At 51.1% G+C, this 109,959-nt stretch overlaps 6 protein-coding genes, 1 long non-coding RNA gene and 1 other non-coding gene across 14 annotated transcripts; 1 reads left to right on the top strand and 7 right to left on the bottom strand.

Annotated features, from left to right (window-relative positions):
- Positions 1-7,709: 7,709 nt before the first annotated feature.
- LOC148093594 (U6 spliceosomal RNA) lies at positions 7,710-7,816 on the bottom strand. Its single transcript, XR_015714331.1, has one exon. It is a non-coding gene; the product is annotated as a U6 spliceosomal RNA (small nuclear RNA).
- Positions 7,817-11,523: 3,707 nt separating this feature from the next.
- Positions 11,524-16,756, bottom strand: STX4 (syntaxin 4). Its single transcript, XM_016217651.2, has 11 exons — positions 16,712-16,756; positions 16,429-16,530; positions 16,218-16,317; positions 16,025-16,099; positions 15,442-15,512; positions 13,853-13,961; positions 13,704-13,780; positions 13,331-13,468; positions 12,320-12,430; positions 12,137-12,235; positions 11,524-12,041 (listed from the first exon to the last, which is right to left on the bottom strand). The coding sequence occupies exons 1-10, from the start codon at positions 16,739-16,741 to the stop codon at positions 12,155-12,157; spliced, it is 894 nt and encodes a 297-aa protein (XP_016073137.1). The 5' UTR covers positions 16,742-16,756; the 3' UTR covers positions 11,524-12,041; positions 12,137-12,154.
- An 11,924-nt stretch (positions 16,757-28,680) lies between these two features.
- Positions 28,681-53,586, top strand: STX1B (syntaxin 1B). Of its 6 annotated transcripts, none has more exons than XM_087815807.1 (10): positions 28,681-28,807; positions 37,897-37,971; positions 38,144-38,243; positions 38,324-38,398; positions 41,128-41,201; positions 41,519-41,627; positions 41,796-41,869; positions 43,996-44,133; positions 44,240-44,350; positions 53,396-53,586. In XM_087815807.1, the coding sequence occupies exons 1-10, from the start codon at positions 28,778-28,780 to the stop codon at positions 53,486-53,488; spliced, it is 879 nt and encodes a 292-aa protein (XP_087671933.1). In that variant the 5' UTR covers positions 28,681-28,777; the 3' UTR covers positions 53,489-53,586. The 6 variants fall into 6 exon arrangements, with proteins under 6 accessions (XP_087671933.1, XP_016073148.2, XP_016073146.2 ...); XM_016217662.2 differs by lacking the exon at positions 53,396-53,586 and adding an exon at positions 47,550-47,975; XM_016217660.2 differs by lacking the exon at positions 53,396-53,586 and adding an exon at positions 51,304-51,871 and having other exon boundaries at positions 28,682-28,807.
- On the bottom strand, positions 48,297-51,267 carry HSD3B7 (hydroxy-delta-5-steroid dehydrogenase, 3 beta- and steroid delta-isomerase 7). The gene is made up of 7 exons (XM_016217658.2): positions 51,190-51,267; positions 50,672-50,843; positions 50,310-50,465; positions 49,936-50,044; positions 49,760-49,859; positions 49,441-49,603; positions 48,297-49,115 (listed from the first exon to the last, which is right to left on the bottom strand). The coding sequence occupies exons 2-7, from the start codon at positions 50,835-50,837 to the stop codon at positions 48,700-48,702; spliced, it is 1,110 nt and encodes a 369-aa protein (XP_016073144.1). The 5' UTR covers positions 50,838-50,843; positions 51,190-51,267; the 3' UTR covers positions 48,297-48,699.
- Positions 51,806-72,374, bottom strand: SETD1A (SET domain containing 1A, histone lysine methyltransferase). The gene is made up of 19 exons (XM_087815806.1): positions 72,360-72,374; positions 71,628-71,792; positions 71,316-71,411; positions 69,337-69,607; positions 67,991-68,112; positions 67,537-67,766; positions 66,405-67,254; positions 65,465-66,247; positions 64,786-64,962; positions 64,574-64,661; positions 63,732-63,889; positions 63,489-63,576; positions 61,034-61,363; positions 55,559-56,590; positions 54,962-55,134; positions 54,765-54,875; positions 54,451-54,570; positions 52,707-52,844; positions 51,806-52,630 (listed from the first exon to the last, which is right to left on the bottom strand). Exons 2-19 carry the CDS (start codon positions 71,775-71,777, stop codon positions 52,457-52,459), a joined length of 5,091 nt encoding a protein of 1,696 aa, XP_087671932.1. The 5' UTR covers positions 71,778-71,792; positions 72,360-72,374; the 3' UTR covers positions 51,806-52,456.
- Positions 72,375-74,684: 2,310 nt separating this feature from the next.
- Positions 74,685-80,575, bottom strand: ORAI3 (ORAI calcium release-activated calcium modulator 3). Its single transcript, XM_087815805.1, has 2 exons — positions 79,748-80,575; positions 74,685-76,452 (listed from the first exon to the last, which is right to left on the bottom strand). The coding sequence occupies exons 1-2, from the start codon at positions 79,973-79,975 to the stop codon at positions 75,793-75,795; spliced, it is 888 nt and encodes a 295-aa protein (XP_087671931.1). The 5' UTR covers positions 79,976-80,575; the 3' UTR covers positions 74,685-75,792.
- Positions 80,576-80,646: 71 nt separating this feature from the next.
- FBXL19 (F-box and leucine rich repeat protein 19) lies at positions 80,647-100,069 on the bottom strand. 2 transcript variants are annotated; one of them, XM_016219205.2, is made up of 11 exons: positions 99,722-100,069; positions 98,272-98,472; positions 96,729-96,872; positions 96,521-96,607; positions 96,210-96,428; positions 95,542-95,703; positions 93,923-94,434; positions 86,828-86,991; positions 86,576-86,737; positions 82,461-82,679; positions 80,647-82,354 (listed from the first exon to the last, which is right to left on the bottom strand). In XM_016219205.2, the coding sequence occupies exons 2-11, from the start codon at positions 98,446-98,448 to the stop codon at positions 82,176-82,178; spliced, it is 2,025 nt and encodes a 674-aa protein (XP_016074691.1). In that variant the 5' UTR covers positions 98,449-98,472; positions 99,722-100,069; the 3' UTR covers positions 80,647-82,175. The 2 variants fall into 2 exon arrangements, with proteins under 2 accessions (XP_016074691.1, XP_016074692.1); XM_016219206.2 differs by having other exon boundaries at positions 95,671-95,703.
- A 543-nt stretch (positions 100,070-100,612) lies between these two features.
- LOC107542002 (uncharacterized) lies at positions 100,613-101,713 on the bottom strand. Its single transcript, XR_001603662.2, has 3 exons — positions 101,187-101,713; positions 101,004-101,103; positions 100,613-100,760 (listed from the first exon to the last, which is right to left on the bottom strand). It is a non-coding gene; the product is annotated as an uncharacterized LOC107542002 (long non-coding RNA).
- Positions 101,714-109,959: the final 8,246 nt, after the last annotated feature.

Below are 109,959 nucleotides of genomic sequence, written 5' to 3'. Positions count from 1 at the left end.
ACACCTCAAATTTCTTTTTCCACTTAAATGGCAAAGTTGAAGATAATGTTTAATACAGCACAATTTGTGATACTGGGAACACCTTAAATGTCTGTTAGCAAAGGATTAAGGCTAGCCACTGTAAAATATATCATGCAGCTATTTAAAAAATGAGGCTTATCAATCTATATTTTTGAACAATATCCAAAAAATGTCCAGTGGAAAAAAAGTACAAAGCAGTGTGGTTAATATAGGCCAAATTACATAGAGGTGCTCAAATTTCTATAGAATATTTCTAGAAGGGTACTTAAGAACTGATTCTGGACTATAAACTTCAGCCACTAGGGCTTTCCCCATTTATAAACTAAAACAAAGCCAGGTCAGAATGGACTGGATCCTTTTTCCATGCTTTTATAATTTCTAGACTTGGGGGCCACCAAGTTGGCAGCTTCAGGAAAGGTGCAGTCTACCTCCAGGCCCATGTGTCGGTCATGAGGGACTTTGCAGCAGCTGGCCCTAGCCTGGGACTGGTATACCAGGTAGCGCCAGGAGCAGAAGTGGTAGGTATTCCCTTGATATCAGGGGCCTGACAGTGTTGCCATGCCCAGGCTTTGGAAGAGGCCCTCATTCCTGTTTTCCAAAGCCTAACAAGGGGTGCATGTGGCAACAGCAGGGGCCAGGGTGTCATGGCTGCAGGAAGAGTACTAGTTTAGCCAAGGACACTCACTGTCCATCTCCATACCCAGAGCAGGACAAACACTGACCCCAGGTCTCCTGCCTGTTCAGCCTGGGACCAAAGTCTCAAACAAGGGTTTCAAGAAAGAAACAAACCAAACAAGGTTGGAACAGGGGGACTTTGGTAACTACTGACTCGATTTGTGACCTTGAGCAAGATGATTTATCTTGGGAGTTGGGGAGGCACCTTTTAGAAATTGGTACAAAGACACCATATACACTAATCAATAGATATACTTGGGTATTTATGTACAGTGAAGTGGAAAAGGGCCCTGTGGATGTTCAGAAGGGATCCACAACTGCTCCTTTTCTGGGCCCAGACAACCCACTCATCCCTTGGTCCCCCTTCTCTGACATTTCAGGCATCTCATAATCAGTCCCTGCTCCCTGAGGACTCAAACAAGCTGACTTAAAAAAAAAAATTAACAGCTATATTAAGATGTAATTTATATGCCATACAATTAACCCATCTGAAGTGTACAATTCGATGGTTTTTAATAGATTCACAGGGGTATGCAACCACCACAATCTACTTTTAGAATATTTTCATCCTCTGAAAAGAAGCTCCATACCCATTAGCTGTCACTGCCTATTGATCCCCTCCCCTGACGCAACTCATCTCCCTCAGCCCTAGTCAACCACGAGTCTTATATCTGCCTCTGTGGATTCCTCTATTGCTGGCATTTCATGCAGGGATCATGCGGTATGTGGTCTTTTGTTATTGGCTTCTTTATATTCCTAGTATAATGTTCTCAAGTTTCATTCATATTGTACATCATTCCTTTTTATTGTTAAATAATATTCCATTTTATGGACATACCACTTCTGTTTATCCAATCATCAGTAATGGGCATTTGGGTTTCCATTTTTGTCTATTGTTGTACAAGTTTTTGTGTGGACATATTTTTCAATTTTCTGTGTGTGTACCTAGGAGTGGACTTGCTGGGTTTTACAGTAACTCTGTGGTTTAACCATTTGAGGAACTGTCAGGCTGTTTTCTTTTTCTTTTTAAAATTTTTTTTTATTCATTTCAGAGAGAGAGAGAGAGAGAAACATCAATGATGAGAGAGTCATTGATCAGCTGCCTCCTGCATGCCCCCAACTGGGGATCGAACCCCCTACCTGGGCATGTGCCCTGACCGGGAATCGAACCTCAGTCTCCTGGATCATAGGTCGATGCTCAACCACTAAGCCACACCGGCTGGGCTGTCAGGCTGTTTTCTAAAGTGTCTGCACTATTTTACATTCCCACCAACACGATATGAATGTTCAAATGGTGAAGATGTCTCCACGTCTTCACCAACAGTGTTATTATCTGTCTTTTTCATTATAGCCATCCTAGTGGGTGTGAATTTGTGATTTTGATTTGCATTTCCCTAATGACAAATGATGTTGAACATCTTTTCATTTGCTTATTGGCTATTGGTGTATCATCTTTGGATAAATGTCTTTTTAAGTCCTTGCCCATTTTTAAATTGAGTTGTTTGACTTATTGCCATTGAGTGTTAAGAGTTCTAGATACAAATTCCTTATGATTTGCAAAAGTTCTCTCCCATTGTGTGGGTTGTTTATTTACTTTCCTGCTGGTGTCCTTTGAAGCACAACAGCTTTTAATTTTGATGATGTCCAGTTTATTTATTTTTTCTTTTGTTGCTTGTGCTTTGATAGCCATATCTAAGAAATCATTTCCTGATCCAAGGTCATGAAGGTTTATGCCTATGTTTTCATCTAAGAGTTTTATAAACTTTTATAACCTAGTTGTAAATTTACAAATTTAAAAATTATAAACTATAAATGTTTTATAGCTAAAAGGACTTAGATTTAGGTCTTTGATCCATTTTGAGTTAATTTTTGTATATGGTTTGAGCTAGGAGGTCCAACTTCATTCTTTTACATGTAGATATTCAACCATCCCAGAACCAGTTGTTGAAAAGACTATTCTCTGTCCATTGAATCATGTTGATACCCTTGTTGGAAATAAACTAACTGTAAATATGAGGGTTTATTTCTGAACTCTCAAGTTTATTCCTTGGATATACCTGTATATCTTTATTTATGCCAGTACCACATTGTTTCACTTACTGTAGCTTTGTAGAACATTTTAAAATCAGAACCTGTGAGTCTTCTAACTTGTTCTTCTATTTCAAGATTATTTTTGTTTTTCTGGATCCCTGACATTTCCATATGCATTTTAGGATCAGCTTGTCATGTTTGCAAAAAAGAAATAAAAAAGAAAATAGCTGGGATTTTGATAGGGATTGCATTGATTCTATAGATTAGTTTGAGGAGTATTGCTATCTTAATATTAAATCTTCTGACCCTTGAGCATGGGATATTTTTATTTTATTTAGATTTTTAATTACTTTCAACAGTGTTTTATAGTTTTCAGTGTAGAAATGTTATAGTTCTTTTGTTAAATTTATATCTAAGTATTTTATTCTTTTTGTTGCTATTATAAATGGAGTCGTTTTCTTTGTAACATTTGTGGATTGTTCATTGCTGGTGATGAGAAATACAATAGATTTTTGTACATTATTGTTGTATTCTGCAACCTTGTTGAACTAGTTTATTAGCTCTAATAGTTTCTCTGTGTGTATTGCTAAGGATTTTCTATATACAAGATCATGTCATTGGTAAATAGAGATAATTTGCTTCTTTTCTAGTCTGGATGCCTTTTATTTCTTTTTATTGCTTATTGCACAGGCTAGAACTTTAAGTACAATGTTAAATAGAAGGGTGGGAGCAGACATCCTGATCTCAGGGGCAAAACATCCAGTCTTTCGCCACTTAAGTATGATGTTAGTTGTGAATTTTTTAAAAATATGTTTTTATTGATTTTGCAGAGCAAGGGAGAGAGAGACAGAAACATCAATGATGAGAGAATCATAGATTGGCTGCCTCCTCCATGCCCCCTACTGGGGATCAAGCCTGCAACCTGGACATGTGCCCTGACTGGGAATCGAACCATGATCTCCTGGTTCATGGGTCGATGCTCAACTACTGAGCCACGCTGACCAGGCAGTTGTGAAATTTTTTTAGATGTCCTTTGATAATCAGCAAGTTAAGGATGTTCCCTTTTACTCCTAGTTTCTTAAGCTTTTAAAAATTATTATTATGAAAGGGTGTTGGATTCTGTCAAATGTATTTTCTGTGTCTATGGAGATAATATATTTTGTTTTTTATTCTATTAGTATTCTGTATTACATTAATTGATTTTAGATGTCAAGCCAACCTTGCGTTCCTGAGATAAATCCCACTTGGTTATGCTGTACAATCATTTTTATATATTGCTGGATTTGGTTTGCTAAGGAAAACAAAATTTTGTTGAGGGTTTTTATATCTATATTCATAAGAAATATTGATCTGTAGGGTTTTTAAAAATTTTTATTTATTGATTTTAGAGAGAGAGAGGAAGAGAGAGAGGACCATCCATTGGTTGTTCCACTTATTTATGCATTCATTAGTTGCTTCTTATATGTGCCCTGACTGGGGATTGAACCCACAACCTTGTTGTATCGTTCTAACCAACTGCTCTAACCAACTGAGCTACCTGACTAGGACCTATAGTTTTTCTTGTGATGTCTTTGTCCAGTTTTGTTATCTGGATAATGCCCAGACAGTCTGACTTCTGACCCTCACTTTTCTTCTGCCCCAACTTTTTTTACCTCCCTGGCTCTCTACCAGGACTGTCCCAGGTTGTAAATGCATCTTAGGAATGTGAAATGCCCCTAGTGCTGTGGCAATAGCTGGCATCACCCCTCAGTTTGTACTGTGGACTGAAGTCATCCCCTCCCCAGCCCAGTGGCTGGATGAATTGGAGTTCCTCACAGGAGAATGCTCCAGGATCAAGACTGAGGTAGAGGTAGGGCAAGACAGCAGGCCTTGTAAGTGGGCAGTTATTCTGGATTCAACTGAGGAATTTTGGAGACTCATTCTCAATTACACACAGCCCACTCTCAACAGAAATCCCTGCCCTTGAAGCCTGCCTTTCTACCCCAACTCTGACCTCATCTCTTATCTACCCCTTCCATTCAGCAGGCTGTAGCCATGCTGGCCTTTGGTTTATTTGTTCCCAGTCTGTGGCCTTTGCACTCGCTCTTCCCTGGAGCTGGAGCCCACTGCCCTACATTTGCCCATGATGCTCTTTCTCTTCAGTCAAATCTCAGCTCAAATCTTACCATAATAGGTGTCTATTGCTGCATAATAAATGACCACAAACTTAGCATCTTTAAAAAAAAATGCTTTTATTTCAGAGAAAGGGAGAGAGAGATAGAAACATCAGTGATGACAGAGAATCATTGATCGGCTGCCTCCTGCATGCCTCCCAGTAGGGACTGAGTCCGCAACCCGGGAATGTGCTCTGACCTGGAATCAAACTGTGAACAGATTGAACTGTGACTTCCTGTTTCATAGGTCAATGCTCAACCACTGAGCCGTGCCAGTTAGGCAAATTTAACATCTTTAAAAAAAAAATTTAAATTGATTTTGAGAGAGAGAGAAGCACATCAATTTGTTATTTCACTTATTTACACATTCACTGCTTGATTCTTTTATATGCTCTGACCCGGGATTGAACTGACAACCTTGGCATATCGGACAACGATATAACCAACTGAGCTACCCAGCCAGGGCTAAACTTAACATCTTAAAAACAACACCCATTTATTATCTCATAGTTCTATAGGTGAGAAGTCCAGGCTGATTCAGCTGGGTTTCCTACTTAGGGTCTCACAAGGCTGAAGTCAAAGTTGTGGCCAGCCTGGCTTCTCATCTAGAGCCTCTGGTATAGACTTCACTTCCTGACTCATCCAGGTTATTACTGAATTCAGTTCCATTTGACTGAGATCCCCATTTCTTTGCTGGCTCTCAGCCAAAAATTGTTCTCAGCTTCTAGAGGCCACTCCATCTTCAAAGTTGGCAATAGCACATCAAGTCCTCCTTCAGATTTCTCTGATTTGTTCTGTTTTCCTCTTGTCACTAGCTGGAGAAGCTTCTCTGCCTTTAAGAGCATATGTAATTACTTTGGGCCTACTCAAATAATTCAGAATAATCACCCTATCTTAAGGTCAACTGATTAGTAAACTTAATTACATCTGCAAAGTCCCTTTTGCCATGCAAGGTAACATTCATAGAGATTAGGGCATGGAATCTTTGGAGGGCCGTTATTCTCCTTAGCCCTCAAACATTCACATCTGTCCCACATGCAAAGTACATTCACTTCCTCCCAAGGTCCCTAAAAGTCTCACCCCACTACAGCATCAAGTCAGAGTCCAAAAACCTTATAAATATCATCAAACCAAAAGTCCAGATCTTATCTAAATCAGATGCAGATGTGGCTCTGCGTATAATCCATCCTAGAGCACAATTCTTCTCATCTGTGGGCCTTTGAAACTAAAGAAAAGTTATGTTCTCCCAACATGTAATAGTGCAATGGGCATAGAATAATAGCTACAGACGTTCTGGTTCAAAAGGGGGAGACATAGAAGGTAAAAAGGAGTCACTGATCTAAAGCAATTTCAAAATCTAGCTGAGTTTTCCTTAGGTTTCTGGTCCTAGAAATAATTCTCCATGGCCCTGTTCTGCCCATTGAACTCTCAGTTCAACCCTTTGGATTAGTCATCTTACCCAAGAAGCCATTCCTGACTACCTATTAAAACCGCCATCTCCAACCCCTTGTCATTTTTTGTCACATCACACTGAATTTTTAAATAATGTATGTCGTGGTTTTGGAGTATCTTAGTTATTTCTTTACTTACCATCTCCACTAAAATATCTACCCATGAAAGCAAAGAACATGTCTGTATCGTTACCTTTATTTCTCCAGCACCTGCCATAATGCCTGGAACATATCTTGCTCAATAAATATTTTTTCAATGAATGAATGAATGAATTGTGGAATGGGGTGGTGTGGTAGGCTAAAAAAAGGCCTCTAAGTATGTCCACATCCTAATCCCTGAGAATGTTACAAAAGGAATTTTGCAGATATGATCAAGGTAAGGATCATGAGATGGGAGATTATCTTGGAGTGTCTAGGTGGGTGCAAGGTAATCACAAGACTCCTTAGAAGAGGGAGATAAGAAGGTCAGAGTCAGAGAGGATAATGTGATGATGGAAGCAGAGATTGGAATGATGTGCTTTGAAATGGAGTACAGGGCCACTGGACAAGGAATGCAAGCATCCATTAGAAGTTGAAAAGTGCAAGCAAATGGTTCCTTTCAGAAGGAACCAGTCCTGCCAGCTCCTTGACTTTAGCCCAGTGGAACTAGTTTTGGATTTCTGACTTCCAGAACTGTAAAAGAATAAATGTGTGTTGTTTTAAGCCACTAAGTTTGTGGCAATTTATGACAGCAGTAATAGGAAACCCATCCAGTTGGGTTGGGTTAACATTCATAGTGTGTGGCTGCGATTGTTCTTCCAGAGTGGAGCTATTTCCTGGGAATAGTTCTCTAATTCCCCTAGAGTTTTTATCTGGGCAAAAAGCTGCCCAAGGTAAAGATCATATTTCTCAGCATCTCTTTCAGCTGGATGTGGCCATGTGGCTACACTCTGGCCAATAGGATTAGAACAAAAATTATCCGCACAACTTCTACAATTTAGGGGAAAGGGCAAGCCATCCCCTTCACTTTTCTGCTTCATAAGGGCTAGACCGTAGAGGTGGCCGCGGACCATCTCGGACCATGTGGGTGAGGGCAGTACGCCAGGAATGGAATGGCAGCAAGATACAATGATGCTTTTATTATTCACAGGTCCTCATGACTTTATGCAAAAGCCTACCATATTTTTAAAAATATGTTTTTATTGATTTCAGAGAGAGAAAAAAGGGAGAGAGAGAAACATCAATGATGAGAGAGTCATTGATGGGCTGCCTCCTGCACGCTCCTTATGGAGCCTGCAACCCGGGCATGTGCCCTGACTGGGAATCGAACCATGACCTCCTGGTTCATAGGTCGATACTCAACCACTGAGCCACGCAGGCCGGGCAATACTCTTTTTTTTTTTTTTTTTAACACTTCACAAATTTGCATGTCATCCTTGCTCATGGGCCATACTAATCTTCTGTGTATCATTCTAATTTTAGTATATGTGCTACTGAAGTGAGCACGATACTTTTTTTTCTTAAGAAACAGACACTTATTTTCTTGCAGTTCTGGAGCTGTAAGTCCAAGATAAAGATGCTGGTAGAGTTAGTTTCCTCAAGGTCTCCTTCTCTGGTTTGCAGACTGTCGCCCTCTTGTTGCCTCTTCATATGGCTGTCCCTCTTTTGGTGTGCACCTCTGGTTTCTCTTCATGTGTCCAAATATTCTCTTCTTAGAAGGACACCAGTCCTTCTTGAGAGCAACAGCCAGGACATTCACATGCACCATTATGGCAGCAGGGAAAGATGGCAGGAAGAGCCACTCATGGTCTTTTAAAAATCCAAGCTAATGGCTTTTTTTTTTTTAGAGGGAGGAGGCTTCTTACCTATTTGATTCCTGTCAGCCCCATGGGCCAACAGCTAAACCAACATTCCTTTTCAGACATGCCTCCTTTTAGACTTAATTGTAGGCAGAGGGAGCCTACAAACTCCTTTGGGAGAGTTACACTCTTAAGCTCTATTCTCTGAATCATCTACACTAACTGAAAGGATTTATTGGGAACTTTGACTGATTCAGAGATTTTTATAAAAGGCATGAGGGCCATACACTTGATATGGCCCTTGTCACAAAGATGAGTTTTAATCAAACTTTGTGGCTTAAAGGTCGTTAGTTTTATCTTTCATTGGTTAAAATGTGGATCACTTGTCTGGAGTTTCTATATTTTCTTCCATTTCTGTTTAAAATCTAGCCAATTATTTTCTGAGGCAACTCTTCATTACGGTAACTTATCAACTGCACCCAATAGCAACCAAGGCATGCTACTAGTATTCTCTTTCCCAAAGTTTTTGCCTAAAGACTCAAGCTCATTTGGATAGAATTTATATTCTTAGTTATTTCCAGCTTACAGTTTAACCAAACGCTTCACCGCTGCGTAACACCCATCACCATCTTTCCAACTTCCGATGACAGTTTCCTCACCAGCCACTGTCCAGCTCCAAGATCAAAGTCACATGATTCAGGTTTATTTTTTATTGTAGCAGCACCCCGCTTCTGGGTACTAGTTCTGTAACAGTTGGTTTGGACTTGTCATGATATGGTAACAACCAACCTCCAAGTATCAGTGGCTCATAGCAAACGAAGTTTATTTCTCATTTACATTACACACCAGTTTACAGGTGGGCTACAGCTCATTTTAGTTCTGGGTTCCAGGCTGAAGAAGTCTTGATCTGGCAATTGCCAGGCTCATGGAGAGGGAAAAGACAAGGGAAGCTGCCAGACTACTCGTTGGTGCTTAAAGCTTCTACTTAAATTTCTACTCACATTCCATTGGCCAAACCAAACTGAGAGCCAAGCCTACTGTAAGTGGGGCATGAATGTACAGTCCCCCTACAGTGAGGGGCCCAGCAGGAATGACAGCATATATTTGGGCTAATACACTCCACCACAGGGCTCTACCAGAAATGTCAATCACTGAGCTCAGCTCCTTCATATACACTCTGCTATAGCATTTTGTATCATATAACCTCACATATATCTTGGTCAACAATAGTCTTGACTCAAGATAGACAAATCACAGGCAGGTCAATGTAGCCTGACCTAGACCAATCAGGTTCCTTTGCTTAGGCATTTGAACCATGAAACAGTGAGCGAATGAGGCAATAAGTAGAGAGAGATGCAGCGGAAAGATTGTGATGCAAGGTGGATTTGGAGAAGCCACAACTAACCAGACCCCGACTTCTGAAAGTTGGGCTGACAGCAGCCAAGCCAGGATTTCAATGCAAACCTGGCCTTAGCCCCTCATGCAGGTCAGTTTCCCACAGGGAAGAGGTATACACAAGGGAGCCCATGAAATCTCCAGTGCACGCGTCTGCTTGCCTGCTAGGTCTGCTCCAGACTTGCCGCTCACCTTTTCCATGGGTCCCCCAGCCCACAGAAAAAGTTCAAACTACTGAGCCTGGCATCTGAGACCTCAGAGTGGCCACCTAGCCACCTCTTTCAGAAGGTTCTAGGCAGTTTCCTGAGTGAGACAGGTAAGCAGCCTTTCTAGGGTGCTGCTGTCCAGCATGGCCAGGCAGAAGTCACAGACCACACATGAACATCCGGCTGCACAGATGTGGCATGGTCTCTGCAGAGGCCTGACAGTCTCCACTAGATCCCAGTAGGTGTCATGCATGGTAGTTTTATTCTGAAGGCAGAGAGGTGAGGGAATAGAAGAAGGAGACCAACAGGACACGATTCTGCTGAAGATGCAGGCTGCAGGGGAAGAGATGGAGAATCAGGAAAGCCAAGAGGCCTCGTGTCCAAATCAGTCTTCCACTGGGGCAGAATTTGGCGGCCCTGCAGTTTCTCCATCAGCGGACATCAGATTGTTTGCACACTGCTGAGAATGAGCTCTTTCCAGTAGGTGCTAGAATTTCATCTGTATATAAGGCACATGATCTCAAGCAAGACAAAGGCCTCAGTGCCCTCCCAGACTCGCGCAGGCAGCGGAGCGGCTAAGGAGCAGAGCCCAGCCATGCCTTCTCATTGCAGGCCCCGAATCCCCATCCCTGCCAGTCTCTCACAAGCCCACCACCTTCCTTCCACCCCTTTGCAGGTTTGACCATGTCCCCCGTGCTCTGTGAATCCATCACTGAGGCCCCCACCCATATCAGCATCCTAAGTCTAAATGCTGTTTAATACTGGGGTGTTCAGTCCCCCGGGACACCCTATAGACCAATCTCGATGCTTTTCAGGAATAACATTTAGGTCCGCTAGCCAATCGTTTTCCAGTCGCAGCCACCATCTCAACCATGCCCCATACACTAGGGGCCAAGAAAACACACTAGCACCTAGCACAGGCGTTAAGGGCCAGTCCAGGGCTGCTCTAGGGCCGCTCCAGAACCCTCCCAAGGCACTGCAGGCGGATGCCCAGCCACAGATGGAGCCAGAGAAGGCAAGGGTCATGTATCTGGGGCCCAATCCCACCCTCTGGCCCAGGTCCAGGAGGGGCCCAAGATCACACCAAGGACATCACATCCAGCCCTTCCACAACTCGCATCACCACAGTACCCACATGTGTGCACCCCACTGGGTGGCAGAAGCAAGTGGTACTGTGGCTGAATAGGTTGGGCAACCAGGAGCAGCAGCAGCAACAGCAGCAGCAGAGGCCTGTGGGATGGAAAGTGGGATAGGATAGGGTGGCCAGAACCTGCCCCCCAGACCTTGGATGAGGTCAGGTGCTCCCCTACTTCAACCAGGCACTGCCTTAGCCCTGAAGCCAGGTGTCTGGAGACAAGCGCCACATCCAGCTCCAGAAACTAGGCACTTGGAACTCTTAGAAATTGAGTTGGGGCCTGGAGTTCAAGTGCCTCAAAAAATCAGGCTCCTCTGCCTCCTCTACCTGCTTCAGCCACATAACCCCTTATAAACGGCATGTGCTGATCTAGTCGCTGGCTCTCCAGGGTGAACTCTTAGGTAAAAGGCATTGCCTTTCTCTAGGCACAGGGCCTGGCCTGGGGAACACTGCCTGGCAACCTCTCTCATAACTGGCTCCTCATTTAACTCCACTCAAATGTTATCCCCTCCGAGAAGGGCCCTTCCCTGTCCGCTGCATCCAAAGTAACAGCCTCAGTTACTCACAATGCCTCTTCTTCTTGGCCAAAGCAATGCCTACTGATGTCCCTGCTCCCCCCCCCCCCCGCCCCCAGTCCCCTATACACATATATCTCACCTGTGTCCCAGCCTGGCCAGGCCCAGCCTCACTGCTTCAGGGTTAGGTACCCACAGTGGTCTTTCCCTAGGGACAGTGCTGAGACAGATGTGGGCGTTACCCTTCCCAGCCCCACCTGTTCCTGTGGGAAGTAGAAGGGTAGTGCCAATGTGCTGTAGTCACAGTGCCTAGAACAGTCTGATTGAAGCCTGCCTAGGCTGGGCCTGGCAGGATGGCCAGGAGGTGGAAGGCTGGATACCTAAGGGGTCCTGGGCCAGCCCCTTCAGGAACACACATGCACAGGGGAGTCTCCAACCTTTTTTTTTTTTTTTTAATTTCTTACAAAACCATGTGTCCATCCAAACAGGACACTGCAGGCCCTCCGCCAGGCACTGTGGCCCAAGGGGGGAGGCGCCATGAACGAGTGGCTGCCAACCCCAGAAGAACCGTCTGCCCCTCTGCACAAGGTGAGGGTGAGGAAGGGGGTCTGGCTGGAGGTTCTGCCCCTGCCCAGTTGCTGGCAGAGAAGGCAGGCCCTGGGTCCCTGGTGCTCTTAGTGCCTGCAAGGGAAGGAGGGAGAAGAGGGTCTGAGGAGAGGAAGAGAGGCTGGGGCTGGGGATGGGGCAGGCCAGGGAACAGGCCCACAATATCTCACCGAGAATGTACGATGCTATCAAGCCAATATGGAGACGCAAATGATGACTGCCAGAATGAGGACAGTGATGGACACACAGATGGCAATCATCACTTTCTTCTGTGGGAGAAGAGGGGGTCAGGGAAACTCACTCAGGAGAGGAGGGAGGGCCACCCAGGGGAAGGGAGGGGAGGGGAGGCTCACCTTCCGAGCCTTCTTCTGGCTCTCCAGAGTCATCCTGACATGCTCCTGACCACGTTCCACGTAGTCTGCCGAGCTCAGGATGTTCTTCTCAATCCGGTTGATCATCTCCCCCTGTTTGGAGGAGGCAGAGTTCAGGCAGGTAGGGGCGAGTGGGGGAAGAGGACCCAGTAGCCCACTCTGCCCCAAAGGACATTCCTGGAAGAAAACACTGCACCAACAAAGGCACAGAGGCAGGACCACATCTGACCAGTTCGCACCCCTGAGGGTGGCTTCCAGGCCTCCTTCTATCCTCAGGTGCCTTCTGCCCTGCTCCCTTCACCCACATAACCTTTATTTGCAGCGGTGTCCTGGAGCCAAGGGCCTTAAATAGTTCACACCTTTTCACAGAGTGTGACCTTTTGTCCCCTCACAAACATGACTGAATTTGCCCATTCTTCCAGGCCTTCTCCCAATAGCTGTGAGGTGCTTCCTATCCCTGCCTCCTCCTGGCATCACCAGCCTCCAGGTTCTGGCATCCTGAATGAAATCCCCTCCACGACTCCCAGCTACAAAACGTACTGGTTGCAGTGCTAGTGGGTCAGCTCCTCCAGGACAGGGCTGGAAGCTCCCCTCACCCCAAGAATCACTGCCCACCCCAACCTTGTACAGTTTTAGGAGACAGGCCCTCTAGGGGGCAACTCTGACTAGAGCTCTTAGAGGTATATTCTATTGGTGGAGGAGGAGCCTGGGCTGGGAGCATGCATAGGGTGGGGTCAAGGGGCAGGGGTGGGGAATACTGTGCAGAGAAGAGTGGCCATCTGGGTAGCTGTAGAGGTGGGTGAAATTCTGGGGCACAGCTAAGGGTGAAAGTAAGGACCAGTCTTGAGGGCATGGCCCAGAGGGAGGGGGTCAAAAGCCTCGGGGAGAGAGACTGAGTGGAGGTGGGCTGACAGTTCCGGCTGGAGCTCTGATGGAACATGGTCTCACAACTGGGATCTGGGTCAAGCTCAGCCAGCTCCCTGGGCTGCCCACCTGCATCTCCACCTCAGTAGCCAGAAAAGTGAAGATCTCATGAAGTTCACGAATACTGCGTTCAAGCTGCTGGATCTCACTGTGCCGGGCCGAGATCTCATTTAGGGCCTGTCGAGTCACCTGTGTGTCCTTCAGTATCTGGGGAGTGGACAGGAGTGGAGGGACAGGTAACAGGGAAACCAGCAGCAGGTCAGAAGTTCCTGTTGATCTTTGTGGCAGCCCTTGAGTCTAGAACTGGGCCAGGGTCCTGCTGAGTGATTCCAGGCATGCAAATTCATTCCCTTCTGGGCCTCAGTATCCCCTCAATCAAAAAGGGCCAGAGCTTGGACAGGATGGGAGGCCCAGCAGAGGGAAGCTGGCTGTGGCCACTCACATTGGACACAAACACCTCGCTCTGTCCGCTGTCCAGCATCTGTTCTAGCTCCTCATCAGACACCATGCCAGCATTTGCTACGAAGGAAAAGGCCAGGTTTAGAGCTGGGTCAGGCCAGCCCGCTCTGTGGGCCAGGTCCCACAACTCACTGATCTTCAGCTGCCTCCGAATCCGCTCCACGTTCCTCTCCCGGTACTCGGACTGCATTGAGTTGCACTTGTTGATGAGCTCCACGAATTGCTGGGACAGGACCCCATGCTACAGATGGAGAACATAGGCTGGGAGCCCCGGGAGGACCCTTGCCCAGCCTGGGCCTCAGCATCCCCACCGGCACAGCAAGCAAACAGCCTGAGCTGTTAGGTGCCTGCTGCTTTACCAACTTGAAAGGGTCCCCCATTCTCTCAGAGTAAAAGCCAAAGCCCTTACCAGAGCCTTGTAGGCCTTACATGACCCACCCCTCCCAAGTTTCCCCTCTGACCTTACCTCCTCCCACTGGCCCCCCCTTATTTCTTCCAACCACAGTGGGCTCCTTCCTCCTCCCTGAACAAAGCACACCCCTACCTCAGGCCTTTGCACTCATTGTTCCTTCAGCCTAGAATGCTTATGCCCCACAAAGACCTTTAAGTCTTTGTCCCAGTGTTACCTTCTGAATGCAGTTTTCTCCACTTTATTGAAATTGCAACCTGCCTTCTCCCAGCACTTTCAATCCATCTTCTCCTTCACATTTTTCCTTAATACTTAATGATGTTCTAAAGTAATTTACTTATTTATTATGGTGATTGTCTCTCCCCACTGGAATGTAAGCTCCATGAGGACAGGGATCTTTGGTTCACTGTTGTAGCCCAAACAGCTAGCACTCAATATATACTTGTGAATGCTTGCTGAACACCAGCTTCACTGCTTAGACTAGGGGTGTGCTGGTATGCCTGGACTTCAGTCTGTTGCCCAGACTTTACAGGTCCAGCTGGGCCCTCAGCCTCTTACACTGATGACCACCACCGGCTCCCCTTGAAATGCCCTCTTGCCTTGTTCATTTCCCTGATGCCTTATTCCTTGGAGTGTCTTCCTCAGAGACACAACTGTTCTCGTGGCTTCAGTGCACCCTTTCAAGATGCCCAAACTGCTCCACCTTCAAGCTGGGTTCTTTGCTGAACTCTGGGCCCACCTACTCCAGCTCTGACCTCCAAGAACTCCAAACCACTCCTCACTGGGCACCCAGAAGGGGCCAATCAGATCACCTCAAATCTCCTTCCTAGGATGTTGGTTCAGTGACTTCCCTCCCAGGGAAGTTCTACTTCCTGACTTCTTGAATTCTGCCCATGGGGAAGAAGATGTCTCAGTCATGTGGGCAGGAAACCTCCCAGTCATTTATGGCTGTTCCCTCTTCTTCCCTGGGCAGAGCCATTAGCTAACAAGTCCCACCTCACTAATGTCTTCATCACCTACTCAAGCTTAACTTCCCAACTTGGCTCCTAGAAAGCATGTCTCCCACAGCTGAGCCCAGGTCATATCTGGCAACTCAGCAACTTCTCATTGAATGGAGAAAAAGGCAGACTGTTACAATGGATTGGGAATTCTTGACCTTGGGTAAGTCCTTTCTCTGAGCCTCAGTTTCCCCATTTGGAAAATCATTAGGTTGGACTTGATGATCTCCGAGTCCCTCCCTTCTTCCTTCTGTCATCTCATAATCTATAAAACACTTGCTAAAATGTCCTAATTCTGGGAATAACAAACCCACCTGAGTTTTTCTCATTCTTGTGTTGACCGAATTATAATTCTCATCAGCTTCCTCCTTCTGGGGCTCTATGGCTGTGGGAAGACACAAGGTATTGTGGGGGTGGGGGGTTGACATGTAGCTTCTAAAAATTGTTTGGGGATCAGGGCACAGGGAGGGAGTCATACCCCAGCCACACAAGAGAGATGCTTATAGCCATATGATTTTTTCAGGAAATGTAATTTATCATTAAATGATTAATTCTAAGCCTCTGACAGGGGAAAGTATATTTTTCTTTGCAATACATAACATAATTCCCAGAAGTATGCAAAGGCCCCTCCTAACAAAACCCCCAAATGCCTGCCCAAAGAATGCACACTGGGCAGGAAGAATTTTAGGAGTAAATGGTTTCATAGTAAATAAGAGAACCAGAGACGCAGGCATGTGCTGTGGAAAGTGCTATGGGCTGGAAGCCAGGAGATGGAGATTCTAGACCGCTGTGTAACCTGTTTATATCACCGGCCTCTCTGGGCCACACACTCCCCAGATATATCAGGAGCTGGGCAGGACCAGAGGGTAGGGTCTGTCTCAGGTCCTAGGAGCTCACCCTTTAGCTGCCCGCGGATTTCCCTTCCCAGCTGTTTGATCTCGTCGCGCAGGTTCTGCAGGTCTTGCTTCATGCCTGAACAGAAGAAGCAGTCCCTACATCAACAGATCTTCCTTGCCACCACCTGCGCGGAACTACAATACCCAAAATCCCTCTGGTCGAGCATGCGGTCTGCACCCAGGTTTTCACTCACTCTCCTCAGGAAGGGGCGTGGCCAGGATGGTGACCTGCTGTTTCTCCAGCTCTCGAACTTTATTCTCCAGCTTGACAATAGTCTGCCGAATTGTCCGGACCTGGAGAGGGTGACCGAGAGGACGGAAGGAGACAGGAGGGTACTCCAGACCACGCTGCTTCTCGGGTCCTCCAGCCCCTTGTGAAGCCAGGCGGAGACCCCAGCCTCATACCTTCTGGAAGAACTCATCGTCCGGGCTCCCCAGCCGTGCGGTGCCCGGGTGCACCACCAGCGCGACCCGCTCCTTGTCCTCATCGTCCGAGCTGTCATCCCCCTGCCAGGGCCGGGGTCACTGGCATCACTGCCTTGCTGTCGCTCTCTCCCCGCAGGGCTCAGGCTTCCGGGTCGTTCCTTCCCAGCCCTCAGCCACCCCTCCCTGCCCCGGAGACCAGAATCCTGCCTTCCAGGCGGACCCCGCCCGTCCTCCGTCCCAGCCCCGGGCCCCGACTTCTCACCTGCCTCAGCTCCTGGGTCCTGTCGCGCATGGCGGCCCGAGCGCCCTCTCCCCGGCACCTGAGCCCCGAGGGCCTCGAGATTCTAAGTTTGGAACTCCCGGACTCCCCTCACACCCTGACACTCCCCTCCGCCCCCGCCCTGCGGGCCCCAGAACCCCCCACGAGCCGCCACAGGCCCTGTCCCCGACACCATCCACAGCCAATGGGAAGGTGCTAACCACGGGGACCCCCGGGGTTCCACAGGTTGGAATTCCCTTTCCTTTCCCCCCCTCCCGCTCCCGCAGCCTAGGCCCCTCCCCCTTTTGGACGATTCGGGGCATGCGCACGGCGTCGCGTCTCCTCCCGCGGCCAGGAAAAGGCGGAGGTCGGAAGTTGCGGCGCCCCGACCGGAAGCAAGATTGCCAGGATGTGAGGGCCCGCCCCCTTTGCCGGAACTGTCGCATTTCCAGCGGCAATCTTGTTGCCAAAAGCGGCAGGAATGCATCATTCGTACGTAATGTGAGGGGCCGTGCATCTCACATCACCCCACGGTGCACCCCCGCATCATGTGACCGGCTGGGTCCCAGCCTCCGGGACCACAGAACGTGACGCTTTGACTGTCACGTGTCCAGGCTGCTGTCAACTCGGTCTCTGGAGCACCCCTATCCCCACTACGTCCCGGGGCGCCCGAACTGCGCCCCTCCAGCTCCCACGAGGCGGGGAGGGGGCGCTGACTAACCGCACAGACCTTTTGAGGCAGTGGGTGGTGGGACCCTTGATGAATTCGGCTCTATTTCTTTTGGGTCCAGAGGCGTGGGCAGACTGAAGAGTTAGAATTTGGGGCTGTCTGCATCGTGGGACCTTGAAATTCAGAAAATAATATGATCGAGTGTCAGACTTGCAGGGTTTTGAAGGCAGAGAGTCTGGGGGTGGGAAGTGACCTCACTCAAGGCAGCAGTCTCTTCCCTGCGTGCGCCCGGCGCAGCCTTTGGCTGCAGTGGGCGGCTGGCCCCCCGCTTGAACGCTGCAGCCCCCTGCACTCACCGCCTTCCGAGCAACAGACCGTTCGGGGCAGCCCTGGCTGAGAAAAGCGTCTGTATTATATTGAGCAGTTTGCCTGGCACCTGGGCTACCCTCCGGGGCCCACACACACACATCCCACATTATGGTGAACTGTGAGCACTTGAAGTCAGGGCATGACTGTCTTGTTCTTACGGAGTCCCCAGCGCCTAGTTCTGTACCTAATGGGCCTTCAACAAATATTTGTGGACAGAATTTTAGCCTTCATGTGTCTGAAGATAAAGCTCATGGTTCTTCGGTTTTCTCTTAGGCTTCAGGCTCTCACAGTGGCACTTCTCTAACCCTGGCCTTCTAGAAGTTCATTCAATAGATATTTATTGGGCACTTACTATGGGCCAGACACTGTTCTAGGGGCGGGAGATGATACATCAGGGCCTAACAGATAAAAATGCCTTGCACTTGTGGAACTTACGTTCAATAGGAGGAGTCCCAAAGCCACTGACTGATTCTCAGCATACCTGGAATGAATATTGAGTCTCCTGGACCCCACAGCTCTTTGCAGGGAGCTTATATGAAGATTGAAGTAGGGGAAGGAATGGCCCCTCTCTAGTATGCCTTGGTAAGAAAACCTAGATTCCTATGACTGAGTTGCTGTGACCTTCTGGAAAATCACTTGTCTCTGGGCCTCGACCTCCCATCTGTACAATGGGTGGCAGTAGGGGTATGGGGAGGTAATCTTTATGGGTATTCCCTGCCGTAAAGTTCAATGGTTATGAGGTTGAAAACTGCCAAATGCTGTCTTATCCTATATGAGAGGCTTTGATTCTTCTTTTTGAAGCCGTTAGAATCCAGCTCAGCTGGGGGTCAGGAATGAGGGAATGAGGCTACTGCCACTCTGATCAACCAGGGGAAATGGAAGGTTGGAGGGGTTTCAGGAGGCCAAGCCCTGTTCCATGGATTCCTAGAAGATCCTGAGGAAGGATTTCTCTGCTCGTGGGTCTTCTATATCAACCTCTACCTCCCTGCCCCTCTTCTCCCACCCCTCTCTCTCACTCTCTCTCTCTGTGTCTCTCATACTTTGTCTCTCTGTGTGGTACAGAGGAAGGAATTTTGGACAGATGACTCCTAGTCCTTGGTATGCTCTTAAGTAATTCATTGCTCCCCTCTGGGACTCAATTTCTCCATTGGACAACTTGGTCGGGTAATTTCTGCCTTGCCTAAGATAAAAATTGAACAATATCAAGTGAAATTAGGAAGGATACGGAAGGGTCTTGGGACATGTTGAGTGGTTCCCCTCTGCTGACTTTTACTGCTGTGAGCTCAGCACTCTCTGGGCCCAGCAGCCCCACCTGCCTCTCTCTGTTTCTCAGCCTTTTGATGACTTGCCTTCTTGGTCCCCAACTGTGATTTGGAGTTGTTGCCTTTGTTAAATTGCCCAGCATTATGATATTCACCATTTTATTTGTGGTCTTTGGGTAGGATAACAGAGCTTTGGGATGGTGACTTAAGGTGCCAGGAGGCTGGCCCAAAGGCTTGTGGAGTGGGGCGTGGAGGGCATGAGGGGGGGCCATCTAGGGGGAATGGCTCCGGGGATGGGGCTTTCCAGAGCGGAATCCTTGTCTTTGTTTCACGGCCCTTTGTTACTAAGGTCCACTGAGCAGCCTTGAAGTGTGTATTAAATATATTGGGTCTTGGATATGTGAGTGGTGGTGATGTCTGCATGTTTTCCTTCCAGTGCATATAAAGGTCAGGCCCTACCTGATCTGAGGCTCAGCAGCCTGCCGTGTCCCTTCCACTTGTAGGTCCATCCTACCAACGCTGGAGCTAGATGTCCTGACTTAGAATCCCAGCTTGTTCGCCTACTGTATAACTCTGTAAAGCAGGTTAGTAAACTTCTCATTTGAAAAATGAGAACAATAACAGTACCAACCTCATAGGGCTGCTGTAAGGATTAAATACGGTGATATAAGTAAAGTGAATAGAACAGCGCCTGGTACGGAATAAGCGCTATGGAAGGGCTGTCGCCGCTGTTATATGACAGTGTGATGATGGCTGTTGCTGTGAGGGCTTCAGCAGCCCCAGTGTCTCTGCCAGGGGTCCCACTCTGCTGATTGTCCAGGGTCTCCTCCCCTCTCCATCTCCTGAGCCCCACTGTGCGCCAGGTCCTGGGCTAGTGGCCTTGCTAACTCCTGCAAATCTCTCATGCCTCCCCTTGATCTACACACCATATATTTAGCTTATTTATTTTATATATTGTTTGTCTTTACCCCTCCTTGCCACCTTGCTATAATGTAAACTCCACGAGGACGGGGATTTTCACCTGCATTATTCACTGCTGTGTCCCCAGCACCTACAACCATGCCTGGCGCAAAGTAGCTGTTCAATAAATATTCATAAATGAATGAAATTATTTCTTTTTAAATGTTTATGTATTGATTTAAGAGAGAGATTTGTTGTTCCGCTTATTTATGAATTCATTGGTTGATTCTTGCATGTGCCCTGACAAGGGATTGAACCCATAACCTTGGTGTATCAGGATGACAATCCAACCAAGCTACTCAGCCAGGGCGAAATTATTTCTTTTTAATATAAAATTTATATAGAATTTACCATACCAGGTACCAATATAAGCACTTCATAAATATTTACTTATTTAATCTTCATATCAATTCTGTGAGATAATAGAAACTGAAGCACAGAGATATTCAGTAACTTGTCCAAAGTTACACACTAGTAAATGAGAGAGCCAGGATTTGAACCCAGAGAGTGAGCTCCAGAGTCTATGGTCTTAACCACTACACTATGATCCAAGGAAAATACTAATCAGAGATGGCTCCCAATGTTCCAGCCACCTTTGGGGACCTGCTGCCACCTATTGATGCTCTGCTTTGGGTCATCGGTGAAAGGAGGGGCAGACTGCCTGTGAGGGTGAGCCTCCTCCCCTCCCGTCACAGGGTCTCCCTTCTACGCCTCTGGGTCAGGGCTGACAACCGGGAAAGTTGCCGGTCCTCTTCTGTCTCCTGGTTAGTTGTGCTCCCAGGAGACAGAGATATTCATGCGTGTCTCAAGTAAAGGGCCTCCGTTCACCCCACAAATGTCTAGGGGGCTGTTTTTGTGCCAAGCCCCAAGGGCCACAGAGATGAAACCCCACAACTCTTTCCTCATGACGTGCTTTGGGCCTGACCTTGGTCACTTCCTAGAGCTTCATCTGAGAACCTCTCCTCTTCAAACTCTACACATGTTCATATGGCTTTAACTGACATCCATATGCTGCTCCCAAATCCATATCTCCAACTCAAAATTTTCTCTTGAGTTCCAGACCCTGGACTCTACTTGCCTCCTAGACATTCGAGGTCCCACAGGCATCTTAAACTCAACATGTCCCAAACAGGATGCACCCCCCCGCTGAGAATTTCCTAAACCAGCTACTGATTTTCCTGTTTCCTCTCTACATGGGTGACCCAAGGATATCCATGCCATAACCCTGGCCTTAAACTTCATTCTAAAGGCGATGGATCACAACAATTGTCAGGATAAATTTCAAAAAATACAGAAGAAAATATGGGCAAGTCTTTTATAACTCTTGGAGTGAGAAAGGCCTTTCCAGCTGCAACTCAAAACTCAGAAGCTATAAATAAAAGATTAATGCATTTGTACACACAAAAAAAGTCTGCATGGCAAAACATCAAAGTAAGATCAAAAGAAAAACAACAAACTGGAAAAAAATATTTGCAATTCTTATCATATACAAAGTGTTAGTATCCCTACTAGTTAAAGAGCTTCCACATATTGATAAGAAAGACCAATAGTTCAATAAAAAATGTGAAAAACATAACAGACAGATCCCCAAAAAGAAAATGGTAAGAATTTAAACACATATGCAGATGTTCAACTTCACATAGAATAAGAGAAAAGAAAATTAAGACAATACTGAAATGACATTTTTTTATTGCATTAGCAAAAATCCATGTATTTGATAAAACACTCTTTTGGTAAGACTGTGGTGGAAATAGGGACTTTCACCCATTGTTGGTAGGAATGCGAAATGATACAACCCAGATAATATTTATTAAAATTATAAATGCATATACACTTTGAACCAGCAATGCCAATTCTGAATCTTTCTGAAAGGGATTCCTGCTATATCAGTTAACTACTGCTTCATAAGAAACCACCTCAATACTCACTGGCATAAAACAATGATTTATTATTTCTCCAGATTCTAGGGATGGCTGGGTGGTTTTTCTGCTGGTCTTACCTTAGATTACTCAAGTGGTGACGGTCAGCTGGCACCTCTGCTGGAGCTGGATGGCCCTTGATGGCCCCTCTTACACTCCCACGCCTGGGACATTAGCTCTGGTGGCTGGGGGGGATGGGATGGCTGAACCACTCTCTCGTGTGGTATTCCATCCTGCATTTCTTCACAGCATAGTGGCCTTAGGATTCCAAGAAGGTGAGAGTTGAAGCCGCAAGGTCTCCTGAGGCACCGCTCAGAAGTTACACAACATTACTCCTGCTGTATCTTTTTTTTTAAATTAAAAAAATTTAATCTATTTATTTGAGAAAGAGAAAGAAAGAGAGAGAGAGAAATATCGATTTGTTGTTCCACCCACCCATGCATTCATTGGTTGATTCTTATTGGTGCCCTGACCAGGGATCGAACCTGCAACCTTGGTGTCTCAGGAGGATGTTCTAACCAACTGAGCTACCTGGCGTGGCACTTCTGCCATATTTTATTTGTCAAAGCAAGTCACAAGTCCACACCAGCTGCAAAGGGTAGAGAAATAGAATTTCCACTCACATTGTGAAATGACACATATATCAATGTTCTTCAGTGAATATTATCATCCATCAGCAGGTATGATGCTGTCAAAGAGAATGGGGATGCGCATTATGAGTAAATATGAAAGAGCTTCAAAATATATTGTTAGTTAAATATCTAGGTGTAGAATGAGTGTATCATGCTATTGTTATATAAGAAAAAAGTGTGTGTGTGTGTGTGTGTGTGTGTTTGCTTGTATTGTCATAAAGAAATCCTGGAAAGTTCATAAGAAACAAATAAAAGTGGTTCCCTATGGGTGGTATGTGAGAATGAGGTGGTGAGTACAGTTGTTAGAGTAAGAATTTTCACTGTAAACCTTTTATATTACTTAGATTTTTGAACCATGTTAAAGTATTGCCTATTTTAAGCAATTTTATATCAAAGAAAGAATGGTAGAGAGGTACCTTTGAATAACTTTAAGCAAAGGAACCTGTCTTCATCAGCTCAGGCTGCTATAATAAAATACCATAGACTGGGGCTTAAACAACAAATATCTATTTCTCATAGTTCTGGAGGCTGAGAAGTGCAAGATCAAGGGGCTGCAGATTCAGTTCTTGGTAAGGGCTTTCTTCCTGGCTTTCAGGTGGCCATCTTCTTGCTGTCTCTTCATGGGGCAGAAAGAAAAGGCTTTGGTGTCTCTTCCTTTTCTTATAAGAGCACTAATCCAATCAGGGGCTCTACCCTAGTGTCCTCAACTAAACCTCCCAAAAGCTCCACCTCCTGATACCATTACTTTGGGGGTTAGGGCTTTGACATACCAATTGGGGATGGGGGGTGATGGACATTCAGCCCAAAACAAAATGCTTTGATCAAACTTTCATTAGATCCCTCTGGTGGCCACCACATCCAGGGCCACAACAGGTGGCCGTGCCCATGCGCACTACACAAGACAGACACAAGAGGGGCACCAATTACATCGTAGACATCATATATTTGAACATTTATTACAATTACCTGACAGAGGGAGGTAGAGTGTCATGAGGAAGGGACACCTTTTTCTATTTGCACTATTGGCAGTAGCCCTGGCCCTGTGAAGGATGACTGACAGATCAGTTAGAAATCATCCCAGGTCAAAAATAATGAGACCTACACTGAGGCCTAGAGTTGGGGATGCAATACCCACTAAAGAGACAGTCTATCAGACACAACTGCAGATTGGAAGTGATGGTGAGGGAGTGGGAGGGTCCTACATCACTCCCAGGTCTCTGGTTCTGGCTGTATGTGGAGGCAAGTTTACTGGAATCAGAGAAATATCTTAAAATAAATTGCCTTTATAAATCACAGCAACAGACTTTTAGAAAATGTAAAAACATCATTTACAAAAATATACAGTACCTAAGTAAATCTTTTAAGAATATGTTGCTATCCTTTATGAGAGAAAATTTTACATTTTTATTGAAAGACTTTAAAGAGGTCCTGAACGAATGGGTAGATATACCATGTAAATGGATAGGAGACTCATTATTGTAATGACTTAGTTCTCCCAAAATATATCTACAAAGTCAGCACCATGATCCAGACTCTGCTGCCTGAATTGACTCTATTTTTTGGTGGAGAGGAGGACTGGAATGAGCCTCTAGGAGGCAGATAACCAGTTGACCAGGAGAATGTTTCGATAGTCGAGGATTTCTGCCTGGATTGGATCCCAGCTCCTGCTATGAGTAAGCGACTTAAACTCTTTGTGCTTGAGTTTCCTTATTTGTAAACAGAAATGACAGCAGTAGCCTCAGATGGTCATTGTGAAAGTGAAATGAATTAATAGATATAAAACAATTAAAACAGAACTTAGCACATGACAGGTTCTGTATAAAAATTAGCTATTGTCCTGGCCGGGTAGCTCAGTTGGTTAGAGCATGGTCCCAATATACCAAGGTTGTGGGTTCGATCCCTGGTCAGGGCACATACAAGAATCAACCAATGAATGTACGATGAATAAGTGGGACAACAAATTGATGTTTCTCTCTCCCTCTCCCTTCCTTTCTCTCTAAAAAATAAAAAGCTAGCCTGGCCAGGCGTGGCTTAGCAGTTGAGCATCGACCTGGGATACAGGAGATCATGGTTCGATCCCCGGTCAGGGCACATGCCCGGGTTGCGGGCTTGATCCTCAGTGGGGGGCGTGCAGGAGGCAGCCGATCAATGACTCTCTCATCATTGGTGTTTCTCTCTCTCCCTCTCCCTTCCTCTCTCTGAAATCAATAAAGATATATTTTTAAAAATTTAAAAAATAGCCCGGCTGGGCGTGGCTCAGCGGTTGAGCGTCGACCTAGGAACCAGGCGATCGGGGTTCGATTCCCGGTCAGGGACCATGCCCGGGTTGGGGCTCGATCAATGACTCTCTCATCATTGATGTTTCTCTCTCTCTCTCTCCCTTCCTCTCTATGAAATTAATAAAGATACGTTTTTTTAAAAAATTAAAAAATAAAGCTATTATTATCACTATTATAATAAATATTATTGTTGTTATTTTTGTTGTTCATCTTCACCCGAGGATATTTTTCTCCATTGATTTTTTAGAGGGAGTGGAAGGGAGAGGGAGAGACGAAGAGGAAGAAACATGGATGTGCGAGACACGTCAATTGGCATGTGCCCTGACAGCCGCCAGGGATCAAGCCTGCAACCGAGGCACGTGCCCTTGAGTGAGACTCAAATCTGAGGCCCTTCAGCTCGGGGCCAACGCTCTAACCCCTGAGCCAAACTGGCCAGGGCTATTATTAACATCATTAATATGATATTCACGCCACAGGTTTATGATGATTTGAAGGGGAAGTGGAAATTGTGAGCAGGGGGTTATGCTACCAAATTCCAGGGGCCGCAGGAGTAACACCTGAAAACGGGACGTGCGGGATGGAGCGGCAAGGGGCACACACCAGAGTAACAGCGCCCATTCGCATTTGCTGGAATTGAGATTATCAAGTTACAGGTGGCTTCCATGTCCCTTTTCTCAGTAAGTCCTCTTACACTGTGCCTGAGGGGTGAGTAATATCACCCATTTTACAGATTTGGAAATTAAGGCTTAGAGAAATGAGGTAACTGGCTCTATGGGGTAGGTGGTTTGTTTTGCTCACTACTGTGTCTCCAGCACCAGGCCATAATCCTGGTACAAAGAGTAGAGTCTCAATACATGCTGGCTAGTGGGTGAAAAGGTCAATGGTATTCATTCTTCTGCTCCCGAGCACGGCAGGGGTGAGAGGTCCTGTGCCAGGTACCATGAGGAGGCAGAGGTCAATGCGATGGGGTCCTTGAATATGAAGCACTCAGAGTCAGCACTCAGAGTCAGGTGATAAGTTGTGTATAAATTTTTCCACCTGAAGCACTGAGATTCTCCGAAGGACAGAGGCTCTGGGAAGTAACCCAAACCTGCTGCAAAAATAAAGCTTTGTAGTGTGTTTCCTACACAGCAAAACCTAGCCTTGGCCTTGCCTACCTGATAAACCATGCTTCTCAGACTTGACTGAAAATAATAACTGCCGGAGGTAAGTGTTAACCGAGGTTTCTGGGCTCCAACCCAGATTCCTGAATCAAAATTTCCAGGGTAGCAGCCTGGTAATCTGTATATTTAACAAGCTTTCCCTCCAGCTTCCGGAGGGTCAAGAAAGATTCCAAGAGCTAAACTCTGAAAGAAGAGTAGGAGCTGGGCTTGGGAGTATGAGAGGAGAGGTGTTCCAGAATCAGGAACAGCACAAGAGAGCACATGGAAGCGGGCAAACGCAGGGACTAGCTTGGGACTAGGATCAGGGAACAGGAGGAATGGCGGTGTGTGCAAAAGCGGGGAGTCAAGTTAGGAAATCTGAGCCCTGGGGAGCCAGGGAGGTTCGGAGCAGAGGCCGGCTTGGTTATACTGATGCTTTAGAAAGGCCACTCAGGCAGGGAGACTGTACAGGAGGTGGGTATGTGGTCCAGGCAACCCTCCTCACAGAGTTACTGGGTAGACTTCAAGTGATCCTGGATGTGGTGAGTTCGAAATCACTGAACAATGAGGGAATTACCACTGTTGTCGCATCGTGCGTTTGTGTCCATCTTTAGAACTGTAGCCAGATTTGAGTGGCACACCTTTCACTCATAGTCATTTAATGAAGGTGTATTTATTGAGTGCCTACTACATGCCAGGTGCCATAGTGAGAACCAGCAATGAACAAAACAAACAAAAATCCCTGTGCTCATGGAGCCTATTTTCCTTGTCTTTGTGCCTGGGTAAAAAGGCGAGGGAATACGGCATTCACTCACAGTCACTCAGATTTTTAGTGGGCATCTACTTTGTGCCTGACCTCGTGTTGGTTGCTGGGAAGAAGCAGACAGGTCAGGCCCAGGCTGGTCTAGTGGGGAAGCAGACTCAGCCCCCACCTCATGGCATTGTCTGCCTGGACTGCTGGGAGAGGCCTCAACCGAGCCTTGACAGTGACAGTCAGAGAAGGGGTGAAACTGTACCTGGCATGGCGAAAGACTTCAAGGTATTTGGGATCCGCGATTCTTCGGTGTGGTTAAGGCCTTGGGTTCATGGCACAGGAAGGAAGTGGTAGGAGAGATGAGGTGATGATGGTGTCATTCAAATGCCAGAGCAGCTACTGAGTGTAATCAGGGGGTCATGGGGACCTGGAGTTCTTGGTGCAGGGGACTGATATTATCACATTGGTTTTGGGGACAGTCACACTAGCAGTTGGGGAGGAAGATGGATGTGAAGGAAAGAGTCTGCAGGTGGGAAGACCAGAAGTAGGCTGTTCTGATGGTCCAAGTGAAAGCGGATGAGGGCCTAAACTGACCCAAGGTGGTGGGAATGGAAAGGACGCAGGAGGCAGCTCTGGATCTGGCCATTGAGGGAGAAGCTGTAACATTGTGGTTTTACAAGACTGGGCTTTGTAATCAAAAAATGCAAGTGTGACTGTGACTCAGCTGAGAGCAGGGGCCACTGTGAAAACTGGTACGAATTCAGTCCCAGATGATGAACTTTTAACAATACCTTCTCAAGAGTGTGAGGCAAGGCCCTGGCTGGTGTGGCTCAGTGGGAGATAGAGGCAGGAAACCAAGGAGGGGAGGGTTTAAAGAAAAGTCATCAGGGTCATATGTCCTTGAAAGATCATGGAGGATAAGGCCTGACAAGTGGCCCATGGATTTAGTATCAAATTAGTCACTGGTACTTGGCAAAAACAGGTTCAAGGCCTGTTGGGGGCCAAAGTCTCATTGCAGGAGTGGAGGAGTTGATGTGATGCTAAGACATGGAGATAAGGAGCGGAGCGGTGGTAATCAAGGAGAGGGGTGCAGGGTACTTGGATGGTATCAGAATTCGCTTCCCAATTCGGAGGAATTTCCACTTTAAAAGTCAGAGCTATCTAAAGATAGGCCAGGAGGTCTGGTTAGGTAGTGAGTATCCTGTCCTTGGAGGTAGACAAGCAGAGCTCTGAGATTTCCTGCTGCCCAGGGACTCGCACTTAGAGCGGGGCACGCTGTTCAAAAAGACATGCCCCTTGTCCTTCTCAGCTAGGCTTGGCTGATTCCTCACATCACAAAAGCCACCTAGAGGGTCATTCTTGCTATTTCCAGTGTCCAGAGAGCCTCCCGCAGGGACACACACACACACACACACACACACACACGCGCGCGCGCGCGCGCGCACAGAGGTGGTCGTGCTCACACAGATACTCCCGGACACAAAACATAAAGTGTATCCGCGTCTCCTGCTGCCGAGGGGTTCACAGCACCGCTCCCCGGGAGTCGCCCTCTCGCCCCCGCCCCCGCCCCCGCCCCCGCCCCCGCCACCTCGGGGCCTCCCGCCGCAGCGCGCGTCTCCCTCCGCGTCTCCCGCGGCTCCGCCGGCTCTGCCCTTCCCCACCCCCGCCCTAGGACTCGCCAGTTCCCTTCCCGGGTCCCCCTCCCCCGGACTACAACCCCCAGGCGCCCCCAGACCCGGGTGCTGCGCATGCCCCCTGCTCCCCGCCCCCTCCGGCCCCCCCTCCCTGCCTTCCTCCTTACCTCCCTCCGCCCCCCTCCCCCGCGCCTCGGCTCCCGCATCCCTCCATCCGAGCCTGTGCCGCAGCCGCATCGCCACCGCAGCCCCGGCAGAGCCCAGCCGGCCCCGGCCCTCGCCCCTGCTCGGCCCTGCGCCCGCGCCCGCGCCCCCGGCCCGCCCCCGCCCGCGGCACCCCTCCCGGCGGCTCCGGTGCCCCCCGCGCCCCCAGACCCAGGCCTCCAGCTCCGAGCCTGGAGGTAGGAGCAGCAGAGGCAGGAGGACGAGGAGGAGGAGCCGTCGCAGGATGAAGGATCGGACTCAGGAGCTGCGGAGTGTGAGCTTGGGGGTGGGGAAAATGGGGGGAGGGACCCCACTATTTGGGCTGCGCGTGGGGGTGGAGTGGGGCAGGTGCTGGGATGCAGGGGCAGATGATGGGACTGGAGGTTGGTGGCAGGGGCACCACAATATCTGGAGGCACCTGATGTTCTCCAGTGAACCTGCATTTTGGGGACAGTGGCTGGAAGGGGTTAGAAGCTGTTGAGACACAAGGGGCAGGAGAGGTCTCAGGGGCCTTGGACACCCCACATTCCCAGGAGGGCCGTGGGGTCTAATCTGGGGATGGGAGGAGTGAATGTCAGGAAGGAATTGGAGGGTGCTGGCAGCCCCAGGCAGATTTATGGAATTAGAAGGATGGGGCTGTTATTGGGCCATGCTGTTAGTGGGACCCAGAGATGGGGGATGCTATGGGGAAGGACACAGGTTGTGACTGAGATGCCAACACCTGGCAGTGAATGCAGTGTGCATGTGTGTGTGCACACGTGTGTGTTGCTCTCCATGGGAAGGGACACCTCAGACACAAGGAGGGAAGGGGCTGCCTCAGGAGACAGCCAGGGCCTGAGATGGGGTGACCCCAGAGGTTGGAGGTGGGGTTGCAGAGGAGAAGGGGAGGAGGTTCCAGGCGCAGGGCCACGGAACTGGGTTGTATGACATGGACTGTGTTCTGCGGGGGGAACTGGGGCACCCTGAACAGTCAGGGCTGGCCGACGTGGGCCCCGTCTGCAGGCCTGAAGAGGCCAGGCTCCAGGAGTCTGGCCAGGCAGCGAGTTGTGCTTGGGTGACTGGTGTCTGCAGTGAAGGCTGCCATTTGGAGGGACTGGGGAGTGGGAGCTTGGTGAGAATGGTTTCTTTGGTGGGGAGGATGCTGGGGCATTTGGAGAAATCACCTGGGGCTCCGGGAGGCAGAGCTGACAACCTGCTGTGTGCTCACGTCTTGTGGTGGTATGTTAATAAAGCACTAGTCCCAGCCAACTTACTGCATTTGACAGATCAGGAAACTAGGGTTCAGAGATGGGCAGGAACTTGCCCAAGGTCACCAAGCAAGTGGGCAGCAGGATCAGACTGGAATGTGGGTTTCCTGTTTGCCAAGTTGACACATGTCTGCTTTTTTGGCCTTTGAAAGAGAAGTCTCAGTCAACATGGGGGGGATGTTAAACAGCTCTGTCTTTGGAGAGCTCCCTGGATTTGGGGGTGGTTCACTGGCACAAGAGGAAGGGGCCCGGAGGCCAGTGATTGCCATCTCTGGGGAGAGATGGCCAGTGGGAAGGAAGGAGGAACTGGTGGTCCAGGGAGGGAATTGTGAAGGTTTATTTCTTTATTGAACTTACTGAATAGGCATCAGGAAAGTAACAGTAATAAAAATAACCAATGCTTATGTGCCAGACACTGTTTAAGTGTCTTATACTCATTTTGATATTAACTCATTTTGATTGTCACAGAAACCCTAGGAGGCTGAAACCAGTATTATCCCATTTTATAGATAAGGAAACTGAGGTCCAGAGAGATTAAGTAACTTAACTGAAGTCACGTAGCTTATAAAAGGCAGCCAGGCAGGCTGGCTCCATCAGGGCTCTAAACTACCCTTCTCTCAAGATGCAGTTTTCATCCAAAGCAGGTTGCCATCCATAATCTTTTAGACGCTCACCCACCTCCTGGAAAGGTAGATAGACTGAGAGACTACCTCATTTTATAGTTGAGGAAACTAAAGCCCAGAGTGGTTAAATAATTTGCCCAAGGTCACACAACTAGCGAGTGAAGAGTCCAGATTTGAACCAAGATCCCCTGCTGCCAAGACTATCCATGACTCCAAAACTCAGAGAAATGGAACATGGGTTGGGGTGAGGTGGTGGCATTGTGGTACAATTAGAGAGGGAGGGAGTAGGGATGGAGGAGTAGGCAGGGGAGCCTTCATCTGAGCGGGTCAGGGGACCCTGCCCAGAGCTGAGGAATCCTGTCTGCTGGGGGCTACTGGGGGTGGCCAGGTGGAAGAGATGGGAAGTGGTGTGGAGGGGTGAAGGGGGCTGGGTGGCTGTTGATGGCTCTGGTGTTAGTCATAGTTCTAGGAAACTGGAGGTTTGGGAGGGGGTGGGTGGAGAGGAAAGAAGCTGCCAGATGTAAGGAGTGCTGAGGGTCTCCCTGCCAGAGTTAAGAGCAAGGAGGCTGGGAAGCAGGAGAAACTGAAGAGGGTGTGGGAGGCCTGGGAAAGGGCTCTCGTAAGAGGCTGAGGGGGATGGGGGGCAGTGGTGGGAGGGGATATCAGCCCAGGGGGCCTGATTATCTTTCCAACAGTACTTTAGAGTTCCCAAGGGGTTGTCAGATATGTTTATCACATAGCAGTTGAGGGCACAGATTTGGGAGTCAGACTGTCTGGGTTCAGATCCTAGCTTTGCTACTTCCTGTGTGACCATGGATAAGTTGGTTAACCTCTCTGATACTCAGTTTTTTTTTCCTGTGTGAGTTCAGAGTAATTCACACTTAGCAGGGTTATCCTAAGGGTTAAAATTAGTTACTATGCAAAAAGAACCTAGAAGAAGGCCTGGTGCCCAGCAGTGCTTTATGAATGTTTGTTTTTCCACAGCTGACTTATTTCTCTTGAACCTCTGAGATGGGCAGGATGTGACCCTAATTTATTTTAGAGTAAATTGAGGGCCACACAGGTAATCTGACTTGCTCAAGATCACACAGCTGTTAATGGCAGAGCCAGGGTCGAACCAGGGTTTCCTGTCTCCAGTTCACCAAACCCCTTTGGTTGGGAACTGCGAGGTGCTGGGCTGGAGTGGAGCCTGCAGTCAGGGTTAATCAGCTGGATTGGTGTCCTAGGATCCAAGGACTGGGGCCAGGGATGGGGCTCAAGAGAAGAGGAAGGGGAGTGAGGGGGAGAAGAAGGCTGGTGGGAGAGGGAAAGCACTAGAGCCTGTGAGGCTGCTGTGGAGTGGGAAGGCAGGAGACAGAGGAGATGGGGAGACTGGGAAATGGGGGAAGGTGAGGCCTGTGCTGAGCAGGGCTTGACTCAGGCCTGGTGGGAATGGGGGCTGTTATAGGACAAGTCCTACGCCTTGAGGGCAGGGACTGAATCGTATGTGTAACTCAGGTATGGACAGGCAGGAGGTGCTTCAGCGAGGCAGGCCTGAAATAACAAGGGAAGAGTAGTCCAGTTTGTCCAACAGGGGACAGAGACCAAGAGAACCCTGGTGATGAATTGGCACCAGCCAGCTGCACTGGGCTTGTTTCTGCTGTTCAGACAGCAAGTTCCACCCCTTATTTTGAGGACCTTTGCACTTGTTCCCTCTGCCCGGAACGCTGGTCCCTCTGTTTTGAATGCTATCCGCTCTACCTGGAACACTCTCCCCTCTGCCTTGAATTCTGTGGTCCCCAGATTGTGGCACAGTTGACTCCTTCAGGACTTAGCTCAAGTGCCAACCCCCCAAAAGGCCCTCCCTGACCATCCTGTATAGAGCCACCCCTGGTGCTTGTTTCCCTCTCTCACGTCTCCTGGTCTCTCTCCCTCCTGCTATTTAGCACAATCTGAAATTGTCTTGTTCATTTTTCATTGTCTGTCCCCCTCCGCTGGAATGTCAGCTCTTTGGAGGCAGGACCTTCTTTCTGTCTTGTTCGCCACCTTTCTCAGCAGCACCTGGAAGAGAACTTGGCACAGATCATACGTCCTTAGATGAATGAATGACTCAGTGGAGCAGAGGAGTGAGTGTGAGGCAGGGAAGGGGAGCGGAGAGGGGGGGCTGGGAAGCTAGGCTGCTCGCTGGGAGGACGAGAGGCGCAGGTCAGGGGGACAGATGGACAGAAGGGGGGATACAGTGGAGATGGGCTGCTGCCGCTAGACCAAGAGATGCTTGCACTCCTGAGGAGCACGTGTGAGCACGCGTTTGTGTACATGGGCCTGTGTGTGTTTACACACACATACACACACACACTGTGACTTTTCTCTCACCCAATTCCAGTCTCTTTCACCCTCTGTTTTAGTCACCCTCTCATCATCTGTCTCTTCGGTCACTGACTTGCTGGTTCACATTGTCCCTGTCCTTCTTCTAGCTACACATCTGTCTGTGTTGTCTCCTGTCATTGACACACACACAAAGGCCCTTGGTGTCTACTGGGGAAGGACTGAAGCTAGAGGCTTGGATCTGATTACCCCTATTCCCAAGGCAGTTCCTGGGGTGCCCAGGATCTCTGCTCTCTTCTTTAATCCTCTCAAGCCCTCGAGGGGTTGTCGAGCGGTAAAGAACAAAGTGTGTGGGTTCAAATCCAGGCACCACCCTATCGGCCCCCATCAACTGTGTAATCTTGGGCAAGTTACTTAATCTCCCCATGCCTCAGTTTCCTCATTTGTCAAATGGAAATAAGGATAGTATCTACTTCATGGAGTGGCTGTAAGGATTAAATAAGAAATTCAGCCTGGCTGGGCATAGCTCAGCATCGACCTAGGATCCAGGAGATCGCAGTTCAATTCCCGGTCAGGACACATGTCCTGGTTGTGGGCTCGATCCCCAGTTGGGGGCGTGCAGGAGGCAGCCGATCAATGACTCTCTCATCACTGATGTTTCTCTCTCTCTCTCTCCCTCTCCCTTCCTCTCTCTGAAATCAATAAAGATATATTATTAAAAAAAAAAGAAAAGAAATTCAAAGCACTTGTAACTGGGCCCAACTTGTGGTAATCAGTACTTATGTGTTGTTTAGATGTATATAATTCTTTTTTTTAAAATATGTTTTTATTGATTTCAGAGAGAGGAAGGGGGAGAGAGAGAGAAACATCAATGAGAGAATCATTGGTCAGCTGCCTCCTGCACACCCACTACTGAGGATCAAGCCCGAAACCCAGGTATGCGCCTTGACAGGGAATTGAACCTTGACCTCCTGGTTCGTGGGTCAGCGCTCAACCACTGAGCCACGCCGGCTGGGATCCATTGATTTTTAGAGAGTGGGAGAGAGGGAGTGGAAGGAGAGAAGGAAAAACAGTGATGTGAGAGAGACACATCAATTGTGCTTCCCACATGCTTCCCACATTCGACCAGGGCTGGGGATCGAACCTGCAGCCTAGGTACGTGCCCTTCACTGGAATCAAACCCAAGACCCTTTGATGGTATGTTGATGCTCTAACCACTGAACCACACAGGCCAGGGCAAGACATACTATTTATTTAATTAATTCATTCATTTAAATATATCTATTGATTTCTGAGAGAGGAAGGGAGAGGGAGAGATAGAAACATCAATGATGAGAGAGTCATTGTTCAGCTGCCTCCGGCACGCCCCCTACTGGGGATTGAGCCCGAAACCCGGGCATGTGCCCTGACCGGAATCGAACCGGTGACTGTTTGGTGCATGGGAGGACGTTCCAACCAACTGAGCTACACCAGCCAGGGCTAGATGTATGTATTCTTATTTCTTCATTTTGCTCATGAAGGCATGAATTGTCCGTAAAGTGGATCGGGCACATTTGATCAACTTTTCCTAGGTACTCTCATTTGCCCACAGCCTCTCCTTTAGGCTGGCCAACTTCCAGAAACAGGCTGTGCTTACTGTTAAACAGGTACACCTCAGAGCAGGGAGGGGTGAGCACATGTGCGGGCCCACCCATTTCACAGCTGAACTGGAGCCCAGAGAGGGGCTGAGATTCTCCTAGGGTCACACAGCAAGTCATGTGGAGGCTAGAATGCCTGGCTTCTTGTGTGAGCTCTTCCTGCACCCACGCACCTCTTATGCTTTTCTGTACTGGCCACAGGAGTTTAGCAGTAGTGAGGACACAGCAGCACAGACTCTTTGGGGCCAGGTAGGAACAGAAGGAGGGGAAAGAGCCTGGGATTTAGCACCGAGCAGTTCAGCTCCCACCTTTGGCCTTTTTTGCTGTGAAGCCTTAGACAGGTCAAGTAACTTCTCTGAGCATGTTTAATCATCTGTAACCTGGGAGGGGAAGGGGTAGTAGCCAACCCCCACTGAGCATTCGTTCTCTCCCTGGCAGCATGAAGCAGTTTTCCTGACTGCTTTCACTGCCCTCCTGCCCACCATGTGGGGTAGACATTATTGCTATTCAGTAAATGCAGAGGCTGAGGCTCAGAGGGGAGAAGTCATGTGGCCTTTTAGCTCCTGACTTGGGCAAGTTCCTTAGCCTCTTATGTCTGTTTCCCCATCTATAAAAGGGGGCTATGATAATATCTACCTCAGGGGTTATGTATAAGAATTAAATGGATAACCCTGGCTGGTGTGACTCGGTTGGTTGGAGTGTCGTCCCATGCACTGAAAGGTTGCTAGTTCGAATCCCCATCAGGGCACATACCTAGGTTGCGTGTTCGATCCCCAGTCAGGGTGCATACGGGAGGCAGCGATGGATGCTTCTGTCTCACATCAGTGTTTTTCTCTCTCCCTTCCCCTCTTTCGAAAACCAATAAAACATTTTTAAAAAGAAGTAAATGGATAAATATATGGATAAATGGAGTGCGTAGAATGGTATCCATGCTATGTAAATGTTTGCCATAATTATAGTGATGTTGGTCAGTGGTCCTCAGAGAGTTTTAATGAAGCTTAAAAGAGATAACAAGAGCGTAAGGTCTGTGTAAAGGTGCTGTTAAATGATAATATTTTGCCGGGACTTCAGGGCAGAGCCTCACCCAGATTGGGCCTTAGCAGGAGCTACCTGAGGGGGAAAATAACTGGCGGCAGAGTTGCTGGAACGAGGTGGCCTAGTCTCCAGCCTTAGCAGGGGCTGTGGGGAAGGCCCTGCTTAGATGCCTGTGATTTCAGCTTGGGTGCCCTCAGGAAAGTCACTTTCCTTTTTCCCCTCTGACCTCCTGTTCCCTCATCTGTGAAATGGGGACAATGACATCTGCCTCTCCTCTCTCAGCATGGCTCTGGTGGAGAGGATCAAAAGGGATTATAGATGCAAGTGTTTGTGAACTGTAGAGGATTGTTAACGCTCAGCTCTCTGTAATTATTATACCAAATAGGTCAGACTTGGGTCCTTTACCTTTTTTTCCTGTCTCAAGGGCAGGGAGATAGGCAGATAGCATGCCTCAGGGCAGAATCTAAGGAACTGGCTCTGGGAACAACAGGAGAGACAGAAATTAGACTTCAGGACGTCGAAAGTCAGCATGGGGAAGGGTAAGAGACAGAACAGGAAAGTGAGAGACCTCATGCCCCGTGGGTAGCTGGGCTGAGTTGAGTGCTTGAAGGCAGAGAAGGGACAGAGGACTAGGTTTTGGTGCCAGGGGAAGGAGTTCTCATGGGGCAGCTGGTTTTTTGAGGACAGAGCATCTCAGAGTCTCTAAGGGCCAAGGTCTATCGGGGTGGTCCCAGGTCAGGTAGAGGCTTGAGAAGCCAGAAGTCCCATCAGAGTCCCCAAGCCCTACCTGGTGCCACCCCTACTTCTGGGGCAGCTGTGGGCAGAGATGGAGGAGCCCCCCTTTCCCGGTGGATTTTTGAGATTGTCTGGAAATTAAATGTAAGTGCTGAACACACTTTTTGATGTGGTGTGGGGCCCAGTGTCTGTGGGGAGGATTCCTGGGGTTTTGAGGGCACGAAGCTGGGGTGGCTTCGAGAGTGTCCGGCTGAGTCTTCTCTGGGCTTGCGGGTTCTTTCCAGTGCTGTCGGGGCTCTGCTGATTGCGAGTTCACCTGGATGTCTAGGTTGCATTTAGGTCCCATCTGGCTCTGTGTCTGTGTTCGATCTGAGCTGTCTGGGATCTGTCTGTGCCGAGTCTGGTTCGGTCTGAGCCTGTCTGGTTTCTGCTAGGTCCTGTCTGTGATCTACTTGGACCTTATTGAGGTTCCATGTGAGCTTTTCTCTTTAGATTTTTGGATCCTGTTTTGATTTCATTCAGGCTCTAGTACTTAAATTCTGAGTTTTTTTAGGTTCTTTCTGGAAATCAGGGTGAATTCCGTTTAAGTTTCCATTGGGGCTGATTAGGGCTCCAGATGTAATTACGCTTGAAGGTTTCAGCTTTTGTGCTCAGACTTCTGTCCCAAGCAGAGAAGTCTTGAGTCAGGAGTGTGTAGCACTGGGGAGCCCTCCCTGCCCCCTCTCCTTTTTCCCAGCTCTCAGCGAGTGTGCAGACCTGAGGCTCTGAAAGGCTGGGAGAACAGGCTCAGAGGGCCCTCCCGAGTGCCCCTGGGGGTGCGGCTGACCCGCTGGGTCCACACGTATCAGCATGCAGCACTGCTGTGGGCCTGTGTGCGGGTGAACATCAGCATGTCAGTGTGTCTCCGAGTGGATGTCAGTGGGTCTGTCTCTCTGTGTGCCTTGTGTGTCAGCCCTTCTGTCTGTATCACTGGTCTGTCTCTCCGTGGAGGTGTGGGTGGATAAATCCCTTTGTGTCTCTGAGCCCTGGGGGTGGAGGGCTGAGCAGCTGCAGGTTGCAACTAGGAAATCCAAGCAAGTGAGAGTAGGTGGGTGTGAAGTTGGAAGAGGCTGGGTGAAAGCAAGTGAATACATCGAGGAGAGTCGGAGTCAGTGGGGGCAACGGGGCAGGCAGGCTGAGGGGCTGTGGGTGGGCAGGAGGAGGAAGACACAAGGAGCGAGGGAGGTCGGGGGTGCTGCTTGTCTCCTCCAGCCCTCACTGGGCCTGACTGCTTGCTCAGCCGGCGCTGCCTGCAGCTGGCAGTGAATTGACCTTGCACAGGGGACGTGACTGGAGGGGAAGAGGAAGGGAGCACAGCTAGGCCTGGGCCTGGGTGGCTGGGGGATGGCGGAGAGGGTCAGGCTCCTGGGACTCCATTCCAGACCCCTTCTCGGAGCCCAGAGCCAAGTATTGCAAGGGTGACATTTAGCTGGTGGTTACTGTACTGAAATACTTCCATACTGGTTGGTTAATAGCAGGTGTCCTGAGCACCACCTGTCTCCAGGGTGACCATTCACAGGGCCACATCCACCCCCAAGAAGGCACCTTTTGCTAATTCCCCATCACCTACCTGGCCTCCCATATGCTGTTCCACCCAATAGCCCATGTTCACCCTGACTGCCTGGGGCCCTGGCCGTACACCCTGCCTATGACCCTCCCAAGACCCCTGCTCTGAGCCTGGAGCGGGGAGCAGCAGGACAAGGGCGGGGCTGCTCATGGTCTCCATCTTTCTTTGCCTCCCAGGCGAAAGACAGCGATGATGAGGAGGAGGTGGTCCATGTGGACCGGGACCACTTCATGGATGAGTTCTTTGAACAGGTAACTGAGCCTCCAGTACCCCAGACCCAGAACCTGGCCCCCACTTCCACACCTCTTGGCCTTTTACCAGTCCCTCCGGGTCTGGCCGATTTCCCTGAACCCTGAGTGAGCCCCGTGGATGCCCTTGTCTGGCCTGAAGACTTGGCTGGGTATAGCCAATTTGCTGCCCCAGGTGGAAGAGATCCGGGGCTGCATCGAGAAGCTGTCGGAGGATGTGGAACAAGTGAAAAAACAGCATAGCGCCATCCTGGCTGCCCCCAACCCGGATGAGAGTGAGTGCTGTTGCGGAGTGGCTGTGGGCTGGGGCCTGGGGTCCACCCAGACTTCTTACTCACCCTGGCCCCCTCCTCAGAGACCAAACAGGAGCTGGAGGACCTCACTGCAGACATCAAGAAGACGGCCAACAAGGTTCGGTCCAAATTGAAAGGTGAGGATTGCAATTCCCTGACTAAGGAGAAAAAGAGCCCTCTGCCTTCCAGTGAACCAAACAGGCCTTTCTATCAGGAATGTCTGCGAACTTCTAGGAGCCAGATTCTTAAACAATGAGAAAAAGCACAAAGCCCCAGTTTCCCTCCTTGCCCCCGGTTCTTTGGAGAAAGAGACACAACAGGGAAATGAGGGAGAGGAGACTGTCTGCCCAAATTGTATATGAGCTCTGCTGGTTCCGTCAGCATGAAGGTCCATCAGAAAAATATAGTCTCCCAAGTGGCTTTAGTTTCATTAAGGCCTCATTTCTCCATAACAGGTGCCAGGCATAGTGCTAAGCACCCAGTAGGTGGGGTCAGCAAATGCTTCTGAATTGGTATCCTCAGCTCAGGACAGATTGGACTGTGTGGCTGACATCAGGGCTGGCAAGCTCTCAGGAGGGACTTGCCAAATGCTCATGTATTCACTCTAATTTAAGGACTTGGGTGCTGGTAATAACCACCTTCCCCCAAAGCACTGTGGGTTGGGAACCTCCTTGTCTGCTGGTGCCAGGGGAATAGCAGTGTTACCGTAACGCTAATTTGTATGCTCATGGTAATTCAGCAGCAGAAAACATTTGCCAAGCACCTACTCTGTCCGAGCCACATTGCTGGGCTTTGGGGAAAAGGAACCATGTCAGATGCCTGGGCCTGCGTGCTCTGACCTTGGTCCAGGGAGATGAGGAGAGAGACTTGATGCCCTCCTGGACTTCACAGGAGGCCATGTGTTAGCCTCCAGTGCTAATCTGTAAAAACAAACCTTTTGCAACTCAGGAGAGTGTGCTGGAAAGGAAAATGACCTAAACTGGGAGCACATTAAGTACAAATCCAGGCAGAAGGAGCCCAACTTATATCATCACTCATTCTGGACAAGTACCCTACCCTCAGCTTCCGCTTCAGTACAGTAAGAAAACCAAGCAATTTCAGAGCTGTTTTTTTTGTTTTTTTGGTACCAAAATTCTTTCTTTCCCAAATGAAATCTTACAAAGAACTCCAGTATATACAGCACATAAAAGTCAGTTTGTTCTGGCTGAATTGGGTGGGGCTGGAAGGCCCAGGGCTTCCCCTTCACTCCCATCAAGTTCCTTCTCAGAACCAGGGTTCCATGGAACACAGTTTAAAAATCCCTGGCTCAGTGATTTCTTGGGCCCATCAAGCTCTGACCTTGATAGTCTCTCTGATAGACCATGAGGAGGGCTCCGTGGGTTAGGGGTTCAGGAATAGATCAAGAAACTGGAAAGAGCCCTGGCTGGTTTGCTCAGTGGTTAGAGCGTCGGCCTGCGGACTGAAGGGTCCCAGGTTCAATTCCAGCCAAGGGCACGTACCTTGGTTGCAGGCTCAATCCCTGGCCCCAGTCGGGGCGTGTGCGGGAGGTAACCAGTCGATGTGTCTCTCTCACATCGATGTTTCTTTCTCTTTCTCTCTTCCCCTTCCACTCTCTCTGAAAAACAATGGAAAAAATATCCTCGGGTGAGGATTTAAAAAAAAAAAAAAGAAACTAGGAAAAGTGGCAGTGGCTTAGAGAAGCTGATCCTCCAGACCTCCAGAAAAAGAGAGAAGATTCTCTTCTCTGTCTTCCTCCAGCTACGTGGTGGCCTGAGCTCAGGTTTTGTGTGTGACTGAGTCCTTTTACCCATTCGAACCTGAGTTTCCAGCCTGAAACATGGACTAATATCATTGAACTCCCAGGATTGCTGTAAGAAGTCAGTGAGAACATAAAGTAAAGGACCCCTTCGTCCAGGCCTAGGCCCCAGTCCCAAGTCTGACAATAGGATATGAGTCTGGGCCAGAGATTCGGACATCCCTGGGTGTGTGTTCCTGTGCTTTTCCTGTAGCAGCTGGGCCAAAGCTGTCACTCAGTCACTGTCCCGCATTGCTGGCAGGGAGTGTCGGGGTGTCGTCCAGCCCCTACCTCCCCTGCTGCCAGCAGAACAGAGAACTGATGTTCTCAGGAACGGCCTGGAGGCCCTTCCGGGTCTGAGAGGACCTGGTGGTGATTCATCCCTGCTGCATTTTCCGAGCACAGTAGATCTTACCACAAGCTCTTTTTTAGAAAATCTGAGTAAGTGTCAGGAGTGCATGATCCAGAAGCAGTTGATCTGTGCGCTTTTCCAAAACATCCTTTAGAAGTGGGAATTCCCGGGACAGGGATCACCTTGCGGGGCAGGGGGAGAGCTAATTACTCTGTTGGAACATCCATCCAGTATAGAATTTTCCAAGGAAATGGCGGCCACTGGAACCTGACCCACCTGGAGATGCCTGCCTCCCACCAGAAAAATTCCAGGGTGGGTTCCTGCCCCTTTCCAGAGGATGCAGCAGGTGGAGTTCCCTGCATACCGGGGACTTTCACAGTCGACTGGGCCCACTCTCCCTCGGACTGGGCCACAGTTACAGCTATGGGACCTTTCAGAACCCAGGCCTCCGACGGAGCAAACAGTCCCCTTCTGTCTGGTCACTCACCCACCCTCAGTCTCCATCCCACCTGCCTTTCTGACCCCCTCAAACGTCTGTCCCTTTACTTTTCGGCCCCCTGCCCCTCACCCTGGATCCTTTACTGTCTGCCTTCGCCACGGGTGTGACATCTCTTCACAGGCCTGGGGCCTGCCTCGGGGTGTCGGCCCTTCATGCGTCCCGGACCCCCGCCCCACACGCCCCGGGTCTGCGGCCCGTCACTGCATCCTCTCTCCCGCAGCGATCGAGCAAAGCATCGAGCAGGAGGAGGGGCTGAACCGTTCCTCCGCGGACCTGCGCATCCGCAAGACCCAGGTGGGAGGTGGCGCCCGGGGGGCGGGACCTGGACGGAGCCCGCGGAGTCGGGCCCGGGGCGGGGAGGCGGAGCTCAGGGCGGGCCGGGGGCGGGGCTCCGGCGGGGGCGGGGCTCCGACGGGGCGGGGCTCCGGCAGAGGCCGGGGGCGGGGCTCCCTGCCCTCGCCCGGGCCGCGGCTGGTTTGGGCGTAGAGTAGGGAGACTGGAGGGATTGGAATGGGGCGCGATCACTCCTCCTCTCCACACCACCCCGGCACTAACGCCTCACCCCTGTGGTCTCTGCCCCCTGCCTCCTGATGGGTGTACCCCCACCCCAGCATTCCACACTCTCCAGGAAGTTCGTGGAAGTAATGACTGAATATAACGCGACCCAGTCCAAGTACCGGGACCGCTGCAAGGACCGGATCCAGCGGCAGCTGGAGATCAGTGCGTGCGCCCCCTCCACACTCCCCAGGCCCCCGAGCCTCCTTCCAGGCCCCTCCTCCGCGGGGGGGACGCTGGCCCAGGGCCCGGGGAAGGGTGGGCTCCCGGGTCCCTGCCCCCCCCAGCGCAGCCCGGGCTGGCCCACCCCCATGGAGCCCTTCCTCCCCACAGCCGGGAGGACCACAACCAACGAGGAGCTGGAGGACATGCTGGAGAGCGGGAAGCTGGCCATCTTCACCGATGATGTGAGCCTCGGGCGGGGGTGCGGTCTGTTTTGCAAAGCAGTTGCCTCTCCTCCCCAAACTGAGGTTAACCTAAGTCAAGGTCCTAAGTCCACCCTGGAGTAACCGGCATCGGAAAGCCTGGGCCTGGAACTGGGGAATTCCATGGCACCCAGCAGGAAGGCACCCCCGTCAAAATGGCAAACAGTCGTGTGCCAGGCACCGTTTGAAGCACTTTACATATTTACATCTACCTACTAACCTCATTTGATCCTCGCCACAACCCTCTGAGGGAAACACGTTTCACAGATGAGAAAACCATGCCCAAGAGGTTGAATAACTTGCTGAGGTCATACAGCTGGAGGCAGAGCCAGTGTTTGAATCCACAGTCTAGGTCCAGGCCAGGACCCTTCAGTACTGAGAGACAGCTCCCCCCTGATGCAGGTTATTTCACCCAGTGACTGCTTTGCCTATCTTTTGAAGATTTTTAAAAACCCTGTTTTAATTTTGCACACTGTCCTGCCCTTGTCATCTTACATGTGAATGGAGGGGCTTCCCTCAGCTGTATTCTTTCTCTTTGTTAAATTTTACCCTGGCCTGCCCAGTTCTGTCTGTTTATGCTTCTGGTAGCAGAATGGCTCTGGTTAAGGTTTCTAGACCAGGATCAAAGCATGTTCAGTGCTTCCTAGCATGTTGTTACTTAGGTAATTGGTCTTTGTTAAATTAGCTTTAAGCAAATTGATTGCGGGCAGTTAGCCTGGAGCTCTCCAAAACAGCTCTGCCCAGGCTGTTTGTCTGAGAATGGAGGGAAGCCTGGCGAGTGGTTCTAAGGAGGCAGGGCTATCCCTGCCAGTTAACCCCCCATTACAATGCAGGGCGGTTGGTACCTTGTTTGAGGGCTGAGCAAGATGCAGACATGCCCTGTGGTAGTAGTTAACTTCTACAGTCAGGGAGGCTTACTGGGAAGTGGCATTGAGATGGGCCTTAAGAGACGAGCCTTTGAACATGGGGAGATGGGCAAAGGACAATGGACAAACGGAACAGACTGTACAAAGACAGGGAGAGTGGACCACTTGCCAAACAGCCATTGGATGATTTTGGCTCTTATAGGATATGCAGGAGATGAGGGCAGAAAAGGAGCCTGGGCCTTGACTGCTAAGATAAAGGTGTGTAGCCTGTGGGTAGTGGGGAGCCCTGGTGGGTTTTAGAGCAAAGGAGTGTCTTGATGTGGTCTAAACAGTGAGAGCTCTGGGAAGTGAGTGGCCTGGCTCAGGTCAGGCATTTGTGGGGAGGTGTATCTAATTGTGGGTTGGAGTCCCTCTTCCACTGGTTCTTGAAGCTGCAGTGCACTCCTTTATTATTTCTCCCCCATCTCGTGTCATGGGGGCTCCAGGGGAATTATAGGCACCCTGCCTTCTCATGTGGGCCTCCTCTGCTTGCTACTCTCTCTCTCTCTCTCTCTCTCTCTGCTGTGTCTTCTTCCATTTCCCTATCTGTTTTTGACCAGACGGGGGCCCCACATACTGGTGGGGGCCCTGGACCCCTGTCTCCCTTCCTGGGGCTTGTGTGATAGAGGCGGCCCTGGGCTAAGGTGGTGAGCTGGGACAAGTGCTACTTCTTTTCCCCCCCAAAATACGTCTTTATTGATTTCAGAGAGAAGAAGGGAGAGGGAGAGAGAGAGATAAAAACATCAATGATGAGAGAGTTATTGATCAGCTGCCTCCTGCACGCCCCTCACTGGGGATCTTGCCTGAAACCCCGGCACGTGCCCTGACCGGGACTCGAACTGCGATCTCCTGGATCATAGGTCGATGCTCAACCACTGAGCCATGCTGGCCGGGGACAAGTGTTACTTCTTGTAATTTAACAAACCTGTCCTTAGTGCTTCCTGTATGCCAGGTACTATTCTGGTCAATGTACACATATTAACTTATTTAATCTTCACAGCAACCATGAGGTGGGCACTATTGTTTATCCACGTGTTCTGAACAGGGAGCGGGGAAACTGAAGCCGAGAGAGGTTAAATAATTTGCCCACGGTTACAGCTAGTGAATGACAGCCAGATTTGAACCCAGATGCTCTGGCTGCAGACTCTGAGCTCTCATGGGAGTGAAAGGTGGTCTTCAGCAGCCCCTCCCCCATCGCCCTAGATCAAGATGGACTCGCAGATGACAAAGCAGGCACTGAATGAGATCGAGACGAGGCACAACGAGATCATCAAACTGGAAACCAGCATCCGCGAGCTGCACGACATGTTTGTGGACATGGCCATGCTCGTGGAGAGCCAGGTACTGCCTCTGCCCTCTGCCACACCACCTGGAAGCCTCCCCCAGCTCCCTGGGGTTTCCTCTTCCAGCCCAGCCCCACCCCTCCCCGTGCACATCCCCTCTGCAGGGCGAGATGATTGACCGCATCGAGTACAACGTGGAACATTCCGTGGACTATGTGGAGCGAGCCGTGTCCGACACGAAGAAAGCTGTGAGATATCAGAGCAAGGCCCGGAGGGTGAGCTGGGGCAGAGCAGGGCCTGTGGGCAGGAGGCTGGAGCTGGGTGGGCGGGGCGGGGCTCCGGCCAGGGCTGAGGCGAGTGATGAAATCCCCCGAAAGACCTTATCTCTGGCTCTGACCTCTCCTTTCTCTGTTTTCTCTCCCCTCTTCTTTTTCCTTGCACCCTCCTTCCCCTTCTTTCTGTTTCTCTCTCTCAATCTGTCTGTCTGTCCTTCTGTCCCATTGCCCTTTCTGCCTACAGAAGAAAATCATGATCATCATTTGCTGTGTGGTGCTGGGGGTGGTCTTGGCGTCATCCATTGGGGGGACGCTGGGCTTGTAGGCCCCCCCAACCCTATCTCCCCCAGACCCTTTCCTCACCACATTGGGAGCAATACCCCCACTACCCCTTTCACTCCATCCCCTGCTCCAGGCTCACCCCCAAGACAGACCCAGGCAGCCCTCCCCTCTACCCCCCATCAGACCCTAGAGTCCCTGGACCTCACCGCGCCATGGACCACCCCCACCCCTCCACGTAAATAGCAGCAGGCGTGATTACACATGCACACCAACATGCATGCCCCGGCACATGCTCGAGACGGGTGGGCACCCCAGCGTGTGTGCGTGTACTCAGAGATGTGTGTAGAAGCATCACATCACCCTTCTTGCCTCCCTCATATCTGTGTGTTGTCTGAGCTTTTGCCCTTGGCTTGGATGTTGTGTAGACTATGGCCGGGTATAACACAGCAGCCCACCAAGCCCCTCTGTCTTCTGTGAATAGGTGTGTGTGTGTGTGTGTGCGCGCGCGTGTGCCCACAGATTTGTGGACACATAATTTGTGTACATGGACTTTTGTGTTTGAGTGTTTGAATCTAATGCAATAGCACTTCCACTGACACCCCGTCCCCCACATTTGCTACAAATGGGGTGGGTTGTGAGTGTACAGATGCTCATCCCAGAGGATCCAGGTAGGCCCAAGTTCACAGGCCATGGCAGGCACCCAGCGTGATGTGGAGCAGATCTTCCTGACTTAGTCACCCCAGGCGTGGTTCCCGGGGAAGAATGTGTGTGTTGTGAGCCTTGGAGTTGAGCCAATGTGAGTGGAAGCATAAATGTACAAATAACCTAGTTTGGCTTGTATATACATGTACACTGCCCCCAGCAAGTAACGTGAGAAGCACATGTGTGTCTCAGGATTTGCCTGAAGTGCTGGTAGGTCTCTTCAGACAGAGCCGCCCATGCTGTGCACTGGATACCTGTTTGGGTGGGCACAGGAATCTGTACTTCTGTGCTGTCTAGACTGTGTGTGTGAGCATGTGTGTGTACTTGTACAAAGGCTTTCTCCATAGTGTGTTTCTGTCCCCGTTTGTTATATGCACACGTGTTTCTCTTTAAGGACTCCTGCCCCATCCAGATTTGTCTATGCAGATTGACTTGCCCCTCCCTCTCTCCCCAGATCTGCTGCCCAGTATCTGATATGGCCACACACTGCAACATCAACATTGTGCAACTGACGCTTCCTGCCCTGTTGGTCAGAGCCCTGAGCACACATCCCAGACGCTTCTCTTCCCCTGTGTCCCTGCCATAGGATAGGCCTGCACCCATGAGAGCTGGGACACCCATGTGCTCACACATGCCAAAGCTCAGGAGGCCTCGTGTAGGTGGCCACACCCAGGCACACACATACACACTGTAGTACACATGCATGCTGACTTGGGCATGGTGCCCATACAGGCCCACTCCCATTTGCACATGAATGGGATTGGGCCTCCTGGAAGGCTAGTGTGAGAATGTTATTGATGAGGCCAATGTTGAGGGCTGCCCCAGACAGCTAGGAAATGAGAGAGCATTCCTACCTTCTACACACTTACCTCAGAACTGGGAGAGGCCAATATTTGTCCCCATTACCCCATTTGATGCTCTGGGCTCTGTCTCAGGGACCTTGGGTTTGGGGAACTGTCTGTTGCAGGTGCACTGGAGTGGCCAGTGTGGCAGCAGCCACTCAGGGTGGGCTAAGTCCCAGGATCCATCCCCTGGACTCATTTGCTGAAATGTCTGCAATAGCTGCTTCCTGACCAGGGTGAGATTGAGGGTGGAACACAGGCCTGGATCTGATGGTGAGGAAAGGGCTAGCTCCTCCCTTGTGTAGGCAGCATATGCACAGGTGGGTTCATGCGTTTGGTGGCAGATGGGAGGTACATGAGCAAATGACAATGTTGGAAGGCTCCCGCACTCTGTAGCTGAGGAACATGGACCCACATATACAGGACTGAACACACTAGTACAGGAATGTGTCCTGCCCTGGGGGTGGGCATACATGTGCACAGGGTAAAGGACTCAGGGTTGTGTGCAGATCATTTTCCAGGGTTCCACTTCATGTGAAGCGTGTGCGTGTGTGCGTGTGTGTGTGAGACTGTAAATGTGACCTGGAACACAATGCCCTACCCACCCTCACCCCAGCTCAGAAGCCAGCCTCTTCCTTACCTGGCTGTTTGGGCTCTACTTGTGTGTGGCCAATATGTGTAAACTCCAAGGTGGGCTGTCTTGAAGAGGGGCACCTGCCTGTCCATTCCCAGAATGCCCTTTAGCAGGACGGGAAGTTTGCCCCTGTGTCTGACTGCAGCCCTCCTGCTCCCTTCTCAGACTTCTTCGGGGATGTCAAAGCAGGCCCCAGCAATTTCCCACCCCTCCCCCATTTTCCTTCCGGTTACCCAGCCAGGACACCCTTCCAGCCCAGATGTTTCCCAAATTCCCCGGACCACAAGGAGAAGGGTGGAGCCATGGCTGTAGTGAGGCTGCTGTCTCCTTGAGTGATAGTAGGCGCATGGCTGCCCATCTCTGGGCGGCAGACCAGAGGACCCCAGAGGGTCTGCTGTGCCTCACCTTCCACAAGTCCCACACATCATATGATGTGTTGCTTGTTGGCTGCTGTGTCTGTATGTGTCCTAGAATGTTGTCTGGGGGCTAGTGTCTTAAGACTTGCGTGGTCTTGGAGGAGTGTGTGCTGCGAACCCTCCCACACCTACAACCATGTGTGCCCTGTGGGTGGTCCCGGGCCTGGCCAGGGCTCGCTGCTTCCCCTCCCCTTTAACCCTAGCTCTGCCTCACGAAGCACACTGCGCGTGTCCATCCCATGTGCCTGTGGGTCGACGCACGCTCTTGCCACGCCTTGAGCGTGTGTACATGATGTGTTCTATGCATTCACCCTGCCCCCCAGCCTGCCCCGCAAAGGACAAGATGGTGGCCCCCCCCGGCTCCCTTCTACCCCCTGCCCGCTGTGCAGCCGTGTGCGTTGGCGTGTGTTTCCGTGTCGCTGGCGTGTCACGTGATGTAGCTGTGTTTGCTGACATGAGCCCCTGCCCCTTCTGTTTCTCCATTGGTTTCTAGAGCTCTTTTCCTCTCCTCTCCAGAGGGGACAGGACTCTTAGGGCCTGGCTGGGGGCCCAGAGCCAGGCCACCCTCTCCTGTTAGCCCTCAGAGACCCATTTCTCTCTATTGGTGACCAAGTTGCAAATGGATAAAACAGGAAAATTCTGCCCTCTCTCCCCAGCCCTGCATGTCCTGTCCCCAGAGCCCCCACCCCCACCCTGGGCCGGGTTGGGCCCCGTGGAACGGGAGAAATAGCAACCAATCCAACAGCGGGCGTGCTGCGTGCTCACTTCCTTCTGTCCCCACATGGGACGGGCGCCGTGGGGAGGGGTGACACATGGGGGGAGGTGGGCCAGGGAGTGGGGCAGGCTGCTGGACATGGGGGGGAGATAAGGAGCTTTAATCCAGGGCTGGGCAGGTACAGTCACTGGGACATCCTCAGGCAGAGGCCTCACAGTAGTGCAGGAACTACATTTGGGCACGGGTGGGGAGAAGTGAAAATACACAGATGTCATCAGCTTTCATGGAGGAGAGTGAAAAGATAAACATCTAAAGGTGATAATTGTTTTAAAATAATGGGAATATGACCCTCCCTACCCCCCCCCCGCTGCCCAGGAGGGACAGAAGTGGTGGGAAGAGCCAGAAAGCCTCTTCACTCTGAATCCAGGCCTGAGGACCACGCTTGGACGTCAAAGGCCAGCATGAGGCCCGTGGAACATGTACTCACTTCCTGCTTGAAAGCCAATAATGGGAGGGCAGTTGAGAGCATCAGGAAGTCAGACCCCCCCCCAACCCACCGTCAGGCCTGGATTGAGAGTCAAGACGCTGCCCTAGATCTTCGAGGCATCTGGACACAGACTCAGTGCTGAGCTCTAGGGCAGCCAGTATGGCACCAGCCCCTCCAGCTCCAGAGTGCAGCCTTCCTTCCCTATCCAGGGTTTGAGGGCTCTGGGCCTGGATGGATATGCTACACTGGGCTCCAGGCCCCAGCTCCACTATCACTGGGCCGAACTGTCCATGGCCTGCATCCAGCGAATGGTGCGGGTCCGGCTCTCCTCCCATGAGAATAGGGGCTCGTAGCCGAAATGGCGCTGAGCCTTGTTTGTGCTGACGGTGAAGGTGGTGTTGGCCATAGCCAGCGTGTATGGGTTGAGCAGGGGCGCATAGAGCAGCAGCGGCCGCAGTAGCCATTGCAGCAGGGCATTGAGGGCAGCCAGAAGCATCAGTAGCCAGTAGGGCAACAGTGGGCGGGTGCCCACCAGTCGCAGTCCACAGGGGCCCAGGAATTCCATGTTGAAGTCCTCGTAGCTCTTATAGGGTGATTTGTCGTAGCAGAAGTACACCTGGCCACCCATTAGTGCCGCTCGCTGCTGTAGCTCCCGGGCCACCAGCACATGCATCCAGGCCACGTTGCCTACCAGTGAGGAAAGTGGGGTGGACATGTCCCTGAGTGTCCTTATGACCATGTAGATGCTGCTCTCCCAGGCCAGCCCATATACAAGCCACCTTCTCTTTGGGCCCATGTAGATGCTGCCCCTCTCCTCTCCTCAGCCTATGACATGTTTTTTGTTTTCCTTCCCAGCTTGCATGGATACTGTTTCCCGTGACCTGTGTAGACAATGCCCACACATCCTAGTCTACCCTGGTCCATGTATAGACTGTTCTATCCAGGGTACACACTGCACACCTTCCAGAACCATAGAGGTTCTTAGACTCCCCCGTGTCTACTGTGGCCTCACCTACATACACCCGTCCGTGCTCCACAGAGGCTGGGATGGCCCGGAAGAGCCGGCCTCCCAGGCGCAGGCCCTGGTAGTAGATGTCCCTCATGATCTGGTGGCCTTCACCATATATGCCGGTGGGACGCAGAGCACATGTCACCAAGGGCAGCCCCCCACGGACCTGGCAACAAAAGGTAGGCACTGCTAGGACCTAGGATCCAGTGACCTGCCCTCTGCCCTGGCCTCGTAAAGCTGGAAATGGAAGGGAGGTGCCCAGGGCAGGATGCAAAGAAGCCCAGCTGGCCATGGCTTTGCACCCCCTCTTCTCTAATCTCACCTTCCTTCCATTGGCTTCCAGGACCAGCTGCTCAGCTAGGGCCTTGCTGCAAGGATAGGGGTGCCTGTGTACTGCTTCATATGGGGTGTCCTCATTGCCCCTAGTGGGGGAGAGGGAAGACTTAATGCTGAGGGGAGATGGGGCTCTTAAAGTATTGTGGGGGAACCTCAGCTCACCTGTAGAAGGGGTGGCCTTTGATGTTGGGCCCCACAACTTCCATGCTGCTCGTGTAGACCAGGAACTGTGTTCCAGTCTGCACACAAGCCTCAATCACGTTCTGCGTGCCTGGGGAGGTGGAAGTGGGGGTGTCCAAACAGAAGCTTCCTCCCTCTCTGTATCTTTCCCCTTCCCATCCCCAGTCTGGATGAAGGCACATGGCTTCCTTCCCTAGGTCCAGGGAATACCACACAGATTGGCTATTACAGGGGCAGGAGTGCACACAGGACTGATTGACGCAGGAGAATCACAGAGGTCAAGGTCAAAGCTGGGGGAGGGACACAAACAGTCACAAGTGTTAGTACATTATTAGAACAGTTGGGGAGCATCTCACCTTGCACATTGACCTCATGGATGGTCTCAGGACTGGCCCTCCCAAACACGTCCACCAGCCCAGCTGTGTGGATGACCACATGGGCTCCAGCCATAGCCGCTGCCACCTCGTGGGCCTGGGTCACATCCCCCTGGATGGCAGTCACCTTCACTGGCCCTGGTAAGGGGTAGGGGTAGCCAGAGGCAATGTCACAGCTGGGACCACCAGTCAGCTGCTTGGTTCAGCCTACACCCTTGGGAGCCACATTTCCAGTGTGACTCATTCGCCCCATCCATGAGCACTGGAGAACATAAACAGGCATCATCTTTTCCACCACAGTGAAGGGAATCCACACCCTCCCCTCCACTCCCCAGCACGATCACCTGTCTTCAGCTCCTCCAGCCAGGGACCCAGGTGCAAGTCAAAGATCCGCAGCTCACGGAGCTGGGGTTCCTGCTGCAGCAGCATTCGAACCACATGCTCCCCCAGGAAGCCACAGCCACCTGTGACCAGGTATACCAGCTTCGGGGCCTGTGCAGAGTCTGCCATGTCCTGCTAGGGAGAGACCCTGGCTCACCTGAGTGGTCTGCTGGTACACTGCCTCCCCCAGCACCCGCAGCCCACCTGTTATTTATTAAAGGGGCCTCTAGCCTAGTGGGCTGGAGCAGTGACCCAGGGGTCACAACTGTTCCTAGTGGGTGCAGCAGCCAGGCTACCTGCCCTCTGACCCTGCCAACTACAGTTACTGAGAAGGTGAGGGCTTGCAGGAAGGACTGTTAGAGGTGGAGGGGGAGGTTCTGGGATAAAACACAGTGTGGGAGGGTAGGGAGTTAGGAAGGGGAGAGAAAGGTGGGCAGGGCTGGGGCTGGGGGAAGGGACTCCAGGCATCACCTCTGCCTACCTGCAGCCACAGTCCCAGGGTGCCCAAACTAGCAACCGGAGGAGCTGGTCTCGTTTCCGGCCAGTAATACACCGTTGTCCCCTTCCGTTTGCTCCTCCCTCCTGCCCATTCCAGGAACAAACTGGCCCAGCCTCCACCCTTCGCCTCCCTCTTGACCCAGGGCCCCCCCTGGTGGCCACTGTGCTCCACTGGCACCTGCTTCCAGCAAAGAACTTGGGGAAGGGGGATGGGAAAGCCAAAACGGGCTGGGTGGGCGCTGAGTGCTTGAAGGGAAGGATGGAGCAGGCAGGGTGACCTCACGCCTACTGCATGTCAGTCCTTCCCTCCTGCTGGATCTCCCAGGAGGCGACCCAGAAGCAGCTGTGGTTCTGGGAAAGGAGGCCTGACCTTGGCCAGGTCTGGCTGGCCTTGCTGGGGAATTTCTAGATGGCTGTTCCAGCCTGTCAGGTGGCCCACAGCAATGGTGGCGGAGTCTGTGTGTCTGGGCTCTTGCCCTAAAGCTTACTCTCTACCCACCAAAACTCCAGGCCACCCATTTCCCCCTCATCACTTGCCCCACCCTCTGTCCTCAACCCCCATTCCACCTCACTCTTTCCCAAAGATACTGACCAAGCACTTTTGTACAATAAAGTTTAATCACAATTATAAAAATGTGGCATTGGGTTTGCGCTATTAACATATATACAATCCAGCCCAACAGGAAGGGCCCGCTCCCCCCACCATCCTGGCCTGGCCCAGCCGAAGCTTCCAGACACCAGGGTAGAAGGGTGACCCACAGGGTCTGGCAGGAACAGAAGATGAGGCAGGGTTCCAGGCACGGAGTCCCCAGGACTGGGAGGCACAGGGCCCCCCTCCCCAGGGGGAGAACATGGCCACTGCCCCTAGAGACCCCTAAACTGGGGAGGGGTGCACGCAGGGCACAAAAGGGAAGTCCCCATTAACACAAAGCAAGAGGGCTGTGCAGCCCCCAAGAACAGGATCTGTACAGGCTGGCACCCCAGGTTTCCACAGGAAACAGCTGCTGGCAGCTACAAAACATTTACAGCTTCTTCTCCGCAAAGAAAAAAATTAGGGGGTGGGTGGCAGGGGTGACAGGGGAGGCAGACACTGCCTCAAGGGACTGAGGCTCCCTTGCAGGGCTCAGGGGCCCAACTCCATATTCAGAGATGGGGCAAGTGGGCCCTCCTGAGCCCAGTAAGGCTGGGGGGCTGGGAGCTCAGGGCACCAAGGGGAATAAATAGGGGTGTGGGCGCCAGTCCTGCCCACCTCAGTTGAGGGAGCCACGGCAGCTCTCAGTGCCGCACAGACACGGGATCTTGTTGTCCTCCAGCGGGAACTTGTAGTCATAGGTGATCTCCTCGTCCACACCAATGGGCTGCTTGGAATAAATCACGATCTTTTTCTGGGACTCGATAGTGATCACCTTGGCATAGCAGTTGGGCTGCAGAAGGGAGGGACAAGTGAGCTGTGTGGCCACCCGCTTGGACACCACCACCCTGGCCAGGCCCCCAGCGCACCGTGCAGCAGTGGTTGATGAACCTCGCCAAGTTGCCACACTTGGTAGCGTCAATGATGGTGTCGTGGTCTACCCGGAACAGGTAGCTGCTGCCAATGCCCTCCTGCACGTATCGCTTCTCCCTCATGTCGGCCACCATCTGGTAGGATGGGATGCGATGGTCAGGGAGCTGCCCGCTCCTCAGCTTCCTGCCAGACCAGGCTTGATACCCCAGCCTGTGACTGGGGGTCTGCACAATCTCCCAGGTGCCATCCTGGGGCCATAATGACCTGTCCTGGATCCGTAGCTCTCGCACCTACTAACCCAGTATGTGGACACTCCTGACTTTGCTTCCAGGAGCCCCTCCCTCTTATCGCCAGCCCCCTATACCTTTGCTGCCACTCTAAGTCACCCAAAGAGGACTCCAGGGAAGTCAGCACTGGTCACTGGCAGAAGCAGCCACTGGCTGCTCCTGGAGTGTGTCTGACCCATCACATTGGAGCCCCCAGGCTACAGTGGGACTGTGGCAGTTCCCAACATGACAGTGGCCAACCTACTCTTCTCTCAGGACCCTTTCTCCAAAAAGGAGCCCACTGGTGCTGCTGGTTGTCCACGTTAGGACCCACGTTCTTGTATGAGGAGTAACTTACTTCCCAGAAAAATGGGACACTAAAACCTCTGCGCTCTTCCCTTGGGTGATCTCTCTTTCAGGGCTTCAGCTGCCAGCTGTGCTGGGGACTCCTCCCAAACTTCCATCTGCAGCCAAAATCCACCTCAGTGGAGCTGCTGGGTGTCATCCTCTAGATGTCCCCTGCACACTGCAACTTCACACATCCCAACTGGAACGCCTCCTAATCCCACATCTGCTCTTCCTCCTCATTCTCCATCTCACTGGCAGCGCTGTTTACTCCTCGCCGCTGAAGGCAGTGCCCTGAGAAATGGCCTCACCTCTCCCCTTGCCCTCCACTCTCCAGAGCCAACATGGTTGCTTGTCTTGCAAGCTACATTGGACCCACAGACTCCTCTGTTACCTTGGCTGCCACTGCCTAGTCCAGGAACCTCAACTTTGGGATCTCTACAAGAGCCCCCATTCCTCCCCCACTGGTCTCTGTCTCTAGTTCTGTCTCTGTCTCTTCATACAGCAGCCAGAGGGAGCTTATAACCTCCAAAGTTCTCTTCTAACACTTCAAAGCAACATTCCTCCTCTCACCCCATTGGTCCAAACGTAGTAATGTGGCGCCTAACTTCTGGGGAGTCTGGCCTCCACCTGCATGTCACTGCCGCTGGCCCAAGTTTTTCCACCTAGCTACAGTGCCCTCCTTGCTCTCCTGAGACTGTCCTGTCTCTAGGCCTTTGCATCTGCTGTCCCATAATCAGGAGCACCTCCCTCCCCTGAGCCTGGGTAGTTCATCATCCTTCGGCTCCTGGTGTAAACATCACCGTGCTCAACCCGCCTGCCTCCCTGAACTTCCCCTTTTGTAACAATCAAACATCATCCTTTACTGTAGTTACTTGTTCAATGCCTGCCTCTCCACTAAACTGAGGTCCTTAAAGAGATATTTGTCTTGTTTCTTGCTGCATCATTAACATCTAGTTTACTACTTGTACCCATCACTAGAAAGGGAGGGAGGGAAGAGGAAGCGGTTTCATTGGCTAAGCCTCGGAGCCAGGAGGGTATGTGGGGCTTTGTCCAGAGGGTTGCATGGGTCTCATGTCAGCATCCCATGGTGCCATCAGACTGAGAGCTGGGTGTGGGGCCTTCTCACCTGACGGATGTTCTGACCCACATATTCGATGACCATCTCATCAGCTGCGATGGGTTCCATGGCAAAGAGACCCCACTCATGGATCCGGCTCCGGCCAAATCGGAGCTTCTTCTTCCGGAACTAGAGGGCAGAAGGTAGACTATGCTGCTGGACTCCTCCCTCAACCTGACTCCTGGCTTTTCCTGCAGACCTCCAGGGCAGGAGGGTGCTCTGGCCACTCACCCTCCATCTGCCCAACCACACCCCTAGGGGACTCCATGATGCTGCCCTTCCACTCAAGTCCCCACTCCTCACCTCAAGTCCCCACTCCTCACCTTGAGCTGGTTTAGCTTTAGCAGATCACTATCCACGATGGCTGAGGTGCCAATGGCACTCAGCAGCCGCCGCTGCTCAGATCGGCGCTCCGAAAGCACACGATTAGTCCCCTGTGAGAAGCAGGACAGAGAGGAAATGAAAGGAGAAACAATGGGAAGAGGATGCCAGTGGGCCATACACCAGGGCAGAGCCTCACCTGAGTGTCTGCCCCTTCCAGCTGCCGGGCTGAGACAGGGCACACATCCAGGTACCTGTCCTTCTCCTTCTTGCTGATGGGGTAATAGCCTTCACTGCGGGCTGAGCCCGTCTGGTGCTCCCGGGGCCCGTCCTGGGGCCGCCGCTTGCGTTTTGGAGTGCTCAGGTTGGTGAGTGCAGGGAGCGTTAAGGAAGAGAATGGGTTCCTCATTGGCCATATCCCTGGGGCCCCACTCCCCTCTGTCCCCCCAGTCCCAGCCCAAGGAAAGAGTGACTGACCTTTGTTTGAGGTCCTGAGCACAGTTGGTGAGAAAAGTACAGAAAGATGGAGAGAAGTAAGTCTTAGGCCACCTTTTCTGCCAGAAAAACTTTGGGTGGCAGAAAAGAGGCACAAAGCAGAGAGAAAATACCCAGGTAGCCAGACGAGAAATACCCAGACTGAACGTGGGTGGCAAAGAGAACTGGACAGGGAGGGAAACGCAGACTAGGAGTTGTCTGAAGAGAACACTGCCCGGCTGTGTGACCTCGGGGAAGTCCGCCCCACTCCCTGGGCCTGTCTTCCTATCCTGAGGAGGCCAGCCTCTAAGGCTCAGGATATTGGTGTGATGGACCCAGTGGGTGTCGTTAAGCCAGTCAGCCCCGCTTGTCTGCTGCAGCAGCTGCTCATATGTGAGCCGTAGGTAGCTCATGTCCTCCAAGTCCAGGCCTGAGTTCCAAATGTCATACAGGATGGTCATCTGCTCAAACTCGCTGCGGGGTTCAAAGGTGAGAGGTGGTGGGGGTGGGGGTGGCGGTGGACGCCGGCGCCGGGTATGGGAACGGAGGCTGCGCCGCCGGATAGCCCCCTCCCCGTTACTGCTGCTGCTGCTGCTGCTCTCAGATGACTCGGACTCCTCCTCTTCCTCCTCCTCCTCCCCCTCCTCCTGCTGCTGCTGCTTTGGCTCCTCTGCCTCAGCCACCACCACCTCAGGGGCCTCCAGGACCTCATCCGCTGGGGAGCTGAAGAGGGCTGCAGGAGCAGGAACTGGCTCCAGGGGCCGAGGGGACGGTGTGAAGGGCTGAGGCTTGACGGCCAAGGCATAGTTGTGCTCCAGTAGGATGTGGCTGAGCACAGGGCCCAGGCGCTCTGCTGCATCCGACGTCTCTGTGGCCTCTGGGTCATCGCCAGTAGGCAAGGCAGCCAACCCGCGCCGGGCTGGGGTCAGGGCCAGGTTGGCCAGCACCGCCAGGTCTACTTCTGTCCCTGGCTCAGCCTCTTCTTCCTCAGTGGGGCGACCTCGGCCGGCAGCCCGGCTCCGACCTCCTCGGGACACCTCCTCAGGCCAACTCTTGACCAGAGATGCGTGGTCCAGGGGCAAATTGCGAATGGTCCGCTCCACACTCCGGGGGACTTTGCGGGAGATGGGGCCAGGAGTCTTAACCTGCTGTGGGGCAGCAGTTGGGGAAGGCTCTGGGGCTGGTACCTCCTCCACAGCAGAAAAGGAGACAGTTTTCCGGCGTTTCTTGGGTGGGGGCAGGAGGGTGACAGGAGAGGAGGGGCGCTCGTCGGGGCAGGGGGCAGGGGCTGGTGGCCCAGCCAGTGGTTCTGGGGGAGGCTGGGGCACACTGGGAGCTGGTTCCTCAGTGGAACCTGGGGAAGGAAGCACACAGAAAAAGGGAGAGGGTCAGCTTCTTGGCCCAACATCATCAGCAGGAGACTGGCCAGCCTCAGCAGGGAGTCCACACCCCAGCTGTCTTTCAACAGGTTGTACCCATTCTCTCCTCAGTTTCCAACAGACACTCCCGCTTGTTCAGTGAACACACTGCCTGCCTCTCACACCTGCAATGTCCACAGCACTATGGGCTCCCTGACAGGATGGGATTTTGCACCTGTTCATCCATACATTCCACATTCACTGAGCATCAACTATGTGCCGTTTATGGAAAAAACACATTGAGCAGACACTTTAAAAGCCCTGAGAGTTTACAATGAAACAGAGACAATTACATGAAACAAATGTACAGCCCAAACTGTGAAGAGTGGGGGTAGGGTGGTGCTCTAAGGAAACACACTTGGACTCCAGCCTTTTTACCAGGACTAGTGGTGGCAGAACTACATCTGACAACTAGGCATAGAGACCAAGATGATTTTTGCCAGCTGCACGTATGAGGATATAATGAGCCAGATGTGAATTAAAGTATCCATCACTTCAACCACAAACAACATTCTCTTTTTAGTGAGGTGGAAAAGATACAACGTAAGAAGCTGAGTCTTTGTAGTAAAATATTTTATAAAATTTGCTTTCCTCCTCACCTCCCCCTAAACATCACTGGGGATCTGCCCAAGTGAGGAGGGGGTCAAGAAGTCTCCCCTAAAAAAACTGAAGGTTAAGCTGAGATCCCAAGGATGAGGGGTGTGTTAGGGAGGGAAAACTATCTTTGAGCAGCCATGCTGTCTCCCCCAAGCTAACCACCTGGACAGGAAGCACATCCTCCCTATTGGGACCCACCAAGTCTGCTGCTGAGCACAGGGGTTTCAACACCGCTAGATACACAAATAGCTCCTTCCCTGGGGCAGACCCTGTCTTGCAGATCTGACCCATTAGACAATCCTCGTGAGGCCAGTCCATGCTTTGCCCTCTCATCCTAAGTTTCAGCCACCAAAACATACATGGCTTTTAGGCCTCTGGCCCTTTGCTTATAGCGTTCCCTTGGTTTGGAATGCCTCTCTCCCCTTGCCTGTTGGACAAGTTGACATGGAGTTTTTTTTGTGTTTTTTTTTAATATATCTTTATTGAGTTCAGAGAGAGGAATGGGAAGGGAGAGACAGAAACATCAATGATGAGAGAGTCATTGATCAAGCCCACAACCCGGGCATGTGCTCTGACCGGGAATTGAACCCTGATCGCCTGGATCCTAGGTCGATGCTCAACCGCTGAGCCACGCCCGGCCGGGCTGACATGGAGCTTTTTGACCCAGCTCAATGCCACCTCCTTTGTGAAGGCTTCTCTGACTTCCTCAGACATTGGTAACACCTTCCTCTTAGAACCAGAAGACTGGTGGTTCTCAACTGCTTGTCTTCAGGTTGGTTGTGACAGATTATTAGCTATTATTTTATGCCAAGCACCAATCCAAGCCCTTTACATAATTAACTCATCATTTAATTCTTACAATTCTAGGAAATGGGTACTACTGTTAACCCTACCTGACAGATAAGGAAACTGAGGCAGAGAGAGGTTAATAACATCCCAAGGTGACAGCTAACAAATGCCAGAGTAAGATCTGCACCTCTGCACCCTGGGCAGCCTGAGTTGAGTTCATACTCTTCCCTACTACCCTACGCTGCTCTGGACGCCCTGCATTGGGACTCAGTGGTTTCTTATCTAGCTTTATCACTCACACAGCTAAAGGGCAGCCAGCACAAGGCCTGGCCTGCGCAGGCAGTTATCACACGTCCAATGCCTTAACAGATGTTCTTCAATCTAGCAACCTGAGCAAGGCCCTCAGCCTGCATTTCCCAAGGCTCTGGATATCATCTGGTGTCTACTTTGAAGCTAGCAAGGCCCTGGGGTGCTTGTCCCACGTTCTCCAGTTTGAGTCCTCACCACTTCTCTCCAACATTTTGGGACAGCCTCCCACTCTGACCCATCCTCCCAACCTGGCCCACTTTGCCTTCTGGAAGCCTGGCTGTTGCAGAGAAGAAATTCCGTTCCTGGCTCAGCTTATTCACACAAATTTTCTTGGTCATGCTTTCATTCAGGGAAATGACTTTTGGTACCTTCTCAGTCTACACAACTCCCAGAAGCCACTGTTTCTACGGTATGACTGACCCTTGTTAACTGACGGCTACCTGACCCAAGCCAGCCCAACCAGAAATTTCCCTGAGAGTAAGAATCTAGGACAGGGAGGGTCTGTCTATGGGACAAGCATCCTCTGCTGGGACGGAGAAGCAGAGGAAGCCCACTGGCAGGAGAAACAGATCTGAAGACAGAAGAAAAGCAAGTCCTGCCCAGCCAGGCGTGGCTCAGAGGTTGAGCATTGACCTAGGATCCAGGAAATTGTGGTTCAATTCCCAGTCAGGGCACATGCCCAGGTTGCTGGCTTGATCCCCAGCTAGGAGCAGGCAGGAGGCAGCCGATCAATGACTCTCTCACCATTGATGTTTCAACTCTCTCTGCCCCCCTCTCCCTTCCTCTCTCTGATATCAATAAAGATATATTTAAAAAAAAAAAAAAAAAAAAAAAAAAAAGCAAGCACTAAAGGCAGCCAGGTCCCTGTCTTTAGGTTCCACCAAATAAGCCCCGCCCCAGGCTCCTGCCATTGGGCCACATAGTCCTCTATCCAGTTGGGACCTTGGTAACTTTCATTTCCCTATCAGTCTCTAAAAACCAAGGGACAGGCCTTAATTGTCCTCTCCTCTCCCACCTCTGCCATCTATTTCAGGGACTGATATCCCACCTGTTTACCCAATTTCACATCTCTAGTGACCTTCTTCATCCTTAGCTACCCTCCACAGCCACAAACCTGACCTTGTCACCCTCTAGCTCCACCTTGAACCCTTACGCTGACCCCCTATACTCCTACCATAATTCCCCAGGTCCTTTCAGTTAGAACTTTTTCTTTTTTTTTGTTAATCTTCACCTGAGGATATTTTTTCCATTGTTCTTCACAGAGAGTGGAAGGGGGCGGGAGGGGGGAGAGAGAGAAAGAGAGAGAGAGAGAGACAGACAGACAGACAACCATTGATGTGAGAGACACATCGATTGGTTGCCTCTTGCATGCGCCCCGACCAGGGCAGGGATTGAACCTGCAATCTAGATACGTGCCCTTGACTAGAAATTGAACATGCAAAACTTTGGTGCAAGGGCTGACACTCTAACCACTGACCCTTTTCAATTTCCCATCCTTCCATCTCTCTCCAGCCCATCACCCTCCTAAATTAACGTTTTTCTCTGCGCAGAATGCAGGGGCCTCACTTTGTCCTCCCCTTTCACAGAACTTTCTACATCCTTCCACCACCTTCACCATGATCCCCAATCCCAAATCTACCCAATCACCTGTCCTTGACCCCCAGCCCCCAGCCTCAGCAGGGCTTCTGAGTCGCTGGCAAACCCAGTCAGGTTTCACCCTCACTTTCCACTCTCTTCTCTTTCCAAGCTCCTACTCCACCCATCCGCCTCAGGCTCAAAAAGTGTGCTACTTTCCTACTGCAAAGTGAAAAACAGGGCCTTCAGGCATAAAAACCTATATCTCCCCACCTCCCCATTTAGATAGATTAGCATCAGATCTAGAGTACTCCCCGTCCCCTCCATGCTAATCCAGCAAATGTTCTCTCTCTGGTTCATCTACCTGCTCTCTCTTCCCTTCAGTGTATGAACATGCTCAAGCCTCACCTATTTGAAAAGCTAACCCTCTACCAACCCCTCTTCTTCCTATCTCTCCAATCCCAACTGGGTAACCTTGAGTATCTCACTAAACCTCGAAGTCCTCATCTGTAAAATGGAAATAAGAAGAATGTTGTGAGGATTGAATGAGAAAATGAAATTGCAATGTGCTAGGCCCAGAGCCAGGCACACAAGTACTCAATAAATGCTAATATAATTATGACCCCTCAACTCTCTTTTCTTTCACAAGAGTAGTCTACTCTTCCAGAAGACTGGTTATCTCTATCGCCTGTCCTCACTCCTCAAACCCCATAACTTGGCTCCAGTCTGATCCACTCTACTAAAATTGATAAGGTCACCAGTGATCTAACCGCCAAATCCAACAGATACTTTTCCTATCTTACAACCTCTCTTGTGGCTTGCCGATACAAACTACTCCCTCCTTTTGAAACTCCAAGCTCCCCACTTTCCTTCCCACCTGTCTGATCACTCCTTTTCAGCCTCATCTGGATCCCTTTGCCCACTTGTCTCTTATAAGACTGTAAGGCTCTGGCCCCCGTCTCTCATTCCAAACATCCTTCTAGGGTACACAAATGTATTCACATCCATACTTTCACATATCTACCTCATTTCCAGCCTACTGCTCTTTCCAGAGCTTCAGATCTATTGATGCAAATATCTGTTGAATGTAGCAGCTCCATACCACTTACCTGCAGGTCTTGCTGGAGACTTCTCCTGTTCAGGGAGCGGTGTGACTGGTGAGCCTGTAATCCTCTCTGGCTTGGGCTCCTCCACAGGTGCTGGCAGGGGCATGGGGGCATCTCTAGCAGGTGGTGATACCGAGATGGCTGCTGGCTGCTCTTCTTCCTCCTCTTCTTCGGAGGACTCCGATGAGGATGACGATGATGAGGATGAGGAGGAAGCTGAGGAAGATGAGCTGGACGAGCTGCCACTCTCAGAGTCCGAGGTGCTGTCATTTTCACCATCTGAGTCAGCATACAGAGAACATTTGGAGGACGAATCGCTTCCCTCGTCCTCGCCTGGAAATCCAGAAGGGACAATCAGGCGAGGAGGGAAGATCCCTCACTTGGTCAGGCATGGGTTCATTCACTCACTACTGTGGGGCTCTGTGCTAGGTGCTGGGGAGCCCCAGCCTCACGGAGTAAGGTAAGCACACAATTTGGTCACAGTGTGGTAAACCTCAGTGTGAAGGGCTAGGGGAGCATGGCAAAGGGAAGCCTGGACTCAGCCTGGAGGGTCAGGTCAAGGAAACCATCCCTGTGAAGGAGATGTTGAAGTCAAGAAAGACAAGTAGGAGTTCACCAACCAGACATGGGAGCTAAGCGGGGATGTCAAAGGTTAAGAGAAGACACGGCACTGAGAGACTGAGAAGGCAAGCAGTCCTAACTACCGAAGCTTTCCCCAAAGGGGGTTTTACAGACACTGCCTGGGTGACAGACTCTGAAAATGGATTCCAGGATAAAATAAGCTTAGGAATGTTACATGCTCTGTGCTTCTAGGAGATAATACATGGTAAGGGCTCTAAGAAATTAAGAATTTTGCAGTCTTTAAGGAACATAACTGGGTAAACTAGAACAGAAGGTAGTGGCGGCCAGGGAGGGTCTGGAGGATGACAAGATGAGCCCAAAGAGAGAAGCCTAAAGTGTCAGGCTAAGGAGTCACCTTGTGGAAAATAGGAAGCCAGGGAAAGACTTGACAGAGGATCCAGTGTGCATTTTAGGAATGATAATTCCATCAGCAGGCTGGAAAATGGCTGGGAGTGGCGGGGGAGAATGGAAACAGAGACAGGAAAATCAGTTAAAACTGCTGCAGCCTCTAAGGGAGAAAGGCAGGACAGCAGGATAACAGGCGACAATTCAAGAAACACGGAGGTGGTGGAACTGAAGGTGGATGTGTAGGGGTCTGTACACACTCGTTTTTAGCAGATGACTTTGCCCCGTGCCTTACAGAAAAGAGGCTCTCAGATCATCAGTCTCCCCATTCTGGCCTCTGCAGAAATGGCATCTCTCGGAGGCATTCCTTCACCATCAGATATGAACAGTCAGTCCATCTTTCCCCAGTTCTCCCACCCTGTTACTCTCTACCTCATTAACCTATTTTATCTTCTTCAAAGCACACATCTGTATCTCAAGTGCTATTTGTTCACTTGTCAAGTCTTCCCCTCCCTGCCAACTGATCACAAGCTCCCCAAAAGCAGGAACCACATCTGTCCTGGTCACTGTTATGTCATCAACACCTAGAACAGTGCCTGGCAGAGTAGGGGCTCAATATACAGGGTGGGGCAAAGTAGGTTTGCAGTTCTGAGTATGCAAAACAGCTTTTTATTTTTGTATTACTTTCCATATAAACAACTACAACTATAAACCTACATTTTCCCTACTCTATATATTTCTCAACAAAGCAACGAAAAGAAAGACTAAACCATGTATCCAAGACTCTAGGAATGTGGAGGAACAAACAGGTATTCGACTGAAGACCAGAATTGTCTGGTGATGGCAGCGGCAGGGAGCGGAAACAGGAGGCACGGCTCAGTGGCTGAGCCTTAAAGGAAGAGCAGGGCCCCAAGGTGGAAAGGAACCGTATGACAGCATCAGAAAGCAGCACAAGCCCGGCCAGGCATGGCTCAGCGGTTGAGCATGGACCTAAGATCCTGGAGATCATGATTCGATTCCCAGTCAGGGCACATGCCCAGGTTGTGGGCTCGATCCTCAGTCGGGGGGCGTGCAGGAGGCAGCCGATCAATGACACATCATTGACGTTTCTATTTCTCTCTCCCTCTCCCTTCCTCTCTCTGAAATCAATGGAGATATATTTTAAAAGAAAAAAAAAAAAAAGAAAAAGCACAAGAATGCAACCCTGTGTCTCACAGGCCTAGAAAAGTAAGTAGGCTCTATTGGGTTGTCTTCAGGGGATGGCCTTGTTTCAGTAGCAGAGGTAAGCAGGAGGGAACATTCTGGGTATTAGGATTATTGTTTACAATGGGCCAAAGGTTCCAAACGATAGTGTTAAACAAGGTGTTTTGGGGGAGGGCAACGGCGGTCAACAAATCCAGCAGGAATGTTACATGGGTTCAGGAAAGGACTACACAGATGGCCAAATCCCTTCTTCCTCAAGCCAGAATTCTACTGTATTGCCTGTGCTCACCATCTGATGCCTCCGTCTCCTTCTTTGCAGTATCCATGGCTTCCTCATGATCTTCATCTTCCTCATCTTCCTCCTCTTCCTCCTCCTCCTTAAGGAAAGGGACACATAGGAACTAACAGGATAAGTAAAACTGGTCCCCTAGAAGGCACAGCTACCTGAGCTCCACCCCAAAGGGAAGTGGCTGAGGGGGCAGGAACTCCAGAAGCGGGCTCCTGGCAGGGACCTGGTGCCCTGGCTCCTCACCTTCTCCGATGAGGACTCCTGGGATGCCTCCTCCCCCTCGCTGTCCAGAGCAAAGGACTTGCGGTGCTTGCCCTGGGTCTTGCTTCGTTCTTCATCTCGCTTTGGGGGCTTGGTCCCTGGACGTCCTGATTCTCCAGCCTCCTTCTCTCGCTCAGGGTCTAGGCCCAGGTGAGTGGTAGTTAGGACAATTTACCATCAGCAGTAAATTACCATTTCTTGACCCTGTGAAAGGAGCTGTGCATACACTGTCGCTGATCTTCCTCACAGTCCCACCAGACAGACCTCATTTCATAGACAAGAAGTTGAAGCTCAGCAGAGAAACACAAAAACCTCAGCGATACCTAGTATTTTACAGTTTTGAATATATCACACTTATTTATCTTCCATCATTTTCTGGGTTGGGTGGAAGAAGCAGATGACTTGTTAGGCCTGGCCCAAGAACGTACTACTAAGGCCAATGGGTTTCCAGGAAAGATGATCAGACTCAATAAGGAAGTTTTCCAGACACAAGCTGTCAACCAGTAGCTTAGACTTAGGCAAACTGGTAAGAAGGCATAAAAGAGCTTAACCTACTTAACCTCGAAATTCTGTGACTTTTAGATGTGGAAGTTATTATTGCTTTTTTACAAGAGGAAAACTAAAATACAGAAAACTTAAATCAGCATGCTGTAACTAAAACCCGGGCACTGCCCTATCTGAAGCTTCTCGTATCTCTCAAAACTATTTTAACCCTGTACCAAAATCTCCACTTGGCTCCTTGCCTTTAAGGCACCTTTATCCCTTTGTCCCTGCTCTTGCTTTCCTATTAGAATATAAGCCTTCTACCTGAACTTCCCACTCACCATCTTCGTCTTCCTCCGCTGGGGTGGAAGGCCGGGGCCGCTTTTCCTCACTGGCCTCTGAAATTTCTGAAGGCTCTTTTCGTTTTACCTGGGGAATGGGGAGACAGAGCCCATTTCGACCTCCAACACTCATGGTTCCCAACCACCACTACCCCAAGGAAGGGAGGACACCCTGCCCCCAACCTACTAGGCAAGACCACAGTTCTGAGTACCTTGAAAGACGGTAGCCGCAAGGCCCCTCGCAGTCCTGACCCAAAGGCAAAGGCCTCGATGCCTGTGGTGCCCCCGCTCTTTGCCCAGTCCACGAGGGACAGCAGGCCTGGCTCTTTGAGCTTCGTCTTCTCTTTATCTTCTTCCTTGGCCTGCTGTTTGGCTGCGTTCTGGAATGGCTGCAGGAAAGGGAGGAGCTGAGCCCCAGAACCCAGGCGCTCCCTCCTGCCTCCTGCCTGGGAACTACTCCCAGGCCCTAGGAATATAGAACTGCATCCCCTCACTCCTCCACCTGATGCACATCTATGACGTACCTCTCCTGCACCAGCCCGTGTAGAGTCATTTCCTCAAAAGTCTGCTCACTTATAGTCCCATCAACCTTAGGAAGCAGCTACTATCCTTCCCACTCTACGAAGGAAGACACTGAAGAATGAAGCCCAGAGACACTGAGGGGCTTGCCCACTGCAAGTAAGCAGTGGAGCTAGAACAGAGCTCTTCATAGTCTCAGGTTCATGCTTTCCTACTGCTCTGTGTGCTCCAATCCCCTGCCCAACCAGTGGCCCAGTCTCACTCCAATTGCCTTGATCATCCCTCCTATTTTGAGCTGTGTAGCCTGGAAAAGCAAGGGATCTATTTCTTCCAAGGAGCCCCAGGTTTCCCATCCCAGGCACTGGCCCTCACCTTGGCCTTCTCTTCCTTGCTCTCCCACCACTGGTCAAAGGCCCCAAAGGCCACATTTTCCACCATCTTGCGGTTGAGGTCTCGCTGCATGATGCTCTTCATCTCTTGGACGAGGGTGGCCAGCACGCGGCCTACAGTGCCCGCTGATGGTAGGGCCTTGCCCTCTGCCAGCTCTGCTTCCTCCCTTGGAGGAAGCCGGGACTCCTCTCCTGAGACTGAGGAGGGCAGGGGCTCGGCTGCCATGGGCAAAGGCAGGTGATAAGCCTCCCGGGAGTATGCCCCCCGGCCTTCTTGCCCTTGTGTGTACAGCGCATAGGGTAAGCCATAGGCTGCCTCCTGGTGGGGTGGGAATGGGAGGAAGGCCTCCCCAAAGGCCCCACCATGGGGACCAGCTGAGGCAGCAGTCAATCCCTTGCCCTGCCGCAGCTGGTGGAGCCGAGTTAACATCTGGGTCTGCATCTGGAAGGACATGGGCATTCCTCCCCACTGAGCCCCAAGTCGATCCATGAGCTCTAGGGAATTCACAAAGTCATAGATGTGGGGTGGTGGAGGAGGAGGTGGGGGGTACTCGGGGGGGGGTGGCCCATCAGGCCGGGGTGGGAGGAGGTAGGCAGGCTGGTGGGGAGGATAACCAAGGGGAAGGGAAGCCAGGTAGGGTGGGGGAGGAGGGGGTGGAGGGGGAGGGGGTGGAGGCTGCTGGGGGGGTGTTGGGGCCGGAGGAGGTGAGCCGCCCCTGTCATCGTCAGAGATCTCCATGTCCTCTCCAGAAGAGCATGGAGAAGCCTGTAGGAGTACAAAGGAGGGTCACAGAAAGCTTCTACCTTTTCCCTGGGCTTTTCCTCAAGTCCCTGTTCTCTTATCTAGTTCCCTTCCCTCTCCCCATGGGCCCAACCCTGCCTCCCTGATCCCAGGTACCTCCACTGGTTGACCCCAGCCTCACCTGGTTCTGTCCGTTGGCCTTGGGAGACTCTCGGGTAGCCCCTGGTTCCCCACTCCCTGTAGGTGCCACATCCTCAAAACTAGCAGGGGCTGGAGGAGGCGTGCAGGGCCCGTGACCTGAACCAGAAGGCACCTCAATCCCTGTGTCTCTAGCCCCAGGCCCTGTGGTGCTGCTCTCTTCCTCTTCTTCTGTGTCAGAGGCTAGGAAAGAAAACTTGGAGCGCTGCTCCTTCAGCAACATCTCAATGCGGGAATCCAGGCTGCTGTGTTGAGCAAAGGGCACACTCTCATTGGTGGTCTCTGGGGCTGGGGAGCCGGAACGGGCAGGTGAGGCTGGGCGGGGGGAGGTCCGAGCTTCTTCTCTGTCAGGGCTGGGACCCCCAGCACCACCACCTCCACCAGGTTCTGGAGGCTCCGGGGGCGGAGCCTCTGAGGCAGGCGGCCGGTAGTCCTGGTCAGTGGTACGGCTGGGCTCAGGGGGCAAGTAGGAGGTGTAGGAAGGCGGGAAACGTTCAGCCGTGTTTTCAGCAAAAGGTGCCCCGGGGGGCTCCTCCCGAGTTGCCCGGCGGGGTGGGTAGGAAGAATGACGTTGGTAGCGATTCCAGCTTTCATAATACGCTGGGTAGTTTGAGTCAGAACCACGAAAATGAGAGGAGGAGGACGACGAGGAGGACGAGGAGGACGAGGACAGTGAGGAGGAGGAGGTGGAGGGTGTGGCGGTGGCTGCGGTGGTGGCGGAGATGGCTGCAGAGGTGGTCGTGGGGGCTGAAGACGCAGAGAAATGGCGGCGGGAAAAGGAATCTTGGTAGCTGTTCTCTGACCGCCGGGGCTTGAAGGAGGTTGAAGTGGTGCTAGAGGAAAGATGCAGGGGTTAACTGGGGTCAGCTCTTATGACCAAGCCCTGGGGTCCCAGTGCTCAGCACCCAAAGCCCCTCTACGCTGTCCCCAAAGGAAGATCTAAGTGCTGTGCTGGGTTCCCTGCTAGAGTGAGTTCCCTGGGAACAGGGATTTGTTGGCTGAATTCTCAGAGAAACTAGGACAAATTACTCCTAACTCCCTCTTAGATTTTGGGTTTCTTCTTCCCAGTGGCAGCTCCCAGACTCTGGGGGTCCCAGAGGGTATTTACTCTGTACCTGCTGGAGTAGGCAGAGTCCTGAGAGTAGGGGGTGCTGCCCCGAGATGTGTAGGGGGTTCCTTGGGAGGACTGAGGGGTGAATTGGCCAAAGGAAGATGGGGTGTCTTGTCGGCTGCTGGAGAAGCTTGTGTCCTGGGAGCAGGGGGTGCCATTGCCAGGAGTGCCCACCACAGCAGTGCCTGCTGGGTAGGCAGCTGTGTCAGAGGAGGGGCGGCGGCGGGATTCAGTCTGGAGGGGGAGAGGGGAGCAGGGAAAAGAAATCAAGGACCATTTAACAATTTACGCTTCCCCAAACCAAGAATCCTAGTTCCCTGTCTTTTGAGAGCATGTCTGCATCTTTTCTTGGCTCTTCCTATATTTAACAGTGAAGTCCAGAACCTCCCAAAGACTGGTTCTGGCACTCAAAAACAGTGCCCAAGTGGCTAGGGCTACAGCAACCACAAGCTTCTCACCGTCTCAGTGGTTGCACCAGAGCCCTGAAACTTCTCGCTCAGGGCCTTGCCCCCAGTGGGCACTGTCTGAGGGGTGTAGGAGCCATTGACAATCAGTTCATAGTACTTCATTCGTTGTTGTCCTAGAAGGAGAAAAATGGGAACCAAAGAGTGAGATGGAGAAGACAACTCCTTCCTAATATGGTATTCCCACTTATTCCTCAGGCCTCAAGTTGAGTCTTGGGTTTGGAGATTTCAATTCTGTTTCCATATCTCTATTTCTGGGACCTCCTACCACACCTCCATCTAACAACTACTACAAACAACATATAGTATACTTCACAGTTTCCTCTACATGTGTTACTACACTGAATGATCACCAGAACGGAAAAGCATTAGTACCACTACTGTATAGGCTTAAAGAAAACTGACCTGCGCAAAGTCACAAAGTTGGTTAGTAGCAGAACTCAAATTCAAACCTAGGTCACCTGATACTAGATCCTATCATGCTCTTCATCCTATAAACTTAGGGTTGCAAAAAACCAAGGTTGTTTTATTTGCCTTACACAATCACTTAAAAAAGTTTTTTTGGGGGGTGGAGAAATGTAACATTTTAAAACCATGAGATCTGCCCAGCCAGTGTCACTCAGTGGTTGAGCATCCACCCATGATCCAGGAGGTCATGGTTCGATTCCTGGTCAGTGTACATGCCTAGACTGCATGCAGGCTCAATCTCCAGTCGGGGGAATGCAGGAGGCAGCCGATGAATGACTCTCTCATCACTAATGTTTCTATTTCTCTCTCCCTCTCCCTTCCTCTCTCTGAAATCAATAAAACAAACAAAATAAACAACCATGAGATTTGATACAAAAACCTAGATTTCTTGCTTAAAAATAAAAAAATAGATTATTTGGCAATATTAGTCCTCATTCCCAAGGGCCAACTAACAGCTGACTCCTACAGGTGGTACTGTACCACAGTATGCCACAATCCCCACCCCTCCTTATTATTCCTAACACAGAAGTCCAGGCTCACCTATAAAGGTCTCTTTTTGGGAATTCAGTGTCAAAACCTGACCTGAAGCTATTTACTTTAGTTTTTATTCATCCAACCTAGTGTGACCCTTCATACACTTTCCTACAAAAATAGTCATATGCTGGTGCAGCCCCAACCCTGCTGAAGGTAACATACAAAAAACCATTTATGTACCAGAATCCCTTTGTAAAATTCTCATTTCAGAAACCCATCTGGCCCTAAGAGTTTCAGATGAGGAATCATAAACCTGACATGTGCCTGGCTCCAATCAGTATTTGCATGTACAATCTCTGCCAGAGCCCAACTTTGGCAGCAGGCATGGGAACCCTCACCTTTGATGTCAAGCTGGGCATGGATGATGTTGCCCATGACGGAGGTAAGGTGGAGGTTTTTGACTGTTTCCTTGGCTCCTCGAGTGCTGGTGAAGAGCACGCGGGCCAGGCCCAGGTGCTTTCGCGTACGGGGGTGAAGAAGGATCTCCACCTCTTCCACTTCGCCATACTTTCGGCACATATCCTTCAGGAAGGTCTCCCGTACGTTGTCATTCAGTCTGGCAAAAGTTACCTCCTTCAGTGGGATCTGTCCAATATAGAACTCATCCAGCTGTGGAGAGGACAAGAGTTAAGTCTGGGGTCTTAATACTTTTTCCTTTGGGAAACTTCAGAGATCCATAAGATCAAGAGAGACAGGACTGGGAAAATGAGGGGCAAGGGAAGGGGGCGCCAACAAGCGATACATCAGTCTTGATCCCTCTCTCCCCTGAATTCTTTTCACCAAAGAATAATAGCAAGAACCATGAAAAGGTACAAACTAAGAAATACACACATATGTAAGAAACTAGCTATAGAAAAATAATTCACTAACTCAGCTTTTACTAAGTGATAACCATGGACTGGGCACTAAGAATACAGAGATGGAAAAAAAGGAGATTCCTGTTCAGAAGAGTAGACAAGACAGAGAGACATATACAATCATAACATGACAGTAAGTGTTGGCATAGTTGTACAGAGGGTGTTTGGGAGCCCAGTAAAAGAACCTTTGGGGAGCATTCATTCAGATGGTATCATTCATACTGGGCTTTTTGGGGTAATAAGAGTTCACAAAAATGACAAGGACTTAAAGAGCATAAAATTGTAAGACAACTTAGTATTTCCTAGAAATTGCAAAGTGTATAGTAGGATGGGACACAGGTGAGCAGTATCAAGGCAGGAGATGAGGTCTGACCAGATCAATAATCATACATGTCAATGCGCAAAAACATGGACTTGGCAACGAAAGTAAAATAAGAGAACAGTAAAGTCAAAGAGACAATGACAGCAGGGTGGAACATGAAATGGAGAATAGAAGGAAATCAGGTGAAATGAATACAAGAGTCTGCATTAAAGGTATGGCAATGGGGATAGATTAATTAAGATAAAAAGGTGTATTTAGAAAAAAAATATCAGCAGAACTTTGTGACAGATTATGTGAAGGAGTGGAGAATCATAGGATGACTCTCACGTTTCTAGCTTGTGCAACTGAGTAGATGGAGGGGAGTGCAGGATTAAAGGGGTAAAGATAATTTGTCTTAGAGCTCTTGAATCTCAGATGTCTGTGGGGCCTCCAGATGGAGCTGTCCCACAACCAGGCATACACGTTTGAAGTTCGAGATTGATCTTGGCTAGAAACAGAGATTTGGAAGTCACGAACATTTTAGTAATAGTCAAAATCATGGGTGTGAAAGAGATTGTCCCGGGAAAGTGAACAAAGTGAAAAAAGGGGTGAAGGAACCCCACAAAGGATTACTTAAAAACAAAGAATAAAGAATTAGTGAAGTAAACTAAGAACCACCAGTTTTCTAGGCCCAGCCCAAGGCCTGATGAGTATCCTTCCTGGACAGGGAAATGGGAATCCTCTGAGGAAACAAGAGGGAGGATCATATGGCCAAATGAGATGTGAGAAACAGAGGACTCCAGGGATGGAGTCCCTGGCCTACCGCTCCCCTTAATTGTTGAGAAACTGGAGTATCAGACCGGAGCACTGTCAAGCTATACACTGTCTAGGAATACACAGTGATAAGTATAGCAGCTAAACCAGTCTTTACGTTATCCTTCAAAGAGTCAACACCCCTACTTGGGACACCTCACCTGTACCTTTCTAGAAGATAAACACACCTCCTGTCCAGAACAACTCAGTCTCGGTCTCAGAGACCTGGCTATGATCCTTTCATTGGAAAACTCCCTTTTACTGGGCTACATTAAGACTAGACTGCCAGGATGGATCCTCCACACCCTCCAAGGGCCACCACACCAGGACACTAGCAGACACGTACCTTAAACTTAGGGACTGGGAGGGAAAAGTCTCTGTTTTTGGACCTGACATGGCAACGGGGGTCTTGGAGGTCTTCGACTGGTATATACTTTGAGTCCTAGGAAGAAAAGCAGGAACAGAAAGATAGCTCAAGATGAAATCACATTGGTGAGCTCTAAGAAGCCCATTTGGAGACCCATATGCAAAAGAGTTGGGTTAGCCACTTTTTAAGAAAGCAGGCTATGGGTATGTAAGTTCTAGGTGCTGAACAGAACCAATAGGAGAATGGGGCCTGGAGTTTCCTAAATGGCAAGGAAAGGCCTAGGGCACTCACGTTGACACTGAAGTGGACTCCATCGTAGCGGTACACCTTTTGAGAAGGCCTGCGCAAGGCAGGGTCCAAGGCAGGATCCACGATGAGCTTGTAGTTTCTCCACTGGAAGCTCGGGGCCTTCTGCCCATCTCCCCCACCTTCCTGATCCATCTTTGCTCATTTACACTGTTACAAGAGAAGAATACCCAAGGGGGTTTAAGTCTTAGGCCTGACTCCCTTGCTGCCCCTCACCGACTAGCCCACACTCCAGGTTCTCTCATCACCCCAGTTTCCACACCTCACCATGACCCGCGGTTCCCCCAGATTTTCCAAGTACACTCTTTCACCGTAACACATTCTCTCTCCACCTCCCAACTCTCCCCTCAGACCACCAGGCCCATCTCGTGCCCCCCGGCCCCACCTAGCGCGCGCCCCACTTGCCCTCGGAGCAAGACCCCTCCCCCGCCCCCTGGCAGGCCCCGCCCCCTCCCGCCTCCTCACCGGCCAGCGGCCCGGGCCAAGCCCGGCTCCCGCTCCCACACACCCGCTCGCGTCCCCGCGCCCCGATCCTCCGGCCAAGAGGTGGCACCTATTCGGGGCGTTGGAAACACCGCGAGACCGAGCCCGAGACCCGGCTTCGGCCCCGAATCTGGGCGGGGGGGGTAGAGGGAACGCGCGCCGCTGCCCTCTCCTCCCGCCCCGGTGCATTCTGCCCCCCCCATCTCCGCGCACGCGCGGCGCGGCCCCACTCACCCGCTCGTGTCGAGCGGCTCCCCCTCCCCCCACCCCGCGCGGCACCTCAGTGGCGCGAGGCGGCGGCGGCGGCGGCGGCAGCGCGAGACCCGGCCCCGCAGCGGTGGCGGCGGCGGCGCCCCCCCACCACCACCTCCCCGGCGCGCGCACCAAACACCACCGCCACCTGCGTGAGGCCCAGCAGGCACAGCGTCGGCATTCGCACTTTCGCCACGGGAGCCACCGGGAAACCAACGGGGCCGAGGATAGCGGTTTCGCCTCGGCCGGCGCCCTATGAGGCTCGAGAGCTGCGGCCTAGGGAGCCTGGAGATTGGCCGCATCCCCCGGAGAGTGGGCTTCACGACTATCCAGCTGCTCTGGCCTGGGGCCGTTGACGAATCGGCGGCGACGAAAGCAGCGACTAATCCCGGAGGAAAAGGGGGCGGGGCGCAGGGGAGGAGGCCAGCCAGAGCTGGGGAGATTTGAGTGGCGCGTTGAACGGGCGCAGATTCGTCAGGCGGGCGGGGCGCATGGGTGACGAGACGCGGGCTCCTTTGCTCCTCTTGCCTGCCCCTTTCTTGCGCGGCCAAACGTCTAAGAGGCTGCAGATTCGCAATAATTCCAGGCCCCAGCTGTTGCCTCCCTTTACCCGCCTTGGTGGAGTCAAGAAAAGAATGCCTGGTTAGCCAAGCCCTGTTGGCAAAGTCAGCCACTTTTCTGGATTTTCTTACTAGTACAATTTAGGGCATTGCCCAGTTCCGACCCGAGGAAAATGGCTATGGCCCAAAGCTCCTCGGAGTCCGATGACAATTTTCAGCTAAGCATGGAGGCCTGAGTAATTCCGAGGAGCCGGCCTAGCGAATCTGCGAATCCTCCTGTGGGCGGAGCCAAGGCGCCGTGCGCAGAGGGCGTGGCCAGAGCGTGCGGAGCCTGGCGTCGCGGGGCCGCTTCCTGTAGGACCCACCGAAACCCGGGCGGGCTGGGAGGGGCGCCCGTGAGATGGAAAAATACAAACAACAATGGTGACTCAGGCCGTTTGCCTGGCGCCGCACATAATGCAGGGAGCGTTTTTCTCCCGTTATCCCTTTTGGGCCACTGACTGCTTAAGATGTCCACTTGACAGATGGGCAGACTGAGACCCCCAGAGGGTTCTGCATTTGCTGGTACTCCGCCACCATTAGTGATTAAATCTGAAGGCTGTCTTAAAGTTTTGTGATAAACCTGGTGGGGCTTAAAGACCCTTGAGTGGGTGCTGTAAAAAATAAACGAGGCTTTATAGGAACTAGGTGGACTGGTTGCTGGTCGATTATCCAGGCATCATGGTCCCAGTGCCCGCCGTTTTCTGCGGGAATGGGAGGGATAGGCTATACTTACGCGGTCCCGCCGCTCGAGGGCAGCACCAGCCCAGGCTTACACCTGGGATCCTGGGACTACGGTCGCCAGAGGCTGGGCACCCTTTCTCTCTGTCCTGGACGCAGAGTATTCTGGTCTCTAGGTAATGGCATCCCCAGGAGGCCCCTCCGCCTGAGCTGAGGATGCCCTAGGTTCCAGACTTCTCTATCTACAGCTCTCCCTGTATGACTTTGGGCAAGTCATTGACCTCTCAAAGCTTCAGATTCTTACTCTGAAATACCTATTAATTCCTGTCACACAGGATTAGTGTAGGCATCAGAAAAGCACAGGAAAGGCCCTTGAAGCCTGGTTTTTGCAAATTTACCATTTTAAGTAATAGGAAAAGAGAAAAGGGATACTTGTTCAAGATCTCACACTATAATAGAAGAGAGAGGATTGGGACCCTTTAAATTTTTGAGGAAAATGAAGTTGAAAAAATGAATTTACTTGGAAGCATGGGTGATGAAATCATATTCCTTTCTCCTGTCCCAGTTGAAAGGTATTGGCTCCTTAAGTCAAACAGAGATTCCTCATGTGATGGTAAAGGTAATCCAGGTTTTCAATGACTAGCTGTGTGGTTCTAGGCAAGCTCCTCAGCCTTCTTGGCTTCAGATCCCTTACCTTGAAAATGGAAATGAGAAAGACTTGTCTCTTTAGGTGGTTGTGTGTGTTAAATGAAATAACCTACAAAAAGCCCCTACTAAACCCTCAATGGAAGAGAGAGAGACCCTAAGCTCAGGAACAAGAGTGCAAAAGCCTTTTACCTTGTAGTAACTCAGTATCTACATTCAGAAGCTACTGGCCTCCATCAGTGTCAGAAGGTCACACTTGGAACCTACTCACCCATAGCCTTGCCCAGCCCCCAGGTACACTTGCCTCTACTGGTTTCTTAGGAACAAGTCACCTCATCCCAGGAAGCCTCCCCTCCACCCCATTCACAGCCACAGGCACATCTGTGAAACACAATTTATTATACAAACAAGGTGCTTCAAAAATTCAGTGTCAGAATAGCTCTGTATTCCAAGGGTTAGGACTGGACCTTTTCCCTTGAAACCTACTCCTTGCTAGGGAGTCAAGCTGGGTGCACAGGCCCTCAGTCTCCAAAGACCCCCAAGACTGGCACAGAAAAGTGAAAACCAGATATAGAAGCATTAAGTGTAGGTCTGGGGAAGTTGGACAGGCACTTGAACCTCCAAAAATAGGAAGGGTCCTTCTAGGAAAGGCTGGACCTATGCCTGGGGCAGAAACACCCAAATCCCTCCCTATAGCAACTAAAACAAGAGTGTGAAATCCATCAAAACCTGGGGATGGGGAAAAGCTTCCCAATAAATGCCAACCATAAAATAGATTCTACAAAAATAAAGCAAGGACCCCGGTGCTTCTCAGTGGTTAGAGTATCAGCCTTCACTCCATAGGGTCGAGGGTTTGATTCCCCGTCAAGAGCACATACCTGGGTTGCAGGTTCATCCCTGGCCTGGCTGGGGCCCATGCTAGAGGCAACCAATTAATGTGTCTCTCTCACATTGATGTTTCTTTCTCTCTCTGTCCCTCCCTTCCTCACTTTCACTCTCTCTAAAAAGCAATGGAAAAAATATCCTCTCATGAGGATTAACAAAAAAACAAACAAACAAAAAAGCAAGGGCTGGCTGCCTTCTGGGGCAGTTGGGTGGGCGTGTAACCTGACCTCCACATCCTGTATAGGGGCAAGTGGCTAAGGGTCAGCACCAAAGGTCTGACCAGGGTCTCTCTGCCTCTCTTCCACCTACTGTATGAACCTTGGACTGAGGACCTTCCACTTCCTCCCCTGCTCCTCCCAGCCCAGGTGTAGATCAGAACTGACAAAACCCATAGGACAGGCTGACAGGGAGAATCCCTGGGAATATGGGAGCTGCCCCAAGGCCCAGCCCAAAGGACCCTGAGGCCAGGAATCTGGTCTCTACCTAAGAGTGGACACAGGAATTGAGGCCTCCAGGCAGGGTCAGGGAACAGTGGTCTGTAGAGCAGGGGCCTCTGGCTGACCCCTGAAGAAGGCAGTGCTCCTAACTGGTGGCTAACACCAGCATCACACAGCCTGCAGCTCCCCCTGCAGGCGACTAAGCTCCTCTAACTCCTGCTTGTGGCGGTCTGTTTTGTGTGCCACCAAGGAGCGGTAGAAATGCAGGGCAAAGGCCACAAACACAAGGCCCACAGGTACCATGATTGCTGTGGAGGCCATGGCCGCTTGCCATCCTGGTCCACGGACCCCACTACCACCACATGCTTGCTGGGGTGGGCAGGCCTCAGATGGCTGAGTCTGAGGAGGGGCTATAGAAGCAGAGGGTGGCTTAGAAGCTGGACTCAGGGAGGTGGCCACTGGTGGTACAGTCCCAGACACCTGGGAGGCAGGTACCATGGGGGCTGATGTGCCCAAGGGGGCCCCAATGGGCACAAACTTGACCCAGCCAACAAGGACAACTTCAGCAAGGAAGAGGAAGGTGCCTAAGGCAGTGGAGAAGCCCCAGGCCAGCTCCACGTAGCGGTGGAGTCGCTGGTGTGGAGACTGGTGGACAGAGTTGAGGTTGTGGATGTTGCTAACAGCTTCAATGTGGGGCAGCAGACACGTGGAGACCATGAGTGCAAATAGGTGCACAGCCACTAGTACGGTGGTGCAGGCACTAAAGGCCACCAGCAGGCCTGGTGGATATTCGTGGTTGTTCTCCAGTTGTACTTCCACCATGGCCACCTGCGGGGACAAGAGGGAATGGATTGAGTGCCCATAACCTCCTGAACAGTAGCAGGGTTTTTGTCTGTTGGCATACATCACTGATGTGTCCTTAGGACCTAGAACAGTGCCTGGCAGAAAGAAAGACTCTCAGTCTTGCCCTGGCCGGGGGCTCAATTGGTTTGAGTGTCATCCCATACACCATAAGGTTGTGGGTTCGATTCCCCATCAGGGCACACCTAGGTTGAGGGTTCAATCTCCAGCTGGGGTGCATACAGGCAGCTGTTTCTCTCGCACATCTATGTTTTTCTCCCTCATCTTCCTCTTTCTCTAAAAGTCAGTGAAAACATATCCTTGGGCCCTAGGTGGTTTGGCTCAGTGGTTAGAGCGTCGGCCCGCGGACTGAAGGGCCTCAGGTTCGATTCCAGTCAAGGGCACGTGCCTCGGTTGCAGGTTCGATCCCTGATCTCGGTCGGGGTACATGCGAGGGGCAACCAATTGATGTTTCTTTCTCTCTCTCTCACTTCCACTCTCTCTGAAAAGCAATGGAAAAAATATCCTCAGGTGAGGATAAAGAAAAATCCTCGGGTGAAGATTAAAAAAGTCTTTCTCGAGTGCATGAATGGGCAGCCTTGGGAAGGCTCTGTCCTCTTCTAGGCCTTAGTTTCCCCATCTAGCTATCGAAATGGCTGGGTGACATGTTTCTGACAATCTTACCTTGTTATAACATAGGGGTTAAAAAGATTCTGGAGCTGGGCTGCCTGGGTTCATTCTCAGGTCTATAAGCTGTGTAGTCTTGAGCAAGTGCTTTAGTTTCTCTGTGCCTCAATTTCCTCATCTGGAAAATGGGGATTGATAATAGCACCTACCTGCTTTATAAAGTTGTAATAATTGAATGAGATAATATATATCAAGTGATAAGAATAGTGCAAGGCACGTAGTAAGCACTAAGTGTTTGCTTTTATTATTAGAGTTAACACTAAAGTCCAAGGCCAGAGTTTGCAAACTGGCACACCGTGAACCCAAGCCAGCTTGCAGACATGTTTTGCTTGGCTCAAACAGTGTGTTTCTTAAAGAATTAAGTTGCCAACTTTTGAAACTCAAGAGATTTCATATAAATATCCTAGTTTCCAGATCCTCTTGAAAATTTGGAGGATCTGGTTACACACCACGCCCACATTCTTGCATGACAACTATCAGCTATAGTTGTCATATAGCTGCTGTCTTTGAACAGGTTATGGGGTCTCTACAACTACAGTCCCCACAAAACCAACTTGGCTGCCATATTACCTGCCTGGCCTTTGCAAACATTTGAGTTGATGATCCTGTTCTAGGTTTGTATAAATTTGGACTCTAGAGCCAGACTGCCAAAGTTCAAATCCTGTCACTTACTTGTTGTGGGACTCTGGGCAGGTGTCTTAACATCTCTGATCCTGTTTTCTCATCCATAAAATGGCCATAGTAGTGGCACTTACTTCATAGGATAGTAGATGATGCACATAAAAGCCCTAAGCACAGTGCCTGGTACTTAATGACAGTTCAATACTATTTGTATGTTATTTTAACTCAGGCCACCTGAATTCCAGAATCTGGATCTTTCCCCAATAGTTCTTGCAGGACTCATTAGATTGCTCCGGGGCTGAGGGAAGGAAGAAGGTGCAGAGCCTGGAGAGTGGTGGTAGAAAGACAAGGATGAGTATTTTGGGAAACTGGGCCATGAAGGGTGTTAGCAGGTATTTTCCACGGACAAGGCATCTGGGCCAGGCCTATTCCCGCTTTCTCCCATAGCCTGACCCAGCCTTGTTTTCCCCTGGCACGAGTGGAGCCAGTCCTGCCCCCAGAACCTACTCATCTGGCCTTTTGATCCTGCAGAGATGATCCTGGTCTTTAAGCTGTCACCCTAGCACCCCAGCAACATGCAAGTCCAGCAGCAGGCCAGACTGAACCATGGGGTGGATGGGGGCAGGGGACCTCCCTCTCTATTCTGTATAGGTGAAGGAGAGCTAACTCCCTGTTCCTAGTTGACTCCATGTCAGGGTGGGCTGGCCTATGGATCGTGGGCCCTCACATAAAAAACCATAGACTTAGGATGACCCTTAGGGATAGACTTTCCCTCTGATCACTTCAAATACAGAGGCTGTGGCACCGAGAGGGGTAGGGACTAACCCAAATCGCCTAGTACTCTGATCCTTCTATCCCCATCTCAATTTACCCTCGAGAACAGGGTCCTAGGCTTCCCCCCACCTCACTCCTGCCAGCCGCTTTCTCCTTCTTCCTGTCATGGTGCTGGGCAAACCCAGGCCTAACAGCCCAGTGGCTCTGGGTCCTAGTTCATTCTATACCTTTCATCTGCTGAATGCTCTTGGCAGAGCCACTACTCCATTCTGGGCCTTGGTTTCCCTGCCTGTCCAGTTAACAGGTAGTCTGAGTCATCTCTGATGTGTGTCTTGTTCTAACATGCTTGGACCTAGGGTTTGATGACAAGAATCAGCTCATCTTGGGGAAGGTACTTGGCAGGCTACAGAGGGCGCACCCTCCCTGATCTCATAATTCCCCACTGACCTGCAAAGTGGTGGAGGCCTGCCCAGGGTCACACAGCTGGCCGCAAGCAGGAAAAAGCCAGGACTTGTGTCTGCTGACTCCTCACCATGGAACCTCCCTCAGTCTTGCTTCTGATGAGGTGATGAGACCTCCGTTGGGACCTGGGACCGTTAGCTGATACCATCTTCCCACACCCCCAGTTTATCAGCTCAGGAATCATGTTATCAGCTTCCTAATCAGCTTCTTTCCCCATAGACTTCCTCTCTTAAGGCTTCCTGAGCTATACTAAGCACCGTTTGTACCTGCTGGGCACTAGGGGCCCTCCTCGGATGGGCCCACCTTCAGTTGGGTGACCACCCTTTTTTAATTTTCTCTAACACCATTCCCCTCCACCCCCCCCCCCCACCATCCCCGTTTACACAGCCCCTCCCCAGCTCTGATTTGCCTTTGAACCTCTCAGGGAGTCTAGTAATCACTCCTGCCTGGATTATGCTCTTTGCCCCATCCTTGCATATATATCCCCTTTGGTGGTTTGTCTACCCCCATGACATGATTTGTGCTGCCCATGACGTTTTTAGCGCCCAGTTTATGCCAGGGGTCTGTTCACACACACACACACACCCTTTAAAAAGGGATTTGTGTTCTCCCTTGGGAACTTGTTTCCCTTTTACCTCTTAAAACCCAGTTTTTCCCTTTCCTTTGCCCTTCCTCCCTTGGGTACCCGTTTACTTTGCCCACGACCCCGCGCCTCACCCCCGCGCTGTGGACCCCTCACCATGGCGAAGCCCGAGAGCAGGGCAGACGTGCGGCTGGAGGCTTTGAGCTTGGCCCGGCTGAGGTAGAGGCGGCGCCAGCTGAGCGCCCGCAGCGAGTGCTGACTGGCCCCCATGAGGTCCAAGTAGCCACGGTGCACGAACTCTCGGTATGTGGCCGAAGCCGCGGGGCACTCGGCCTCCGGGTTCAGCGGGGCCTGTTCGCCCGCGTCCCCCTGGCCGCCCTTCATCCTGGGGCGCCGCAGTACCAGGGGGGCCGGGCAGTCAGGGCGGGGCCGAGTAGCCTTGGGAAGTCCAAGAGGGTCTGTCCAGGCTGGGGGGAGGCCCCATCCCCCTGGGGGGTAAGAAGAGATGTGGGCCGCTGGCGCCCAGGAAGAGGCAGTTGGGACTGAGCAGGAAGAGCAGGCGTCTGCGGGGAGCCCTAGGGGCCGAAGCGGGACAGCAGAGGCCGAAACAGGAACTGGGGCAGAGGCGGAGCCGCGGCGGCCACATGATGGGGTGGAGCCCGGGGGCGTCCGCAGAGATCTCAAGGGACCCCTGCAACACCAGTCCACCTAGAATGTCATGCAGGCGCCCTAGCTCCTCTGACGTTAACCACCACCCCCAGCCAGTGGCTGGGAGTTCCTGGACCCTGGACCGCTCCAAGTACACTCGGACACACCCAGATGTCCAGATCTCCAATACCGTACTTAAATTGTAAACTGGGGAAAGGTGAGCCCACCTGCCATAGGGGGCCTTGCAAACTCAGTTCTGGGAAGCCGAGGAGATCCAAGGCTCCCAGATCCATCCAAACAGCCCTGCCTCTGAGAGCACCAAAGGGTAAGCACTCAGGTCCTCCCTGGCCTAGGCCCCCCCACCCCCCGAACGCCGCAAACAGACACAAAAACTCAGTGGCCCCAGCTGGAAGATTTTGAGTTTTATAGCAAACCGTATTGTACAGACCCGGGGCCCAGCCCGGCTGGGTCCCCCACTTGTCCCCCGCCGGGCTGCCTCTTCCCCCTCCCCCAAGCGGCCCCAACCTCAAGCCTTTCGCGAACCCCAGGAGCCCCTCCCGTCGACCTTTGGTCCGCCCAGTCCCTCCCCCCACCCGCGCACCTCCCTGTTACCTGAGGTATGTGGATAAATTCCCCCCTCCCCTACTTGGTACAACCCAGCTACCCCGGAGGCCTGGGCTGAGGGGCGGGCCCTGGCCCCCCAAGCCCCACCCCCGCACTGGAGGAAGGGGCAGGGGCGGGCCAAGAGTGTTACTAAGTTCCCATGGCAACCAAGTGGGGCCATTACGACAGCCTTAGCCCTGGCTTTGGGATATGTCCATTGGCTGCTATTTCCATGGCAACCAGGAGTGGCAGTTCCCTGGGCAAATGGGATACAAGTTTCCATGACGATGAGTGGGAAGAGCCAAACTGGAAGTGTCCCATCTTCCCCATCACTGGGCAGGCACCCCACCCCACCCCACCCCGCCCCGCTTCAGGTCAGGAGGGGTAGAACTGCTCAATACAGTAAAGCAAGAAGGAGCCTGGTGGTGACGCAGTCCAAACTGGGCACCCACCGGACCAGTCTCAGTCCAAACGGTCCGGCCCCTCACACTCCAGCTCCCCCAGGTCCGAGATTCCCCAGGTTCAAGTAACACTTCAGTACAGATGAATGTTCAAGTATTGAGCGGGGAGGCAGGTAGGGGGCTGGGGTACCCCTCACCACTCCCCTGGGCCACGCTGAACAGCAGATAGGCCAGCTGGCCCCCACTCCTCGCAATAGCTGCCATTGTCAGTGACTTTCAAGGAGTCAGGGTTGGGGGAAGGAACTGAAGCTGGGGAGAAAGGGGAGGAGTGACCCCCCTGAGGGAGTGCTACTGCCCCCACACCTGCTCTTGCCTCCCATCCCTCACTTAGCCCTGGCTTTCCCTGGTTCCCCGAGTACCCCCACCTCTGACACCTGGACTCCCAATAGCTCCTCTGGTTTCCCTTTTTGCCCCTCCCTCCCAACTCCAAGTATCTGGTCTGTTCCCTGCACCCTTGGTGGTCTGCTTTCTGCCCCCCTCCCCCAGCCCATCCTCCACCTCCCGCAGCCCCTGGCTCCCAGTATCCTGTATGCAGATACATTTTCCCCATTCTCCCTCCCTCAAACTTGCACCTTACCCCCCTCCCACCATCCCTTTGGCTCAGCAACCCCCAGTACCTCTGACCCACTCCCCCCAGGGGATGGACAATGAAGCAAGTGAAAGGGGGAGGGGATGGGAAAGAGACCCCCAGAAATATCAGTGCAGGGGGTAGAGAGTGGGGAGGCTGGCTCAAGTCCCTGGGCAGGAATCCCGTCAGAAAATTCAGGAATCCCAAGTTATGAGGTGGGTAACCTGGCCTCCTGGCAGGAGTGAAATGAAGGCCCGAAGTCCAGGCTCCTGATGAGTCCTGGGGGAGGGTGGGAGGCACCCAACTAGCTGTCCTTGAGAAGCAGCTTCTCCTCTGGGCAGCGGAAGGGGCCAGGGGGCCCAGCAGCTGCCAGCCGGGCACAAGCTTCAGGTGAGAGCTGGCGGCAGGAGCGCAGGTCTAGGCGGCGTAGGCGAGGGCAGCGGCGGAACAGCGGAAGGCAATGGTCAGTGAGGCGGTGGCAACCTGGGGATGGGGCAATGGTAGCCAACACCAGGAAAATGAGTAGGGAGTAGGCACTGGTCGTGGGAACCAACAGGCTAGAAGGATGGACAGACGGGACCATGCTTACCAGCGAGATTGAGGTGTACCAGGGTCTCTCGGAGTGGGGAGGTGGGGGCCGTGAGGAGATGAACGCTGGGATCCCCAACATGGGCGCAATGGCTCAGATCCAGGGCACTCAGCTGGGGCGCATGGCGCAGCAGGAGCCGCAGGGAGGCATCTGTCAGCTCCAGGCCTGCCAAACGCAGCTCTGCTACCCCCTGCAGCCGCCCTCGGCTCTCCGTTTGCCCTGGGCAGGCAAATAAGAGGTCAGCATTCCCCTCTGCTTCCATCCCTGTACCTAGGCATCCTGACCAGCTATGTTCCCATATTCATATTACTCACCACCCGCTAAATCTGCTCCCACTATATGTGAGCCTCGGCTGGTGCATTCTGCCTGGCTTGCTCTTGTCCCAAATACTCACATACCTGACCTCATCTCATCTGTTCATTGTTCACACTGCTTCCTCAGTGAGGCCTGCCATGATTACTCCATTTGAAACTAACATTCCACAAAGTCGCTACCCCTTTATTTTTTCCCCCCCTTTCCCACCATCAGACACATATATTTTTATCCCCAACAACTGGGACATAGGTGCTCAATATATAGTTACTCGTCCAACAAATGACATCCCTAACAGGACAGCCATTCCAGGCTGCTCTCCCACTTTCCTCTCCTTCCATGATTAGTAAAGTCACCAACTGGATCCCTTTCTCTCTATACCACTCTTACTTCACCTCCTACCCCAGCCTCCTCATTCACTCTAGTCTCTCCTCTTTTTCCTGGAATCCAAAGAAAGCCATTCTCAAACACAAGTGGGATAACATCCCTCTTCTGGCTGGCCAGTGTCCCTGGCCTTCAGGTCTGAGCTCAGAGGCCTCCTCTTCCCCTATCTCCAGGGTACATGAGCTTACACTACTCATCTCTGCATCAAAAGCACATGGGTCTGCTTCCCTTTTATTGAATCTACCACATTCCTGGCATTACAGTTTGTTTGTTTTTTACAAAAACTAAATGCCTATGGTGCACCAGCAGCCACTGAGCACTCACTGTGGGCCAGACAGGCTAAGTGGCTGTCTGCCCCTAGGCCAGTGGCTCTCAAACTATGTCCCCTGGAAGGCTGGTTAAAAAGGATTGCTGGCCCTGCCCCCAGAGTTTAGGTACTCTAAGTTGGGGCCTCAGAGTTTATTTTCCTAGCAAGTTCTCCAGTGATGTTGAAGCTGCTGGTCCGGAGACCATGCTTGAAGAACCACAGCCTTGGGAGACAAACTCTTTGATTATCATTCCTGTTTACAGATGAGAAAATGGAGGCTCAAATCATTAAGCAATCTGCTCAAGGTCACATGACTATGAAGTAACAAAGCTAGGACAGCAGGCCTGGTGATTCCAAGTCCAAGCACCACAACGCTATATGCCTCCCAGGCACCAGCCTAGCCCCTAAACTAGATCAGATGCCACAAACTCATGAACCTGGCCTACACAAGTGTTTTTTGGAGTCTGCATAATGTAAAAATTTTCTCAGTGACTAAGCCTACCAAAAGGACATTTTTATGTAGAAATTTAGATATTAAGCTTTTCCTTGAAAATCGTAAGATCTGGCATCACTGGGCTACCCCTTTCACCTGACAATTGGCTGGAGCAGGGTTGCTAGAGGCTACTTCCTAATGTCCTGCACCAAGCCCATCACTTGCTACCTGCCAGGCCACCTTCATGGGTACCTGATTTGGCAAGCTCTGAATTCCACCCCCTCCTTTTTTTCATTTGAGGAGCTGAGAGCCTGGAGAGGGAATACATCTATAGATTCCCTCAACCTTGGGCTACAACTGGAGCCATTAGAAGAAAGCAGAGGAAAGAGGGCACCCTGGCCTTGGAAAAGGGGAAAAGGGGGCATCAGTGAGGGTTTCACCTAGGTGGTAGCATTTAAGCTGGGCCATCAAGGACCAACCCTGGGGAGAGGTTGGAGAAGAGTATGCCAGGCAGAAAATAGCAGGGGCAAAAGCAAGAAGCACAACTTTACATTTTGCTCCAGAAACACTGTACAAACCAGGGAGCCAAGATCAGAAAGGTAGGTGCAGAGTTCAACATGCACAATAGGCTTGGAGGGCCCGGATGGTTCATCTTTGCAAGCTCCTAACAGAGGCTTAAACTCAGGTGAATTCAGGGAGGAGACAGGGTCAGTCTGCCAGCCAACCAGCACTTTCTCACCTCATGGAACACACTGTTCCTAATGCCCAACCCTTACACGTGCCCAAATCTTCCTGGCTCAGTTCAGTTCCAGTAAAAGTGGGCAATGGGTGAGTGCTCTGGTTTGGCTTTGCCTGTGTGACTTGCAGCACTCAACCCCTCTGGGCCTCTGGTTCCTCATCCAGAAAATGCAAAGGATCCTAGTTGCTTCTCTACTCCTTTTCCAAGGATGCTGTGAAGGGGTGCAGTGGAGGAGGGTGGGAAGAAGGGAGCCATGAAAGAGCTACGAAAGGAAGACGCTGGGGCAAGCAGATAGTCCTTGCCCTCACGGAGCTTAAGAACCTAGTGAGAGGAAACAGATTTTAATCAAATCAAATCATTTCACAACGGTACACTGATATGCTCGCAGGGGACTGCTCTCAAAGTTGAAGAGGGACTCTGGTCTCAATGGGGGAGAGAATCATGGAGGGCTTCTAAGAGGAAGTGGCATTTAAGTTGTAGCCTGAAGGGTGATTAGGTGTTAGATGAAGGATGACATAACACTCTAGGCAAAGAAGAGTGGGCAAAAGCCCTAGGGCTGGAAGGAACTTGGCAAGGAGGTTTAGGTGGCTAAGATGCACGGATCACATAGGTGAGCAGGAACCACATGATGCCAGGCTTTAGTGACTATAGTAAAATATTGGTCTTTAACCAAAGAACACAAAAGAGAAGCAACAAAAAAGAGTTTATAGCACAGAAGTGAATTGGCTACATTTGTCTTTCTGCATGGCTCCCCTGACTTCGGTGTAAAGAACAGACTGGTGTGAGCCAGAGAGGATGCTACTGTAAGCATCCCACCTCTTGGCTAGACAAGGAGCCCCCAGGCCTCAGTGCCCCTACCCTACACTTCATATGACCCCTAAGGTCACCTGACCAGCCTGAGCTCCCAGCATCCTCCTCAGTCAATACTGGCCTCCTGCCCCACAAAACTACTTATTTTGCCTCACACTCCCTAGAAAAACCCTGTCTCTTTCAGGACTCAGTTCAAATAGCTCCTTTTAAGGGGGACTTCTTGCATTGCTCTCTCACCCTCACCACAGCTCTTATCATACCATATCATGTAATATAATCTTCTATTTCTGAGTCTCTCTCTTCTGCATGACTGGGGTTCCACCAGGGTAAGAAATGGAGCTCATTCAGTCTGAGGTCTTCAGGGTCCTACACAGGCCCAGGCCCAGAATATGTTCAACAATAAAAGCTGACTTTACTTGGCAGGGTACCTGGGCCTGACCCACAGTGAAGAGGTGGATGGTCTGATTGGGCAGATGATACCACCACCTCCATGCAATCTTCCAAGTCAGCTGGCTCCTTCTTTCTGCTCTTTTCCCTCCGGAAAATCCTTATCTTTTTACTGTACAGCAAGGGAGTCTAAGGACCAAATCCATTGCTCAGCCATATTTTTACTGGATCCACACAAGAATTTTAAAAGAATCTGAATTCATTTCCATCATTAAAAAAACGGGATATGTCACAGAAAAACACCTATTTCTGGCTCCGCTTGACAAACCAAACTGGCCACAGAGGGCCCACACTCTTCCATGGCAATAGCCACGGCTCCTTTTGGAGGAGGCTCTCCAGTATAGCCCGCCATACCCAGGGACTTCGCTCCTACCCCTGGCTTCTCCCAGAATTCAGTGGCCTCCTCCAGTCCTATATTGGGCTCCACCCCATAGTTATCTCCCCTTGGAGGGCAGGGACCGCATCCTCTTCATCTAGTTCCTTCCACTCCCATCACACGGCCCAACACACTACAGGTGAGTGAATGAACGAACGATGGCCAAACAGGGCCTTCCTATTCACACTCAAGTGTTCTATCCTTTCTTCAAATCCTTTAACATCTAGCACGAGTCAGAAGAGACCCTGGAAGCCTCAGAGCCCCACCTTGCCCACCCATTCTACAAATGAGCCAACAGAGGCTGCACCTGGTTTGGTGTCTGGTGGAGGCAGCAGCAGCTCGCGGAGCTGGGAGTCTTTAACATCCTCAATCCAGCGCAGGTCCAGGAGCCGCAGGGCCGGCAGTGGGGCTGAGCCCAGGGCAGAGACAGAGAGCCAGGAGCAGCCAGACAGCACCAGTTCCTGCAGGCCTGGGGAAAGTTAGGAAGCTGGTGCTAGGAGGGCTCTGTGCCGGGTCTATCCCACAAGTGACTCTGTCCAACCTCACCACCTTGCCATACCTTGCAGTCGGTTCAGAAGCCACATGAGTTGCTTCTTGGAGACACCTGTCCAGCTGAGGTCCAGGGCTCGGGGCTGGCGACGAACCACACCACTAAGCATGGGAGGAGTAAGTGACTTCCGCCGGCTCAGGTCCATGCGAGGCCACAGACGCTTGTCATAGCACCTGACAGCCACAAGGGGGTAGACAGCCCTCAGCTCTCAGGAAGCCCACACCCTCCCCACACTCAATGGTTCACTGGTTTTCTCCTGATGGATACAGAAAGCAGGCAGGGATAGGAAGCTCCAGGACCCAGGCCAAGAGCACTGAGTTTGGGGCTCAAGCCACTAAACTAGATGAAAGACCCTGGGAAAGTCCATTCTTTTCCTTGAGCCTCAGATACCTAGTCTAGAAAATGAAGACAATGATCCTTACTGGCCTGCCCCATGGGCCTACTGTAAGATCAAGTGAGGCCATTCTGGTTTTCGTACCTTACAGCTTAAGACACACACGAATACCCTATATGCTGTATTTGTTGTAACACCAAAGGGATCTAACAGCATTCCCAAACCCCACCTTGGACTCTCACTAATTATATTGTTTGCTTGTGGGCATATCTCATTGCCTCTACCAATTTCTGCCCTTGATCCACATCTGCCTCATCCTGATGGCCAGCTGCCCAAGGCTTGACTTACAGCCCTATTTGCTCTCTTGGTTTGACTATTGCGTCCCTTGAACTACAACGTAGGATCCACAAGGGCAGATCTGGCTTTTTCCCTTTGGTTTCCCCAGTACCCAGCACTGGGCCAGGTGCACAGTAAGTTATCTGTCATGCATTTGTTGGAATGGGGCCAAGCTTCCATTGAGCACCCCCATAACATACTTCATGTACAGCTTTTCATTTATTCACCCAGTCATGGAATGTTCATGGAAGACCTGGCAGGTCCAAGGTGCTGATGCTACAAAGATGACTGAGGTCTGAACAAAGGTGGAACTGGTTCCTGATCCCAGCATTTCTGAGAGCCTTGACTAATCCAACATGAGGTGAACCGGAGAAGGGCTTCCCAAACTTATTTTATCAGGGAACCCTTCTGCCTCTCCCAAGGTTATCTATTAATACTTTGTGGTACACTAAAGTTCCTTGAGACTCCCTCTGAAAACTCTTCTTAATGCAGTAGTTCTTGAAGGCATGTCAGGAATTTCCCACTGGGCTGGATGAACTGTGTCAGAAGCAGCAGGGGAGGGGAGGGCCCAGGAAGCTGAACCTCCCCCTGGCCCCCCAATTCTGAAGGGCTTTTTCTTCAACCCCAGTCATTTGCTATCCACTTATCTATAGAACATGAGTTTTATCTTGAAATTGATCCCCTATATGCACTTAAAACCAGTAATGTTTCACATAAATGTGTTAACCACAGAAATAAATGCAATAAAAACAGACCAGGGTTCTTAAATTCTAGTCAGGTGTTGCTGTAGCCTTGGGCTACCACCTAAAGACTTTTTTTTTGTTAAACAGGGAGATGAGTATAAGAAAGGTGTTAGTTAAAGATACAATAGCACACAATGGAGAGACCTCGTTTTCAAAATAAAATAATTAAGCCATTTTTGTACCACTTAAAACTGCCAGGCATACTCCAGAGCTCCTGGGTGACATCTTAGGGAATGGTGGAGGCACAGACATTAAGGATTCAATCCCAACAACTCCACCTCTCTGTCCCACTAATTGCCTCCTACCATTTTCCCCCTCTCCTGGCATTCTAGCCTCTTCCTCTCCTGGTTCCATCCACTCAACCACTAACATTCGCAAATCTCTCCAATTCTAAAAAGGAAAAAAACAAAACAAAAACCTCACCCTCAACACAGCTTCTGTCCCTAGGTCCTGCCCCTTTTTTCTTTCTGCTCCATCCAAAACCTCTCTCTGCCCACTCTGACCCAATCAAGTCCCAGCTCAACTGTGACCACCTCCTGGATCTTCCATGGCTAGAAGGGAACCGTTCCCCCTGGAGGCAGGCACAGGCCCCATTTGCTCTGTATCATATTCCACAAGAGCCAGGCCAAACCATCTGCCTGCCTATAGACACACAAGGTTGTCTGGTGCCAACACACTTTGGCACATGTTGTTCTGGAAATGCCAACCAACCCAGATCCTTAAAGGCTCAGCTCCAATGCCTCCTCTTCCAGGAAGTTTCCCCTGACTTTTCTTGGCTGGAGCTATCCATCCCTTTGCCCTTGCATGACCAGGTCACTGGGTTTGAACCTCAGAGTAGCAGACAGCAGTCACTAAGGGTCCTACTGATACTAAGTGTCCAGCCTCCACTGGGCACAAAGCAGTCAGAAAATGGGGGAAACAGTCAATCCACAGAAACTGAAGCAACAAAAAACATGATAAGAGTCAATGAGAGGACTTTGACAGGGGAGCCCCCCAGGGAGACAATGCCTGATGAGACTTTTAAGGACAGCAGTCATTACTCCAGAGAGAGGAGGAGAGGAAGAGGGTGTACACTCCAGACAGGGAAGAACTGGTATCCAGGTCCAGGACACGGAAGGAGAAAACAGCACTGAGAAGCTCAGGCAGCATGAACAAAGGGCAATTCATCATCTCATAATAACGAGAATGACAACGATGATGACTACAGCACTAAGAACTAGTGTTTATCGAGGGTCTGCTATGTGCCAGCTACTGTTCTATGCATTAAACATTTAACCTCACAACAGCCCTAGCAGGTAAATACTGTTATCATCTCCTTTTTAAAGAACAGTAAGGCTCAGAGACGTTAAGAAACTTGTTCAAGGTATCACAGCTACTAAATGGTAGCAGAGCCAGGGCTTAAATCAAGTTGGTCTGGATGAATGCCTGAACTCTGGTGAGTGGGGAATAGGCATAGGTTGAGGATGCAGAGGCAGCCTAGGGTAGGAGTGACATGTCAAGAAGGACTAGAATGGCCCTGGTCGGTGTGGCTCAGTTGGTTGGAGCGTTGTCCCATGAACCAAAGGGTGGTGGGTTCGATCCCTGGTTGGGGTGCCTGTGGGAGGCAGCTGATTGATGTTTCTCTCTCTCTTCCCTCCTCCCTTCCTCTTTCTCTAAAACCAATTAAAAAATATCCTTAGGTGAAAATTAAATAAATAGAATTAAAAAAAATTATTTTTAAAAAGAGGGCTAGCATGCCAGGCTGGATTGCTGTAGCCACAGAGTCCAGAGGTGAAGGGTATGAGTATCTAAATCCCAGCTCTGTCACCTCCGTGCTTTGAGTGACCTTAGACAAGTCACTTGCCATCTCTGGGCCATTCTCCAAGCCATAAAAGGGATTAAATGCAGCACTTAATTCAAAGGTTTGCTGCAAAAACAAAGGGGATAGTACAGGGGAAGTGTTTAGTGTCGTCACTGGGGCACTGTTCATGTCCAAATGTCCAATAAGACTAGCTCATTGTGAGGGCAACAGGGAGGAGCTGTGGATGGGTTCTTTCTATGCTGGGGAATAACACTAAGGCAAAAAGCAGGAAGAACTCTTAAGAGGTCAAGGCATGCCATCATCCAGGGGGGTCAGGGCTTGAAGTTCAAGTTCTCTAACCCACTCACTTACCGTTAACTCTAGTCAACCTGACTGAGTCGTCCCCCTGCTAAGCCCACCTCCAAAATCCTAAATTCTAGTCCTAAACCTCCCTCTTGCAGAGCCCCTCTGGGGACACAGAGATGGAGCAGCCCAAACTGCTACCTATAAGGAGCTCAACAGCCTCCTGGTCTCCAGCCAAAACCAGTTCTTCCCTCTGAGCTCCCTGGGCTCCCTGATGCCTCGTGTTCCAATGTGTCCATCACTAAGCCTTTACTCCCAAGCCCAACTGGCCTTGACCCTGTGTTCTAGTCCCTTCCTTGCCACCCTCTCTGCCCATGTCCTCCAAAGTCCCAACCCTCTTCCCTGCAACTCAACAACTCCTCCACACTTCTTCTGCCTGCCTTCTCTCCCCTCTTTTTTAAAAATTGATGAGAGAAACATCAATTTGTTGTTCCACTTATTTACGCATTCACTGGTTGCTTCCTGTATGTGCCCTGACCAGGGATCAAACCCACAACCTTGGCATATCGGAATGACACTCTACCCAAGTGAACTACCCAGTCAGGGCTTCCCCTCTTGGTAGATCACTTCGCCTCCCAGTTCTAAGAAGATAGAAGCCACTAGAGAGGAAAGTCTGCAACTTCCTGCTCTCCCAACTATACAAATTTCTCTCTCATCTCTTTCTACACTCCATCCTGATTTCCTCACTGTTATTCATTCAACAAGTATTTTCTTAGTACCTACTGTATGCCAGGTGCCATCTTAGAAACCAGGGTACACCAACAAACAAACAGATCAAGTCCCTGTCTTGAAGCTGATGTCCTTGACCCGATGTGACCTGGCTTTGGTCCTCCCACCCCTTTTAGCACAGCCAAGGATACCAAGGCCTCCTTGTAGCAAAATCCAACCGCCACTCTGGTCCTTGATCTCCCATGACCTTTTGCCAACATCTAACACTGTTTACCATTCACTCCTTCCTCAACCTCCCTTAGAACAACACACTTCCCCCCTTGACTTCCCCCAAGGTTCTGGCTGCTCTTTCTCTAACTCACAAATACTGACATTCTGTCTTCTGTTATCTTCCTTGAAACTGATACCTATAGATTAAAAACTCCCAAGTTTGGACCTTTCTCTTGGTAGATCACTTCACCTTCTAGTTCCAAAAGACAGAAGCCACCAGGCAGGAAAACCTGCAACTGTCTGCTCTCCCACTTGTTTGTTCACTCCTGTGTCCCTAGTTTCTAAACTTGGATCTTTCTCTTGAGACTCAGACTTGCACATCCAGCTGTTTTCCTGCTAGCTCCCGACTGGCCCACAAACTTTTCAGACCAAACATGCCAAATTTGTGTGCTTCACTTTCCCCTAGAACTTGCTTCTCTTTCTTTGGTACTCCCGAGTGTGAGGAATGGCACTGTTGCCCACTTAGACTCATGGGCCAGAAACTCAGTTGAGAGTCACCCTGCTGCCCCATAGCCACTTAATCACCAAATCCAAACTATTCTGCTTCTTTAAAGGTTCTCCACCTGAGTTCCTTCTCTCCATCCCCACTGCCCCTGCTTTTGCCCCCAGGCCTGACAGAGCCTTCTGACTGTTCCCACTGTGCCCCACCCCCACAGGCCCCTGCACTGCCCTACCCTCCCTCTTCTCATAGAAAACCACCATTTTATTGAGTGTTTAGAATCATTCAGGAACTATGCTAAGTACTTTACAAGAACCATCTCATTTAATCCCAAGGTATTAATATGAACCCCAAATAATAGATGAGAACACTGAGGCCTTGATAGGTATAGCTGTCCAACCATGGCCATAATCCAGGAAGTACCAGAGTCACAGCTGATGAAAGGCATAAGGACCAGACTCCAGGACCCAAGCTAGAAACCACTGGGCAGTCCAGCCTCTCTCTATTTCTGGTCACACCTCTCCTTGATGCAGAAATAAAATCCTCCTCAGTTCTGGATCCCATGTGCCAAGCACAGAGCTGGCCTTGAAGAGGCCTCAGCAAACATTTCCTCAACTATTACATGAGGCAGGGGTGGTAATCCCCAGCAATTGCTGTAACTATTTGCTTCTATGTTGCAGGCTGACTGGGAGCTCTTCCAGGACACAGATCTATGTTCTGAGGATGTGAAAGTTTGTGCTTTCAGTAATTACTTACAACTGAATGAATAGTAATGATTATGGTAAAGGCATTGAATAGTTTCTATTTCCCAACTACTGTCCTCAGTTCTTCAGGTGTATTAGCTTACAAAAACACCATGAAGTATACAGATGATGTATTATAGAATTGCACCCCTGAAACCTACATAATTTTATTAACCAATGTCACCCCAATAAGTTCAATAAAAAAAAACAACTATGAAATAAATGCTTTGGTTCTACTGGTTTAACAGAAAACGAGGCCACGAGAAGTTAGGAAACTAGCCCAACGGCATACGGCTCCAGAGGAAGAATAAGGAAAGAGTAAGACTGAGCCCCAGGCATTTACCTGCAGAGCCTGCACTCCCATCCTCTTAGCTCTACGGCCTCTCGGGGACCAGCTGGCATGAACTAGCACCCAGAATCCAAAGGAAAAGGACTGGAGTTTGAATTTAGCCACTAACTTGCACTGTGACTTCAGATGTCCCTCATTCCCTCACAGGGCTGCTACTATGAGGAACAAACCAGCTAACATTTGCAAAGTGGCCAACAGGATGCCTGGTCCACAGTAAGTGCCTGAGAAAGAGCCTGAATTTACTCATTTTATAAAATACTTCTTGAGCACCTACAGCGCTCTTTGTCCTGTGCTGGGAACAAGAAGATAAAACAGACACAATATCTGCACCACCCCAGAAACTGATCAGAACATGAAAATGGATAAATGAAAGGCGGCTCATCAACATGCAGAAGGCTTCTATGTGCTGTGAGGGGAACAGAGTGTCTCAAGAGTTTGACTGGGTGGAGGAAGACTAGGGGTTTGGGAGGATGAGGGAGATTTCTGAATAAACAAGGTTCAGGAAGCAGTGGGAAGATGAGGGAAGACAGGCAGAGGGTGTTGGTGGTGGCTCTGGGGCATGAAGAAGTTACCTGGGGTCAGGAGGCCCAAGTATGGCTGCCTTTGAGACGGCAGGGGCCACCTCAGCAAAGAACTTTCTTATGTGTAAATGGAACAGTTAAGATTGTCCTCAGAAGAGGAAGTGTGAAAAGCAAATGAGATGAAAAAGCAGTAAGCATTATGCTTGGCACATACCACTCATAAATGATATTAAGAGAAAAGTTTTAGGAGCAAGAGGAACTGGGTTCAAATTCCTGGTTTTACTGCTTCCTCTCCGCATGACCTTCACCTCAGCTTCATCTGTACAGGGGAGTAATATTACCTACCTCACAAAGTTGTTATGGTTAAATGAGCTCAAAAATGGAAAGCAGACCGTGCATAATAAATACAGAAGTATCATGCTATCATATGCACACACTACAGAAGTATTATCAACACAAGAATAGTGACCAGAGAGGAAGGATAAGGAACCGGTTACAAGTCACACAGAAAGTGGAGGGTGACAGCAACAGAACCTAGGCCTGTACAGGCCACTCACCAGCGGCTCCAAGTCCGGCAGACTCGCATGCAAATGCACAGCTCTCGGGGCCCAAGGTGCTGGAAGACACGAAGCCAGGCAGCCCGGGGCAGAGGGTGGTCGGATCCAGCAGCCAAAGGCAGTGTGTCGGGCTCAGGACTTCGAGGTGGGGGCCGTACCACATGACGCTCCAGCTGCGGGGGCCGGGGTGGTGGGGCAGGGCCCAAGGGCCAACTGAGGAGGGGTCCCCCACTACCAGGGCGCACGGCCCGTCGCCCCCCACGGTTCTCCTTCTCGCCTGAGCTGCCCCGGGCTGGCCGCCGCCCGTTCCGGGCCTCGCCAGGGGCCTCGTCCTCACTCAGGGATGTGCCTGATGAGTCGGAGTCTGAGTCTGAGTCCGAGGAGGACGAGGACGTGTCAGGCACCCGCTCTAGCAGCTGGCACATCCGCTTGAAACGCTCTAGCTTCTCCCTCTGCGGCGATGGGGATGGCACTGCTGGGCCCTCAGCAGAGGCCAAAGGTGGCTTTGGTTTCTGCAGGGAGATAGGAGGAGACTGTTCTAGGGTCTGACACACACTTTCCCTCCCCCCTGCCCTTGAGGAGTCACCAGGGGATGAACAGCCCAAGGGACAGTCCTGAGTTCCAGTCCTGATCTGAGCCATGTGAAGCATCAGCCAAGCCATGGCCCTCTCTGAACTTCACTTTCCTTATCTGTCACATGAAGGCACTGATTCAAAGACTTAAAAGCCTTCTAGGTTCCAGTAGCTCATGAATTTCCACAAGCAGTATGCTATGGAAAACAGAGATCCAGTTTTGAGTATTGGCTTGGCTATCAACTCTCTGCATGGCCTTGGGAAGCCCCTGCCCTATCATCTACAACATGGGATGTTGGACTAGACAATTCCAAGTGTCTAGTCAATGATGTGAGAATAACAAAGGTCACCTGTCCCTAGGCAGAACATCCCATACTCGCTGACCTGTCACATCCTCACAGTGCTTGAATGGAGTGGCAACCTGGGTCACTCTTTTTAGACATGAGGAAAATATGCTCAGAGATTAAGCGCCAAAGTGATAAATGGCAGAGGTAGGATTTGAATGCAATTAGGCAGATCCCTGCATTTAGTGTGTCCATGCAAAGTGACATCTGATTTCTAGCTTTGCTGTGCGAACTTAGGCAAGTCTTTTAACCTCTCTGGGCCTCATTTTCCTCAATTCTAGGTTAAGTTTTATAATTTACAAAGCCCATTTACTTTCAGTAGGTTTAAACAGTGGGATAGGTAGATAAGGAAGGTAGTATCTCAGATGAGAAAACTGAGGCTCAGAGCAGCTGACAAGCTGCCAAGACCACACAGGGAGTCAGCAGGCAGGAATCTGGACTCAGTTCTTTCCCCTTTAAGGTTTACAAAGATGACACTAAAGGGTCAGATAATATCCTGAGGGTTCCTGAAAGTCAGGGGCTCCTGTGGCCTGACCCCAACCCACTCTCCCCTCCTCCACTCTTCCCAGGGGTCCAGATGCCCATCATGGCCAAGTGGGGCAGGGGCAGGACAAGGTGAGCAGGAAATCACAGATCTCTGTCTCCAGGGTGGAGGGTGGGGCAAGGAAAGATGGGAGAGGGAGGGAGGAGGTCCCCGGCACACCTCCCAGTTCTCGGGAGGGAGCCCAGGGTGGCAGGACGAGAAAGCCTGGCTTGGATTCAGAACCCTGGGGGGCAGAAGGCCTGGGCCGCCTGGGTCCGATCCTCGGAGGAGGCAGGCGTCTCCACCCACCTTCTTCAGGTGCCTCTCACGGCCTCCTTTCACCTACCAGGGAAAGAGGGAGACACAGGGAAAGGGAGAGTCCCATTAGCCACTCATTGTCCACAAAACTAAGATCCATGCCCTCCTCTTGGACTACAATTCCCAGAAGCCCCCACCTCAAGGAGAACTCTTGAGCATGCTCACCTTCTAAGCAGAGTCTTGGCTCAGTGAGCATGCTCTCATCTCCTCTTTCTTCCCCCTCAGGCCATTTCCAGCCCCTCCTCCTACCTCTGTAGCAGCTTTGAGTATGCTCTTTCCCTAATCCCTGAAGTAGCCAGGGCTCCCAAAGCTTCACTACCCAGTGCCAGCTGCCTGTCTCACCTGTATCTCTCCTCCACACAGAGCGTGCCCTATCCTCCCCCGCCCCAGCACTCCTGAACTACATCTCCCAACAACCCTAGGGAATCCATGGAGCACTGCCTCCCAGGCCCACCCTCCCCAAAAAGGAACAGGACTACTACTCCCATATTCCCTTGGGCTGAATCTAGTGAGCATGCTCCCTGGCTCACCTTTTTCTTTGGGGTGGGGGGCTCATTCCCTGCCTCCCTCTCCTTTCTTTTGGGGGGCCCAGGCACGTCCTCTGGGGGGGGCCCAGCAGGCAGGGGGCCCTTGCGCCTGGGCGGGGGGGGTGGAAGTGGCGGCTCCTCCGTCAGCTTCCATCCACTCCCCAGGCTGGCACCCTCCTCGCCGTTGTCAGCCCTGCGGCGGCCTGGTCCCTCACCTGAATCCTGAGGAGATGGATGCTGGGGGTGAGATTCTGCACAGTTCCCCAACCCCCTGCTTACCAAGAGCCCAGCACCCAGCCCAGTCCTGCCCCTACCTTGCTGGTCCGGCCTTCCTGGGTGCAGCGAGGGCACTCCCAGCAGTTAGGAATTTCCGCATTGATGACACCCTCAGCCTTCCCCATCTGTGGGCAGAGGGCAGGGAATGGCTATAGGGTATCAGTAAACCCAGAGGCAGTGTTCCCAACCTCCTTGCTCCCTGACAGTCTGCCCCATCCCAGATTCCAGGTTCCCCAGGGCCATCACCTTCAGGCAGCCAGGGTGGACGATCTCGTTGCAGATTGTGCACTCCATGAGGCTCAAACCAAATTTCTCTTCCTCTCCCTCCACTGTGTCCTCCTTCCCAGCCTCCCCACACAAGAGGCACACAGCTGTGTGTGGGAGCACGGGCTGTTGGGGGAGAGGGGGGCATCAGGGACCCCGAAAGCAAGCAACAGGGGGAAGATCCTTCTTTCTGGGGACCTTGGCCAGCTGCTGGGTGAAGCAGCTGCTGGATGGGCCAAGCTGGGTTCAATCTTGAATTTCTTATTTTTTCTTTTTTGGTTGTATGACCTTGAGCAACTGATTTAATCTCATTTCTGTTTCTCCATTTATAAAATGGGGCTAAGAATTTCCCTGTGCAGGACTCTTTAAGAATGAGATAATGCAAGAGGGGCATTCGATACATAGTTTGTTCTCACTGTTGTGAATGTTCAGCTGGATCCAGGGCCTGTGTGACCCTGGAATTGTAGCTGGCTTTGGGAGGAAGAGGGACCATAAGCAGATATGACAATAATACTCAGAGAAGGCTGGAAGAGACAAGACAGCAGCCTGGGATGATTCTGAGTTTGCTCAATGGGCAGCCTAAAGGTTGCTCTGGACCTCACAATGAACCTGGTTTGGGCAAGACCCCTGGGAACACTAAAGGCTGATCCTAGGGAAAAGGGAGCAGCCTTCAGATAATGTGACTTTGGGGAGGACAGTGGTAATACTTATATTAGGGATGCTGAAGGTTGTGAGACAGGCTCTAGGAAGAAGTAGGTAGGGGGAAGTAGGAACAGGAAAGTGGGCAAGGGCTGGGGGACAAAGAGAAGAGAGGGGTTGGGGGGTGAAGAGACCAAGCAATAAAGACTGGCTGGAGGGAAAAAAGGAAGCAGTGGTATGGGGAGGGGAACACAAGATGCTGCTGGAGGCTCCTGGCTTCTGGGGAAGGAGCTCTGGGAAGATAAAAGGATGAAGACGGCTGAGAAGAACCTTATGTTCCTCAGATACCTACTGTGTGCTGTGCCTTGTAGCAGCACGTTCATATCCGTGCTACTATTTACAAGTCAGTAAAAGAAACACTTTGCAGAGACAGTACTTTCGAGGTTCAAAGTGATTTGCTCAAGGTCATACAAAAGGTAAGCTCAACCTCAAATCCAAGACCGCTCTGGCAGGTGAGGAAGTGGCCAGAAGGCTAAGACCTATTCAGGGCTAGCTCTGGGGATGGGCCCTGTGCACAGACACCTCTAGGGAGTTCGATGAGAGGGGCCACATTCTCTATTGGTCTGTGCCTCTGAAAGTTGGGAAAAGTGTGATGGTAGAGGTTGGGTTGGATGGATTCTTCTGTATATCGTAACATCGCCCTCAGCTTGGAGCTGAGGTGGTAAAAAATGGGGTGGATGGACATTTGAACAAACCAGTGAATGAATTAGTGAACAAACAGCAACTCTACAATATATCCTAGAAAGCAGCCACCAGCCACCCCAGAAAGGCATTTAGGCCAACTGGGGAAGGGCGCCCAGAGCCCCAAAGCAGGGGCAGAACTCACGGCAGTGCACTGCCGGAGCAGGCACGACTGCTTCATGCGCCCGGGCCCCCCGAACTTCTTCATGTCTCGGCAGAAGTGGCAGTCCCCGCACTCAGTTCGCACACAGGCCCGGCAGCGACGGCAGCGGGTTCGGCGTCGGCGCGCTCCGGCCCCCGGCCCCCGGCTGCTCGACGACATTGGGGGCGTCAGCAACGCCGAGGGCTGTGGGTGAATGGTGACAGGGTCAGGTGGGCCCTCTGGAGCCCTGAGCTGGGAAACTCCTGACAGCTCCCTCCATTTCTAGGCAGCCAGAGCTACCCGCCTACCCAGGGAGACAAGGAACATGGAGGTCACCCCCTCCTGCAGAAGGTGGGGGAACCACTCCCTCAAGGCCCTACTCTCCCAAGCAGCTCACCTGGCTCCTCTGAGAGCCTGAGAACTGGCTTCCTCTAACACTTCAAGCACCTCCTTGCCTAGCCCAAGGAGGACGCCGGGACATGAGCCTCTCCACTGACATCCCCACATCAAAGCTCTGTGGAAAGCCAGGGGCTCCTTGTCTGTGGCGTTACATTAGGGGGTCCCAATTCTTCCCCTGCTATCTAAATGTACTATACCCTATGCTCTCCCCAACCTAAAATTCCCCAGATTTACCTCCAAGACACCCACAGATTACTGGATGGAAGCTCCAGACCTTTCTTTCTCCTTCCTCTCTCACACACAATTACCACCCAATTTCTCTTACCCTAAACCTAGGAATCTTCATCAGATCCAATGGGGTTCTTGCCCCACCCCCAAAGATTCACTCTGCTGCTTAACTTCCAGGGATCTGAGACCCTCCCTGAAAAGCTGTTTCAGAGTCCCTCTTCTCCCCCCAAGAACTCAATTCCTTTGCTCCCCACAGAGCTCCCTCTGCTCTAAGACACCCTTTTGTATCTCTTGGGTCAACCTGGGCAACCTCTTGGATTCCCTGGGACTGTAGCATCCAGCCTGACATGTTTACAGATCACAGGATGGGCTCCTACATGTGTCCCCCAAACCCAGCTTCCTAGGCTGCTTTCCATCCCTAATTGTCTAGAATCCCTTGGGCTACCCTTCCCATGGAAACCAAATCCAAGATCCCAACAGGCCTAGAGGATCTCTTCATGGCCCAAGTCTTACCCCAGCTTCCCCCTTTCCAGGGACTTCCAGACCCATCTATGGGAGTGGGGAAGGGGCCCTCCAGCGCTCCAGGGGAGGGGCCTGGAGGGCGGCAACTGCAGGCAGGGATGGGGGTCTGCAAGGGGAAGCAGGATCTAGGAAGGAAGGCCAGTTCCCCAGGGCTGAGAGGTAACAGGATGAAGGGCTGAAGATGAGTTTGGAGCAAAGAGAGGGTGAGGCTGGGGGCGGGGAAGGTAGAGAGAGGCCGGGCTTAGGATGAATGGGAGTGGGAGCTGCCCAGGTCTGGGGGTGAGGAGGAGCCGCACGAACCCACCTCACACGTGTCCCGGGAGCCATCTCTCCCTTCTCGGCAGCTCCCGGCGGGTCGGCGGCCATCGACGGCGGGGGGGCCGGGCGGCGCGGGGCGCGGAACGCTCAGAACGCCGGGGTCCACGGCCCCCCGAGGGCGCTCGGCCCCTCCCTCCGGCGGAGGCCGGGAAGGCGGCAAGTGGAGATGGGGGGCGCCGGGGGCGAGGCCCTCCCACGGGCTGCGGCGCGGCCCTTCCAGGGGGAGGTCCTGCTCTGGGGGGCTCAGTCCCTCAGCCCCCCCAGGCCACCGGGGGCTCCTCGGGCGCAGGTTGCTCAGCTCTGCCCGGGCCCCACTCAGTCCAGGGTCCGAGTCCCAGCTCCCCTCCCCCGCCCCCACCCCTCCCCAGCGCCCCCGACCCTTTAACTGGCCCCTTCCCGGCCCCCACTGCCCAGGGGTCTAGGGCCCGGCCAGGGCCCCCCCACCGTTTCCGGGGTTCAAGCCCCGCCCACCACCGGTTCCCGGGGAGGGGGGGGTCCCTGTAACCTGCCCCCCTCCCCTGGGCCCTCCCCTAGACTGCGGCCCCCTGCCCTACCACTATCTGGCGAACCCTGGGGGGTGAAGGAAGCTGCTTCGGCCCCGCCCCCCCAGCCTGCGTACGCCCCCGCCCTCTCCCCCTCCCCCCAGCGCGCGACCCTCCAGAGATAGGGATTTAAATAAAATTTGAATAAATCCCCTTCCTCAAGCAGAAGGGTGGAAGGAAAGGATGGAAGGAGGTAGGGAAAGGGGGAGGGGACAATCAGGGTGCCTCAGCCCCCCTGGTCCCCCGGCCCCGCGCAGCTTCGGCCCGGGGCCCTGGCCGCCTCTCTCATCCCTCCTGAGCTCCTTCCTCCTTCCTCCTCTCTTCCTCCTCCCGTCCCTCCTCCTTTCCTCCTCCTCCTCCTCCTTACTCCCTCCTTCTCCCAGAGGAACCCCGCCCCCTGCCTCCTCCTTTCCTCACCACTCCACTTGCCAAAACGAACACGCGCAGGGAACGACGGAAGTCGTAGTCCTGCGGCCACTGGTGCTACGGTGGGCACATGGGGAGCTGGGGTTAGCGGGGACTACAAAGAAGATGGCGGAGGGTGTGCCAAACCCACAGCCGAGGATGCCGGGAGTTATAGTCCGACTGCCCCGAGGCTCCCCGTTGCAGAGCATACAGAAGGAGTGGGAACGATGACTACAAACAAGATGGCCTTCTCCCCCGACCCGACCTCCTTCCCAGGCACTCACACGCCCTCTCGTCCACAACCCTCCGCGTGTGTGGTACCTGACGGGAGTCGCAGTCCATCTGCTGCCTTCCCGCTGCCATTTCTACTCGTCAGGAACAATGGAAAGGTGAAAAGGAACGAGGACTACAAACAAGATGGCTGAAGAGGGGCGTTCAACCTGATTAGTAGTCGATCTTATGAGGTGCGATGGGAATAGTAGTTTTTCTAGCTCGTTAGTGTACCTTAAGAATGACGAAACCGGGAGGGTAAGGAGACTACCACAAAGATGGCAGGCTACCTAGCCTCTCCCAGTCGCCTCATTCTACCACCTTGGGTACCTCGCCCGCCTGTAAGAGCGAAATCCCCCTCCCGGTGGCGCAGAGCCTGACGGGAGTTGCAGTCTTCCCGCGTCCTCTCTATTATCCTCGGTCGAGACAATGGAAATAAAAAGGGGCGGGGACTACCAGCAAAGATGTCTGCCTAAGGGAAGGGGCGACGACGACCTGGGATTTGTAGTCCACGCCCGAAGGCTACTTCCTGCGAAAACGGGGGTAAGGACTACAGCAAAGATGGCGGCCTATCGCTCTCCCTCGGCGGCAAGGCCTGATGGGGGACGTAGTCCTTTCAGCTTCTATAGAAAAAGGATGTGGGCTGTCGGAATGTGCGTTACCGTGGACACGCCAGAGTGCGAGCGGTCGGGAACCTAGAGTCGTCCTCTCTCGCGGCCCCCTTCTCAATGGTCTGCTGGGAAATGTAGTCCCACGCCTTCACTCGCTAGTGGAGGGGGAGGACTTATGTCACTAGTGGGAATCAGTAGAAGTCTGGGCGCTCCAGGAATATCTAATGTCCGCCTCCCCATGTGGCGAGGACTTAATATTTTGGGGGCGGCTCCTAAAGGAAGGCAACAGTAATCAGCATTGTCGCGACAAGGGAGGCGTGGTTCTGGCCGAAAGCACCATCACACTGTTGTCCCTTGGAAAGCGTGTACACCGCACACCTGACGCTTGCTCCCCCAAATCTTAGGGAATCAGTATCTTTCAACTCTTGGGGGCTCCCGGAAAAAGATTCTGAGGTCATGCAAAATCCCCGCCCCTCCTTGGGAAGTCACCACACTTCGGTCTTCACATCTGAAAAATGGGGACAATGATACCTACCTCGAAGCAGAGTTAGGAGTGTTAAGGCAAGTGCCCAGCTCAGGGCCTAACATGGGGCACGTATTGGTACTTCTTTGTTCGAGGTCCTTTTTAGCTCAGATCTGTTGGGATCCCAGGAATCCATTATGCCGGAAGAAGTTAGATCCTGCGAGAAGAAAACTGGCGGGCTGGCTATCCCCACTTGAGCAGCGCTCTCCCCTCCCTTTGCCCTTCCTCAGCTTGGACCTCCAGCGTCCACTACCGAGCGCTGCTCCTAGGGGGCGCCCATTCTCCACTTGACTGAGGCCCTGCTTCAATCTGCGGTGGTGGCGCTGCGTATGGCCCAGCCTCCTCCCCAGCCAGTCTCGGAGGCATCCCCCTGAACACCTCAGCTGCCAGAGCAAAAGGAACTGCTCCCCACCTCTGGGCCTTCTTACCTGCCTTCCTGGCCGTCCTTCTCTACCTGGAGAACTAACTTTTGACCCCAAGGCTTCCAGCTCTCTCTGTGTTTAGAGGAGAGGGTCAGAGGGCCCTGCGAAAGACTCTATGGGTCTGGTTTTTCTGTCACAAGAAGTAAACTGCTGACCAGTATGGTGGGAAATCCTAAATTTGCAGGGACTGAACTGAGAGGCTCCTCTCTCACATTTATCAGTCAGCAAATCCTTGGCTGCCAAAGGATTGTCTCCTCTGTGTCCTCACTGTTTTAGCTTTGGCTTGCGTGGTTACTTCAGGAAAGCTTGGGAACTGTTCCCTCTGCCTGTTATGCCCTTCCCCTCCTCCTGTTCCACTTCTCCACCCGATTAATTATTCATCCTTCAGGTCTCTGTTTAAATGCCACTGTCCCAACAAAGCCTTCCTGTAATTCCCAGATGAGATTCACTTATTGACTCTTCCACTAGATCGTAAGTTTTATGAGGAGCCTACCTCACATATTAAGTGCTTTCAGCATCTCATTTGATCCTCATAAGAATCCCATGAGGTAGAATCCCAGTTTATAAATGAGAACTGGAGTGTAGAACGGATGGGTTGTGGAGTTAGGATTCAAACCCAGAGCCCATCTTCATAACTACTGAGTCATCCACAAACTGATCACACCCCGCCCATGTGTGTGTTTAGTTTGGCATAGCAGCAACAAATTTCTCATGCAAAAATGGATTTTCACTTTCATTTGAAATCCTGAAATCTAGCAACACTGAGTCTGCATTCCTCAAACAAGAACAGCTGGAGCTAAGCAGCGGCTGCCCCTTTTGGATAAGATGTACTCACCAGTTCAATACAGTCCCTACCTAGATCGCTTCAGTTCTGACGTAAGCATTGTTGACTCCATTCCATTGACTGAGGCAACCAGAATAAGCCCACCAAGGGTCAAGACCGTTTCTTACACTGTATTGAGTACCACAGTGCCAGGTGCTGTGCCTGCGTCCACAGCTGGGCGAGTAGGGGGAATGGCAGAGTGAGACTGCATATAAAGATACAGGAAAACTTTTACTTTTCACTTGATAACCTACTCTACAGTTTAAGATTCTTACGAAAGGCAAATGTTATTTATATACTAAAAACATGAGTTGAAAATACTATAGCCCAGCTGGGTGTGGCTCAGTGGTTGGGCATCGACCTAGGATCTAGGAGATCGCGGTTCAATTCCCGGTCAGGGCACATGCCTGGGCTGCGGGCTCGGTCCCTAGTTGGGCACATGCACGAGGCAGCCGATCAATGACTCATCATTGGTGTTCCTATCTCTCTCTCTCCCTCTCCCTTCCTCCTCCAAAATCAATAAAGACATATTTTTAAAAGAAAAGAAAATACTATAATCCAGCCATGTTGACATTAAAATATAAAGATGATAGTCAGGGGTGGGGGATGGGTGGAAAGGTGAAGGGATTCAGAAGTACAAATTGGTTGTTACAGAATAGTCTTGGGAATGTAAAGTACGGCATAGGGAATATAGTGAATATTCTAATAACTAAGTACGGTGTCAGATGGGTATGAGGGTTATCGGGATGATCACGGTAAATTATATAATGTCTGATCACTGGAGTATACACCTGAAACTAATATAATGTATGTCAACTGTAATTGAAAAATAAAAAATAATTTTTAAAAAGACCATAGTCAGACCTTCTCAGACATAAGTGAACTCAGGGAATACAGCATCCATGAGCCCCTTTGCTTTTGTACAAAAATGTTCGTTTTCTGTCAACCTTAATTTTGCATTTTGTCTAAGAACCTTTGGAAGGACGGCTTAAGACCTCTGGCTAGTGGTTTCCTATGTGAGGGCCTGGGCTGTGGAGCACAGACCAGTTTCAGAAACAGGTGGGACCATTCAGGCTCTGGTGAGGAGCTGCTGAAAGGAATGGAGGGCCTGCCTGCTTTCAGATCTATCTGTAGCCTTGGAATGAGCACATTAAATTCAGGAGCTGGAGCAACCCACTTGCCCTGTGGTTCCTTTTTAACTATGGCTGCTCTTCCTTCTCGATCTCTTCTGGATCTCTGTAGAAGTTTATAGCTTTTGTGTCAGCAGGGTCGGCTAGGTTCTCCTGCAGTAAGAAATAACACCCACGTTTTGGGTGGCTTGTAGCAACAAGGGTCTGTGTTGGTCAGTGAAGGAGGTCTGATCCTTCTAGTCACTCAGGGAGTAGGGTGGAGGGAAGAAGCTCGATATGAGCTGCTATGATCTCCATCCAATCACGGATGAATGGGGAAGGAGGACTTGGTGGAACGCTCACTGCTTTTTTAGCTTCTTCCCAGAAGTGACACATGACAGTTCTGCTCACATGGTATTGATGAGAATGTAAAGTGCTGCAGATACTGTGGAAGACAGTATGGTGGGTCCTCAATAAATTAAACATCAATTTAATGTGTAATTAGTTAATCAAGCACTTACCTAACTTCAAAGGGAGCAGAACACAGAACTCTCCACACGCCTGGAAGGAGAACTGGAATATTTGTGAGCAGCCCTAATGACAGGCACAGCTTCCTGTGGGTCCCAGGGGAAGTTAGTCCCACCACGAGAGGATTTTCTGGGCAAGCATCCACTGCAAGACAGCGAGGGAACTCTTTTATTGTCACATGATATGGCAATATCCACATAAAGTGAACTGTGGTGCCATAGCCCATTTGGCTCAGTGACTAGAGCATCGGCCCATGGACTGAAGGGTCCTGGGTTCGATTCCAGCCAAGGGCACGTACCTTGGTTGCAGGCTCGATCCCCGGCCCAGGATGGGGCATGTGCAGAAGGCAACCAATCGATGTGTCTCTCTCATATCAATGTTTCTCTCCCTCTCTCCCTTTCTCTCTCTCCCTCTCCCTTCCACTCTCTCTGAAAAGCAATGGAAAAAATATCCTCAGGTGAGGATTAAAAAAAAGTGAGCTGTGGTGGGCAAGTGAATGAAAAATGCCACTGTGAGAGCTTGACGGTCAGCCCTGAGATCACCATCACAAAAAACAAGGCTCCCAAAAAGCTGTGTGGATCTCATTAGTGGAAGACGCCAGAAGTGAAATGCGCGGCAATGGCTGTGGCCGGCTGCAGGTGGCTGCGGAACATTCATAGGGCCCGTTGGCCGGTGGTCCTGGAGGATCTGATGTCAACAGTAGCCCAGTTTCTACTGGCAATCCGTGTTGCCAGTAGAAATTTCTCCCTGAACCTCTTCAAATTTGTCACATGGATAATATCACATTTCATTTTGTAGATGTATCCTTCATTTGGGAGCCAGGCAAAGGCGCTGGACATTGTGAAAGTTTCCCGTTTTAAGATGGTAAGTTATATATATAAATGTTTTTACCATAAGTAAAACTTTTAAAATTATTTTTTAAGTTTCTCATTATATTACTGTAGGAACTACAGACAAAATAGAATGGACTCCTCTAGGTAGAAAGGGCATGAGCCTTTCTTTAAATAGCTATTTGAAGATGAAAATCTAGCTATCCTAGATGAGTCAAAATTAAAAAATTGTTGATTTAAGCAAAAAAGAGAGAGAGAGAATTTATGGACACAAACAACTGTAGTGATATCGGGGGAGAGGGGGTGGGTGGAGGTGGAAGAAGGTATAGGGAAGATAAATGGTGATGGAAAGAAAGGAAAAAAAGGAAGAAATTGTTGGTTATCACTGAAAATATTTACATATCGATCTAAATAATTAAGGAAATGAAAGTTGCAGATAGAATACACTATAAATGTAAATGCTGTAACTATTAGTAAGCTAAAAATAGTAATATAACCGACAAAAATCTGGATATGGGGGAGAGTGAGAGGAATATTGGGAATGAATTGGGAGTAGCTAATGTGGCAGGAAGTCAACTAGCCATATTTACTTATAAAACATGATTAATAATTAGTCCATCCTCCATGTTTTTAAAAATCTTTTTCTTTTTAAGTTTTTAAAGCCAAAATTTATTTCTATTTAAAAATGCTCAGGAGGCCCAGTGGGCGTGGCTCAGCTGCTGAGCACCGACCCAGGATCCAGGAGATCGCGGTTCGATTCCCGGTCAGGGCACACGTCCGGGTTGCGGGCTCGGTCCCCAGTCAGGGGCGTGCAGGAGGCAGCCGATCAATGACATTATTGATCTCATCACTGATGTTTCTATCTCTCTCTCTCCCTCTCCCTTCCTCTCTCTGAAATCAATAAAGATTTTTTTTTTTTTAATGCTCAGGAGACTTTAAAAAGACCCAAAGGCCCAAAGCTCTCCAGGTTTAACATAAGGTCCTTCTGAGGTGGTGTCTGTAGGTTTCTCCATCACTAAGGAGGCATCGACTTGAGCCTTGTTAACGAAACACCCCGATAATCCTTCTAGTTGGGTCTCGGTGATTTCCTCCGACTCCCGGGATCTTTCATAAATGGCCATCAGCTCATGAACGATGGAAATTGTGATACCAGAAACAACCTCGAAACGCCTGCAGATTCCACTTGAATATCCTTTCTGCGTTGTTCTTCGAAACCAGTCCAATGATTATCAGTTTGAGCAGTGGCGATCGTGCCATCTGGTACCAAATGCAGCTCTTTCAGAACAGAAACTAGCAAACACCCTTCAACACGAAACACCAAAATCTTTTTTTTCTTAACCTTAGAGGAATTTTATAGGAAATAATGTCATTTCTAGTGAAATCTTTATCTGAAGTTCCACTGTTCTCTTAGTTTCACTTCCATTTCTTTTTCTCCTGTTCAATTTAAATAAAGGTAAATGTGATGTTTAAAAATTTTTTTAAATAGGACATATAGTATAAACTGATTGTTGTAAGTTTTTTTGCTATTTCTTTATTTACCTCTGAGATGACTAGACTGATGTTCACCAAATCCTAATACAGCAACAGCTGCTTCTGGGTGGTGAAATATAGCCATTGGTTTTTTTCTGGTTTGTTTGAATTTTTATAATGAATGAGTATCATTTTAACAAAAACGATAAAGTCATTAGTCTTTTATTATTTTAATCCTCACCCAAGGGAATTTTTTCCATTGCTTTCCAGAGAGAGTGGAAGGGGGGAGGGGGACGCTGAGGGGGAGCTGAGGCTCGTGTCCTTGGTGGGACTGAACCCGCAGGCCGACGCTCTAATCACTGGGCCAAACCGGCCAGGGCGCGTGCTCCCTCATGCTAAATGTCCCGTTGGTCACACCCTAAATTCCTAGTACACACGGTCTGGTTCTGTCCTTCTGTTCTGTTCCGTTGACCTGCCCGCCCAGTTGTCTCCCCCACAGCGCTTAGTTCAGCGCCGTTTAGGGGGCTTCCTCCTATCTGGGAGGGTCCCCCTAACTCATCAGACATTCGCGCGTCACTGCTTTGGGAAGTTCAGGTGACACAGTGGGAATCCAGTATGTGGTCGCGGACCGGAGGACAGCCCCGCTGGCTCTACCTCCGCTTTCTCCCAACCTGAAGGCCAAGCCCCCAGCTCCCCATCAGAGCCGCTCCTCCGGCCCCTTCCTCTGGCCCGCAGCCAGGCAGGCTGCCCAGGGGGCACCGGCAGCCCTTGGCTGGATTCCGGAGATTGCCAGGGCCCGGCTGCGACTAGGTTAGCACAAATGGGCAGCACACCGGCCCAGTGCTGTCTCCCACCTGGTCCTCGTGGTGTCCAACTGTGTGCCCCCAGCATGGGGACAGATGGTGGTGCGGATACTGGGACAGCAAAGGAGCTGCGCCTGGGGATGGCAGGGGACGGCTTGGACGCCGGAGCCAGCCCTGAGTTCCAGGCCTCTACAATTCATTCTCTGTGTGATGTTTCACAAGCCACCGGACCTCTCTGAGCCTCAGCTGTAAAAGTGGCGGTAAAACCATAAACCTACCTTCCAGGGTTGTTACGGGGATTAAACGAGATCGTGTCTATATATAAAGTGACTGATAACATACAGACTAAAAAACATGATTCTTTTCCCTCCTCTGCATCTCATCTGTGAAATGGGGGTGACAGCCCCTTGTCAGATAACCTTAGGGGCACCCAGGGCAATAAGGACGGTGGAAAGGACTCCCAGACTAGAAAGCGTCAAGTCCTAGAGACTGGAGATGGTGATAAAGGTAAAGAGTCCCAGCTCTGGAACTCGCATTCAGATCCTAGCACTTCTCCCTACTAGTTGTGTGACACTGAAGTAATCACTTAACCTCGCTGTGCCTCAACTTCCTCATCTGTACAGTGGGAAAACAGTGCCATCCACACTGTGGGATTCTGCAAAGGAAACCTGAGTTATTATCCAGAAACGGCCTAGAACAGTGCCAGGCCCCTCGTACGCCCCGGAGAATGCCAGTTTTGCTGCTGATGGAAAGGGCTGTGTGCCCCAGGAGGGCAGGTGCCTTCTCACTGCCCGCCTCGGAACAGTGCTGCAAAGCTGCGTGGAACAGAAGAATGCAGCGGGCTGTGCTCCTCGCCCCACGATCCCTGCCCTGGGTGCCCCTTCCCTGGTCGCTCGCTGTGCCCTCAGCCCGCCATCCCATCAAGAAGAGGCCCTGACGGGTGGTCCCTGAGACCAGGCGCTCCTCTCAGTAGACCAGACAGCCCGGTTGGGGCCCTTACGCCCCGCTTTCCTTCCTCCGTCCAACACGCACTGAGGCGCCTCCATTGCGCATGGTCTGCTGCTGGGGATGTGGAGGTGACAAGTCTCTGCCTCTTATCACGTGAGGGAGAGAGACTAGAGACTGAGAACTACAGTGCAGGGCGATCAGTAGATGGACAAGGAGGGCAGAGGGGGCTGCGGGAGCCCAGAGAGGCAGAGGAGAGAGGGAAAACTTCCCCGAGGAGGTAAAACCCAAGCCGAAGTTTAGAAGGATTGTGTCAGGTAAGGGGGGAGCAGGAGCGCTTTTTACACAGGGAGAGTCCTGTGAGAAGGCCTGGTGCTGAGCAGGCACTGTAAGCAGGTTGGGCAGCCCTGGCCAGGTGGCTGCGTCGGTTGGAGGGTGATCCTGTGCACCAAAAGGTTGCAGGTTTGATTCCAGTAGGCAACCGATCAATGTTTCTCTCTCCCTTCCTCTCTCTCTAAAATCCATAAAAGCATATCCTTGGGTGAGAATTGAAAAGAAAAAAAAGCAGGTTGTGTAGCTGAGGCAGAAGGTGAGGGAAAGCGAGAAGTAGGCACGAGAGTGCACAGGGACTCGGGGTTGAAGGCCTCGAAGGCCAGGCTACAGAATGGGAACTTTCTCCTAAGGGCACTGGGGAGTCAAGGAAAGGTATGGGGGTGGCAGGAGGGGACAGGGCAACCCTTTTTCTTCCGTATCCTGTTATATCTCCCCAAGCATCAATCTCTGCTGTCTGGTGTTCTGAAACCTGCTGAGCATGCTCCCACCTCAGGGCCTTTGCACGCACTGTTCTCTGACTGGAGAAGTGGTGATGAAGATTTGCAGGAGTGAAGGCACCTGGTGGTGGAGTCAGTGAAAGCCTGGGGGGTGGATATTAACCGGGTTTCCA

Source organism: Miniopterus natalensis, chromosome 3 (assembly GCF_054644295.1).
Source record: "Miniopterus natalensis isolate mMinNat1 chromosome 3, mMinNat1.hap1, whole genome shotgun sequence".
NCBI lineage: Eukaryota > Metazoa > Chordata > Mammalia > Chiroptera > Miniopteridae > Miniopterus > Miniopterus natalensis.
The sequence above is the reverse complement of the archived record's forward strand: the minus strand, read 5'-3'. Positions and strand labels throughout refer to the sequence as shown.

Coding starts and splice junctions, on each gene's coding strand:
- STX1B (XM_016217660.2), top strand. CDS start 28,778: ATGAAGGATCGGACTCAGGAGCTGCGGAGT. Junction 28,808..37,896: donor GGACTCAGGAGCTGCGGAGT/GTGAGCTTGGGG, acceptor TTTGCCTCCCAG/GCGAAAGACAGCGATGATGA. Junction 41,202..41,518: donor TGCGCATCCGCAAGACCCAG/GTGGGAGGTGGC, acceptor CCCCCACCCCAG/CATTCCACACTCTCCAGGAA.
- FBXL19 (XM_016219205.2), bottom strand. CDS start 98,448: ATGTCGTCGAGCAGCCGGGGGCCGGGGGCCGGAGCGCGCCGACGCCGA. Junction 94,435..95,541: donor TCCCTCCCGAGAACTGGGAG/GTGTGCCGGGGA, acceptor ATCTCCCTGCAG/AAACCAAAGCCACCTTTGGC. Junction 82,680..86,575: donor TCCACCAGACACCAAACCAG/GTGCAGCCTCTG, acceptor TTGCCTGCCCAG/GGCAAACGGAGAGCCGAGGG.
- HSD3B7 (XM_016217658.2), bottom strand. CDS start 50,837: ATGGCAGACTCTGCACAGGCCCCGAAGCTGGTATACCTGGTCACAGGT. Junction 50,466..50,671: donor GCTGGAGGAGCTGAAGACAG/GTGATCGTGCTG, acceptor ACCCCTTACCAG/GGCCAGTGAAGGTGACTGCC. Junction 49,860..49,935: donor AAAGGCCACCCCTTCTACAG/GTGAGCTGAGGT, acceptor CTCCCCCACTAG/GGGCAATGAGGACACCCCAT.
- ORAI3 (XM_087815805.1), bottom strand. CDS start 79,975: ATGAAGGGCGGCCAGGGGGACGCGGGCGAACAGGCCCCGCTGAACCCG. Junction 76,453..79,747: donor TGCTCTCGGGCTTCGCCATG/GTGAGGGGTCCA, acceptor TTGTCCCCGCAG/GTGGCCATGGTGGAAGTACA.
- SETD1A (XM_087815806.1), bottom strand. CDS start 71,777: ATGGATCAGGAAGGTGGGGGAGATGGGCAGAAGGCCCCGAGCTTCCAG. Junction 69,608..71,315: donor TCCCAGTCCCTAAGTTTAAG/GTACGTGTCTGC, acceptor TCCTCTCCACAG/CTGGATGAGTTCTATATTGG. Junction 64,662..64,785: donor TGCGGCTACCGTCTTTCAAG/GTACTCAGAACT, acceptor CCCATTCCCCAG/GTAAAACGAAAAGAGCCTTC.
- STX4 (XM_016217651.2), bottom strand. CDS start 16,741: ATGCGCGACAGGACCCAGGAGCTGAGGCAG. Junction 16,531..16,711: donor GGACCCAGGAGCTGAGGCAG/GTGAGAAGTCGG, acceptor CGGCCCTGGCAG/GGGGATGACAGCTCGGACGA. Junction 13,781..13,852: donor TCGGAGGCAGCTGAAGATCA/GTGAGTTGTGGG, acceptor TTTCCTTCGTAG/CAAATGCTGGCATGGTGTCT.